Source organism: Phocoena sinus, chromosome 13, assembly GCF_008692025.1.
Source record: "Phocoena sinus isolate mPhoSin1 chromosome 13, mPhoSin1.pri, whole genome shotgun sequence".
In the NCBI taxonomy this organism is placed as follows: Eukaryota; Metazoa; Chordata; class Mammalia; order Artiodactyla; family Phocoenidae; genus Phocoena; species Phocoena sinus.
Genome location: NC_045775.1, coordinates 58,529,760 through 58,651,655, shown reverse-complemented (window position 1 = coordinate 58,651,655; position 121,896 = coordinate 58,529,760). Strand labels below are relative to the sequence as shown.

Genomic DNA, 121,896 nt, shown 5'->3' with positions numbered 1-121,896 from the left:
TTGGCAGCTCTCTGTTGCTGACCAAAGGCCAGCCTTGAGCAACAGGTGAATCTCCATCCTTGGGGCCTCCCCTCACCCAGGCTTCTCCTGCGGGATGAAAGATATCATGCCATTCTTGTGAAGCCAGCCCACATGAATGGCAGGAGTAGCCTCTAGGTGATCTCTCTGCTCCCGGGCCAGCACACAGCCTGATGGTATCTGCAGAGGAAGGGGTGGAATGTGGAAGTTTACATGACGTCAGGGCACACACATCCTCCTGCCTTGAGCTGGGGGCCCAGCCATCAGCTGCTGTGCTGCATCCTTCCCCCCCCTTCTCGAGAGCCTTGGGCTGCTTTGGAGTCCCCTGCTCCATGCTTCCTGAGAGGATGGGCCTCTGAGCAGGACTTAAACACTTGGTCAAAACAACAACAACAAAACATCTATTGTTTGCATCCTTGGCAGCAGACTCTGTACTAGTGACGTCACATTCCATCTCTCCAGGCCTCAGACTGACCAAGATCCACTGGAAGAGAATTGCTCTGGTCTGTTTGTCACCCTACCCCCCAGAAAAATTCACATGTAGAAATCCTAACCCCCAAAAGAGATGGTATTAGGAGATGTGGCCTTTGGGAGGTAAGTCATAAGGGTAGAGCCCTCACGAATGGGATTAATATCCTACAAAATAGGCCCAACAGAGCTCCCTACCCCCTTCTGCCATGTGTGGATACAGCCAGAAGCCTGCCACCCAGAAAAGGATCCTCACCTACCTTGATCTCAGCCTCCAGCCTCCAGAGCTGTGACAAATGGATACCACCCAGTCCGTGGGATTTCGTTAGAGTGGTCCAAGCAGATGTAGACAGGACTCATCCCAGCCAATCCCCTAATGCAAAGTGTCCTACCCAGTGCACACACGTATGGAAAACCAGCAGATGTGCCTCACGCTTAGGAGAAAATGCCCTAACGTGTCATGCTCGAGGCTGTGAGGACATGCAGAATGTTGGTGGGAAGAGGGCAAGGGGTTTGAACATGCATATTGCAGACCTTTTGGAGTTCTCAGCACCTGTGCCGGTAGAAGAGGGGGGATGGCGAAGGAGTGGGTGGCTGGAAAAAGGCAGATTCAGTAGATCCTGCCCATGGCAGGGCTTTGAAAGTAACAGTGGGAGCTCCTGGGTCCAAGAGAGCACCGGTGACATAGGTCAGTCTGGTTCTGCCTTCCAGAAACTGGCTCCCAGGTCCAAGTGAGGCCTGGAGCTACGTTGCCATGCATAGCATAGGTGGTCTTTTGGGGCATTGAGGACAGTGGCCTCAGACCCCAGATCTTCTTCCCTGGCCCTTCCTTGGACTCATGACGGCCTGGGGTCCTGGAGAAACTCTTTCTTGTGTTCTCCTCATATGGAGGGTGGCACAGGAGAAGTTTAGGCAAGCCAGGTCCCCTCTCGATTGTGAAGACTTGACTTTCTGGCTTCTGATGCTGGACCTGCCGCTCTGTGATCTTGCAGTTCTGGTAAAAGGTGTGGAATGAGAGGTATCACCTGACCAGGAGGGGCCTGGGATTCAAACATGGGCCTTCCACCCAGCCTGAGACCCAGCAAGGTCCTATAACGTGGACCCCCAAGAAAACAGGCTTCAGGGCTTCCTCTTTGCTCCTTCAAACAAATGTTCCCTTTGGAACTGTGAAGCCGGCTACTTCCATACTCAAGTCTATATTAGCATTCAAAGGGTCCGTGCCAGGAACCCATGGGAGAACATGGCACACGTCTGGCAGAACTATAGACACTCATCAGTGGACATTAGGTGTTCAGGAAGTGTTTCTATGTTTGCTACTCTGTAACTGAAAAACAAATCAACTCCAAGAAATCAAATATTTTATGGCTTTACTTAATAATGTTCCAAATCAGTCTCCCCGCCCCCAATCTGCTGTAAGCAAGTCTCTACGAGGAGCTCTAGGTGTCATCCTTGCCCTCTGTCAGTCTGGTCCTTGGGGGGCTGGAGGTGGGCGGAGCAGGGCCTGCGGAGCAGGACTGAGAAACACTGACCCCTTGTCCATCCCTTTCACTCTGTGAGTAATATGTCACGGCCACAGGCAGTGGGGAATAACTAGAGTGAAGAAAGCACAGAGAGGAGGAGAAAAAGGCGGAAAACGAAGGGAGAGAAAGGAATAAAGGAGGAGACACAGATGCTGCAGAAGGCTAAACTCTCACTGTGGTAACCAGAGATTCCAAACCACTAATTCAGCCACGTGCTTTCAAGAGTTCAAGAAAATTATGGGAGTAATGGGATGAACTATGGAACATTAGTACAGGTAATACCTGCTGGGAAATTGGGCCAGGAGTTTCCAGAGCTAAAAGCACAGTTGAGAACATCTACTTATATTTGTTTTTATCTCACCATGATTCAATTTTTGTCCTGTGTATGTTTTATGATATAGCAATACAGTAGAACATGTGTATAATTTATAAATAAATAAATATACCTATATTGAGGAATGTATGCTCAAATACTTTCTATTGATGGGGTACATGGTCAAAAGAGCCTGGAGACCACCTAACTAGAACAATGACAAAAACCACGAAAGACTCCACCATCCTACATATCAAGGCCTGGGGCCTCACCAGGGGCCTTGGCCAGGGTGGCTTAATGCAGAAGGATGACTCTTACTATCTAAACACCCAACTAGCATCTAAGGAAGCTGTATCATAGTGGGCCTGCCCTATGCAACTGTGGCCCCTGAAAGGCAAGTGGGATTGGAATGCAGCCCGTGACCTGCTCATCAAGCCATGTGCCCAGAGAGGGGCACATCTTTCCCCAGGCAGGGGAGACTTTTACTCTCATAATGGTGTTGTATGGATTGCCAATAGCTCTGCTTTTTTTAAATTTGAATCTAATTTTCTAATTGCTTTTGCTTTCATAAATCCAGTTTACTGCTTGTTTTGTCTTCGCCTAATACTAATTTTGAGTTTGCAGCCCTGGAGAGTGTGCATCATGGCAGGGGGACGGGTGGCAGAATGGGGTCCTGGCTTCAGTAAGTGCAGCCCTTCAAAACACAGCCCACCATGGCTGAGAAATCAAAAGTTGAATATCATTTTTGGCCCCTGTGTCTCAGAGACACCCGGAGGCCATCTGACTAGGTGAAATGTCCCACACAGGAAACAAAGAACCAACTCCTCAGTCCAGCCTCTGTTGGGGTCAGCCTGTTGCCTGGGTCCTGGGATGTGGCCTGCAGCAGAGTCTCCATTGGACACAGCTATTCAGCCATGGGAGGTGCCACTTCACTCGGCCTGAGACCACAGTGGAATAATGCAATCCCTTTGAATACAGCCCCGGGGCTCGGAGATGTCCACACAAGTCCCTGCTCACGCTTATCCTCCTGCAAACTCCACTGATTTACCTACTGGGAAATGTGATGTTTTCCCCCCCAAAATGTCCTCTCCTTCTTAGGGAGGAATATCACTTCCTGGTCATCAGCTAGCAGCGAGAAAGGGAGCATTGCTAGGTCTCTGCAGGCTGTCTCTGTGGTGCTCCTGGGACGCTCAAGCATCGGTCTTGGGCTCCTTCATCAATTTGACAAATTCCTTGACGTCCTCTTCCAAGGCCTTGTTCCTCCTCTCCACATCCTCCCGGGAGCGCTCCACGTTGCGGAGGCTGATTTCCAAGGCTGCAGACTTCTTCTTCTCCTTCTCCAGTTCTTCACTGAGCCTCACCACCTTAGCCCACACATCGTAATTTTCCTTTTCAAGGCTACGAGGAAGGAAAGAAAAGAATGAAAGGACGAGGTGTGACCTCTGGACTTTCTCTTCAGCCTTGCCCTCAACCCCCTCTGTCCACTTAACCTTCCACATCCCAAGACCCATCTCCAACCTGTACTTCCTAGTTATGTCCCACCCCCGACAGGAGGACTTCCCAGTAAACCTGAATTCCCAGAGCCTGTCCCCATTTTTGTCATTTGTCATCCATATCATGACATCTCTTGTGTTGTTTTTCATGTCATTTTGTGTTTTGTATCTCCCACCACACAATAAAGTCTTTGAATGAAGAGACCACCTCTAATATTTACAGCCCCACAGCGCCTTGCATCTGTCCTGCTCAGTTGCAAGGTTGACTGACTGCTGAACCCCATCCAGATTCCAGATTCTCGGCACCTGTGTACACATGCAAGCTTTCTCATCCTGCTTCATTGCAGAGCACGGACCAGAGCCTTCTCTTATGAAGGCTCCTGGGGACCGAGATTTGGAGAATCTGGGGGAGCTGCCCCTTGGGAGCAACTGTCCTGCCAGTCCCACCCTTGCTTCTGAATCCCACTCCAAGTGAAGGATCTGTTGGATTCCTGAATTCGCAGGATTTTCACTGTTACTGGCCAAAATCTTAGTCTAGTCTCAGGTGCCCATTTCTCTCCCTCCAGGCTGTGCTGAATTAACCCCTGGGAATGAGAGTACATATGACATTTTTGAGCCAAAGGAGGGAATTTCAGGCCTATGAGGAGACTCTGATTGGAAAGTGGCTTCAGAATTTCTTTCTGTGAGATGCAGCTTCCCTGCTACCCAATGGCCTGCTCATTTTTATACGGAGACTTGAGCTCCTGTTTGAGCCCATCTCTGGCTGCTATCTTCAAGGGCCTTGGTCCATTTTGCAGGCAATGGCCTCTCTTCAGAGCCTTGCTTGCCCCTGCCTGTTTCTTCTTAAAGCCAAATTAGTCTCATTCCTCTGGAATTCCACCCATTACAAATTTAGTTTTCTTCTCTGAGGTCTCCATATCTTTCTTGTTTGGGGGGGAAAACCTCAAAAGAGACACCATGCTAGATCTTGACCACTGACTCCAGTGGAGAGGTAGAACCTGAGTGGGTTTGGGAGGTTGGCTGACCCGAGTTCAAATCCCAGCCCCACCAATGACTAGCTGTGCAACCTTTTTATACTTCCTAAACTCCCATTTCTTCTGTAATATGGGGGTATTACCTATTTCACGGGATAACTGAGGGGATTATATGAGAAGGTGTGTCTGAAGCATGAAGCTTAGAGCAGGCACTGTAGAATGTTAATTCTCCTTCCTCTCCCGAGGATGGAATAGGAGGCTCCCCTGACAGTGGATTCAGAAGACTTTGTTCCCTTCAGGAGAAGCGGCCACCTCAATGGCAGCCAGTTCTTCCCCACCTTGTCAAAGACCCCCGTGCTAGAAACTGGGGCTCAGTGTCTGCTCTGGGGCTACCTCGGTCACTGCCAAGATGTCGCCCAAGTCTCAGAGTCTATAAACAGCTGATTTCAGGTTCTTAGACAAGAAGTTATGTGTTGTTCTAGATGGGCGGCCCTCTGCAGGGAACAAAGGATCAGGCTAACCAAAGTCTTTCTTTCATGTACCTGAGTCTCTAGGGACTGAAAAGTACCTGTCGTTAGAAAACCCCACTAGGTTCACATTTCACTAACTTTTGATTAGTATGACTTTAGGCAAACCTGGATTGAGGTTTCTTCTCAGGAAAAATAAGTGGTGTGAAAAAGATTTCAAGGAAGTAGTTTATCTACTCAAGTGAGCAAATCATATCCGAGCATCTTAGAGATTTGTGTGAAATCGTGGCAACGGCCATGTCACTGGCCTCACTTCCGTTCACCCCCTGCAGTCTGAGATCGTGGAGAGTTAGTGATCCTGACCCAGTGAAGCCTCAGTCAGGTCAGGGGTGCCCAGAAGCTCTGCCTCACTTAGGCTTTCAGGTGGCTGACCAGGCCCTCTGCATTCTCTGCCCTCTCCCCTCAGTCACTCCCCTGCTGCCACCAACCACCGCTCTTCCTCTGCATGAACACGCCAGACCCCTCCCTTCCCATAGCCTCTGCACTTCGGTTCTCTCTGCCTTGCCTGCTCTCCCCCAAACCCACCCCAACCCCTCCCACGTGGACCTCACTAGTTCCCTCCCCTCCTTCAGGCCTTTGCTCGAGTGTCACCTTCTCAGTGAGGTCTTCCCCAACCACCCTATGTAACACTGGAACCCCCTTCCTGAGCTCCCCAACCCCCTGCCCTGCTTTATTTCTCTCCCTACCATTTTCCACCATCTAATATAGCATATGTTTAAATTATCTGTTTGTATTCTCTGTCTGTCTCCGCTAGAAGGAAAGCTCTATAAGCAAAAGGGCTTTCGTGTGTTTTGTTCAGTGCTATTCTCTAACAGCTGAGATGGTGCCTGGCACGTAGTAGATGCTCAATAAATGTTTGCAGAGTTGATGAATGACATTAATATGAAAATTTTAAAAATTTCTCTTAATTCATTAAGACATGTTGATGCTTAAACAACCACTGTTTGGAACCAGTTGATTAAACTACTTAAGCTACATATTTAACTTTTCATGAATGTAAGGTAAAGCTTAGAGTTTTCACTAATTTAGTCATCTCCTCAATGCCTTTGCCCTGTTCCTCATTAGGCCCAACTGCTGTAGATAGCGTCTTCTGTAACTGAAGTTTTATAATGTCATTTCTCTGGCAGAGGAGAGCAATCCCTATTGCTTTTAAGATGGAAGGCGAGTGGCTGCCCAGGGCCCTCTTACTTTTGACTTACTTTTCAATCTGTTCCTCATACATTTGCTTCTGTGTTTCTATTTCCTTTCGCAGCTTCTGGACCATCCTCTGCAAGGATTCAAGTTCCTCTTCTCCGGAGTTATTTTTCCCAGGCCCGGTTTCAGAGTTTAGGCTGGCAAAAGCATCTCTCTTGGAGTCACAGGCCTGGGATGACAGTGTACCGGCTTCATCCCCAGGGGACCCCGGCTGTGTGGGGACGTTATCATAGGTGGAAGTCCGCTGGGAGTCGAAAAACTGTGGCACACCTTGAGACATCGTTCTCCTGTGCCCGTCCCCTGCCTTCCCCTCCGAAGAAGACCAGAACTCATTTTTAAAGATCTCTACTTTGCAGCTGTTGGCACCTTGCAAAGCTGATGTCAAGAAGCATTTCCGGTTAGGGAGCGTCTGAGTCCTTTTTCGTGACTGCAGCTTCCAATCTCCTGGCTTTTCCCTGGATGCTTTGTCTTCTAGACACCCATCACTTGGCCGTTGTCCAGTGGGGCTGGTTGCATCTGAGTCGCTGGCCTAGAAAAAAGTGACCACGGATGTTACATGGGTTTTTCCCACACGTATCACGTTCCCAAGATAAGGATTAGAGACTTGAAAGAAAGTATCTCCTGGCCACACACCTATGAAACTCAATTAGAAGACAATCTCCTAATTTGTCACATTAGTTGATTATCTGTGTGGCATTTTTCCAAAAGGATATTATACTTGAAGGAACTCATGCTCTAGAGGTAAACTGCTGACTAAAATCAATGGTTTGCTTGTGGTAAGGGGCCCTAAACTAGGATTCTTTTATAACCTTAGAATGGGGGGTGGGGAGGGGGGCTTTTCTAACTATGACCCAAATACAGAAACCATATAAGAATAATTTGATAAAGTCAACCCACATGTCTTTCCATGACCCACAAAATAAGACAAAGAAATCACCACATGCTAAATCAAAGAAGAAATGACAAACTGACAAACATATTTGCAATGTATATCACAGACAACAGGCTACTCTCCATAATGCATAAAGTTCATAAAAATTGAGAAGAAAAAGACTAATATAAATATCGGCAAAGAGCAAGATCAAAGAGTTCATGGAGGAAAAGTGCAACATAAAAATAATGTTTGAACACTCTTATAACAGGAAAAACTCAAACTGAAATTAAAATTACTGAAATATTAGTTCTCATCTAACAGATGGTCAATCCTCCAAAATCTGACAACACATTCTGCTGGTGAAACTATAGGGAAATAGGTTATTTCATGCATTGCTGGTGGAAGTGCAAAATGGCACAACCACTGTTTAACAATTTTAATCAAAATTACCTATTACAAATCTATTTACCCTCTGACTCAGCAATCGTACTTCTGGGAATTTATCCCAGAAATACATTTGCCTGAGCACAAAATGAAGTATGGTCAAGGTTATTCATTGCCTCCTTGCTTGTAGTACAAAGGAGTAAAAGAAACCTGTTCATCTATGGAGGTTGGCTGAGTAGATCACGGTACATGCACAGGATGGAACACCATACATCTGCCAGAAACTTGAGGTTGTAGGAGGTACTGCCTATGTATTGACATGGAAAGGTCTCCAGGGTATCCGTTAAACAGAAAAATTCAAGATACACAGTAGTGTGTGTGTGTGTGTGTGTGTGTGTGTGTGTGTGTGTGTGTGTGGAGAGGGAAGAGTGAGTATGTTATGCTTTGTGTAAAAAGGGAGGTAAATAACAATTTACACTCATATCTGCTTATATTTGCATAAAGGAACACTGGAAGGATAAAAAAGAAACTGACAAAGGCAGGGAAAAATAAGGTGGGTGAAGACAGCAGAGGGAGCAGGAGTTCTAAACATATCTCTTTTGTTTTGACTTTCTTGAGTGACGCGTATATATTTTTAGATTACATTTAAAAGAAAAAGATTGAGCCCTAAAATGAGAGAATCAGGTCTCAAGCTGTCTGTCTGATGCTTCTAGGTCATCACCTGCTTTGGCAACCCCACCTGGAATCAGAAGGACCTGGGCCCTGAGATGCAAACTAGATCTAAGTCCCACTCTCTACCATTCTACTGCTGTCATCTTGGGACAGCTGGTCAACCTCCCTGAGCCTCAGCGCCTCATCTATAAAATGTGGATGATAAATTCTGCCCTACAGAGTAACGGTGAGGATTCCAGATGTGATCTATTTAAGGTTCCCAGCACACTGCCTGTCCATTGCTGCCCATACTGTTACAATAAATACAGAAACCTGTCAAATGAGTACAACACTGGCTACTCTCAAAGACGTCTAGGATGATTTCATTATATGATGTATAAACATTTCTAAATATTAATTTGATTTTAGAGTATTAGTAAATGCACTGTGTCCAGACAGGCATCACCCAAGAAAAATCACAACTACCACCATCTTTATTTCCAATACATTCTTAATCATCCTTGGGATTAACAGTAGGCAACTGACATTACCTGGCGAACTGGAAATTTTACATTCATTCCTTGACCGCACATAAAGAATTAAGCTGCTATATAAAGTTCACACGTTCTTTTAAAAAATATTTGCCTCTATAAATACGTTAAAATATCTGAGCTTTGTAAATTATTGGCCTAAATAATTTCAGAGTCTGCAGAGTTTTTTGACATTGTGAACGTGAGCCCCAACCCTTCAGTACAAATGAGGGGGTTGACATTGCTGAGACAGCTTATCAGGGAATGAGAAATATTACACAAACACATCACATACTCTGAGAAAGGAATCACGTTTCATGGCTTAGCAGGAAACCGTTCTCTCTGGACTTTCACCCGGAATTTTCAACAACTCTCACTAGAACGTTAACACTGCGATATGTAGCTTCCCCATCGAAATTCCCTGGACTGAGTTTAAAAGGGTTTAGAGTGGGCTTTAGTGAGGACTCCCATTGCTTAGTCACTGGGGGATGGGCACACATGTCACCAATCCCACCTCCAGGATACCAACTAGAAACCAGATTTTGAAAGAGGCCAGGCTTTCAAGATTCATTCACATGGGTCTAGATCAGCTGTGCCCACTGCCACAGCATCACCCAGGACTCCCTAAATCGCCACTCCAGAGCAGCTCTTACATGGAATGACCTGGACTGAAGGAGGAGTCGGATGGAAGGAGGAAGGCTCTCTGCACCTTACCATGTTACTGACGCTGTCTGTCCTAGAAATTGGAGGGTCCTCAGTGGCATCCCAGCCCACAGAGCTTCGAGCCACTGGAGGTTTCTTGGGGTCATTTTGGGGGGCAGGGGGTGACAAGGGTGCATCCTTGGACTTGGGAAAGAGGATTTCATGGTCTCTGATCATCATGGTCATCACTCTTTGGATCTGAGGAGTCCCTGAAAGAAAGAAGAAAGAGATTTGTAGTGCTGGACTATGGGGCAGAGGGCAGGTGGTCTTCAAGGTTCTCCACCCATGAGACGTCTGTCTCTAAACTTGACTCTAAAACCACACAGCCCCAAAGGACCTCATTTGCTCCTCACAGGATCCTTCTTAATTGCTTGGGGTAGGAGATTGTGGTGAATGGGATGGGATAGAAGAAGGATACGGCAGTGGGGTGAAAGAGGGTTATTTTCGGCTTACAGTCCTCTGGATCAGTCTTTGATCAGGTTATAGGCAATACGACAGGAAAGAAAATGAAGACATTTTTCTCTCTTGATGTGACCCTCAGTATGACATCTGATTTCTTATTGCATGCATAGAGGATGCATACCAGGCATACTGCCTCCCCCAAACCATGGCAGACATCAGTACTCTGTGTCAGGACTCTTGTTCACTGAAGCAAGACACTGCCTCAGAAGTCTTTTCAGCACAGCTTTACAAGTAACCTCTTTGGGAGTTGTCTTATAAAATCACACTTGTTTGCTCTCTCTGGCTAAGGATGTTTAAAAGTACTGAAAGACTAAGAAACACTAACTAACTGTTCTGGTGCTAGCCTATCATACTGTGTGATGATTGGTAAATCTGTAACCTCTCTGCTCTGCTGTGACCTGGGAAATGAACATAATTCCTGCCTGCTTATTTCACAGGGCTACTTTACAACTCAGACAAGATGATCAACGGAAAATGCTTGGCAAGTTGCAGGAGCAATTTGGTAGCAATGTCACTGTCTTTACTTCCTCTGCCCCTACATTCACCACAGGACCAGCGTACCTCTCATGATCACAGCAGGGTCTTCGACCTTCGACCTGATGAGATTCACACCAATCACAGTAGCCAGATTGTCCACACTCATCTTGTTAACTCCACAGTTCAGCTGGATTTCATGGAGAAACCTGTGGGCAACCAGGAAATCCCAGAGTAGGAAATAGGAAGTTGCCACAAGGAAGCACTTCCAGGTACCCACAGGATCCCAGAGGTGGGTCTCAACTCTTTACTTCTGGTCTCAGGAATGGGACCAGTCTGCTCTGACTACAAGAATTTAGCTTCCCCCTGAAAGAGTCAAGATCAAGGAAGAAGAGACACAAGCAACCCAGCTGGTGATGGTGGCACTGGGGCCGAGGGTGGAGTCACATCAGCAGGAGGCAGGGTCCAGTTCAGGGAGCTAAGAGGAGACAAGAAGGACTAAAATGGGTGTTTGACTATCCCTGGTCCTGACTTTACAGGCTTCTCTCCCAGGCTCTCAGCACCTATCCCAGCGGAGTCTCCAGAGAAGAAAACTTCATCGTGGGAAGAGCTCAGAAATGGGAATTCATGGTGCCTCCCTGCTCTCATCCTCAGGTTACGCTACCAAGCATCTCAAATTCTCAGCAAGTGCTCAAAAACTAACACTGAATTTTTGCTGTAATCCCACCTATTTGAGGAATGACTCTCTCAGATTCACTATTTTAAAAACCTGAAAAGATCAGGAAAAAACACTTCTAAATATTGTCTCTCAAAACCATTTTTAAGTGAATCGGCTGAAGCAACATAAAATTCCAAATACAGAGAAATTATCAAATAAGTGGCAGGGGCGGGGTGTCCAAATGAGGAAACATTATGGAATATTATGGAGTCATGTACAATCCTACTTTGTGACTAGGAAAATGCTCACAATACAACATTTAGCCAAAAGAAGCAGGATACAAGCATATATGTATGTATATTTTATTAAAAAATATATTTCTAATTTGGTATAAAAATTGTTTCCCTATATTTATATCGATGCCTGTGATCATCTATCACAGAGACAAAAACATTCAGAAGGAAACACACTCAAATATTAACAGTGACTTTTTCTGGGTGAGGAGATTTGGGGAAGTTTTCATTTATTTACAGGATTTCATATTCTCCTAGTTTCCATATCAAGCACGTAACTCTTTTATCATCTGGAAACTACAAAAAATTATATAAAAAAAATAAAAGTAGGGCTTCCCTGGTGACACAGTGGTTAAGAATCCGCCTATCAATGCAGGGCACACAGGTTTGAGCCCTGGTCCAGGAAGATCCCACATGCTGCAGAGCAACTAAGCCCGTGCACCACAACTACTGAGCCTGTGCTCTAGAGCCCACGAGCCACAACTACTGAAGCCCATGCGCCTAGAGCCTGTACTCCACAGCAAGAGAAGCCACAGTAATGAGAAGCCCGCGTACCGCAACTAGAGAAAGCCCACGTACAGCAACAAAGACCTAAAGCAGCCAAAAATAAATAAATTAAAAAAAAATAAAGATAACTTTCAGCTATGTCTGACATGGAGATCCAGGCTCCCAACTCAGCCAGATCTGGGTCAATCCACATGCTATGTGTTGCAGCACATAGCAGGTCCGTCCTCAGAAAGGGAATTAAGAAAGGTGGCCTGGGATGAATGTCTCTGGGGTGCTAAGTTATGGTCCAGAGACAGGAAGATGGGAGACAATTGTAGAAATATTATAAGGATTCTGGGTTCTAATGCCTGTCCCAGGACTCTGGGCAGCACTGGGGCAGGCTTGAAGAAGGAAGCATGTTTCTTTTTTATGCTGATTGGTTTTCCGGGATCCTTTCAATTATCTTGGGGACACAGGAAACTACCTCAGTGCTACGTGAATAGAGTTGACCTTCCAGAGGTTTGGAACAGAATCTCTTAAGTTCACAGAGATACTCTTTTCTCCTCTAACTGGGGAATTCATTCTGGTGTGGCTGAAAATTATGGAACTGATACCAGGTGCCTCTTACCTGCAGATGTAGCTCAGGAGGCTATAGTTGTCTCGAGGAAGGATGGAGAGCTGCTTCATCAACTCCTGCTGAGCCTGGGAAGAGATTTTTAATGTCAGTAGAAGAGCCTGCTCACTTGCCAGCAATGGGACCCTGGAGCATAACTGGTGTATCTCTGCAGAAGCAACACTTTGGCAGTCACTCCTGTTCCCATAGTGTGTGTGTGTGTGCATGTGTGTGTTTTAACATCTTTATTGGTGTATATTTGCTTTACAATGGTGTGTTAGTTTCTGCTGTATAACAAAGTGAATCAGCTATACATATACATATATCCTCATAATCTCTTCCCTCTTGCGTCTCCCTCCCTCCCACCCTCCCTATCCCACCCCTCTAGTGGGTCACAAAGCACCGAGCTGATCTCTCTGTGCTACGCGGCTGCTTCCCACTAGCTATCTACCTAATGATTGGTAGTGTATATATGTCCACGCCACTCTCTCACTTCGTCCCAGCTTACCCTTCCCCCTCCCTGTGTCCTCAAGTCCATTCTCTACATTTGCATCTTTATTCCTGTCCTGCCCCTAGGTTCTTCAGAGCCAATTTTTGTTTGTTTTTTTTTAGATTCCATATATATGTGGAATACAAATACAGTTTGTTTTTTTTTAGATTCCATATATATGTGGAATACAAATACAGTATTTGTTTTTCTCTTTCTGACTTACTTCACTCTGTATGACAGTCTCTAGGTCCATCCACCTCACTACAAATAACTCAATTTCGTTTCTTTTTATGGCTGAGTAATATTCCATTGTATATATGTGCCACATCTTCTTCATCCATTCATCTGTCAGTGGACACTTAGGTTGCTTCCATGTCCTGGCTATTGGAAATAGAGCTACAATGAACATTGTGGTACATGACTCTTTTTGAATTATGGTTTTCTCAGGGTATATGCCCAGTAGTGGGATTGCTGGGTCATTTGGTAGCTCTATTTTTAGTTTTTGGAGGAACCTCCATACTATTCTCCATAGTGGCTGTATCAATTTACATTCCCACCAACAGTGCAAGAGTGTTCCCTTTTCTCCACACCCTCTCCAGCATTTATTGTTTCCAGATTTTTTGATGATGGCCATTCTGACCGGTGTGACGTGATACCTCATTGTAGCTTTGATTTGCATTTCTCTAATGATTAGTGATGTTGAGCATCCTTTCATGTGTTTGTTGGCAGTCTGTATATCTTCTTTGAAGAAATGTCTATTTAGATTTTCTGCCCATTTTTGGATTGGGTTGTTTGTTTTTTTGTTATTGAGCTGCATGAGCTGCTTGTATATTTTGGAGATTAATCCTTTGTCAGTTTCTTCATTTGCAAATATTTTCTCCCATCCTGAGGGTCTTTTCGTCTTGTTTATGGTTTCCTTTGCTGTGCAAAAGCTTTTAAGTTTCATTAGGTCCCATTTGTTTATTTTTATAAAACTTCTAATTTTGAAATCACTATAAATCCACAGGAAGTTGCAAGAATAGCCTGGAGAGGTTCACTGTTTTTTTGTACCTTATATTTTTTTATTCATCTGCGATTATGTCCTCCTCCCTGCCTCAGAGCTACTCTAAGGCAAGAACTATTTGATAACCATACTCCCAATAATTGTTTGCTTAACAAATGCTTGAGCTGTAACTCTCCAATAAAGAATTCGACCAGAAGCAAATGCCCCCCAAGTCACTTTAAAAGTATTGTGAAAAGGAGGATGTTTCTGAGAACTGAGGTTTCGTGTGATATGGTTTTGCTGGGAGCTGCTAGAACCCAGGGACAGCTGACCAAGCTGGAAGGCAGGCGAGAGGTCCGAAGGTTACAGCTTCACGATGACACTGAATGTTAGAGACAGCCCCACAAGGAATGCAAGTGCCAGGAAGAGGAAGGACAGTGAATTTTCTTTGTTCTTTTTGCTCACAGTGTCTGCAGTCACCATCTACAACATCGTGATTGTAAAAGTGCACCAGTGTACATGAGACACACAGGCTCTCCTCAAACCTGAGCAGCTCCTCCAGGAGAAAATGCACCCTATGGCGTGTCGGCCTGCATGCAGTGACTTGGTGCAGCCCCACTGGATCTAGAATGCCTGCTTCATACTGATTCCCTCCTCTTCAGTTTAGTCAAGTAAATTCTTTGCAAAGGTTGCTTTAGACTCACGCCTCCCAGTGATCGCCTCTGCCACGTTTTCACCCATGAGAGAGGCTGTGATCCCTCACTCTGTCCAGATCTGTGCTACCATGGATTAGAAACTCTCAAATATGTTGAGATCGAGAAAAGTTGGGAGAAGCAGGTCTAAATCAAAGAAGTTCAGGGGTGGGAGTCTGCTTGTCAGAACTGCATCCATGGACCTCCTTTCCTTTCCCTGAAGCTGTGGGGCAAGACATCACCTGAAGCATTCACCTTTTTAGCCAACTTTTAAACCTTATTCCATAAAATTGTATTACTTTTGCAAAGGTGAGCTGATATGTCTGTATAAATTCAGACTTTCCATATCCTATTTTAACCCCCCCAAATTCATAAATCATACACAAAATATCCTAAAATCAGATCATGCAACCTAATTTTTGCGTTGGGAAATAGCTACAGAGGCTATAGTGCGTTAGTTGCATCCTTATCGTGCTCTTTCTTTCCTAGCGCTAAATATAAAAACACCTTTTTTCTTGTACCAGGATCTACTTAATTTGTGAGTCTCCTCCCTCTCAATCAGGATGGAAGTTCTCACAGCTGTATTTTCTTCCAGGGCTAGGGCACTATCTCTTCAATGATTTTATATTATAGATATATACTTTTTCTGGGAGCATACTATATAATAAATGCTGAAGTAGAGCAGAGACTAAACATCCCCTTGAATCAATAATTTTAAAATGTCACTCACTTGTGACATACATCCCATGGTCCTCAAAACGATCCTGTTATTATGAAATGTGTCTAAGTTTGTGCTGTCTAGTACAACAGCAACTTGACACATGTGACTATTATAAAATAAAATAAAAGAAAGTAAAATAAAATAAAATAAAATCAGAAGTTTGGCTCCTCAGTTGTGTGAGCCACGTTTCAAGTGCCTAGTGGCCATGTATAGCTAGGGGCTACTACATTGGACAGTGCAGTTATGTAACAGTTCCACCATCGTAGAAAGTTCTCTCGGGCTAAGTAAATAAACTGAGTCTCACAGAAGATGCATCATTTGCTCAATGGCAAAATCAAAGTGAAATTCACTGCAAGTTTTTCTGTGCACCACTTTGCCAGAGAGAACTTTTAACATAGTAGTGCTAAACACTAACCTCCCCAAAGTGGGCAGTTAGACCCCTTTATTAGCTGTGTAACAAATGCATTCATGGGCCATTTAGATTTGCAAATCTTGGTTAAAAACCATAATGGTTTTATTGCTGTCAGTCAGGTTTTTTTTTGCTGGTTGGCTAGTTTGTTGTCAGTCAGATTTCCTTTTACTGGTTGGTTAGTTTGTTTAACATGTTGACTACAAGGGCTTTACAGTAACCCTCACCTTCTGAAGCAGGACAACTAACTCTATTGAGATACAAACCTTTCCCTCATCTGCATTCGTGAGCTGCCCACAGAGCAGGAAACCCTCATACTGGCTCCAGGGGACTACTGGCTCTGGGAGGTCTCGGAGGTAGAGCTTCATCAGGGAGGCTACCGTGTGCACATCTGTATCTCTGGAAAAAAACAAACAATGTTTTTTGAAAACAGAACTCCAGAACTCTCCTCACCTCCCCCTTGGGGATCCACTGAATAAGATCCCAGCTTCCAGAAAGAAATTTTGCAGAGGAGTAGAGTCTGATAAAGATGTATCTGACCAAAATATTTTTGCAACTCCCCCTTCTGGAATAATAACCCCCAAGACCTTTTCCTTTATCTCTTCTACCTAACTGCCTCAAAGATAAGTTTAAGGTCTACTCTTCCAATAAGCCTGTTAAACTATTCTAGTCTTCATTGCTTTCTTCTCTCTCCAAGTCACTTAGTACAATTGAGCATTCTCTACTTAGTCTCTAGTTTTTCATGTGGTAACTCCTCATAGCTATGACCCATTGATCTCTTTAGTCTATCAGAGAGCTTAAAGTAGGTCTGGGATTCATTCACATATTCACACAATCATTTATTCAGCCAAGTGTGCTGAGAGAACCTACTAGGTGCAAGACACTATGTCAGGCACTGGGGTTTCAGCAGTGAACCTGAGGGACACACAGGATCCCTGTCCTCATGGAGTGACAGAGCTATGCAGACTCAAATGTTACCAAGTCATATACATGTTACCAGCCAAGCCTGGCCCATCACCTTTATTTGTACAGCCTGTGAGCTAAGAATGGATCTAACGTTTTCAAATGGTTGGGGAAAAAACTCAAAAGGAGAATATTTCATGGCATGTGAAAATCATGTGAAATTTGAATTTCAGCATCCATAAATAAAGTGTTATAGGAACATAGCCATGCTCATGCATCTTTGTATTGTCTTTGGCTGAATTCTGGTATAAGAACAGAGTTGAGTAGCTGCAACAGAGACTGTCTGGTCTGCAAAGCCTAAATATTTCATACGTGGCCCTTTAAGAAAAGTCTGCTGATCCCTGGTTTATGGAGCTATTGTGTTTATTCCGCAGCTCTATAAGAGAAAATGAGTCAGAATATACCATATACTTGAAACTCATTAGTGAAGAATATTTATTTCATATCAAGAAAAACTGGTCATGCACCCCAATGTTCATAGCAACACTATTTGCAATAGCGAAGACACGGAAGCAACCTAAATGTCCATCGACAGGTGAATGGATAAAGAAGATGTGCTATGTATACACAGTGGAATATTACTCAGCCATAAAAAGAGTGAAATAATGCCATCTGCGGCAACATGGATAGACCTAGAGATTATCATACTAAGTAAAGTCAGTCAGACAGAGAAAGACAAATATCATACGATATCACTTATACGTGGAATCTTAAAAAAATTTGATACAAATGAACTTATTAACAAAACAGAAATAGACTCACAGACATAGAAAAACAAACATGGTTACCAAGGGGGAAAGGGGGGGGGTGGAGGGATAAATGGGAATTTGGGATTAACAAATGCACAATACTATATATAAAATAGCTAAACAACAAAGACCTACTGTGTAGCACAGGGAACAATAGTCAATATCTTGTAATAGCCTACAATGGAAAAGAATCTGAAAAGGAATACATATATACATATATACATATATATATATATATATATACACACACACATATTTATATAAATTAATCACTTTGCTATACACCTAAAACTTTGTAAATCAACTATACTTCAATAAAAAAAGAAAGAAAGAAAAAGAAAAACTGGTATCTGTAAGAGACACTCCCAGCAGTATTTTGAAAAGCTGTGATGGGGCAAGAGGTCCAGCTGATCTGAGTGGCTCTTGGGCTTCAGCAATGGGGACATAGAAGCGGCTGGGCTGGGTGGGATCACATCCTGGAAGAGAGCCGGGAGGGGTGGAGTTGGGCAGGAGAAGAAGGCAGGCATCTGAGGCCTCAGAAACCAGAACATCAAGGCTTGACTGTGGAGCTCTCTATCTTGACGTTTCATGTAAATGTTTTCTTTTTGGTTTTTGACAGCCAGTGGTTGGAACTGTCTTCTGGAAACGTTCCCCACTTTGCAGCCTGTGAACTCCGCCTCCGAAGGAGAAACTTGAGCTGCACAGAGCCCTGCCTCTGCTCCACTGCTGCCCTCAGGAAATCGCGGGGTGGAGACCATTCACTTAAGTGGGGATTCCTGGAAAAGCCTTCCCTGCTGAGTCACTGCCTAAAAATACCTTGGCAAAGCCCTCTCGTCAAAATGCAGGAGAAGTTCCCCAGAAAATGGCAGGACAGCTGCCGCTGACACTTTGCAGGGCAGCATTCTCCTAAATCCTAAAATCTCCTTGTCCCAAATCCTCTGCATCACGGTCCACCCAGTGGTCTTAATCAGAGTCCAGGGTCTCAGGTTTGATTGAAGTCTCTTCCTCACCCCACATCCTCTAATCCTACTCGGCAAATGTCCCAGGAATCCCTCTAGCCCTCACGTCCTGTCCTTTTCCAGAAGGCCATGGTCTTTTGCCAGGATTCTGCCAGCCCCTTTCTGGCCTCCTGGCTCCTCGACTCCATTCTCCAATGCACTGTCCATCACTGGCACAGCCCCCAACACTCAAAACATACCCACAGAACAAATATGGGAAACAAAGAATTTGAAATGAGAAAAACAGCATAGATGATACATCGAGAACCAGAAACTTTTGAAGAGAAACAGCAATAAAAAAAAGACAAACTCTATAGAGAGTTCAATCAGGAGAACCTAATAGCCAACATTAGAAAAGATAGAGGGGTTGTAACCACACATATAGGAGTGATACTTCAAAATTATCACCAGAAAACACAGTTAGCCATCTAAATCATCATAGAATATTGCAAACCACAGAAAACTTCCCAATTTATTTTGCCAGGGGAAGAAAATGCTGCTTGGTCTGGGGCTGAGTCCTCAGGCTTATCTATTGTCTCAGCTTAAGTGTCATTTTTGGGGGGGGGCATTCTAATCCAGCAGACCATGTCAAAAAGCCTCGTGTTGAGATGAAAAGTGATGAAAAAATGGAATGAAATGAAAAACTAGATGGTATTAATACCATCTACTTTTCTTTTTGGCATTTAACACAATGGAAAGTCTACAGTTATGTCTTTACATTTTTGGTTTAATGTTTGTGCCCCCATTGTAACAGAGCTGGATCAGATGTCATGCTTATAATCTAAGTTTCCAGCATGATTTTTCCTGAGTCTGCTTTTCCTCCAACCTAATGGAACATCCCTATATGAGGTTATATGAACTTCTGAGTTCAATGCCTGACCCATCAGAGATTAGCCAGGGTCTCCCAGGTGGTCTGCCTACTCTTCCCTTGTAGCACTGACCTTATAATGTGGCATGTATGTCCTTTTCTCACAGAAATATAGGTATGGGAAGTGTATCGTGTATTGGCAGTATCCATCCCAGTAGATGGATATCCATCCCATACTGTTTATATGTTTAATGAGCGCCAGATACATCCAGTAGAATCTATCAAGTAAGAGCGCCTTGGTTTTTCTTCATTCTAGTGAGGCAATTTGGGGGATCTCTGGTGGAACTGCATACATGACCTATGTAGAGGATCTAGGTGAGCACCCACACAGGGTCACGTGGACACAAGAGTCATCCCTGGGAGGACTCCAAAGAGCCACAGTCCACCCTTCTTATTACCTGGATGTGTAACTCTTTTCCTCAGTTCTAGAGGGTGGAGCTATCATGACAAGGTGTAGTAACTCTCTTCCCTCCAGCCCCAAATATTTCACAGAATCAAAGACTCCAAGTCTACCACCTAGGCTGACTTTACAGATGCAGAAGCTCAAGCCTTGGGCAGGTGTCTGGCAATCCCCACGATCACCTCTCGTCCTCCTGGCTGACTGTTCTCATTGCCTTAGCAACAACCCATCTGTATTTTTTGATCAACATAAAGCTAGTTAAAACCATAAAAAGAAAAGTGAATATAAAGGTAGTGAACTTGATTGAATAGGTACCCGATAATGAAATGTGACTTATGGTCCCGCTGAAATCTCTCTAAATTGATGCCCATAACCTGCTCTAGTTCCAGTACCATCTTCACCTGTTCCTTTCCTGATACAACACAGCACCTTGATAAATCAACCTATTGCATGCCAAGGGCAGCAAAGACAGACATATGGTGATCCAAACTAAGACAGTGGCTTCGAGAATGGAGAGAAACAGACGGGTCTCGGCGATGCTTCCGAGGGAGGGTGGGCATCGTTGGTGATTGGAGTGGGAGGTGAGGGAGAGGGAGGGTGAGACGTTCCACACAGCACCGCACTTAGCTGTTCGCGATTTTCCCAGGATCAGCCCGAGTCCTCTATCGTAAATAAGCTCTTGGGGGGATTTCAGCCTTTGGAAACTGGAAGAGTTCAGGCCCGTCTCAATGAATCTTGGTTTATGGGCTGCCGATTTGGAAACAACAGTGGCTCTTTCTTGCCAGCAGGACAAGCACGTGCAGGCAACTGGGGCAAATATTGCACAACAGACAGAAAGTATACAATGTCGGGTGGCGGTTGTACCCGCTGAGCAGGGCAGAGAAGGAAACCTTGGCAGGGTGGCTGCAGCAGCAGGGGCGGGAAGGGGATGGTGGAAGAAATGTCATTGCGTCTGGAATGCCCCAAACAGGACTGGGCAACCTCCACGGAGGAGATTGGGAGAACGCCAAGATGTCGGTATGCACCCCCTCCCAAAGGGTTCAGGACCAAGTTCAGAGGTGCACAGAACTGTGGTCGCCCAAGTTAACAAGAAGTCCTAGCTCTGGCCATTTCTGGAAAGCTGAGGAAGACCGTGGAGCCCTTGGATATGGACATGGTGCCTTATCCACCACCCAGAGTCGGTACAGGCAGCTCGGCAATTCTCCACCCCTCGTCCGCTCCGAAGTGCGTGCCTTGAGGTAAGTCCCATCTTCCTCCCTTGGTCCACCCTTCCCCTCCCACCATATCCTAAACACCCCTTGACTGCCCTGCAAGGCCCCAGTTCTAGTTCCATCATCTCTCACCTAAATGACCAGAATGCCCCTCTAACTGTGTTCCAGGCTCCCAAATTCTGAGTTATGAGCAAAACAAAAGGTTCTTTCTGTTGCAAACCAGGGCTTTTGGAAGCACCTGTCCGAGTCCCATAGCTCAACTGGTAGAAAGAGGTCCTGTCAGCCAAGCAGGGCACAGGGGAGGCGAGGCAAGGACTGCATACCTGTCAAAGGAGGGCCGCTCCCCTGCGTCAAAAGCATCTCTCAGCTGCTTCACCAGGTTGTCCTGCCCAGGCAGTCGGAAGATGCCCTCTTCGTTCAGGCCGTGCTCCAGGATGAACTCGGCACACTTCTCCACCAGGATGGGCACCAGGTGGGGGCCGAATTTCTGCTCATAGGCCACGGTCTCATCCAAGCGCTGGCCGAACACCGCTGGGAAGAGAAAAAAGCAGAGCCTGCCCGTCACTCCGACTTCCCTTGGAGGAACTGATAGGTCAAAGTGCTTTGTCTATGTCTTGATTTTCTGCAATGATACTAAACAAGACACAGAAGACAAATCACACAGAATATTTCCTGGGGCTATAAACTGGGGGAGGTCCACTTGAAGCAGTCTGTCAGTCTTTTTCTGTTTGTCCACATTTATCATATTTAACATAACAACTCACTTTTAATGAGTGCTTGTTTTGTGCTAGGAATCGTGCTAAATTTGTACACCTTTTCTCATTTAATCTTGACAGGAATCCCATGAGATGTTGACATCATTGTGCCCGCCTTCCGATGAAAGATACTGAGCCTTAGAGGTGCTAATGAACTTGCCGAGGTCAGGGGCCAGGACACAGTACCATCAGAATTCAAGCCCAGGTAGTAAACTAAAGAGAAGCAAGCAGGCCATCTTGAATTCTGCTTGTGTCATGTAGCATTAAAGCATAATAGTCTATCATGCGGATGTCTCATACTGTATTAAACCATTGCGGCATTTTAAATAATTTACGTTGTTTACCGGGCTCTACTATTACGAGCGAACATGGCCACCCCCCTAGCAGAGTTCCTGGAATGTATAGTGCAATGTATAATTCCTAATTAATTGATTAATTAACATTTGGATGGATGAACCTAGGCTCTTCCTTCTTTTGGACTATTTCCTTAGGGCATTCTACATTCCCACATGTAGAATTACTAGTTTAAGTGGTTTGAACATTTTAACGACTACAGCATGCAAATTGCTTTCTAAAAATATTTTTCCAAATTACACTGCCTTCAGTGTAATTCCCTCCCTCCCTCCCTCCCTTCAGCATGTGTGGACCATCTCCACTGAGCCCTGTCAGCACTTGGCTCTATAATTTCCCCACCCCATCAGTGTAACAAGGTTTGTTTATAAATCAGGACACTGGTTGGCTGGGCCCCATAGGGCCCCAGGGCCTCATGCCTTTATGTCCTGGAGATTCAGAAGACAGTCATGGTTTCAGCTCTGTCCTGCCTGGTTTTCTCTCTGGCATAGTTAGGGCTCTGTTACACTGACCACGCCAGTCGCTAGGACACTGTTCCCAAAGCCCTTTAGTTTCCCCCATGATTCTCTCTGGTTGGTCCCCTTTATCCAGTCTCTAATTAACGCGGATGCCACATGTAAAGAGCTGCAGCGATCTCTCTGGAATCCACCATGTCCTCCCCACTTCCCACTGCCCTAGGCCAGGCTGGACTCCTCTCTCACCTCCCCCTGCTGTGGTCTCCTCTCCTGTACTTGTTCAAAACCCTCCTGCTATTTAAACAACTGGTCTACCTGAGCACGTTTGTCCTTGTTTTTAATAGTCACCCACTTCTTCCCCAATTGCCACAGCAGCGATTTTCACATTCCCCCTTCAAAGCTCCAGGGGTTCCTCAGAGGCCCTTCAGATGCTGAGAGGTGAGAGCATTTCAGAGGAGCTGAGCACGTGGGCCTCCCTCCTCCCTCCTCCCAACCTGACCTGCTGGGTTGTTGTCTGTTTTCCTTACAGCATTCCAGTGAGACTGTTTGCTTAAATATTTCTGTGGCTAAAGTTTGAAAACCAGGTTGGCATTTGTACTGGCTCCTACCTACCTTTCTGCCTGATCTGGCATCTCAACCTGATGATCTCAAAGCCCACAGTGCTCTCTAGCCCTCATGCCCTTGCTGAGGCAGTCTGTTTATCTCTCCCTTCCCTGTCTACTAAGATTCTATGTGTTCCTTGGCCCGACTCAATATCATCACCTCTGCCAAGTTTTCCCTGACCCAGCCCGAGGGGCTCCATTGCCATTCTGTGCACCTGTATCCCTTCTGTAATACCCCAATCCCTTTTCCACTGTGCTATTGTCATTTGTAAGTACTGTGCCCTCTGCAAGACTGTAGGCTTCCTGAGGCCGGGAGTATGGGGAGGGGTCTCTTGTCATTATCTTGTTCAGCATGGGGCCTGGCTCAACGTAGACAGTCAACCAGTTTTGCTGAATTACTTAATGAATTATGTCATCTTTAAGCAAGTGCTTTCCGTGATTCATGACAATTTGGGCATTTCTATAGTTTAAACCATAGTAGGGCCCCCATCAGTAAATGAATTCAGCGTCACACTAACATCTATTGAGTGCCCTGCATGTGTTAACAGCAGGTCACGTGAAATGGGTTATACAGAAAAGGAGGGACTGGAAGATGTGGTTCTCGCTTTCAATTAGCTTACTACCAAGTTATGAAAATGAAAGGACTCCATGCAAAATAGTGAGAAACAGTTAGAGGATGTGAGGAACTATACAGCATTAGGTTTCTGTTTTCACCAAACTGGAAGGAAATGATTAAAATGATCTGACTCAAAACATAGACGAGGAGACATTTGTAAAATTCCCTTTGAGGGGTCCAGGGAGGGCACCTCAAAGGGAGTAGCAGATGTGTTTCAGAGCAGTTGAAACTTGGGCTCAAGGAGCCCACTGGATGCCCATGGAGAAGGATACCGTCATGGAGACGTCAGAGCTATCAAACATGACCTCCAACTCTGAGGTCCCAAGGCAGACGATCTGGAATCAAGTTCCTTCTTCCAGCCCTCTGCACAGCCAGCCCACCAGCTTTTCTCCTCAACCGAGTCTCTCAGCCGTGTCCTGTGTTCATCTTCTCTTCCTCCCATGTCCACAGTCAGGCCTTTCAATGTCATTCTCCCCAAGACACTCATTTTCCAACATTCCTTTTCCGTCCAGCATCTCCACCACCCCCTCCATGCCTTTCTCAGGCCGCAGAGGTACAGAGAATACCGATCTCCACAAGACCTTCAGTCCAAATCTTCACCACGCCATCCCCTCCCCTCTGCCTCAGCAGGTGACCTTGTCTCCTCCTTCGCTTCTCTCCCCAAATGAAGGGCATCATGAGAGAGCCCCCCGGTCTCCAGTCTCTGCCTCTCCTATCCTTCCTCCTCTGTCCGTCTGTCTGTCCTCTCTCAGGGGAAGAAAAGTACCCTATGCTTTCCTCTAAGATGATGTTTCTTGAACTGTGGGTTCCATCCTTTTCACCTCTCCTAGGTCTTCACTCCTCTATTATATCTTAGATTGAAAGAGCATGTGAGTCTAAATCTTTACCAATTTATTAAAGAATCATCTCCCACCCCTGCTCTCATGCAATCAACTAATACCTGTCTTTCTTCTCTTCACCAATATGCTCATAGAAAAACATGTCTACTTCTGGAGAGAGTCATCCACCCTCATAGCCTCTACTGTTTCCCTTGTTATTCATGTAAACTCTCAATCCATCTCAACCTTGTTTCACAAGCTGCATCTTCCCATCCAATCTGCTCACTAAGATTTCTCGTGCCCTCCTAATGGCCAGATCTGACCTATGTTCATTCCACACTCTACTGGTCTTCTCTGAAGACTCTGTGGTATTGATTCTCCTTCCTTCCCCAAGACTTTCTCCTTATGTGGCTGTGAAACAGTCCACCCTCATTCTAGTCTCACCTCTCTGCAAGCTGCTCTGCAGGCTCCAGTACTTGCCCTTCCTCCACCTGCCCCTTCAGTGTGTCATTTCCTAGCATTCCGACTCAGACTTCTCCTCCCTCTAGATGTTATCCTTGCGAAAGTTCATGCAACTCCATGCATTTGGATATCACCTATAAACTGACACATAAATCTGCATACCTGGTCCAATCTCTCTCTCTCTATCATCTCTATCTCCCTTATTTCTTTCTGTCCCTCTTCTGAGCCTATAAGCCCAACATCTGATGGCAGCTCTCCCACTGTCTTCTCCAATCTCACTCTTATCCCGTCCCCAACTCTCCCATATCACTGCTTCTCCTACACACTTCCCCACAGGCAATAGCCTTCAATCAAGCAGTCAAGCAGCGCGCATTCTCCTAGACCTTGAGAGTACAAAGCCATTAACGCAAGGTACCCGCCCTCAACTAACCCAGTTAGCAAAAGTGTGAGCGTTCGAAGTATCTGCAACAACCCTCCTTCCTTCTTAACAGATCAGGACCTTTTAAATCCCCTTTAAACTCTTTCTCTTCTCTATCCTCGTCCATACTGTCCACATTATTGTAATGGTTTCTTTTGCAGTTCTTTTTCTTGCAAATTCCTTCCACTGGAACTCATGAAATCATTTGGCAAATATAGACTGAGCGTCTGCTGTGGACCAGCTTCTTTGGTAGCTGGAGATTATGATAGAAAGAAGGAAAAATAGTCTTTCTCTTAAAAACTCTGGAGTGAAGGGGCTTCCCTGGTGGCGCAGTGGTTGAGAGTCCGTCTGCCGATGCGGGGGACACGGGTTTGTGCCCCGGTCCGGGAAGTTCCCACATGCCGCGGAGCGGCTGGGCCCGTGAGCTGTTGGCCGCTGAGCCTGCGCGTGTCCTGTGCTCCGCAACAGGAGAGGCCACAACAGTGAGAGGCCTGCGTACCGCAAAAAACAAAAACAAAAAATCACTGGAGTAAAAGCCCTCCCTCCTGCCCACCTGGAAACCTGATTTTCCTGCAGCCTGAATTCAAACACCTTCTTCTAAGAGGGAACTGGTTACTCCCTCTGCTGTGCTCATGGCGTTCCCTGTGCATACCTCATCGCTTCTCGTGTCCCTTTATGATGATTTAGTTAAGCATCTCTCTTCCACTGGACTGTGGGCTCCTCAGAGGCAGACAGCCTGCCTGGCTCACCATCTAATTTTACCTCCTGGCACAGAACCTGCCACACGACAGACTCGTCCTCAAAGTGATGTTACCTGCTGTCTTCCATTCCTCCTGTTGCCCATCTCTCCTCTCCTAAATGTACTCTTCTCAGCACTTCCTCAAACTTGGGCTTGTCAAAGAAATCAATGGCCTCTACATTTCTAAAGTCCAGGGTCAAATTCTCAGTCTTTATCTGAACTGCTCCATCAGCAACATGTGACCCAGCAAATCATCCCTCCTTCTTGAGACAGTTTCCCACGTGACTTTTGGTTCTCCATTTATTTGTTTGGCCTCTCGTTCCCTGCCTCCTTCGATGATTCCTCCTTCCTCCCTGTCCTCTAAAGGTTGCAGTGTCTCAGGCCTTTCCTTCTACATCTGCATCTACTTCATAATCTCACGGCTTTAAATATCACCCATATGTCAAAGGTTCCAAACTTTCCATCTCCAGCCTAGAAATCAGTCCAAGTTATTCTTACCAAGAAATGACCACGACCTGCTCTAGAGACATCAGGACCCACAGGTCCCTTCTAACATGAGAGAAAGGGCATCCTTGTTTGTTCAGTTTGTCTAGGTCAGGGATGGTCACTTTTCATCTCACATCGCATATGATGAACTCCATATCCCTGGAACTCCAAAGACCCAATCGTGAGTTCTACCTACCGCTGACTTGTGGATCCTGATTGCTACCCTTTGACCCTGGGTGGACATGAAAGAGCCTAAGTATAAGGGAATAGATGAACCAAAAAAATCCAGGGAAACTAGGGAAGGGACCAGTGATGGAGGAAGACGGCAGACAGGTACTCAACGACCATTTCCCACCCCAAGGATTCCGAGAGGTGAAACCCAGCTCCCCCTTCTGTGCCAAGCCCTCCTAGCTTGCACTCAGTCCTTCAGGGAACTAGTGCCCTACTTACTACCCTTTTTAACCTCTGCCGGCCACGCCTCCACCCGGAACTGCTCATCGCTTTGGACCCACCACCTTAACAGACGCATTTCCATCTAAACAGGTACAAATCTTAATTAATTATAATATGTAATCTAATTATTAATACATTTAATTAATTAAGCTAATTTATGACAGACTACCCTAAAAGCTTTCACGTTCTCTCATTTAGTCCTCGTAAGAACCCTACAGTTGTTCCATTTCATAGATGAGAAAACTGAGACTCAGATTAGGAATCTGTCCAAGGTCATATTTGCCCTGTGATTCTAAAATCAGTACTTTAATCCTTCTTGTTTAAACTCAGTGGAATAACATTGTCTAGGTGAAATTTCAGACAGCAGCAAGGCTCAAGGGAAGAGAGAGAGGGGTAAGCTGCGCCGTTTCTACTCACAAGCCATCCTCCATTCTTTACTTCTTAAGCCCTCTCCCCAGATTTGCTGGAAAACCCCAGAACACCGTGTTGGTTCCGGTAAGCAAAAGTAGAAAGATTAGCTGTCACCTCCCTTCTAACGTAGCTCCTACTTCATCATCGCTCCAACACTCCTGGATTCAGGACAAGAGCCCCTCCCACCCCACCTCCAGTCCGGCCCAGGTCACCAAGAGCCCACCCTGCCCCTCTCCTCCCTCTCCCCACTGGCCCCGTCCCCAGAGGCTCAGTCCCAGGTGCATCCCCCTCTCAGACAGGAGAGGGAAGGGGAGCTGGGCGAAGTGTCTTTTCGTGGAAGAATTGAATCACAAAATAGGAAAGAAATACCTTTCTTTTGGAGCTTGGGGGTTTTCTTCCTGAAATTCCAGCAAAAGGGCAGTGCCAGGGCAGGAAAGCCACAGCCCAGTTCCCACCGCGGCATCCTGGGAATATGAGGCATGGTGGGGGCCGAGGAATCGTACTTTCTGCTGGGCCAGGCTCAGACCTTCCCTCCTCCCCAAGCTTCAAGAACCATCCCCTCTTGCTTCCAGATCAACACATGCTTGCCAATACTGCTCAGGTTCTGATTCCGGCACTGAAACCATGGGATGTGTCGGCACCTGCCCCGGCCCTCCCTTCCTCCTTCCCACACTACTTCTCCTCCCCACTCACCTTTACACACATGACTCTTGGCTTTTAAAGAGTGAACATAAAGCTGTCAAGGCCCCCGCAATAAAAATAAGTGCCTCCTTTTACTTAGCAACGAACTGTCAACTGCCATTCAAGGAATACCAGGGACGTGGGTTAAAAAAAAAAAAAAAGAAAAATCCCACACACAGCCCTTACCAACATCGCTCCATATATCAAAGCCTCTGGCAGGAACACAGGATTTCACTTAGCGCTGATGAAGCCGGCCTACCCTCCCCTGGAAGTGACTGAGTTGCATGTGGCTCAGTGAAGCGTTCAGAGAGAAGGATTTTGGAGGTGGGTTGCCGGGTAAAATGAGAGGATTTCCCCCCTCCCATTGAGAAGATTCAGCAAAAAGTGCAGCAGGCCAACTAGACATGCCCAGGAGCCTTGAAATGGACTCTCAGCGTCATGGGCAGGATAGGCAGGGGCAGGGAAGGACTGCCAGGAAGGGTCCTGGGCAGTGTGATGCTGCCAACCAAGTTCACCCTTCCATGTGCTCCTAGGAAAGGAGGACTCATCTTTGACACCACAGTCTCCTTCCATGTCAAATTCACTCCCATGTCCTGGCAATGCTACCACAGAAACAAGCAAGCCTGTTTACTTCTCTCCATCTCCACCACCCCCACCCTCATCCAAGCCACTTTAGGATGAAGACCCATGTCTTTAACATAGCTATCTCCACTGTTCTCACCTTCCTCTCGCTCCAGAGCCCATTCTCCTCTCTGCCACAGGACCTTTGCACATGCTATTCCTCTGACTGGGACACTGCTCCTCTTCCCCCTTCTCTGCCTAGCTGGCCTCTACTGGCCTTTCAGAGAGAAGCTTAATCATCACTAGTTCAGGGACGCCTTCCCTGAACTTCTTAACAAAGACATTTTTTCCCCCTACATATCATCATGAGTTTTTTTCTTCATGGTACTTTTCGCCGTTGTAATTTTATGGTTTTCCTTGGGGTTTTTGTTTCCTTTCTGTGTCTTCTGCTAGACTGTGATCTCCTTGAAAGTAGAGACTTTGTCTTTTCTTTTTTTCTCTCTTCTTCTCTCTCTCATTGTTGTACTCCCAGTGCTGGTGCCGTGCTTGGCACGTAACACGTGCTCAAGAAATATTTGTTGAGTAAATGAATTAAATAAGTATCCGTCTGGTGTTAGGATCTCAGGGGAAGGGAGGTGAGGGAATCGTTGAAAATAAATAAAAATCATCCCTCGTAATGTCCCATTTAGCCACAGAGAAAAAGCAGGACACGTGAGGTCACAGTGAATCACAGAGACCACACTCCCACAGGCTACGCTGGGCTGTGGGTTGTGAAATCTTGCTCTGAAGGCTGCAGAGACCTAAAGAAATGAGAGGGAGAAAGGGAACCTGAGGCATAGAACAATTCCATATTTATATGATCCATACCTAGTGCTGGCAAACACACAAAGACGCTTAAACCATGCGCCCTGCCCCAGGGTCTTTCAACCTGCTTGGGTGGAGCAGAATTATGCATAATTTAGTGCCGTGCTTCTGCGCCCAGTGATGGCCCAAGGAAAACTTCAGAGGCCATCTTCCAAGAGGAAGAAGGCAAAGCAGGTCCAGCTTGAGTAACAATTAGCAGGGTGGCTGCCAGCCTCCTGGGGAGGGGACGGAGACCAGGTTTCAATGCGGAGATCCAGGGAAGGCAGAGCCCCCTTACTAAAAGGAGGAGGTGGTTTGGAGAAAGTGGGCAGCTGGGAGCCTGGGAACAAGTCACCTGAAGTTGAGGTGCGATCGCCTCCCTTCCCTTTCTCCTACGTAATTCGGGACAACCTAGAATTGCATCCAGAATTTCTGGGAAAAAATTAATCTAACCTTTCCAGCTGGGCCCTTAAGAAAAGGTAGGAAAAGAAAGAAAGAAAGAAAAAAAAAGGGAGTGAGAGAGAGAGAGAGAAATTGGCTGTCTAGGAAGGAAAAGGCTGGAACACCCAGATGCACCAAAGAGCTGCTCTCCAAGGTACAATATTGTGATTTATAATAATAAATATTTTTTCGTCTTCCACCCACTTCCTGGCACAGAGCTCCTAAAACTCTTCAAATTTCCTGTGATGAGAGCGATAAAGTGTCTTTCGTTACGTTAAAGAGGTAATTTTTGGATCCCAGCTAAGGATGGGGGCTGGGTGCCAGGGGAACCAACCATGTGATTATTGGTTTGGAACTTTCAGTCCCACCCACCAGGGAGGGGAGAGGGGCTGGTGATTGAGTTCAATCGTCAATGGCCAATGATTTAATCAATCATGCCTATGTACTAAAGCCTCCAGAAAAGCCCCAAAGGATGAGTTCAGAGAGCTTCCGGGTTGGTGAACCCAAGGAGGTGCAGGTAGAATGGCGCTGGGAGAGGGCATGGAAGCTCCGTGCCTGTTCCCCATACCTTCTCTATGCGTCTCTTCTATCTGGCTGTTCCAGAGCTTTGTTCTACTATAATAAGCCAGTAATCTAGTAAGTGAACTGGTTTCCTCTGTTCTGTGAGCTACTCTAGCAAATTCTTTGAACCCAAGGAGGGGGTTGTGGAACTTCCTATCGGTAGCTGGTTGGTTAGACGCACAGGGTACAATCTGGACTTGCCATAGGCATATGAGGGCAGTTTTGTAGGACTGAGCCATTAACCTGTGAAATCTGAAGCTATCTCCAGGTAGATAGCATCAAAATTGAGTTAAATTGTAGAACACCGAGCTGGTGTCCAAGAATGGCTTAGACGTGTGGGGAGCCCTCCCCCTCTCCCCAACACACACCCACTGGAATTGGTCCCAGAATCAAATCGGACAAGGTAAGAGGCGTGTCCAGAGTCAGCTCGGACGCAGGGGGAGCTGCGGGGAAGAAGTTAGGTATGCCACGGGGAACATGTGGACCCTCTCTCCCATCAGGGGAGCCAGAAAAGGAATCGGGGCAGGAAGAAGCCTCAGCTCTTCAGAATTGGCATGAGAATGACTTGGTGGGGAAGGGGTTCAGTGTGAAACGGGACGATCAGGGGAAGGCTCACTGAAGTGAAGTTTGAGCAAAGACCTGAGGAAAGCAAGGGACCAAGCCGTGCAGCACCCTGGGGAAGGAGGGTTCCAGACAGAGAAAGCAGCCAGTGCAAGGGCCGTGAGGCAGGAGTGTACCTAGGGTGTTTGGGGAAGAGCAAGGAGGCTGGTGAAGCTGGAGTGAAATGAGCACTGGAGAGGGTTCTAGAAAACAAGGTCAGAGAGGTCATGGGGGTAGGGGCAGATTGTGTGTGGAGTCATTATAAGGCTTCCAACTTTTCCTCTGAGAGAGAAAGCAAGCTATTAGACAGTGATGAGCAGAGAAGGGTCTTGAGATGACAGGTTTAATAGGTTCACTCTTCTCTCTGTTGAAACAGACTATAAGAAGGTGAGCCTGGAAGCGTGGAGAGAGTTTGGAGACCACTGCTGCAATTCGAACAAGGCAGTCTGGTGCCTCAACCAGGATGGCAAGTAACAAAGGTGGTGAGAAGTGGGTAGGTTCTGGGTGGGAAAAGTCATAGAAAGTTTCATGAATTGCTGAAAAAAGAGCAGCAACATACCTCAGTGACTTTCCAGCATGTGAGGGGGCATGCCCTGCCGATCTAGTAGACCCAGATGAGAGGCACTTTACAATGCGAAAGAGGGCCTCCCCAAAGGCAGGAGCCCCAGCCCTAACCCGTCGATGGCTGGGCCCCTTGGACAAATCGTTTACTTCCTCAGGACTGAAGTTTCCTGACTTACAAACAGGAAGAGCAAATGTCTGACGTGTCCCAAGACCTCAGACTGGACTCTGCTGTCTTAAAATGCCTTCTCATCCTGAGATCGCTGATTTTGGTTCAATCTGAGATGCCACATCAAATCCAAACCTTGTTCTTTGAATACATAAATAGTGCTGGACTCTTATTTCTCCTCCCTTGGACTTTCCTCTGCCTACAGGACTTACGCTTGACTTGCTTCTGACGGTGGTGGCCTCCAAGTGGGGTGAGGGAGAAATCCCCATGTGGGTTATGACCGTTGCAACGGTTCACCCTGACAAGGCTGAGCAGAGCACCACACGGGGCATAGATGCCGGTCACAGTGCCTCCACAGCAATTTTATTTATTTTTTTGCGGTACGCGGGCCTCTCACTGTTGTGGCCTCTCCCGCTGCGGAGCACAGGCTCCGGACGCGCAGGCTCAGCGGCCATGGCTCACGGGCCCAGCCGCTCCGCGGCACATGGGATCTTCCCGAACCGCAGGGCACGAACCCGTGTCCCCTGCATCGGCAGGTGGACTCTCAACCACTGCGCCACCAGGGGAGCCCTCCACAGCATTTTGGCTCAGAACAGGTACGTAATTTAGATGACATGTGCTACCCTTGTCGCTGCAGACAGCCTAAAGCACTGGACCAGGGAAAAGAGAAAATGTCAGCCATCTCACAATCCAGGGCAGTAAGGAAGGTCACAGGTCAGACCATCCAGGCTGAGCAGCACATAACAGAGCTTTAATAAATAAACCGCTCGTCTCAACCTGATTAGCACCATAAAAAATACTGTGTTTAGGGACTGGGAAATGGTTAATGAAACTACACCCCTCTTTTTTGTAATAGGTTGCAGCTATTTGTATGAGGCAGGCACTCAAATTAGGCTGTCCCATCCAAGGCACTTCTTTTCTCGCAGCCCCTCCCGGGCAGGTCACTGGCCACAGGACTTCCTCCCTGCCCCAGATCCTGACCACAGCTGAGCCAGGAGTTTGGAAGGGGGCGGCACTAGAGGCTGAGCTCAGCCTCTGCTGGTACTCCAGGGATAAATATAGGATAGCTGGGGCTAGCACAGCAGTATTTGGGACAGGCATGAGCGCCAGAGGGCTGTTAACTAGACAAAAACAGGCAGGCAGAGAAAAGTGGTATGGGAAGCTGCGTGGCCCCAGGGAAGCATCAGTTCTCAGCCCCAGTCCCTTCAGTCCTCCTGGAAGTTCCTGCCCTTGGTTTCTTGGAGTAGCTTGCACCTGCCCAGCAAATACCTCTTTCTTGTTTAACATCATTTGGATAAAATTTATCAATTAAGATTCTATAGCCCTTTGGGAAAATTAAGCTAGAAAATAAACGGTTCTGAACTGCATAAATCCTGTGTTTCTCATCCTGAGAAACAAGTATGTATATATGAACACCAGCTGGAAGGAAAATATAAAAACACCTCTGGTAGTTTTAGGAGTGATTGTTTTCCTATATTTTTTCAAATGTCCACAAAATTGTTAAGATGTTCATGATTTTTGAAAGAAATTATTGGGCAATCAAATAAATATTTAATATTTGAGCTATAACAGCCACCCCCCGAATCATTTTCAAAATAACGGGCAGCATAAGTGATAAATAATCATAAATTATACCGTTATCCTGGAGTTGACACAAATGAGTGTGTTCCTAAAAAAGTTGAAGGAAAATGGTCACTTGAGATTGCGTCACCAGTTCTTTCATATTTTTAGGAAAGGAAAAAACACATACTGGATTCACCTGTTTGTTAATTTCAGATTTTTTTCACATTAGTTATTCACAGGCAGGGCCCTCCTGCAGTGTGGACACGACACTGAGTGTTCTCAGAGAGCTCAAACACTTGAGCTTGTAACCTTGAACTTGAGCTTATAAACTCAAACACTTGTAACCCAGAAAAGCGTTCAACCTTGAATTCACTGTGTACCTGTAAGACTGCAGACACAATTCCGGAACCTCTCCTCCTTGTGACCACCCCAATTCTGGACAGCAGCTTTAGTTTCCTGTGTTGATCAGCCTAACTTATGCTTTCAGCATAGATCTTGCCATCAACCTTCTTGGGTTCCCAAACCCCCATAACTGGGCAGGCTCTTGGTACCACTGAAGGTTAGTGCTGCCAGGAACCGGGGTCAGCTGGTCCAACCCGTTCGTTTTACAGATGAGAGCACTGTGTCCAGAGAGGAGAAAGGACTGCTTCAGGGCATCACACACATTTGCCGGTGAGTGCAAAGGGCTTGTGGTCCTTCCAGCTAATCTGGAGTTGGCTTTGACATCACCCAGGGAGGGAAGTTAGAGCCTTGGCAATGAGCACGGCCTCAGAGTCGCCCTCTGGTGGTCTTCTTTGAACACTGTTCAAGGAAAGCTCTTGTCTGAAACTACTTCCTTCCCATCCTTGAGATGTCACAGACACCTGTCCAGGAAAGCCTGCAGGAGTCCTTACCTCCAGAGGGTGTGCCAGCGACTCTCTTAAGGAATTTAACCCACTCCTCCATTTCCACCTGGGAGCCGGCCATGAGGACATAGGGGTCCTGTCCCGTGCGACTCTGGTCACATGAGGCTGGAGGAAGAAGTAACACTGATGAAGGTCATACATTGGTCAGGGGCCAGAGCAAGGGGCAGTGAGGGGAAGCTGAGCCTGAATGGCTTCTTTGGTCCAATTAAACAATCAGTCAAACAGCACAAAGGCATCTACTTTTCCTCAGCAGAACTGAGTATCTACGCACCTTTATTGTCTTTGCTGGAGCTCTAATCCTATACACAAATCATTGAACTTGGTGGTTTGCAACTGAGATGATTTGGGCTGAGATCTGTCCCCATGGAGGACAGAAGCCATTTCCTATCAAAAATTAAGAGGAAGTTCAAGGGGCAGTGTCAGTACAAGAGGAGACAGGCTCAGCCCATACGGTTCTGAAACCTAAGTCCATCACGCCAATCATGGATACCTTCCTAGGCTACCCTGAGCTCAGCTGTGGGGTTGGAGGAGGGAACAGCAACTCAGGAGGGAGTTGCCTTTCTTATGAATCTGTGCCTCCTGTTCAGGATTACTGCCCTCCTGCCTGCATGAAGACATTGCAAATGGTAGGCTCTCGATACATAGCTGATGGACAAATGAAGTTTGTTAGGACATTCTTTATCATTTTCACTTTAAACCCAAGATTGCAGACAGACATCTGCAGTATGCCTTGGGTTGGTGTTATCAAATGGACAGAAGGGTGGAAGAAATGACAAGGGGGCAGAGTGGGAAGAGGAGACCAAGAGAAAGAATAAGAGAAAGTGACAAAGAGAGAAACATCGGGAGAGAGGAGAGGAGAGGGAGAAGGGGCACATCAGACATAGGTCTTACAAAGTACAAGAAAATAACAGCAATCCCTTTCAATTACAGGATACTATTAAATCTCACATTGCTTTAGGGGACATCAACCCATTCTTCTCAAAATATCAGGGCATTTCCTTCAAAAAGAGCCTGTTTTGCTACCATATGACCCAGCAATTCCACTCCTGGGTATTTATCTGAAAAAAACAAAAACACTAATTTGAAAAGATACATGCACCCCGATGTTCATAGCATTATTTGCAATACCCAAGATGTGGAAGCAACCAAAGTGTCCATTAACAGATAAATGGATAAAGAAGATGTGGTATATATATACAATGGAATATTCCTTAGCCACAAAAAAGAACAAAATTTTGCCATTTGCAGCAACAGGGATGAACTTGGAGGGCATCTTGCTAAGTGAAATAAGTCAGAGAAAGACAGATACTGTATGATATTGCTTATATGTGATATCTAAAAAATACAACAAACTAGTGAATATAACAAAAAAAGAAGCAAACTCACAGATATAGAGAACCAACTAGTGGTTACTAGTGGAGAGAGGGATGGGGGAGGGGCAATACGGGGTAGGGGATTAGGAGGGACAAACTATTGGGTATAAAATAAGCTACAGAGATATACTGTACAACATGGGAATATACCCAATATTTTATAATAACTATAAATGGGGTATAACCTTCAAAAACTGTACACCTGTAATTTATATAATATTGTACACCTGTAATTTATATAATATTGTACATCAACTATACTTCAACTTTTAAAAAGCTTAAAAAAAAGACCCTGTTCTAGCCGCCCAGTTGGGCCCAAACCTGTATTTTCTTACATAGCAACAAAATACTTTCAAAGTGCCTTTGTTTTCAGTCTCTTCAACCTATCTTAATATTACCCAGCCTCACTTTCTTTTACACTTTGAGACAACCTGATTCTGAATCCATCTTATCACTGGGTCATCAGCTCTTCTGCCCAGAAGCGTCAGCCCATGGAAGTGCTGGTCACTGAGGAACATCCTGAAACTGGGTGTTTCCAGAAGTAGGATGGGCAGTAAAAAGCCCTCAGGGCAGAACTAAAGAATCCCATAGGAAACACAACATCCTTTAGTAATAGAGAAGAGCTCTAGCATCATTTCTGCTCTACAAATAATGGAAATGAAGCCCAGAGGTGCAAAGGGCCTTGCCCATTGGTACCCAGTAAGTTACCAGCAAACTCAAGGCAAGGCCATGGGTCTTTCTCCCAATAGTTTCCACCAGCCCATAGCGCTTCAAATTTGACCTTGGCCAAAATTTTATCTGGTATCCTTCTCCACCATGCCTACACTCCAGTCTATTACGTTATCAAGAACATGCCTTCTCAGTTTTCTCTCATTCCTGAGAGATTCCTTTAGTTCCATCATGGCAACACCACTGAGAAATATCCACCTCTCAGGATGTTCCTCAATGACCAGGGCTTCCACGGACTGATCTTTCTGATTAGAAGAGCTGACGACAAGATGGATTGAGAAGTCAGTCATCCCAAAGGGTAAGGAAGGTGAGGCTGGGTAATATTAAGATAGATTCAAGAGACAAGAACCAAAGGGAATTTGAAAATTCTTTGTTACCCTTCGAAAAAATGAATGTCTGGGTACATTGGGGTGCGAGGAAGAGCTGTCTTTGAGGGAAACTGCCTGACATTAACACAAAGCCCATGAACAGCATCTCTGCCCTCAGGCACGTACTTTCTCTGACTTAAACAGTCTGTTCAGCCTGTGTCACCTACTGGGCTGCTACCCCTGTCGGAAAGGAACCTCCCTTCTTTTCTTCCCCTGCCTAAGGAACTCCTATCCATCCTTTAAAACCTAGTGCAAATGTTATCTTCTCTAAGGACCCTTCCTTCAAACCTCCCCCTCCCACTCCAGATGGAGTGGGGACTCCCTTTTCTAAATCTCTTAACATCCTATCATCACCTCTATCGCCGCAGTAGCTAAATTATCCTGAACATTAGTTTCCTTAACATTAAAATTGAATTAATTACTTAATACGTCCAAAGCTAAAGCCCTGATCTTCCACCCAAAACTGGTCACACGCACAAATCTCAGGAAAGCCATCCTTCCTGTTGTTTGCGTGAAAACCTTAGAGTCAATCTTGACTTCTCTTTCCTACATCCAATCCATCAGCAAATGAAGTCCTCTCTAGCTTCAAATCGTGTCTAGAAATTGATCATTTCTCACCCCCTTCATTGTTACTATCACTGACTTGGATAATTACAATAATTATTAGTCTTTTAGTCTCAACTCAAAAGAGTTTTAAAACAAAAGTCAGATCACGTTACTTCTCTGCTCAAAACCTCCCAATGGATTTTCATCCTTCTAGCACAAAAACTAAACTTTTTCCACTTGCCTACCAGTGCCTGTAAAACCTGTGCCCTCCCCTGACCAAATCACCTACTCTTCTCCCCTCTCAGCACTCCACTGTAACCACCTTGGCCTCCTTGATGTTTCCTGAACACAAGAATTAGGCTCAGAGACTTTGCACTGGCTGCTCCCCTTCCTGGAATGTTCTTCCTCCAGATGTGCACTTGGCTCACGTCTTCACTTCCTTCCACCTTGGCTCAAAGGTTACCTTCTCAATGATGTCTATTCTTCCCGCTCTATTTCAAATGACAAATCAACAGTTGCCATCCCCACCTCATCCAGTACTTTCTCTTTCTTTGCTTTCTTCCCATAATACTTATCCCATAATAAAACTGTACAATGTTCTCATTTATTTGGTTTGTCTTCAGTCTCCCCACATTGACTGTAAGCTGCATACAGGCTGTTTTGTTCATTGCTGGATCCCCAGTTCCTACAATAGTGCCCAGCTCGTAGCAGGTGCTCAATAATTTTGGTGTAACATTTCAGACAGCAGTATGAGAATTAAATGCTACTTATTCTACAGAAGGAATAAACCCCCCCATCCCTGATGACTCCCTTTGGGTGAGAGAACAGATAATTATTCCGCTTGAGGTAGTTAGGGAGGGAGAAGCTTGCCTCAAATTTTTGCCTGCTCCAAGTAAAGAAAAACAGCATAACCACAACCAAATTCTTCTCTATGGCCTTTGTGCAGCTAAAACTGGTGATCACAGAGAGGGGACCCCGATTAGGGAGGCCATTTCTGATGCCAGCGCTGGCCCCTGAGAATTGTCTTGCACAAGAGGACGACAAAAAGAGGAACTGAAAATTCTCTACATCATAACATAAAGGATTGTCTCATTTTAGGTTAGGTGGAGCCTTGAGAATGGCGGTGTCTTTAGGAAAATGGTTCCCTGCCATACTATTGCTTTAGAATTGTTGTTTGTCCGTATGAGTTGAGTGTGTGTGTGTGTACACGTACACACATGTGTGAATCTGTCCAAGAATTCCCCCAGCAGCCCAGGAGACAGCTGTGAGTGACAATGAGAGGACAAATCTTCATCCTACAGTAACAGCAATCTTCAATTTACTGCAAAGTCCACAGTAAATTTGCAGTTGGAGCTCTCAATAGGGTCACCCCGGATTGAAAAATCAGGTTTGAGGACATGTGTCATCATGAATGGTCACATCCCTTGAATTGTGCTGGGAGAGGGATCCTAGGGATAGAAGAAACCTCGTGGGAAAAGGGTGGGGTTATCCCAGAAAGGAGAGACTGGAAAAGTAGGCTCTTCCTCTGAGGAGGAAGAAAAATGAATAGACTCTCAGAGAAAAAGCAAGGGAGTGCCCATGAGGGGGCCACTTGGGAAGAGCTGAACTTTCAAAAAAAAAAACCAACCTGTTGGGCTTCCCTGGTGGCGCAGTGGTTGAGAGTCCGCCTGCTGATGCAGGGGACACGGGTTCGTGCCCCGTTCCGGGAAGATCCCACGTGCCGTGGAGCGGCTGGGCCCGTGAGCCATGGCCGCTGAGCCTGCGCGTCTGCAGCCTGTGCTCCGCAACGGGAGAGGCCACAACAGTGAGAGGCCCGCGTACCGCAAAAAAAAAAAAAAAAAAAAAAAAAAAACCAACCTGTTTTTCTTTGTTTTCTATAAATAGTCAGAGCCAGTTTGGGGATTGGTTTCTACATTACAATTTCCTCTAGTTATTGCCAAAACTTCAGACACTCGGCACTGCACCAAGTGCGGCATATATACTTCTTTACTTAATCCTCACTACCATCATCATTGTTCCCATTTCCCAGGTAAAGAAACAGAGGCAAAGAGAAATTAAATTATTAAATTAAATAATTGGGCTTCCCTAGTGGCGCAGTGGTTGAGAGTCCACCTGCCGATGCAGGGGACACGGGTTCGTGCCCCGGTCCGGGAAGATCCCACATGCCGCGGAGCGGCTAGGCCCGTGAGCCATGGCCGCTGATCCTGCGCGTCCGGAGCCTGTGCTCCACAACGGGAAAGGCCACAACAGTGAGAGGCCCATGTACCGCAAAAAAAAAAAAAAAAAAAAAAAAATAATTGATCACAATTGCACACATAGTAAGTGGCGGGGCCAGGATGTGGCCCCGGGAAGGCTGGCTCCAGATGGGGCATGTCTACCCTCTCTGCTACACTGACTTTGCCATCAAGTTTCTTATGCACACAGCTGCCTTGTGTGAGAGGTAAGAAGAAATTTAAGGCAAGGGGCACTCAGGGGACATTGGTCTCCCCTGCCGTGTCAGCATGGCAGCAGCAACCTGGCTGCATAGCTGGACCAGCAGCTCTGTAGTTCCTGTTGGTTGCGGGGGGCTGGTGAAGGAGCAAGAGACAGGGAGGAGAGCCTCAGTGTGACAGACTTCCACAGACACTAGCAAACTCCCCTTGAGACAAACTGAGACAAACTTCCCCTTTCCCCAAATGCATTCGAGGAAGGTAACTCTTGATTAGAAAGAGACACCCTCCAGTGTGCGGCTAACTGGTGCAATAGGTAAATTACAGCGCCTGACATGCAGTAAGTGGTCAGGAAGTCGGAGCTGTCATTTCTTAATAGGTCACAATGAACCATATGAGACTGTTGACTGTCGACCGTTTTTGACCTACCACCATGGCGATTTCACATGGTTCAATTTATAATTTAACTGTTCATTTTATTGTCCCACTCGCCTTCAAAGCTGAGCTCCTTTTAGCGAGCAGGGATGATGCACTTTCCGATCAGTATCCCAGTGCCTAGTGGATACCTGGCTCCAAGCAGGTGCTCGTGAAATGTTTACAGAGCTCAAACGGATGCACACCCACTTAGTTCACGTGTTGTTAATGAACTAGTATGGGACCATTAACTATATACAGAACTATTATGCATTCTTACTAGGTTGGTTGACGGACTCACTGAATGTAACCTTGACTTCTGGGGTCAGAAGTAACATGGGAACGTGATGCACGTCTATCCCACATTTCGTCACCTACCTGGAATGACTTCGAAGACAAACTTCCCCGCTTCTTCTGGGTTTGTGGCGATCTCCTTGATTGTGCTCCCTGGTAGATACATGCAACCCTGAAAGATTGAAAACGAGGCCTTTAAGGTAAGCAAAAACATTACCAGCTATGAACTAAAATAAAGTTGGAGGACAGATAGGATAATGATGGGATAGCAGAGAGGAGCATGGAAAGCTGGTATCCCAGCTTCGAATGGGGCACTTCTGCACTCAGACCTTGGTGAAATTAAGTGGCGGCTATGTGACAGCAAGCAAGGTGCCTAAAGAGACAGGAGGACAAGGTTCTGACTGGAGAATGAACTGAGAGGGTGCCACCACCAACACTTGCCTCTTCCTACTTTCCAAGAGCCAAAATTCCTTGCCAAACGAGACACCTGACCTTTGTGGAGGCCATGCTGAGACTGGGGGGACCATACCACCTGCCGGGCTGCCAAAGGGGGCACTGGGGACTGAACCACAGGTTCATTGAGGCGATGCAGTACTTGGTAGCAGCAAGAGCTTCTGAGCAGCACACTCCAGGTGTCTGTCCCTCTGCTAAGCACCTTGAATGTGTATTATTCGCTTAGTCCTTTAAGCAATTCTCCAGGCAAGGTATTGCTACACAAATTTACAAGTGAGGAAACTGGGGGTCAGAATGGTTCTGTGATTTGTCCAATGTCACAGAGCTAGTAAGTGGCAGAATGGTAATTCATCTCAGAAGTGTGTTCAAACCCTGTGCTCTTCACCATCACAGTGGAAGTGCTGGGACCCAGCAGCTTGATGTCCCTTGAACGGGCAAGGGGAGGAGGATCATGGATCCGTTGTGGGGGAGGGGTGGAGTGAGGGTGGAATTTGTGACCCTACACGTGAATATGTCATCAGAAAACCAAGCCACTTCCACCACGTGTATGCTCATTGCTCCACCATGGACAGTGCATCGTTACATGCAACATCTCCTTAGACCTCAGAACAGCCCCCAAATCAGAAACATGGCAGGATGGCCACTCCCACATTACAGATGAGGAAACCAACACTTTCAAAGTTTAAGTAACAGCACGAGGGGGCACAGTTAATTGTCCTAGAGTTCCTTACTCATAATTTACATTTCACTAGCTGTCGTAGGTAGGGTGTCTGATTCTGAGCTGAGTAAACAGTGATGTCTTGTTTCTAGAACAAACCGTGGATGAAAAGGATTGGTAGCAGAAAAGCTATAAAGGAAGAGTCTTAAGGAACTCCCAGATCAGCTCAGAATCCTGAAAGAATAAACGTTTCTTGGGGGTCTATAAATGCAAATGTCTAAGACTGAGTGAGAAAAAGAGTAGAAGCGAAAGCAGAAGAGGAGGGTGGGGTAGAGAAAGGGGAAGAGAAGGAGGGGAAGGAGGGGAGCTGGGGGAAGGAGGACAAGAGGAAAGAAAAAAAATTCTGCCTACACTTCTCTAATTTTATTACTTAAAAATAACCACCACCTACATGCTCCCCGCCATCTTTAAATAATATCAGTGGCCTCAGAAAAAAAATGACCCTTAGATTGTGCTGCTGGATGGTATGTTCAGGAAATTTAACACAGAGCCTGGCACCTAGTAAGTGTTCAATAAACGGTATTTACATACTTTGTATTTTATTTTTACTGTTTTTGGATAAAACTATCAAATAACCGTTTAGAGACAAACTTAGGAGAGGCAGGTACCCCTGAAATGACACTTTCTTTATCTTCCTACCAGGCAGTGCTTCCTCCTGTCTGAAAAAACAACATAGTGTTTTATCCTGGTGACATAACTCACAGCCATTATTAAAAGTTAAACTATATGAACTTACAATGAAATATTTTATATTAAAAATAAAGGTAGTACTACTCAGAATTCATCACTTTCTAATTCTCTTTTTCTTTTTTTTTCTTGCAATTCCCCTGAGACACAATTGACATACCGGACTGTCCAAGTTCAAGGTGCAGAACACAACGATTTGACCCACAAGCGTCATGAAATGATCACCACAATAAGTTCGGTGAACATCCATCATCTCATATAAATATAAAAGAAAAGACAAAAATTTCTATTCACCTAATTATTTGCTCTATTTTACTATTATTTCTGTTCGTACGGTCATTTACATCAAATCTATCTGTGTGGTAGAAAGACTACCTAACACTGCTACCGTACATCCCTTCTCAACTCTGTGTTCAGGGATGCTGGTAGCTTGAATCAGCCACAGTGGGAGTATTTACACAACAGAAATTGGCAAATGCTGTGTCCAAAACAACTCCCCTACCACAGGGCTGCTGGTTAAACATTTCCCAGCTCACCCCTGATAGACAACTCTCTGCTCTAACTTCAGAGAAAGCAGGTGAGGCAATGGAACATCTAAGCCAGGACTGTCTAAAACCATCATTGTAGCAGAGACTTGAGGGCAATTCACTGAGATTCTGTTTTAAACAACTTCCTTGACAAAGAAACTTTTGGAATGAGTTATAGGAAGCTAGGTCATGGACTTACAGGGCATTATACTGTTAGGGCTAGACAGACCCTTCTGAGAACTCAGAGGAAAAACTGCACAGACTGCCTTCTCCTGAACCCCAGGGTCCCCTCGAAGAGCACATACAAGGGTGCATCATAGAGGGCCCCATAATTTACTTAATCATTCTCCTTTGTTGGACATTTGGTCTACTGTTTCTAATTACAAATAGCACTGCATATATCTTATTATTTCTTTTGGATAGCTTCTTAAAACCAGAATGACTGGGTCATTCTGGATATGATATATTTTGGCTTTCAGAAATCTGGCCAAATTGCTTTCTAGAAAGGCTGCACCAAGCTGCACACATCATCAGTATACATGAGGGCATTTTTCATCTGATTGCTTTAAGATTACTGGAGTGATTTTTGTTTTTTGAGTTTTTTAGGAATCAGAGTGTATGTGTGTTCTTTTTAAATTTACAACTAATTTATAGTTTAGTCATAGAGAAAGAAGAAAAGTAAAAGTTATGTGTAACTCCGGTACTCAGAGATAACTCAGTTAACATCTCTGTGTACTTCTTTCCAAGCCTTTTCCCATAAATTACAGATTCATTGTTTTTTTCCCCTCAAGAGTAGGATTAGCGGGCTTTCCTGGTGGCGCAGTGGTTGGGAGTCCTCCTGCCGATGCAAGGGACACGGGTTCGTGCCCCGGTCTGGCAGGATCCCACATGCCGCGGAGCGGCTGGGCCCGTGAGCCATGGCCGCTGAGCCTGCGCGTCCGGAGCCTGTGCTCCGCAACGGGAGAGGCCACAACAGTGAGAGGCCCTTGTACCCCAAAAAAAAAAAAAAAAAAAAAAAAAAAGAATAGGATTAGCATATAAATCGTCCCCTGCTGTTAACTGCTTTTTTTCAAAGCAATGATATTATGGACATCTTTCAATTTCAAAAAGTATTAATTTAGGGCATCAACAGCCGAATTATATTCTATCGGATAGATATATAAAAGTTGCCTCACATAACTTAGCCCCTACCACCGGGCATTGTTTCCACATCACTATTATAAACCCCTACATTAGAAATGCAGGGTCAAAGAATTTGCATTTCTAAGAGGCATATTACCCTCCAGAAAGGTTGTACAGATTTTCATTTCCACTAGTTGTGCATGAGAATTCCTGTTCCCAGGTCTTTACTAACATTGGAATTTCTAGAAAATCTTTGCCATTTTGATAAGGGGACAATGGTATCTTATTAACTTCCATTGCATGTCTTTAATTATGACTGAGTGGAGTTTTTACATATGCTTTTTGGCTATTACGTTTCTTTGGGAAATTGCCCATTTATGTCATTTACTCATTTTCCTATTGCTGTTTCTTATAAGATTTGAGACTATTTTAAATAGGAAGAATAGTTGTTTACAATTTTTTCTGTTTACTTTTGCATTTTCACCTTATTATTTTGGTTTCTAAGGTACAGACGTTTCTATTTATGTAATTAAATCAGTCTTTTCCTTGTGCTGTCTTTGTTGCTATGCTTAAGAAACACCTGCTTCCCAAAGATCACGCAGATAATTACACTTTCTTCTAGGATTTTTATGAACTCGTTTTCACACGTTAAGTCTTTAACCCATCCAGAATCATGAATGGTGTGAAACACAGTGTGGAAATAGACCTTTATTTTTCCCCAAGAATTTAGTTCATATCTTTCATTTCACGTCTAGATATTTGCAACGTCTATGAATCCCAAAACAATGTTAAATGATAGCTTAATGAAAGTATTTTATTTTGAATAGACTTTTCTTTATCTTAATAAAATAATGATGGATATATGAAAAGTCTACAAGGATATCCACTTAATTCTTGTTTGTTATAATACCATAGAAAAATCAGCCCAAATACTCAACTACTTTCTAGGAGGAAATTGGTTAAATAACTTATAGAATGTCCATAAAATAAGTTATTTTGCCACAACTAAGAATTACATTGTAGAATAATATTTAATAATACTGGACAATATTCAAGACATATTGTTAATTTTTAATTAAAGAATACTATTATACTAATTTTGCATTTAGATGAGTTTCTAAATGTACATGCATAGAAAAAACTGGAAGAATTGAGGATTTAGGTGGTTATTTCTTACTGAAGGGATAATTATTATTTTCTACTTTGTGATTTTCTGCTTCCTCCAAATTTCCAACTATATACCCATATAGCTTTTGTAATCGAGATATTCACATCCATATAAAATAAAATATTCTGAGAAATTATCATTTTATTCCTTTTTAAAAAAATACTTTTTATATCTGAAATGAGTTTTGGATTTTATCAAATGCTCTTTTCAGCCATCTATTTAGGGGTTGTGTGGGTTTTCTCATTTGACTTCTTGATCTCGACCTATTGGTCTGATACATTAATAGGTTTTCTAAAAAATAAACCATACTTGTCATTCTAGAAGAAGCTCTACCTAATTATCAGACTAATTTAATCCTGAGAGGACTCAGAGTTTCCTCCTCCAAAAGTAAGGGAGACAAGCCAGGACCTCCAATAATTTATTTTACTCTTTGACATCCGTTTATATTTTTACAAAACAATTTTTTACATGTGCTTCATATCATTTAATCCTGTGACAGATGCAGGCCAGGTATGATTGCCTCATCTTACAAAAGACAAAACGAGGGGTCCAGAAAAATTAAATAATTACTCGGCCAGATGGTAGTAGAGCCAGGAAAAGAACACAAGCTCCCTGCTACACCTCACGGAAGTAAGCCTCACTGAACTTCCCTTTCTGCTGCTTTGGGAAGGCTAACACATTATTGCCATCTCCCTCACACTCCGCAGACGGGAAGACTTCCTGCCTCGGCTATTAATGTACCAGGAACCCCATCTTAGCTTGTAGTTGCTTGCCTCTGATAGGGTCTGTTCATAAAGTGAAGAAAGTCTGGTTACCACGCACAGGACACTGGGCAAGAACCCAGGCAGTGGTGGGGTCTCTGGCCCCTCTCCAGCCTCTGCAGGGACAGACACTCACAGCCCTCTGAGTGGGGGGCCTGATTAACCGGGCACTGCCGATGCCTCACAGAGCCTCAAGCCTGCCCTTAGAGAGAACTGTCCTCTTCCAAATGACCTTCTCTCTTCTTTGCTTACCCGGCCATCCACCTTCAATATCCTCACCCTTCTTGGGGCATTTTTTCTGGCTCCAGAAAGTTTTAGAGTCTGTCCTCCCTAATAAGTTCCTTGCCCACTCTTCCACCTCCACAGGCATGACTCTAGAAAGGGTGTCCAGTCCTCCTGGCTGCCTTGAGACATACAATTTACACCTGGGGTCTCTCAGCTGTTAACAGCATCCCCTTTCGCTCTCATTCACCACGATGGCCACGAGGAATCAATGAGGCAGGAAGAAAAGACCCGGGCCCAAGATTTACAATCAAAGCCCTCTCTAGCCCCATCCACTCCATCTGGAAGCACTGTTTGCTGTATTTTCAAGTATATCAGAGATCTGATCATTTTCTTCCAGCCCACTGAGATTCTAAACATAGTAACCTCTCACCTAAATTACCCTTATACCTCCTCCCTCCAGCCTTGGATCTATTTTTGAGCATGGTAACCAGAACCATCTTTTTACAACATAACCCAGGAATGACCCCTTTCTGCCGGGAACCTTGCAAGGCCTGCCATCACCCTCAGTGTAAAGACTCAAGTCCTTACAGTGGACTACAATGTGCTTTACAATTTGCGTCCCAACCCCCAACGCTCCACTCTCTGACCTCATCTCCTCTGATCCTTTCATTCCCTAACTCTGCTGCTCCCATGCTGACCTCCTTGCTATTTCCCACACACATCAGACATGCTGTACCTCAGGGCCTTTGCACTGGCTGTCCCCTCTGCCTGGAGTGCTCTTTACCCAGAGATCTGCCTGGTGGATTGCTTCTCCTCCTTAATCTTTGCTCAAATGTCCCCTTTTTCATGAAGTCATTCTGGCTACCCTTCTTGAAATTGTACCACCTCCCCCAAATGCTTGATCCTCCTAGCCCGTTGTATTTTTTCCTCATAGAACTAGTCATTTTCTAACAAACCACGTAATTTTCTTATTGATTATGTTTATCTTTCTGCTTCCCCCCTCCCCATCTTCTAAGTTCCACGTGTCAGGGGTGCTTATCTGTTTTAGTCACTGAGTTATTTCAACTCCCTGGAACAGTGTCTGGCACACAGTAGATGCTCAATAAATATTGATTGAACAGACAAATAAATGAAAGCCCCAAATCAATTTTCCTGAACCCAAATCCACTCTCCCTGAGCCCTTGTGCTCCATATTCCCATCAAGACCACGCTGCCAACCTTGACTTAGCGCTGCGTTTAGGAAGAGCCCCAGCGCTCATCTTGGGGCTCCGTGAAGGAAGATCACCCTGTCATCTCTGCAACTCAGTTTATGTATCTCACAAAGGGTGAGAAGGAGAGAGAGAAGTCCTTTCAAATGGACAGGGGTCGCATCCTAGTAAGAAGCCCCCCTGCGAGTCTGTAGTGATCTCCGGGGCTCCACCCACCTCCCGCACCCAGGAGGGGACAGCCCTGGGAAGGGGGCAAACAGCCAGGCTGGTACCTGTGGCTTCACGTCCTCCTCGTCCTTGTAGTAATAGAGCTGCTGTGCCCTCAGCACGAAGTACCTCTGCTGCCAGTTTTTCACGAGGGACCTCTGCTTCTTCAGCCAACCCATCTTGATGGGTCTTTCCAGTGGGTTGGGGATGGATGCGGGGTGAAAGGCCGCCATCTGCTCTCCGGTCATCACACTCCTTGACCGAGCTGTGGAGAGGGACAGACAGGCGGGCTGACAGGGGCTGTGAGCAGTGTGCAGGGAGGGGCCGGGAAGCGCTGGGCCCCAGCTAGGCCGGGCTCAGGGGTCCAGATCTGCAGCAGAGAGGATGCCCCGGAACCCAGCGGGCCAGCCAAGGGGCTGGCTCCCATCAGCGCCGGCCCTGGGGCCCTACACCCTCAAGGTCCGGCAGCTGGAGTCAGCGCCCTCGTTCTGCAAAGCCAGAGATTGGCTGGAGCCTTCTGAAGAGGAAGTGGCCGCAGCATCTGACAAAAGGTGCTTCCTTTTTCCTGCGTGGGAGTCAATATCTGACAAGAGAGGGGAGAAAATAATGCCTCTTGCTCTCAGGGTTCAGGGTGAGTCCCACACAGCTGCAGAGGCAGTCAGAAGCTGCCTGGCTTCTTCCTCACAAGGAGTCACTGTGTTCCCCAACCTCACTGTCCAGTACTGCCCTGCCCCAGCGGCCCCCCAAAGCCCCCCGACCCCTGACAACACAGCCAGCATGCAGGATGCCAGCACCTCCTGAATCTTCCTGCCCAGTGTCGTCAAGAACTCTCTGTTCCCCGCCCACGGAGAGTGTTCACAGCCCTTTCTGCTGGACCAAAGGCCTCCCTGTAGCTGCCTTCCTACTACGTTTTCAGTTGGGCTGTCCGTCCCATGGGGCTGACAGCACACAAGCATTTGAAAATGACATGAATCTGCCACCAGGACACAGATGCAGAATTTGAATCCAGACCTCCCCAACCCACTGCATCCTGTAGTTTGCTTTTGTTTTTCACATAAGAGCTCTGCCTCTCATCAGATTAGATCCAGGTGTCTGCAGCTTGTCTCCATGGTAACTCCCACCCAGGATAACTCTCGCCTTTCCTCCTCTCCACAGCGATCCATCAGCCGGCCTGTGGTCCCCTGGGAGTCAACATGTCCTTCCTCTGATTCTCCCCTTCCTTCTTTTGCAGCTGGTTCAACAGTTCCCTTAAAACCGCATTGGAGCTCCGTGTCTCCTCGACCTTATGCGGTATGCTCCACACTTACCAGTCCCCAGTGTTTGCATTCTCCTCCTGGCAAGGAAGTCTCCATCTTATAATCCCTTTATCCAGCTTTTGTCAGTCCCCAGAGCATTCACGAAGAAGCTGAACTAAGCCAACTCCACTCTCATCCAATCTCATCTCACCTGGTAAAGACCAGTTTTTCCTTTCTTTGCTTTTTGACCCTGGGTACATTATGCAACTTCTCTGAGCCTCAGTTTCCTTGCTTGTGAAATTAGGACCATCATAGCCCCTATTCTGTGGAACTGTTGTGGAGATTAAACAGGTTAATATATATAAACCACTTTGCACAGTCCCTGGTCCAAGGTGAGCAAATGTCACTCATTATTTTTATCAACAGATGACTTTACTTCCTACTGCGAAGATGGAGATCATCTTCGAGAACCTCCTAAACTTCCCTCTTCGTTTCAAAATATTGCTACACTGTCAAACTTTCCCTCTTCCTCTATTCCCATTTTCAATGCATTGAATCAACAGCTTCTCTCATCGCTTTTGATGCCTTTCTTTCTATCTCCCTCTAGGCCTATAGTTTTTGTCTTTTATTTATATTCATGACTTGCTTTCGAATACCAGAATTTTATACAGCATTACAGAGTCTTTCTTCCACTGAGTCTAACTGGATCCGGAATTATCACCCTATTTACATAGCTCATCCTGGATTGCTGTCTGAAGTGGACTCTACCCTTACTGGGCTCCCTCAACCCCACAAGTGGTCTGCGCTCCTGTCACATACCCTCATTCCCAAGGTGCCAACTTGCAGTCACCCCTCGCCTCCCACCAGGGACTGGAGAGATCATCCTATGCTATACACCAGGGCACAAGACACACTTGATTCAACCTCCTATGAGACAGATATCATAAGAGTGCAGATACCCCCATACCCCGTTGCAGTAAAAAGTAACTTGACATTTTGATGAAAATTTAGCAGTGTGTTAGCAAAGGGTTTGCTTTATATCCATGTGTCCTGGCACGCCAGTTAAGAATTTTATCTTTGATCTTAATCTTCAGTTCATTGCAATCTTCAAGACATTCCATCTGAGCCGCAAGGCACAGGGATATTAGCTCGGTGCTTTGTGACAGCCTGGAGGGGTGGGATAGGGAGAGTGGGAGGGAGGGAGACGCAAGAGGGAAGACATATGGGAACATATGTATAACTGATTCACTTTGTTATAAAGCAGAAGCTAACACACCATTGTAGAGCAATTATACCCCAATAAAGATGTTTAAAAAAAAAAAAAAAAGACATTCCATCTGTAACTCAAAGAACAGCCACTCTGGAGCTGGTCACTTGCTCTAAGGCTGTTTAAGTGATCTGAAGGAAACAGAGGAGGGTTTGGGCAGGAATACAGTGGGGAGGAGGGAACTGGAAGAACCGTACCCAGCTCTGTGTCTCTCTAGGTCAGCAACTGTAACATGGAAAGACTCACATTCGTGCTAGAAACAGGGCAGAGATGGAAAGAATGGTTGGCACACAGAATTTCTGAAGAGTGAGGGATTCTGGCAGACGCACAGGGATTTTCCCTGCCCTCGGTAGGCTCTGCCCAGCCCAGTGTGACTTCTCTGCTCAGCCAGCCGAAGCAGTATCAGACTTGCGAGGGAGGTCTTCTAGGCTTCTAGGGTGACACCACCAAAGGCAGCCAGCGCAGGAGAGGAGGAAAGCAGGTGGGTGCCACGTGGTGGCTGTGAAGACTCAGGTCCCCGCAGACTCAGGCTACCCCCAGAGACCCACAGGAACTGTTCGGACTGCTCTAGAAAATGGGAGAAACTGAAGAACTCCAACAAGAATTGGAGAAGTAGGATGGGGGAGCGGGGGCCAAAAAGACACCGTAGACTGAAGAGAATGAACCCAGCACAGAAGAATTCAGCTGCTGGGATAGCTCTGGGAAACTTTTTTGTGCTCTGTAGTGGCCAAAACAATAATAGCAAAAACAAATATGCAACACTCAAAACCTCCCCCTAGAAGCATCTGTGCATTGCAGAATGGCCTGGCGAAGGAAGAGTAGATATGAGAATGTTATGTTCTCCTACTTGGCCAAGAAGGGTCTTGATGTCCTTGTGACAAGTAGGTGAACACTTTGTCCGTATGCATGGGATCAAGGTCTTGGCTAACCATCTGTTATATTTCAGAAACGATCCCATTCACCCATACATCCACCATACGTGATATGACTGTGGGCACTGGGCCTTGAGCACAGAGGGCTCAGAGCAAACTGACACTGCTCCAACCAGGCCTGAACACTGGGGAGATGACAGCAGGGGTTCTGATGAGACAGTAACGGAGCAGGGGCTCCTTCCGTCCCATATCAGAGCCGTCTCCCACCTCGGCCCTCAGTATGGCTCATCGGCCAGCCCTATCATGAGGTGATTCAAATAGCAGAGAAGAAAGCCTGGTGGACCCTGAGTCGGACTTGTTTTTGACGACTTTCCTCGTTGGTTCCTTTGAACAGTCTCTCTTGTCTGTGGGTGTGACATGTTCCCGGATAAAGTAAACAAAGAGATCTGTTACTATTTCTAGAGCTGTTTCTCATAATGAAAATAATAACCGTGATAAGCTTTGCTTGTGAGCCAGTCATCACATACAGAGCGCACGATCCCAGCCCTTCGGGAAGGAGGTCTGAGCCAGGCTGTGGGCTGGAGTGGGGGCCGAGGGAAGACCAGCAAAAGGCCGGTAGCTGGAAGGCAGTTGCTAAGAGTTTGCAGAACACTCTAGGGAGGTGGGAAACCCACCCGTACTCTAGTAGATAAAAAAAGAACAAGCCCCCAGCACTGCACTGTCCAGTACTGTAGCCACTTGCCGTGACTGGATACGGACATTGAAATGAATTAAAATAAATTAAGTTCAGTTCCTCGGTCACATCAGCCGCATTCCAAGTGCTCAGTAGCAGCCCATGTGGCTCATGGCTACAGTAATGGACAACACAGGAAGAGAATATTTCCATCATCACAGAAAGGTCTATTGGTTGGCACTTCTGGGAATCTGAATAGTACCATTACCAAGCATGAGACAAAATGGGCCATAAAGGTGTGGGTAGCATTTCATCAAAGAGAGAAATCAAACTGGAAGGTCCCGAAAAGTAGCTTCTTTTCAGAGTGAGAAGTTCAACCTTGATCTGAGAGCTAACAGGGAGCCATCTCACGTACCTAAGCAAGGGAGGTTCATGATAAAATAGAGACAAGTTAAGTAATTGAACCGCAAAGGCTGCATTTTGGTCTGCAGGTGAGGGAGGGCGAGAAGAGACATAGAAAGAAGACACATGAAAGAAGTTCCACAGTCTCAGGGGTGCTGTTTCTGCAGTAGAAGGTAGCTGCTTTTTGCCCCAAGTTGGAGCGAGAAAAAAATTAAAGGAGGAAGTATAAACAGGGAAGTCAGCTTGGGAGGCATTATCACTTCCTCTCTTTATCTTCTCATCTTCTGACTCCACCCTCCCCCCACAGAAAATCAATCACAAAATCTTCTAGGGTCTACTTCTGAGATATTTCTTCCATCTTCTCTCAACTCTGCGTGAGTTTAGATTCTGTTTTAGAGGCTCTGAACATGTGAGATGGGAATAGTTCAATCAAAACTGGAAAACCACTGAAGGTATTTTCTCAATATGTTGATCTGAGCAGTGCATTAGTCTGGGAACCTTGTTTAAATAAAGTTGAAAAGGGAGTAGAATATACATAGCTTACCCCCAGACACCCTCTCCTGAGCGGTAGACTCATCTACCCGACTGCCCGCAGGTACCTCCGTAAGGATCTCCAGGTCACGTGATGCTAGTTGAACTTACCTTCTTTGTCCCCCTACCTCCTACCGTTCCCCTGGCTTATGTGACAAACACACCCAAGCCTGCTTTTCTATGGTTTGCTGTGACTGACTTCTCCCCGGTCAACCAGCCAAACCAGAAGGCTGATCCATTCCTACAGTCCTCACAATCAATAGCTCTCTTCCTCTCTGATCCCTTCTCTCTACCCCTACCTGGTTTTCTTGGCCCATTTATCCTCTCCCTGGATTGCCGCAATAGTTCCCTGTCCTGTCTCCCTCCTACCAATCTCATCTCTAATCCACTGATGACATTGTTTGTGACATGGTCCTTCTGAAACACAAATCTGATCATGTTACTCTTTGACCTAGAAGCCTTCAGTGACCCTCCAACATCTTCATCCTAAAAGATGAAGACTAAACTCCTTACCATGGGGATCAGAGTCCTTTGTGATTCTCCTGTTGCATCTCCTGCTCTCTTCCTGCATACCCATTCTGCACGCCATCCATGATGGTATTCCATTCCCTCTGCCGGACTCTTCTCCCCACCCATTCTCACCCATGCCCAGTTCTTGAAATGTTCTTGTTCGTCCTTCAAGACTTACTTCCGGCCACACCTCCCATGAGAAGCCTTCTCAGCCCAGCCAGACTGAGTCACACCCTGGGCTCTATTCCCTCTTAACTGGGGACACATATCCTTCAAATCACTTATCATCCCTCCTGGTGCTTTCTCTTACTCTGTCTTCTCTCTCCACTTGAACTCTAAGAGGACAGGGGCTCTGCTTTCATGCTTAGCCTTGTTCACCCTGTATCCCCCACATCTAGCACAGTGCTGACAAAGAGAGGGCAGGGTGAGGTAGCAGAGAGCACAGGCTTCTACATACGCAGCCTTGGGTGAATCGTGTTCTGTCTCTGAGAGCCGGTTACTTTCTCTGTGAAACTGTGATAATAATACATAACTCATGGAGTGGCCAGTCTATAAGGATTAACAAAGATAAGTGGACGGGCCCCAGCCAGTGTCTGCCTCTTAAAACATGGGAATTAAATGGAAGCTATTATTATTAGCAGTATTATCGTAGGATGGACTGGATATTATGTGAAATGAGAGAAAAGGAAGAAGAGATGAAAGGGAAGAGAGGAAAGGAGGGAGAGAGAATGAGGAAAGGAAAAACGGAAGACTAGCTGGACAGTGTACGAAATTCCAGGTGTGAATCCGGAGGCCAGAATTAGGATGGCGGCCAGGGGAATGGAGAGCGTAGGAGAGGCAGTGATGAGGCAGGCCACCAGAGCTCCATAGCTGGCTGAACAGGAGGTGGGTGGGAGTTTGGGGTTTGGGTGGCTCAGGTGAGGGGCCTTCTCCATCCATTCATCCAATGCACATTGGCTGAGCCCTTGGCACGCGCCGGGAGCAGTGACTGGGTCTGGGATCTAAGATCAACCAGACACAACCGTGCCCCACATTCAGAGATCTGAGAGACCTGAGAAGCTGGGAAGGAAGCAGAGAATGTGGTGGGTTGGAATAGGCAGGAAAGTCCTGTTCTGGGTGTGATGATATATGAGGGTGGACTGAGAGATTTTGACTTCCCCAGAATTCTAGTTTCGACAGGTGAGGCCTGTGGGTTCAGAAGGAGCTTACTGGGGAAAAAGAGGTGCAAGTGAAAGCCAGGATGTGAGAATCTCTGATCTGGAAAGTAACATAATAGATGTTCAGAAATCAAAGAAAAGGCTGATCCCAGAGGAGACTAGCATTAACTCAAGGCACCAGAGATCAACTTAGATACAAGACAGAGAAGGTTACTGTTTGCCTTGGGACTTTACAGAGAGCTTGCATTAGGTATCAGTGTGGGAGAAAAGAAATGCAGCAAGAAAATCCACTATCCCCAAGAGCTTAGCAATGGAGCAGGGGTTGCTTCCTGGAAGGGGAGTGAAAGGAGAGAGGCTGCCATCTTGTGCCAAGCAAATATCCAGGACCAGTTTTGGTCCATCTCACACCCCTGGGCCAGGAGCTGTCCTGGGGGAGAAGATGGTGCCCCTGGATGGATGGATGCAGCCACTCTCCAGGGTAACAGCTTGATGATAGGAGCACCAACTGGGTTTCAGCCCTGCTCACCCTTTTTGGCAAAACTCTTGACCATGCACTTACACAGACATCCACGTTCTGCAAGAGGACTCTTAAGGACATAAAGCACCATTCAGAAGCAAGAGGTACTTTACAAAGAAGTGGGGGTTTTGGGGGGGTTTTTTTTGTTGGTACGCGGGCCTCTCACTGTTGAGGCCTCTCCCATTGCGGAGCACAGGCTCCGGACACGCAGGCTCAGCGGCCATGGCTCACGGGCCCAGCCGCTCCGCGGCATGTGGGATCTTCCCGGACCGGGGCACGAACCCCTGTCCCCTGCATCCGCAGGCAGACTCCCACCCACTGCGCCACCAGGGAAGCCCACAAAGAAGTGTTTGAGTTTCTGATCTCAGTGTTCTCTCTCAGAAAATGATATTTGGCTGTGTAGGTGAGCAGAAGGCCCCATGGCTCAGGAATAAATATCTTTTTTCTTAATTTATTTTTTTATTGACGTATAGTTGAATTACAATGTTGTGCTAATTACTGCTGTACAGCAAGTGACTCAGTTACGCATATATACATTCTTTTTCAATTCTTTTCCATTATGGTTTACCACAAGATATTGAATATAGTTCCCTGTGCTATACAGTAGGACCTCATTGTATATCCATTCTAAATGTAAAAATTTGCAGCTATTGTACTAACCCCAAACTCCCAGTCCATCCTTCTCCTTCCCCCCACCTCACGCATGGCAACCACAAGTGTGTTCTCTATGTCTGTGAGACTGTTTCTGTTTTGCAGATATGTTCATTTGTGCCTTATTTTAGATTCCACATGTAAGTGATATCATATAGTATTTGTCTTTCTCTTTTTCACTTACTTCACTTAGTATGATAATCTATAGTTTGTATCCGTGTTGCTGCAAATGGCATTATTGCATTTTTTTTATGGCTGAGTAGTGAGGAACAAATATCTTTGTGCTTTTATCGCATGTCTGCAGGTTATAAGGTGCTAGAGCTATGGAGAGGTTCTTGAGGGCAAAGACCACGTCTTATTCATTTTAGTATCCTGAGGACCCTCACTGTGTCTGGCTTAGAAAAGTTAATTGGAAGGAACAAAGAGAGGAAGAAAGTGTACGTGTGTGTGTGCGTTTATGTTGAATAAAGTTCAAATAGAAAATTCATAGGATGGATTCTCTACAACAAAGAAATTCATATCCTTTAAATTAACCAATCAGAAAAATTTCTTGGGCATTTCTTATGTGCAGGGCGTGGTGCTAGGTAATGTGCAGAGTTTAAAAAATAGAGGAAGCTCTCTAAATTAGTGAACTCGAGATTGTGAGGCTTCAAATATTTGCTCTGCACCCTGGCACACAAAAATGCATTCTACTGCACCCTGCTGCCAATAGCTGCCTCCATCCCAGCCCTAGTTCTCAATGGGCCAGAGCTCTGTCATGTTCTCCTTGTATAAAGAAGGAGATTCATAATCAATCACAAACCATGAAACGTGAAAAGACGGAGGCTCAGGTATCAGAAAATAGGTTCCCAGGGGCAGGGATTTTTATAAATTTTTTTCACCAATCAAACCACACCTTCTAGAAGAGCATTTGGCCAATTGAAGGTTCTCAATAAATGTTTCTTGAGTGAATAAAATAAACATTTTAGAGAGAAATGTGAGTCACCTTGAAGCATTTTACATTTGCAACATTACATTGCAACGTTGACTGATCTACCCATTTGTGGGATTTCTAGATGTGTTCACTTGAGCCCATGCAAGCAGAGCAGCCAGGGAAGATAGAATCCCCGATGTAATAATGATCCCCACCAACAGTGACGTATTTAATGAGGTCTTACCTGCGCTAGACACCACGCAAGCACACTTATCTATCAAGGCATCCTGGTTGAAGGCTCACCCTACCTCTTCATGGTAAGCTCTATCTTACAGACCAGGAACTGGAGCTCACAGAACTGAAGTGATTTGCCCAGGTACACGGCTAGAAATCTAATTTCAAAGCCCAATATCCATACCTAGGCCACACAGCCCATAGAGAGGCACATACTCTAGTGGTAAAGAGAGGTGCCTAGACTGAGAATCACGTGTAATAATTCACAGGGTTAGACAGTAAGGGTGAGATGAAAAGGGGACGGGCCACTATCCCCATCACGGAGACACCAGCCTCGGCCTCCACCCATTCTGCCGCAATGTTACGCATAAACCACTTTGTGCTACTTTTTCCTTCCATCCTAAGCTCTGCAAGGCTCGGCAGGCCTTGATGAAAGAGTGATAGGGAAGTAACACTGAAGCCTCCAGCCCAGCCCTGAGGCTGTCCTAACACCCCGTCAGGGAAATGGACATATTACTACTGGTCCTGCCACGACTTACTGGTTCTCTGCACAAGCTCCTTTGAAGAGACCTAAGGATCCTGACCGAAGCCCAGTGGGGCTGAGGCGTGGGAGAGAGGAGCACGGAACCAACCCGAGGGAGGCCCAGCACTCGGCCCACAGGGCAGCTCACAGAGGGCCCCCCACACTTGCTGAAGAGGCAGCCCTGGAAGCCGTGGGAAACAGCAGGCCCCCGCATGGCTGCCTCCCTGGAGATGGTCAGTAGGGGTCCAAACACCATTGTGTACACCCGACACACACTCACACCCACACCCACACACTCACCCCCACACACTCATACACTCACCCCCCACACACACTCATACACACACTAACCCCCACACACACTCACTCACTCACACACGCACACACTCTCACCCACACACTCGCACACCACACTCACCCACATGCACCCACACGCACACTCTCACACACACGCACCCACATGCACACACTCACACCCACATCCACACACACCCCCAACACACTTGCAGACCATCAGCCTGTCTAGTTATCAGACTGTGGGAAGACAGCCCTCCTAGAAGAAAATTAAGTCTTTTAACTTCAGAACCTCCAGGCCCACTTTCTTTACCTCTTTTCTCTTTTCCTTGTCAAAGGCAAACTGACCTCTTCTTTGAAACACCCACCATTCAGGGGGGTGGGGAAATTTAAAAATCTTTCCACTCTCAAAACCTGGCATTTAGACTTCAGGATAAATTTATCCTGTGATTACTCTCCTGGATTTTTTTTTTAATTCTCAGTTTCTTTTTTAACTTGGGCTTAAAAAACTTTGCTCCACCCCCAACCCCCCAAAAGGTAATGAGATGTGAGACTGAGGACAGCCAAGGGGCTTTCTCTGTGCATCCAGAATTCAGTCACACGGGCCTTCCCAGGCCGCTTGCCCTGAGACACATTTACACAACCTAATTCAAAGAAATACCTAAAGTTGTTCCCTGAATACCTGTCTCCAGACCCAGGAACTGAGCAGGTTTAATTTCCCCATGTTCTATAGCTCATAGAAATTTATTGTTTGACAAGTGAGCCTTTCAGTGTAAAAAAGCAAACTCTGCTTCACAAAGGGATTTAGCACACGTAGCTACGTCTTTTGCAGGAAGAAGCAAAAATGCGGTCTCTGTAGCATATGAAGAAGAGAGAGAGAGCTGGCTTTCTGTTTCTTCTTGAGGCTTGCAAGTTCTACACTGTGAATCCACCTGACTAGGCTGCCTTTCCAGGGCCGCCCTTCTGGTGTTCATTCTGGAGCTTGCGTGTCTCGGGAATGTGGAGAGCAGTTGTCTCTTGTGGGCCTGTGTCTCCATCCATTGCAACACTTCACCAGCCCCCTCGGCCTATCTTTGCATAACAGGAAGCCAAGCATAAAAACAAGAAGCATGCAGAATTGTGAGTGCTTCCGACTAAACACTGCTTGGAACTGCCTCTTCCTCAGCACATGGTGTAGTGGAGATTTGGCAATCGGGTGGCGCACACACCCCGAGGTCCACACTGTGGCCCCGTAACTGTATCCAAGCTAACTGGCTTCCCAGATATGGATGGAAGGAAGGACTTTGCATCATTAACACAGTAAGCTAGAAGAACTATTGACCCTTCCACTGTCAAAGCCAGTCATTTGCTCCAGGTAAGGGGTTTTGCTTAGTCACTAGCATTCATAAATATGTAGTGCATTAGAATGCTTGAAGTATTTATATTTTATAAGTCCAACTAAAATCTGTGGCTCTAGTAACTCACAGCAGTGACCCAACCAGGCCATTGCCTAAGGGCTGGCCCCGATAGTCAAGCACTGGGCCTTGATGAAGCTACAAGCTATTAACCAGCCTACAGATGTCACTCCAGTCTGTTCCCGAGGCCCTCTCTGGTCCTCGGGAATAGTGATTGTTAACCGTACAGTTCTAATAAGAGTGTGAACAATGAACAGTTGTTGCAGTGGAATGGGCCTGGCATACAAGTCATAATAGGTTTCTCTTACTCTACAATCTGATAAAAAGATTCTTTTTTTATTAATTTTTATTGGAGTATAGTTGCTTTACAATGTTGCATTGCTTTCTGCTGTACAGTAAAATGAATCAGCTATATATATATATATATATCTCCACTCATTTTTGGATTTCCTTCCCCTTTAGGTCACCACAGAACACCAAGTAGAGTCCCCTGTGCTATACAGTAGGTTCTCATTAGTTATCTATTTTATACATAATAGTGTATATATGTCAATCCCAACCTCCCAATTCATCCCACCCCGCTCCCTGCCTTATTATCCATGTTTGTTCGCTACGTCTATGTCTCTATTTCTGCTTTGCAAAGAAGTTCATCTGTATCATTTTTCTACAATCTGATAAAAGATTCTATTAAAAATGGAGGCCATTAGATTATGGATGGAGGACAGAGGACACGCATAAATTATTAATTAGTTTCATAGGTGTGATTAGGAAATAGAATGCCCATATTTTCAAAGATGCATACTTAAGCATGGGGAATAAAATTACACAGTGTCTGGGATTGGCTTTAAAATATCTCAGCAAAGAAAAGAGAAACAAAGGAATAAAGCAGATGTGACAAATTCTTCATAATTTTGAATTTCAGTAATGGATATACATGGCATTTCATTATATTTATTCTCTATGTTGGTGTTTGAAATGTATGTATAATAAAAAATCTTTTTCAAGATTCTACTAGGCCTTAAAAAATAAATTCTTTTAGGCTTAAGATTTTTTCACACATCAGCTATTGCCCTGAACTTCAACTTGCTGGTTTTCCCAGGCCTGCATTTCCAGACCTGTTAGTTATTCCTCTGAGCACAGTGAAGTGATGTTACACAGATGTTCTACCACACACGTACACATTCCCCCGCCCCGGACAGATCCAGCCCCTCCGTTGCCCCCGCACTGTCACTTTATCAGTTAATGAAGGGGAAGAACTGAGGGACTCCTGATGCTTCCAGTTATGGATAATATTTCCTGTAAAGTCAGCTTTTACTCAAACTGTTAATGGTGGTGATGGTCTGTCTGTGTACATGTACACACACACAGACGCGCACACGCGCACGCACACACACACACACACACACACACACACACATATAATTCCCCAGGGTCACAGAAGGAGCTTAAAAAAACAGCTGTTGCAAGGAAGGCAAAGAGACTTGCTAGACAATTCCTTCTGACCGGAAGTAACGTCTGGGACATCAGAGGCCTAGTTCAAGATCAATGGAAAGAATAGAATGACTGATTATCAGCGTTTACAATGACAAAGTTGGCGGAAGCGCTGGTTCATAGGCTATTGGGGCCTGGTAGATGGCCAACACTGGATGATAGTCTCCCCTCCAGCCCTGTAGCAAGCAGGCAGGCAGGCAGCCTAGAGCAGTGGAAGGCGTATCTGACTGGGCATCAAGAGACCCAGATTCAAGTTCCAGCTCAGACACAAACCAGCTGTGTAACTCTCAGGGCCTTTCTGAGTCTTCATTTCTTCATTTGTAAAATAAAAGGATGGAAATAAACCATCCTGAATGCTTTTCCAACTCTAAATTAAAAAAAAAATTTTTCAACTCTGAATTTTTTTGATTGACCTATCAAACATCTTTCAGCCAATATTTTGTGCTGTAATCCTGTTTTTAATGTGCAACATGTCTAACTTAATTTGCCAACTCAGGCAAGAATCCAGTTCCATATCAAGGTCACAGGTCTGTAGTGATACATTTATGTAATTGATTAAGAAAAATGAATTTGGCAAAAGACATAATCTTGGTGATTTTAATCAAACACAGATGGTTTGACACGTCCTGGTTAGAGTGTGAATTTCGGTATTAGGCTAAAGAAGATCCCCTGAGAAGTCCCAGTAATAATACAGGGTAGGAGGTACAAAGACAAAAGCCACTGTAACTATTACTCAAGGGCTGACAATTAAACAGGCTGCGTGATTGATTTATTCTGGGGTGATATCTTAGCTCCCAAATATTACAGACCCCATCATCTTTCTGGATGCATCTCTCCAGCTTTTTGTTTGTTTGTTTGTTTTGTTTTGTTTTTGCGGTACCCGGGCCTCTCACTGTTGTGGCCTCTCCCGTTGCGGAGCACAGGCTCTGGACGCGCAGGCTCGGCGGCCATGGCTCACAGGCCCAGCCGCTCCGCGGCATGTGGGATCTTCCTGGACCGGGGCATAAACCGTGTCCCCTGCATCGGCAGGCGGACTCTCAACCACTGCGCCACCAGGGAAGCCCCATCTCTCTAACTTTAAACCAGGCTTTACATACCAATATCTGCAAATACATCCATGCCTTTTTGACCAAGAAGCCTTCTACTAATTTAGTTGAGATAATAATGAATGTATCTTAAATTTATTTACAAAGGTATTCACTGCAGCATTGTTGCTTGAAAAATGTAAACAAGTAAATGTCCAACAACATGGAATCAGTTGAACGAAGTATGGTATACTCATAAAGTAAAATACTATATACCATTAAAGTTGATGCTTTCCTGAGTTATAATGACGTGGAAAAAAAAATAATAATGACATGGAAAACATTGAATTTATGTAGTTAGGTTAAAAACTGCTTCCTCCAATATACACAGGATGACTCCATTTTGTTAAAAATACACACACACACACTATAGTGTAAGAAAGTCATAAATACATGTGTGGTATAGCACAGAAAAACATAATGCAAGATTCACACCAGACTGGTGTAGGGTTATAGGTTATTTTCCTGATAGGTGGGATTGTGGGTAATTTTTATGTCTTCTCATGCTGTCATTTTTTCGTAAAGGGAACAAAAGTTATTTGTAAAATCTCTACGTCAGCTTTTTCTTCAATGATCTACAGGCTGTCTCCTAAATTAAAAAATGTAAAACTTAACATGAGTCAAGAAAGAACTGACTGAGAGGAATCAGTCCCAACGTTAGGAAGAATTTTCGTAATCTAAACCAAAGTGAATTCCAAAAGTTTTCAAATAGAGCATTTCAGAAGCTAGCTATGCTCTCTTGGGCAAATCACCCTTCCCTGCCTGATGGGATTACTTACCAGCAGGATACAATATATAAATGTCCTTTATGAAATATACAGTAGGTATAGGTTTGCTTATTATTATTGTCATTTACAAGAATAATTTTTGCAGATCTTAGTTTCTGCATATATAAAAAGAGGTTGTTGAACAGGATGTTTGCTAAGGTCCTTCTAGACCCCAAATTCTTCTACTCTTTGTATATGAGCAGTTTCTACTAATACCATAATGTGCTCAGAGTGTCGAATTAGAGAAAAGGCGAGCAGAGCAGACTCATTATTTAGGAAAGAAAATAAGCGAGAATGTGCTCAGCGAGGGAGGGAGATCAGTATAGTTTGGAGGGTCAGCCCAGACATCACAGAAACCATAGAACCATAACAAGTTCTTTGGGGCTGAGAAAGGGCAGGGCTTGGGGAAAGAGAAGAGTCAGCAGAAAGGCTTGAGGGAGCACAAGGGGGTGCTCTGGGGGAGCCCAGGAAGGAAGGAGCCCCTGAAATTCTGGACGGTTTGACCCCATGGTGTAACAGCCCCATTTCCAAATTTCCATCAAAATGACCAGAGAATGACTTCAGTGATAACAATGGGAAATGGGAAATGAAAGTAAAAGTAAGGAAGCATGCTGTCTGTGAGCTATTTGTGGAGAGGAGGATTTCTGTGAGCTGGAGGCTAGGCAGGACCAAACTGAAAGAGCCGACCAACCCACAGTTCAGTGTCTGTGGAGGAGAAATTGTCCACGAGAGTGGGATGGTCCCGCAAAGAATCTGCACCACCTCCTAGAGGGGGCCAGCAGCACTCGATGTGGGGAACGGAGGGAGGCCCCCAGAGCACAAAGGCCTGGCTGGGCATGCTGTGCTATCTCCAGCTTACCCCAGGGGCTGAAAGTCCCGCCAGCAAAGCAAGGGGTGGGAGGGCCTGTCTTGCTATCTCCTAACCTGGGCCATTGAACCAGTGAGAGCAGGGAAGACTTTTCCAACTGACCTGGGGCTTCGCCAAGGAGAAAAAGAAAGAAATTCTCCATGAACAGAGCCTCACTCCCTAAACTGAATGCTTCTTAAAAAGTTACAGGTACGCTTACCATGCCACCCAGCAATTCCACTTCTAGGAATCTCCTCACGAGAAGTGAAAGCACACGTCCACAGATTTCTTGTATGCAAGTGTTTCCAGCAGTGTTATTCATAATGGTCAAACTGGAAACGATCTAGAGTCCATCAGCTGCTGGATGGATGAACACAAAGTGCATAGCTGTGCAACGCAACACTGCCCCCAAATAAAAAGGAATGAAGTAACCCTCAAGAACCGTATGCAAGTGAAAGACACTGAATGCAAAAGACAGCATACTGCAAATCCATGGAAGAAGAGTACCCGGAAAAGTCAACATTATAGAGACAGAAAGCAGATGGGAGGTTGCCTGGAGCTGAGGGTAAAAGTAGAGATTGGCCGCAAATGGGCAGGAGGGAACTTTCTGGAAAGATGAAAGTCTTCTAAAACTGAATTGTGGTAATTGCTGTACAACGGCCAATTCCTCACTCATTTTATAAAGACCATTTAAAATAGATCATAAACTTCACAGAGTGAGAGATTTGCCTGTTTTTCCACTCAGGTAGCCCAAGTGTCTAGAATACTCCAAGAATGAGGATATTTCAATGTTAGGAAAACTATTCAATGGTTTATTACAGCAATAGGTAAAAGAATTGAAAAGCCATATGTTTTCAAAACATTGTGAATTTACATTTGATGAATTTCAATATCGATTGATATTGCAAAATTAATTATCAAGAATAGAATACTTTCTTAGGTGGTAAGGAGTGTCTATCTCAAACCAATGAGAGGTAGCTGAAAGAATGCTCTATGTTGCTGAAAATTCAACTACTGAAAAACTCTTCAAGAAAACTTCAAGAAAAAGTTCTTAGGAGCAAGGCCAAGTGTTTGGTGTTTAGCTGTGTAAGGAAAAGTGATGAAGGTGAGAGTTTCAAAGAAACACAAAATGACACAACAGAAAATTTCTGACACTTCTACTATGGCATATACTCAAGAGCTGTGGAATGTGTTAACATTTCCATTGCTGTGACATTTTACAATTCCTTTGAAATTTTTTTGAGGATTCACAGAAGAAATCATTCTAAAATTCATGAAACTTAACCCAATAGAAAAAAAAAAATCAATGTCAAGGTCTTGCTTAGAGCTACTGATGTGGGAAAATCACTGAGATTTTACTTCTTCATAAAATATTATTATTTACCAGCATTTCTATCCATTTCAGGCTATGCTTCACGGTACTTGAGTGAGGCTTCGCAGGAGGCAGAATTTCCCCTGTGACTCTGCCGCTGACATCCTGCAGTTCTGTTTCCTCTTCAAAGCTGTCAAACTTTATCAGCTGTCTGAAAAAAATGCTCTAGGGGTTTTCCCTATTATCGCCCAAGGTCCTCAAAAAAATGTTAGGATTTCTTCTGAAAGCATCTGTCTGAAGTGTGGGCTTCTTCGACAGGCAGACACAGACCTTCGCCCTGATCCTTCTCTCTGTGGCTGGCCACCCCTTGACAGTCCTCCCAGCCTCTGCACCACATCACTTGGTGCCCACAGAAGATCTATGATAATGATGATCTAAAAGAACATCATTCTTCTTTCTTTTTCCTTTATCCATTTGTTTGCTTTTAGCCGATGGCCACTGAAAGACAAACTAAGCCTTGAAGTCGTAGGTGCAGAACCTGAAGAAGCAGGAAGCCCAGATGGACAAACAGGAAGCGGAAGATGGGGAACCATGCATGGGTGACTCGGTGATTGATACCGTGACAGGCAGGATTTGCCCCACTTCCAAGTCCCACTGGTCTGGCGCATCTTATAGCATAAAAGACCTTTTCAAGGTGAAAAATCACTTATGTTTTCATGAGGTTTTGTTGAAAGGGAATCATTTCACTCAACTCAGTGTATGCACTAAATGGAGATACAATAACCGACATGTTTTATAATGAACTTGCATGGGGTACAATCAGGAAAGAAGTAGTAAACCTCTTAATGTGGAATTTAAAACATGGAAGAAAGGATTTATTCGTGTGCTCAAAAATGGATCATACATTTTTCTCCTTCAACTCCTTATCTCCGCCCTTCCCCTCTCTCCTTCACTTTTCTGGCATTTCCTTAATTGTATCAACTGTGAAATGTGAGGACTTCAAATCCAACCTAAGAGAAGTGGAAGGAAGCTGTACTCAGACTTAAAAATAGCCCCAGAAAACATCTGTTCCTTTGAATATATTGAAAGATATTTCAAAATACGAATAGGCAAACATAGCTAATTAATTCACTTGAACGTTAAATCCCATTGATATACAGTGTGAGTTTTGTTATACGAGGGATGGATGTATGTTGGGGGATGAATTTCCATAATGCCATTTCTACTTGCATAATTTTGAGAAAGAGGCTTCACAATGACATTCTGGAGTGTTTGGCCATAAAAATAGCACTGACCATTCCAATCTCCAGCACTTTCCCCTGCATGATAAAAAATACTTTGGAAAATGTGACTTCTGTGATCTCCGGGAGGAGGCCTGGAAAGGGAGGGCCGAGGGTTCGGAGTGGCACAGGAAATCTGTGTTTGTAACGCTTAAGTGTGTGGGTGTGTTCACGTGGGCAGGGCTGGAGAGGAAATATGAAAGAAAATGTTTGCAAACCATTGCAGGCAGGAGCTGAATGAGAGACTCAGAGAGTCTATAAAATTTACAAAACATATTTGATATCCATGGATTGTCCTGGGTTGGGATTATTACAAACTACTCTTGACACCGAAAGCACTATCTATAAGAGAAAAAGTTGATATTGGTTTTTGTCAGAATTAAAACCTTTGCTCTTTGAAAGGCACTGAGAGAATGAAAAGCAAGCCACAGATTGGGAAAAAATATTTGCAAACCACATATCTGACAAAGGAATTGTACCCAGAATATAAAAAGAATTCTTAAAACTCAACTATAAGTAAACAAACAAACCAATTTTTTAAATGGGCAAACTATTGAACAGATACTTCACTAAATGAAAAGATGCCAAACATCATCAACTATCAGGAAACCATTAAGTAAAACCACAATGAGATACCTTTACAATCATATTAGAGTGACTGAAATAAAATTTAAAGACAAACTAACAGTACTAAGGACTGGTAAGGATGAGAAGCAACCGGAACTTTCAAACACGGCTGGTGGGAATACAAAATGGTACAGCTACTTTGGGAAATAATGTGACAGTTTCTTACAAAGTTAAGCATTCACTTACAATATGACCCAGCGGTCTCACTACTCAAAATTTACCAAAGAGAAATGAGACATTATATTCACACCAAAACCTGTAAGCACATATTTATAGCACGTGATTCTAACTTCTAAAAATCAGAAGCAAACCCAGTGTCTTTCAACTGATGAATGGCCACATCCATACAATAGAATAGCACTCAGCAATAAAAAGGACGAAACTATTGATACAAGCAGGAGCATGGATGAATCTCAAATGCATTCTGCTGTCTAAAAGAAATCCTATACAATTCCATTTATACGATATTTAGGACAAAGTAAAACTATAGGGATGGAGAACAGATGAGGGTTTGCCCAGGGTTGGCCAAGAGGGGTTGGCTAAAAAGAGACGGTGCTTGGACCTGTCTATATCTCGATTGTGTTGGTTATCACATGACTCTGGGCATTTGCCAAAACTCATACAACTGCAGACCAAAGTAAATACATTTTACTAGATGTCAATTTCAAAACAAGTTTTTCATCTGCCCTCATTTGTTGCATGTTTGTTACACAGAACCACCTGACATTCTCACTTCCTCCTGACCTTCAAAAGTTTCCATAGCTAATATAAGTTCTTTCTTTTTTTTTGAATATCAAATGCTGACTTTCTTTCTCTTTTTTTTAACATCTTTATTGGAGTATAATTGCTTTACAGTGGTGTGCTAGCCTCTGCCCTACAACAAAGTGAATCAGCTATACACATACATCCCCATATCTCCTCCCTCTTGCATCTCCCTCCCACCCTCCCTATTCCACCCCTCTAGGTGGTCACAAAGCACCGAGTTGATCTCCCTGTGCTATGCGGCTGCTTCCCACTAGCTATCTATTTTACGTTTGGTAGTGTATATAAGTCCATGCCACTCTCTCACTTTGTCTCAGCATACCCTTCCCCCTCCCCACGTCCTCAAGTCCATTCTCTACATCTGCGTCTTTATTCCTGTCCTGCCCCTAGATTCTTAAGAACCATTTTTTTCTTTTAGATTCCATATATATGTGTTAGCATACGGTATTTGTTTTTCTCTTTCTGACTTACTTCATTCTGTATGACAGACTCTAGGTCTATCTACCTCACTACAAATAACTCAATTTCGTTTCTTTATATGGCTGAGTAATATTCCATTGTATATATGTGCTACATCTTCTTTATCCATTCATCTGTCGATGGACATTTAGGATGCGTCCATGTCGTGGCTATTGTAAATAGTGCTGCAAGGAACATTGTGGTACGTGACTCTTTTTGAATTATGGTTTTCTCAGGGTTTATGCCTAGTAGTGGCATTGCTGGGTCGTATGGTAGCTCTATTTTTAGTTTTTGGAGGAACCTCCTTACTGTTCTCCATAGTGGCTGTATCAATTTACATTCCCACCAACAGTGCAAGAGTGTTCCCTTTTCTCCACACCCTCGTCAGCACTTATTGTTTGCAGATTTTTTGATGATGGCCATTCTGACTGGTGTGAGGTGATACCTCCTTGTAGTATTAATTTTCATTTCTCTAAGCAGTGATGTTGAGCATCCTTTCATGTGTTTGTTGGCAATCTGTGTATCTTCTTTGGAGAAATGTCTATTTATGTCTTCTGCCCATTTTTGGATTGGGTTGTTTGTTAGAAGTTCTGAATGGAAAAAAGGAAAGTGACTTCTACCATGCCACAGTGACTTGGATTAGGTGAGTGGCCTCAAAAAAACATGGAAATGTAGGGAAGACCAAAATATTAAGCTAAATCTCCCCAGATGGTAAGAAAGCAGGGAGGGCGGATGGTACCCCTTCAAAGGCTGGCCTACCTCATGGCATGCTGTCCCACCTCATGGCATGCTGTCCCCAGCAACGAGCCCACACTCCTGCGAAGAAAGTCTGACCATGATCCTCACCCAGATGACTAATTTAGGTGTCTCAGACTAATAAGGGAACCCGGCCAGGGGTGTTTCCTCCCATCAACACGGTCTCTGAATTCCAGTTCTTCCGGGTTTTAGTACAAGGGAAAGCACAATGATAGGTAAGTTGGTGGTGTTAAATACCCTGAAAAGGAGTTCTTTGGTGGGAAGTAGTAGAAAGCCCACTGGGTAGTGTTCAGGAGACTTAATTATCCAGGCCTGGTTCTGCTGCTAACTTGCTGTGTTCATATTTGAGCAGTCTACATAGTGCATGTTTGATCATTGTCTTACCAGACTTTTTTTTTGGCTGAAAAAAACAGACTCTGAATCAAGCTGGTTTAATACAGATAGATAACAGATACTTAGATAGATAGATCAACACATACATACATACATACATGGACCAATAATTAGATCAACCAATTGTTCTTAACTGGGGACATTTTGACCCCCAAGGGATATTTGGCAATGTCTAGAGATATTTTGGTTGTCACAACTAGGAGGGTTGCTACTGCCATGAGGTGGAGAAGTCCAAGGTTGCTGCTAAATACCCTACCGTGCACAGGGCAGCTGCCACAGCAAACTGTTGTCTGGCCCAAAATGACAACAGTGTTGAGGCTGAGAAACCCTGATGTAAGTATGGACACACACATACATGTATAAACATAATGATGTATGTGCATGTGTGTATAATTTTTTAAAAAGAAAATATTCTTCAAAAAACTAAGATAACTTTGGGGAAAAGATCCTGGCTCAGGATGATTAGAAATCAAGGTAGATTTTGCAAGTTTTGAGCTCTTAGAGTTCAAGGCCCTTCCTCTTAGTGTCCTACGATTTGCAAGGCTCAGTTCTAAATGCCCGTTCTCTGTGAACCTCAGGCTGTGAGAAAACAAGCTAGTTGCAAGCTTGAGTCAGCTCTGTCCAAGGACAGGCTTGCAAAGGCCAAGCCTGTGTCCACCCATGGAGATGGGTTGGAAGCCAAGAGGGGGAGCTGGGAAAACAGCCCCAAAGAGGCTATTAAATGTATCTGTAAAGGGATGATAAGGCCACCTACCCTCTAGAAGCCTACCATTAAATAAATGACCGTGGGCCACGGGTCTCTTGGAAGCAGAAATGGCAGGTCTCTCCTTGAAATGGAATTCATAATCTCCCTTTTCTTCCCTTTTTACCTTGAAGAACAGTTTGCGGTTGTTATGCAACTACAAAACAAATAGAACCGTAACTTATGTTCCCCAGTTTGCATAGCTGATTCCATGAACTTTAATAAGTTTTGCTTACTTATGTCAGTCCCAAGTTTTACCCCCTTAGAGCTGTCAGGATATGAAGGGTAATTTTGCCACCTGAAGTTTATAAGGACCGAGTGAGATAACGGAAAGTACAGTAAATCCCTGTCCCAACACAGTCAGTGGGGGCCAAAATCAGTCATCTACAGCATAAGGTCACGTTATTTTGAAGCTAATGAAATGGCAGGGCGACCTTGAACCTGCTCAGTTGCCCAAGGCAGCTCCAAAGGTCCAGGTGGACCGACAGGCCTGACCCAGCCGCGTCTGAGTGTGCTGCCCTCTGGTGGCCATAGTCAGCTTTAGCTTACACATCAAGGACCAGAATGCGGTCCAGAATGCCGGGACCAGCAGGTCAGAAACAAGAAGCAATTCTAAGAATTTCCCAGTTAGTTGTCACCCATGTATTGTCCCAGGCCAGGAACAGTGGGCCAGGAAAGGCTGTAGACTAGAGAATCATGTAGCACTTTCCCTCTACTCAGCTTTCTCTCCCTCCACTCTCTTACACACGACACCCAGAAAATACCCTTGGACAGGACAGAGGATGGACCCATTGCCCACCACACTGTGTCTAATTATCACAGGGTTCCTTACTGGGGGTGGGGTGCGGGGAGTGGTTTGTTGCTTGGAAACGTAAAACAGTGGTCTTAGCCTTTGTATAGACCCTTTTGAGAGTCTGCACGTACACATATAATTTTTCATACAATCTTGGGAGGGTTGTGCATTTACTGAAGCCAGTCCAGGACACAGAGGAAAGAACACTGGATACAGGCCTGACAGACATGTTTGTTGGGTAATACATGTATGATGACAAGCCACTCTGAAGCCATTTGGAACAGAAAGGGAAAAGATCAGGGGTAGGCAAGAGAGAAGGAAGAGAAAATCTATGCCAATTGGAGGATAATAAGCCCTTTCCTGTCCAAGCCACTCTGAAGCCATTTGGAACAGAAAGGGAAAAGATCAGGGGTAGGCAAGAGAGAAGGAAGAGAAAATCTACGCCAATTGGAGGATAATAAGCCCTTTACTGTCCTCTAGAACGTGCCAAATGTCTGTATGGCTCCTTAGACATATTTATCTATGCTGTGTATCCCCACCTTCTCTTTTCACCCTTAATTCTGGGTTCCTGTTTTACACACCTGAGTTTTTTCTCATCCCCCTGTGCTTTCTGGCCAGAGTCGCTGGCAGGCTGGCAGTGAGGCTTGAGTTGGGAGTGAGGAGACCGGTTGGGATTAAGCCGACATCCCCACCTCACCGAGTGAGTATTACAAGCACTACCCTGTCTCTGGGCTCTGAATGGGGATGAACATCTCTCAATCCCTTTGGGGCTGGAATGAGACACTGTGAAGAGATGAAAAACATGGAAAGAGAATTTGTCTTTAGATTTCGGAGTCTACAGTGTTATGCCAAAAATAAGTCCTTCTAGGCTACCCCACAAGCAATTCATGCTTAGAGCTGGTGAAATAGTGTCAGTTGGCCACACCCACAGCAGCAGAACCCAAACTTCGCCAGATACCAAGATGGGACCCCTTGCCACTTACATCAGTGTCTCTGCTAGTTGGAATTTAGCAGCCAAGTTTGAGAACCAATGATTTAGAGGAGGGGTAGGGAAGGTTCAGCTCAAGAACCTGATGCCATCTTCATGTGATTCTCTTGAGCCCTGGGGAGATGGCTCTGATAGATGAAACTGTCAACACATGCAGGCACCGGGGAGCTCGGGGAGAATAAGTTAAGGACCGTGAAAACTGGAGGCTGGATAATGGTTAAGAAGCTCGTAGTAATCTGGAGATAAGACAAGAGGGTGGATCTGAGATACAGGTAAGAGAATTAGTAGGACTGATGTGCTCTCCTTGGGGAAGGAAGGGGTCCTGGTCAAGAGGTCAAGGTCAGGCTCAACAATCACCCCATTCTTGGGACACAAGGTAGGAAAACATCAAGGTTGACTCTATAATTTGTGGCCCCCAGTACAAAGTAAAAATGTGGGGCTCCTTGTTCAAAAATAATTAAGACTTTCAAGAGCCTCTAACCAAGTGCGGGGACCCTGCGTGGTTGCCCAGGTCGCACACCCAAGCACCAGCACTGAGAAGATCTTGGCCACTTTAGGAGTGGACGATACAGGGGGTGTGTGGAGAGAGAACCTAGAAATGAAAGGCCACTGGGTGATGACTCTGTCTCTTTGAAGGACTCACAGAAGGCTAGCTGGGGTTATTGTAGGAGGTAGATTTCCTGTTTGTTATTGTAGATTTTCCTGTTTGTCGGTGAATTTCTTGTAAATATTTGAACGGCAGGATTGCCCTGAGGGCTCTGGTTTGCTATTGGCTACTGGGGAGTCAATGGCACCAGGGACTGTGGAGATGCATTTGGTGGAGGAGTCTGTGGAATGTACCATTCTGGGAGTAGAAGATGATAAGGGTTGTGTGCAAACTGCAATGGTGACATATGAAAACTTACCCATCCAAGTTCAGTTTGGGAAGTAGGAATTGCCTTTTAAGGATTTAAGCGTTTATCGAATATTTGGAGGAGCTCAAAGAGCAGACTTCAGGCACCAGGGCAAAACAGACCTGATCCCCTCAGAGACAGATCACCTCTGGGGAAATTCCACAAGTAAGGTCCCCCCGCAGAGGCTGCCGCCACTGCCCCCCATGCCGGAGACCCCACAGAGTGGGTGCTGGAGCTGCAATGCCCAGGAGCCTCACGGGTTCCCATCTTGTTTGCCAGCAATAACCAAGGAGACACAGGGAGATGCCTGCCCTTCACTTCTACGGTCCAGATCGCATACCAGTGAACTGACCCGGCAGAACGTCATCTATTTCTAGAATCCTGGCTACGAGGGAGTCTGAGAAATCTTGGTGTGAGTTTTTCAGTCTCTCCAAAGAAAGGAAAGGTCGAAGGACGTTTCAGCGAAATAGTCCAGGGTTACAAGCATAGCCGGTTTTGTCATCCCTAATTGAGAGCAGGATAACTTTCTGAATCCGTAGCTGATGAGTTCAGTTTGACTGCTGGTTGTTGAAAGCCAACCTGCAGGGCTTTGAAGGGCATCCTCCCCTACAGCAAGACCTGTCTTCCACTCACCTCACCTGCTGCACCCTCTTTCCCTCCCTCTGCCTTTGCTGGGTCCCTCTCCCACCCTCTGTCTTTCCTCCTTTCTCCTCTCCATTGCTCCCCCTCGCTCTTCATCTTAGCTACCCACCCAGACTAGCTGACCACACTGATGTACAACTTTAATATTTCCATTTCCTGAGAAAAGCTGCTTTGCGCCTCTTAGGAGCTCCCTGGATACCCTAACCCTAACCCTAGCGCTAACCAATATCCAGTTAAAGAGGGGGAGGCAGGGCTTCCCTGGTGGCGCAGTGGTTGAGAGTCCGCCTGCCGATGCAGGGGACACGTATTCGTGTCCCGGTCCGAGAAGATCCCACATGCCGCGGAGCAGCTGGGACCGTGAGCCATGGCCGCTGAGCCTGCGCATCCGGCGTCTGTGCTCCGCAGCGGGAGAGGGAGGCTGCAGCAGTGAGAGGCCCGCGTACCGCAAAAAAAAAAAAAAGAGGGGAGGCAGAGGGATTGGGGCTGCTGAACATGTCTCCCCAGTCCCTGAGTCTGAAGTGGAGGGATTAATTCATTGGCCTCACTTCAATCCCCATCATCAAGAAGACTTTGGGGATGAAGAGGTACAAACTACTATGTATAAAATAAGCTACAAGGACATAGTGTACAACACGGGGAATATAGCTAATATTTTATAATAACTATAAATGGAGTGTAACCTTTAAAAATTGTGAATTGTACACCTGTAACTTATGTAACATTGTACATCAGCTATACTTCAAGTTTTTAAAAAAGACTTTGATTATAGGAGCGAGAAGTATCCCTTGGCACCTATTCAGCGGCCTAAGCCCTGTGACTTAGGTCCCAACCTCTCTTGAGAATAGCTGGATGCTCAGTCACCCGCATGTGCTTCCAAATTAGCTTCAGAAACCAAAAGCTCTACTTCCTTCTCCAAAAGAAAGGCAGATTTGTCTCTCTGGATCAAACCATTGCTCCACACCAGTAAGGGCAGCAGAAAAACATGTGTTGGTCTTATTGTAACGTACAGATTTCACTGGGGTGAAGCAAAGTTAACAGGCCACAGGACAGTCCCCAGCTATCCCACGAAAATCTCCGAGATCACCTATTTGTATGACAGGCACTGTTCTTGGCAGCAATGGCCTAAAAGTGAGGAAACAGACAAAGCCCGGCCTTCGAGGAGCTTATAGTCTACTGGGGGTGGAGACCATAGACATGAAAACAAATGAATATCATTTCCGGTACAAAAGTGCTGTGAAGAAAATAGAATAAGGTGATGGGATAAAGAGAGACTGCAGTAGGGGGATGCTATACTAGGTATTAGGGTCAGGAAAGACCTCTTTAAAGAGAAAATATTTGAGCCGAAGCTGAATGGAGTGGAGGAAAGACCACGGTAAGATCTGGGTAAGGGTATATCAGAGAGAGAGTGGCAGACAGGCCCGAGGTGGCCTTGAGCTCCAAGTGTTTAAGGAGCTAGGACGTGGGCGTGGCTGAAGGGCAGTGTGAGAGGAGCAGAGGAGAGGCAGGTGGGTTGGGGGGAAGGGGTTGGGGGTCAGACCCCACAGGCAGGGATAATTAGTTTGAATCTCATACGGATGGTTTTCAAGAAGACGTTCCACAAGTTGATTTCTGCTTTTAAACGCTATCAAGTCTGGCCATGGCGCAGAGCGTATATTGTACAGCAGTGGTCCCCAACCTTTTGGGCACCAGGGACCAATTTTGTGGAAGACAATTTTTCCATGGGGGGCAGAATGGTTCAGGCGGTGATGCGAGCAATGGGAAGCCATGGGGAGCGGCAGACGAAGCTTCACTCGCTGGCCCACGGCTCGCCTCCTTCTGTGCGGCCCCAGTCCTAACAGGCTGCGGACCGGTACCAGTCCGCAGCCCGGGGGGCTGGGGACCCCTGTTCTACAGGGCAAGAGTGGAGGCAGGAAGACTAGTTAGCAAAAAATTGAAGATACTCAGCAAGAAATGATGGTGTTTACAGTATCAGAGATAATTGAAAATAATCAGATGAGAAACACAAATCGCTAACGAATCCAAAAGTTTTTTTCTGGTGGATTAGATGCAGGGTGGTAGAGAAAAACATGAATGGAAGATGACCGTAGGCGGAACCTTGAGCAACCGGGTGAAAGGTAGAGTCTTTTATTGACGTCAGCTAAACTGGGTGGGGAGGAATGCGAAGAGAGACAATTCTGGACTCTGTGTCGGACGTACTGGGAGAGAGAAGCCCGAGAGGGATCCAGGTGGAGATGGTGAGCAGTCTGGAGCCCAGCAGACAGACCAGGACGAACGTACAAAAGGATAGACGGGATTTAAAGCCATGGGAAGGGATGAGACTACCCAGCAAGTGAGGGTGGATGAGAGAAGAGGACGAGGGAACTGAGCCCTGGGGCCAGAGCTGGCCTCATAGACACGCAACCTGTGCGGTTGTGCTGAACCCCAGGTCCCTTGCACCTGGTACAATCCTCTGTGGCCGCCATCTTGCAATTCTTCATAATTTGGATCTAGAAGCTCCACATTTTCACTCCTCACCAGGCCCTGCAAATGATGGAGCCACTTCTGCCTCAGACACTTCAGAGTTAAGAATCTGGTGGAGACAGAGACTCCATCAAAGAAAGCTCAAAAAGAGTGATTAATGGGGTAAGGAAGGCCCAGAGTACGGTATCAAGCCAGCCCAGAGATTATTTCTGGGAGGAAATGGCCAACTGTGTCAAACACCGCAGGGCACTGGAGTGAGACAAGGACAGCGATAGATGCACCCTTGGCCAAGTTCCCGACAATCAGTGACTTTGACGATGACCTTCTTGGCAGTGTGGCCTGCACCAGTCCTTAATTTGGCTGACTATAGAATGACAAGAGACAAGTGACCACCAACACTGGAGAATGTATGACAAGAATATACAGATGGAGGCCCCCTCATCCTATCCCCCACACCTCTTCTCTTCCCACTGCCCGCTCGCTCCATTTCGCAGAGTGAGAGGCCCCACACACATGCACGTCGACACGCCAGCCCAGACATCCAAGCTCTGTTCCGGGCCTCCCTGCCATCAACCTTCTGCAGAACAACCACTAGGAGGACCCAGGAAGACAGGCGGGCCGGCCCTGGAAAGAGCTCTGGCTATCCTTGCAGGGAATTTCACGTTCCCGAGTGGTCTAGACAGCTAGCAGGGCCCAGGCTACAGGTGGGCAGACACCTCGGCAGCTAGAGCCCGACCAGAGCAGGACCCTGTAAGATCCAGGCCTCCAAACGGTGGTCCCGTGCCCGAATGAAAGGGCGGTCCTGGCGGTGACGACATGGGTAGCCGGAAGCACTTGTAGGTAGCAAAATGAGTTGGTGCTCATTCAGGTGCGCATACTTTTCTCTAAGAAATAAGAGTGTGACAGTGGGAGTAGGTGTTAAGGCCTTGAGGAGAGAAAAAATGTTTTGGGGAAAAGGAAAGGAAACTTACTAGCTAGGTGTAGCAGGCTTGTCTGGGTCTGTTGAACATCCACCTCACATGGTTCACAAATTTTAAGTAAATCCAGGCAGCTCAGTGGTCTCACTTTCCCCAGCAATGTTCAGGTGCCCATGTACAGGTGCCAAGAAAGTGGCTCGTTGGGTTTAAACAGGGTTAGGGGCAGAGGAGTTAAGGGTGTTTGTTCCACAGCTCTGCAATGCCAGAATTAGCAGTCTATGGTCAAGAGGACATAAAGGAGGATTGATGGTGAAAAAGTGGTAGAACCAATGGAATGGGAGCTCACTGACTGAGGGCCGAGAATCGCTGGAGTGGGTGCCTGCAAGTGAGGCTTCAGAGATGGTACAGTTATGAGGGAGGACATGGTTTACTTAGGACCATGAGCCGTTTCTTTCAAGAAACATTTTTTATCCGGAACCCTACTTTGTATCTGTAAAGACACAAAAGGTGATGAAATCATCCGTCGCTTCCGTTATAATGCTGGGCATTTCAGGCCACAGAGGATGAGATATGGGGATAACTTTGTGATGACCAGAGACTGGTTAAATCCAGGGCTTTCTGGAGAGAAATAAGGGAAACGGACCAAGTTTCCGGGTAGAAATGTAGTTATGTTGTCTTTGGGCGCCCTCTACTGGCACTTAGTCAGAATAGCCATCTGGGGTTGGAAGCTTTTGGGGGTGTGTGTGGGTGTGTGGGTGTTTTAATTCACGAGTGAAAACTTGCCCCTTATAGATATTTAGGGGTTATGGCTCAAGTGGGCAAGGAAACTTTAGTTACGGAACAAACCCTACGTCAGCATTTTAAATGTCACAGTCTCGGTTACGTCATTTATGACTTTCTGATTCTCTTCAAAGAGAGCCCTGCTTAACCCTCACCTTGAGGGTCTCTCCAATGGGATTGAGCTACTTGAAGTCAAGACCTTAATATTTTTTTATCTTCTTACATCCTGAGCCTAGTACCGTGCCCAGCATATTGTAGGTGTCTGATAAATGTGTCAATCAGAACAGAAGGGCAATGAGCAAACGAGCAAAGTGGTACAACGTCACAGAAGAAGGAGGGTTTAATCCTACTTGGCCAATTCAGGAAGGCTTCCAAGAGGAGAAGGGTGGTGGCCATGGTGATGGGGAGGGACAGGTAAAGTTGAAATGAATCCAGAAAATAGAAGAGCAAACCTAGGGGCCAGATAGAGACTCCACAAGGCAGGGATTTTTGTGTGATTCTGGAAAGAAGTTCCCTGCTGTATGACGGACAGCTGTGGCTTCCAATCCTTCCTGAGAAAGTATGAGCAAGAAACTTAAAATTTCATAAAAACAGAGAGAGGAAGCTAGCATGGCAGATTCAGGCAGGCTGAAGGAAGAATCTGGAAGGATTTTTAACCATGAGTACTGAAAAAAGAACAACAATTCAAGGTTTAAAGATTCCCCATAATTTTTTTACCCTAAAATGTGCGACCTCACCGGAAATTCAGTTCAATAGATAATACAGAGCACTTTTACAAGGATGGCATTCTTTTCTCAAAATGCCTTGTTTTCTCAGACACAGAGCGTGGGACCAGGGTGACTTTTCTGGGTTTCATACTGAGTATCTCATATCTCAGGAACCCCCTGAGTCCCAGGCAAATCGGGACAGCTGGTCACCCTAGCTGAGCAGGGGAACTCAGAACAGCTCAGATGGAGAAGGCTGGTGCCCAAGCTGGGCTTGGGACAGAGCACAAAGGGCCCTGGCTGAGAATAGACAGGGGATGCCAACTTACTCTGTACCTGTGATCATCACAGCTCTGGGTTGTGAGCCCAGTGTGATTCCTCACCCACCAGCAAAATGGGTTTCTTCTGGGTTCTAAACGACCAAGTGCCCAGAGGAAATTGCAAAAGAGCAAGGAGGGGGGAGAATGCACTCACAAGGACCCTTGGGTTGCAACAGGAGAACTGAGGCCAAGGAAGACAGAGGTCTCATTTTGAAGGTCCTGCTGTTTCTTCACAATTGTATCTAAAAATAACGACCTGGAAATGAGTAGTTGGCCACACGTGGGATTCTTACAGAACTGGAAAAACTAAACTGCTGCTGCTGTAACTCACACCTAAGACATCACAGACATTAACCATTGACCCCAGTGAGGCCCAAACAAACAGCATGCAACCTCACTTCGATGGCCAGAGATACTTGTGACAGTGGGAGACGTCTGCAGCTCTGGCTGAAGCAGCTCCTCAGCAATGGAGGAGGGTCACCCAGGTGGTGCACAGCCCAGAGTCACTCTTTTCCTACCCAGAGTAAGAGGAGTATGAGGAACGGTCCCTATCACAGCAGCACGGAGACAGGGACCTTTCTACAGCAAGCATCCTGCAGGACACTTACCAGAAGCCCTTCCTCATCCTTATAGGAAAGTCACAACTCAGGTACTTTACCAACTTAGGAAAGAAATGGCAAAAACAAACAAAACAAAACAAAACAAAGAAAAGCAAGAGGAAAGGAAAAGGACAAACGATGAAAAGTGATGTAGCTGTGTAAACACAGTGGATGACATTTGTATGCCTTAAGGAAGGGCTGCAGAGTCAAAGACTGGAGGTGAAGGAGTCAGAAACAAGACACGCCAGGCAACCCCAGAGCAGCAGTGCTGTGGTGAGCCGGGGGCTGACACTGGGCAGCAAAGGGGATCAGCAGATGCTGAAAAGGCCATTTGTCTAAAGAAAAAAGAGAAGAACTAAACGGGACCAAGACAAACTAAACTGGCACTGCTGGCTGGGGCTTTCACCAAAGACTTGGCTGGAAGGAATTGATAGCGTACCCACATTGTAGTCATGTGCTTGGCGGCAGTGATGATGACAAGTGATATTTACAAAGCACATGCAGATGTCTGCTGTTATGCTAAGGGTTTTACCAAGATCGTCTCCTTTAATCGTCACAATAGCCATATGGGTTAGCACTGTGATTATGCCCATTTTACAGATAAGGAAAGTGAGAACCAAGGTCACATGACTAGCGACTAGTGACGGTGGAATTTAAGGTAACTTTCTAACTACCATACTGTGCACAGTTGGCTTGTGTCACTGTAGCTAGTTCAGACTTTGTTAGAAACTTTTATGGTAAACTTTATAAAAATCATTTTTAAATATGAAAAAAATATTTTATATCAGCAACAGAAACTTCATACTGTACCACTTCCTCTTTCACTTTGAAACTCTCAGACCAACAAGGAAGCCTACAGATGGTTCAGAAGCCATAGGCCAGGGTTCCAGCGGTAGAGTATCACCAGCCCCATCTGGAACATCTGTGTGTACACATTTTGGAGGTGGGTGAGTAGCATAAGGATGAAGTGAAGCAGCTGTCACAGGGCACAATATTGAGAATGTTCCTTGAAAAGAACGTGTCGTGTAGAGGTGAGCAAATACATGTTACGTGAATGAATGAATGAAATGAAAATGATCGGCCTCGGTGTACTGAAGCCACCATCATTACATATAACTAGCAAAAAAATATGAGTGGGGCTTCCCTGGTGGCGCAGTGGTTGAGAGTCCACCTGCCGATGCAGGGGACACAGGTTCGTGCCCCGGTCTGGGAAGATCCCACATGCCATGGAGCGGCTGGCTCCGTGAGCCATGGCCGCTGAGCCTGCACGTCCGGAGCCTGTGCTCCGCAATGGGAGAGGCCACGACAGTGAGAGGCCCGCGTACCGCAAAAAATAAAATAAAATAAAATAAAATATGAGTGGTCATAGAATTGTGTTTTCATTTATGAACTAAAAGAATTGATTCTCAGCACCCATGTTCTTTGAACACTGTTTTTAGAAAAATTATAATGCCCAGTTGCCACTAATAAGTATGAAATTTATTCACAGGCTACCTGAGGAGTTGTTTACTGATAGCTTTTGCATATACTTACACTCTCTCCTTAAAAGACTTCATGGGTTTTTCATCTTCCAATAGAAAACTCATTTGCAATGAACACATAAATTTATACCAAAGACAAAGGAAAATATAAGTCTGCTAATTGAATGGGTAAAAGTTGTGATTGAGCTTCAATTTAGCTCTGAGTTTCCTGGCAGACAAGGCAAAAAAAGAAAAACAATAGGTTTCACAATTAACAGAAAGGAGGAAGCATGCCAGTCCCTCAAAGGAGACAAAGTAGGAGCACTGAAGTCTCAGTGAATTTTCTCACCTAGGGTTACACATAGGAGTCACCTGCATTGTTCATTTCTTGTTCTCATTTTTACAAAATAATCAGGAGCAGATTTCATGAAATCGTTACCTGCGGTGATGATTAAAACTGATGGTGTGACAGTAAAGTGCAGCTTAGTGAGACCATCTGTAAGGATGTCAAGGTAATGTAGCACAAGCACAGCTTCTAGTTTGATCTGAAGTTAGAAATCAGATTATCTATAAAGAAAGGAAACAGGTGTTTGCTAAACACCTAACGTGTTATGTGCATGAAATGTTTTCTTCCTCTCAACATACATATTATTAATTCTGTTTAATAATTAAGTGAATGTTTTACTGGGATTTACTGCAAATCAGCAAAGGGGTCCCAAGCTCACGCACTCTCTTTTGTACCACACACACCTTCCTGCACTCCTACACTCTTATCAAGAAAAGCCAATGGGCAATTCATCCCTTAGACAAGCTTCTGTCGGTGCCACTTTTTACAGGCAATTCGAGTTAATTCTCTCCAGAGAGGGCCTAGAGTGCTGGGGTTGCACATTACTGATTAAGGAGAAATTTCTTTGTTTAAAAACCAAGCGGATGGGAGTAAAGACGCAGACCTACTAGAGAATGGACTTGAGGACACGGGGAGGGGGAAGGGTAAGCTGGGACGAAGTGAGAGAGCGGCATGGACATATATACACTACCAAACGTAAAATAGATAGCTAGTGGGAAGCAGCTGCATAGCACAGGGAGATCAGCTCCGTGCTTTGTGACCACCTAGAGAGGTGGGATAGGCAGGGTGGGAGGGAGGGAAACGCAAGAGGGAAGAGATATGGGAATATATATATATATATATATATATATATATATATACACATATATGTATAGCTGATTCACTTTGTTATAAAGCAGAAACTAGCACACCATTGTAAAGCAATTATACTCCAATAAAGATGTTTAAAATTAATTAATTAATTAATTAAAAAGATAAAAGCCAATCGATCAGTTGGTAGGTTTGACTCAAATCTCTCAAGTTCAGGAGACTTCACTGAGCTCACTGCAAAGGAAGTCCACAGTTTCTAGATCTGTGAGTCTCTCTGTTTAAATGGCCTGGGAAAAGATTGTTACACTCTCCTTCCAGTGATAGGTAGACTCAAGGTCTCCCGGGGACAAGATGTCTACACTGTGACTGAAATGTGATAGAGCCTAATTTAGCTCTGAGCTTCCCGGCAGCCAAGACAAAAAGAGAAATACAATGAGTTTCACAGCTGTCTTAACAGAAACGAGGAAGCACGCCAGTCCCTCAAAGGAGACAAAGTGTGGGCTAAAGCACGGGCAGGAATCGGGTGGTAGTAAGGGAGCCCTGAGTAGAGAGGGCTCCAGGTGGATGAGAAAGGGCAGGGAACTGAAAAGGACATGGCTGGGGTCTAGAGTGTGCGTGCGTCTGCTTGGGGAAGCACCTGTGGCAAGAGTAAGCGGGCAGGTCTAATCCCTTCACAAGGAGGAGCTACACAAAATTATAGAGTTTTTTCTTCTCCAAAAGAACAGGGACCATCAGGAAAATCAGTCTGAGAAGGTTGGCAAGTCTGGGACTCACTGAAGAACATACACATCTATATCTTAAAGATGTATCTATAGATATCTTTTATCTATAGATATATAGATAAAAATGAATGGCAGTGTTGGGGAGAGAGGTGGCGGGACCAGCATGCTGATTCCTAGGAGCCCTCCTGTGACTCCCATGGCTGTTATCATAGGACTGGTCTTGATGTTCTGTAATTGTTTCTCTGTCTATGCCACACTAGCCTGTAAGCCTTGGAGGAGCAGAGAGCAGGACTGCCTTTAGATTTGCTTGCCAGACCTATGGGTGTCATTTTGTGTGTGTGTGTGTAAAGTGATTTTGATTTTTTAGAACGTATTCAAAGGAAGAACAAAAAAAGCTTTCAAGAAGAAAAATGGTGATGAGTAAAGCATAAGACAAGAAATGTAAATTATTTTCTCTCTTTGTAACTCCCATATCTCAGTTCCCCTCTGGGGACTCCACAAAACTTACATACCACCCCCAGGCTGGAATCTGTCCCATTGGCCTGCACCTCACCCTGGCTCTTCCTGTGGTATTTCCCTGAGTCTCCACAGGTGCCCTTTTGTCTCAATTGCTGTGCCAACGCTGAGGCTTCCCATTAGCTCTTTACACACTCCCTTCTCCTCTATCCAATGGAACAACCACAGAGCTGCCTCATGAGAGGCATTTTTTCTTTCATGCTGTCTTGTGTGGGATGGGACCATCATCACCAACTTAGTCTTCTTAACCAGTCCCAGGATCTTTCCAACACCCCTATAGTGAGCATCTTGCCGATGACCACGTGTAGGTCCTGGCTGGTTGCAACCTCTGCAGCTGCAGGAGGGCTTGGCACCTGGCTGCCGACTGCCAAGCAGCATGTGCCAGCAGACCTTGTGCCAACACGTCTGGCCAAGCACTGGAATTTGTTTTAGCTTTGAGTATTCTTAATCATGTAGTTAATACTTGTTCACTATAGAAACTCTGGAAAATACTTATAAAGTAATAATACATACATGTGTGGTTATACCTCACCCATAAATCCTTCACCCATAATTAGCTACTCCAGTTGGCCCTTGAACAACACAGGTTTGAACTGCGCAGGTCCGCTTATAGGTGAATTTTTTTGATAAATATAGTTCCTGTGTTTTCATTTTACAGATCTTTAAATGCAGCGAAAAGTTTGTGTTCGATTGGAGATCCTTTTGCTATTTCAACATCTTGCCCCCTTGAGTGAGTCATTTATCAATTCCTTTGTTTCTGAGGCAGAGATAGTAGTACTCAGATTTCTGCCTGCATGGAATGCGGAGGGAGGGTCCTGCGCCCCTAACACCCCCATTGTTCAAGGGTCAACTGTATTAACAAATTGTATATCTCCTTCCAGATTTTTGAGTGTTTATTTACGCGTTCGTTTCTTTGTTCATTTTATATACAATAATAAAATAACTTCTCATGTTACTACCAATAACGTTAGTTAGGTACATTTGGAGCTTCCCAAATGCATTTCCCTTTCTTTTCCCTACAGAAGTAACAACCATCCAGAACTTTATATTAATCAATTCCTCATTTTTCTTTATAGTTTTGCCATATACGTACACAGTTTTTAAGCTTCCTGTAAATGAATCCCCATTCTGATCTTCTGTGACTTCCCTTTTCTGCCTAAGATTAAGTTTTTGCTATTCAGACTCATTGAAATATATGACCACAATTAATTAGTTTTTACTCTTGGGTAGCATTACATTTTATAAAGATACTACAATTTATTTTTCTATTCTGTTATTGATGGGCACTTGGGTTGTTTACTGCCCCTTGTTATTTCAAGAAATACTACTATGGAACTTCCGTACATCTCTTCTTGATCATATACACGATAGCTTCTCCAGGGCCAGTCTCCAGAGGGAAATGGCTGCTTCATAGTGTTTGTACATCATCAGTTTCACTGAGCAATGCTAAATTGTTTTCCAAAATTGTTTTATTCTTAGTGTCTGAGAGTTCCTATTGCTCCGTGTCCTTGACAACGCTTGGTATTGTCAGAATTTTTCATTTTAGCAATTTTGGTGGGTGAGGTTAGGTATGTCATTGTGCTTTTAATTTACATTTCCTTATTACTGTGATCAACCATATTTCCATATATTTATTGGCAGTATTATTCCTATCCTGTAAAATGCCTATTCATGTTGTTTCTTCATTTTTTAAACTATTTTTTGATTCATAGGACTTATTTATATATTCAATTCTCTCTGTCTCTGTGGATCTCTGTATCTATCTATGCATCTGTTTATCTAAAACTGTACTTTCAAATCTGACAGCTTTTAACAAGAATAATAACCTACATTGGAAATTGGTCTAGTTACAGAGTCTTAAGTAACAAATATTTTTATTCCCTTTACTCTGATTTTCTAAAGAGCAAAACTAGATCCCATATCAGACAAATAATGATTTATCAAGTGGAAAAAAGCCCTCCACTACTGTTGTTTTTCACTTCACTACTTGGGAGATTAGAATAAAGAATTTTTGTTTCTGGATAATATTTTTTCAACATTGAATTTCAGAGGGTAAAAAAAAGTTGAAAACAACTGTCCCTCCAAAGTCACTTTTTTAATGTATCTCAGAGTCATATGCTCTCTAGGGCTCATTTTCCCCTCATTTGGCTTAGGGAAGCAGAGAAAAATGTAATAGTGCCTGCAACTGGATACAATGTGGGTGGTCCTGAAATTCACCCAGAGATCTTCCAACTAAGCCCTCCCCAGCAGCCGGGCAGGAAGGGCTTTCCCTGGATGGTCAATACCCTCTCAATAGAGCACCTACATGCCAGCCTCTGGATGTGCCATACCCTTGGACAGTGTGCAAAAAAGGACACTGCATCCTAGAACCCACCCTCTAGGGCTTACAGTTCAGTTAGAAAGACAAATAAATGAAAGAGTAAAAGATATGAGTAACACTACATGAAAGAAATGGAAGGCTATCGTGATTTTAACCATTGGACTAAAATTGAAGATGACAAAGGATCGAAGGAAGAAGTATGTGCTCCTGGCTCCACCTCAAGTCAAGTCTGTTGGCTCTGCGTTTCCCTTGCCTCCAAGCCCTGTTCCCTCCTAGGACCAATAGGTCAGACGCAGGGTAGCTTGGGTCACATTCTCCCACCGCTTGCAGACCCATGGTGTGGTCTCTGGTCAGCCTCCCAGCCACTGGGGCCCTCCCCACTCTCTGAGATGGAAGTACAGAGAGTCCTCCACCCTCTCTCGGAGACTTCCACTTTCATTCCAGCCCTGGCTCAGCACTCACAAGATTCAGAGGGAACTAGAAGTGCCGCTCACCAAAAAGACGTTGGAGCCGCTTCCTGGGACACGTCGTGGATCAGTGTCTTGCTATTTCCCTAAGTAAGTGCTGAACCTGGTGTCCTCCTAGAGCACTGCCCATTCCCTGAAGTTATATCTTACTAAGAGCCTCTTGAAAGTTGACCTTGACAATGAATCATGAGGTAATACTTGGATTCCAGTCCCAAGTGACCTGATAACCACACCCTCTTGGTGATGATCTATTCCAGTGGTTTTCGACTAGGAGAGATATCTCTCCCCAGACATCCAGTAACCTCTGGAGATATTTTTGGTTGTCACAACTGATAGTGGTAGGGGAGTGCTACTGTCATCTAGTGGATAGGGGCTGAGGATGCTGCTAACATCCTATAATGTACAGGATAGCCTCCATCACTGAGAACTAACCAGCCCAGAATATCTGTAGTGTCCAGACTGAGAAACCCAGACCTACTCCTGACTAGCCCAGTCTGGAAAAACCACAGGTCGTGACTCCCAGCTCCACACAATTTTTAATAGACGTGAGCTTCTTCGGTTATTCTTAAGTCAGTTCCTACAGTCACACCTGGACACAGGGTGCTGGAGAAGGGACCAGAGGTCCCATGGTTGAGTCAATGACTCTTACAGGCTCAGCCTGTGATCTGAATTCTCATCAACGTGACACTCACAAAAAGTATTCTGGCTGCAGTTCAATCTCTCCGGGTGACAAACTTGTAAATGGCACGGAAAATGACAAGGGCTCCTCTGTATTTCATTATGTAATTATGATTTTTTTCATTAAAAAATACTAAATAATATCTGCTTGTACTCAATCATTCATTCAGTCAACAAATATTTGTTGTGTGCCCACTAGGACCCAGCACCATGCTCTATGCTAAATGAATGGTAATTGTCCAAGTCTACTAACCTAGACCACAGCCGGACTTCCTGATCAGGTGAGACGGAGGACTGGGAGCTTATTAAATTGAAGATGCTTGGATCTCCCTTCAAAGATTCTGATTTTACAAGTCAGGGTGATGCCCAGGAATCTGCATTTTTAGTGAGCACTTGTGACTTCTAACACAGGCTAACTATGGGACCATGTTTTAAGAAACGTTGGTAGAAATCATGAAATCTACCCAACCTCATCCCAGGTCTGAGATTATGCAGACCTTCACTCTCATGTGGTAACGTCCTCTATCCCTGAAAACAAATCATTTAACCATTTAATCCATTAATCATTTAACTATTAATGTCTCAAGCTTCCATTTTTAAAAGAAGGAGAATAAGACTTGTTCAAACACGGATGGTGAGAGGGTAGAATGACCCCATGTAAAGAGAAGCAAGACATTTTCAAAAGGAACAGAATCATAGAAGTTTTACTTCTAAAAACAAATTTTTTATGACATACAATAGAATGAACATTGGCCAAGTACATTGATATCAACAGTAGTTAGGAGAAAAACCTCTGATTATGTAAAATCTCTCATTCTCTGAACCGACCTTCGATGATTCCCAGCTTGGTTAGGGACCACTAATCCTCCCTGGTTACCAAGATAAATGGCTTCTCTGATTGCTCTCAATTTTCTTTCAACTTCTTTCTCAGACCTATATCATTAACACTCAGATATGTGACTTTGCAGTGGACCCCTTGCTTTAGTAGCTCATTAACCACTGTTAGAGGACCAGGTTTAAACCTGTTCCAAGCAAAACTTTTCCTAGCCATTAGAAACACCTTAATACTTATCTATGTCCATTAACAAGGAAGTTATCTCACTATACAAGCATAAGGGCAAAACACAGGGAATCATTTCCAGCCCAACTGCTCTATTCTAAATTACTGGGGTCAATTTAATAGTAGACGGAACCCATATAAAGAAACTCATGATAACAATTATAGAACAGATTAAAATCAGTGTATCACATGAATGGACCTAGAGATTATCGTACTAAGTAAAGTAAGCCAGAGAAAAAGATAAATATCATATGATATTGCTTATATGTGGTATCTTTAAAAAAATGATACAAATGAACTTATTTACAAAACAGGAATAGACTCACAGACACGAATACAAACTTATGGTTACCAAAGGGGAAAGGGCAGGGAAGAAATAAATTAGGAGTTTCAGATTAAAATATACACGCTACTATATAAAAAATAGATTACCAACAAGGACCTACTGTATAACACAGGGAACTATACTCAATATCTTGTCATAACATATAATGGAAGATGATGTAAAAAAAGAATATATATGTTTATATACATGTACAATTGAATCACTTTGCTGTACACCTGAAACCAACACAACAGTGCAACTCAACTATATTTCAATAAAAAATTTTTTTAAAAATCAATGTATCACCAACATCATTAATGAGAAGAGGTATGAATTAAAGGCCAGAATATCTCAGAAAACATACCACAGTCCCCTAAAGTAATTAATCTAAAATGTATTCTGTCCCTTTAATTAAACGTGTCTTTGTTATACCTTCAAAGGTCTCTATATTCCTGTCTTGTCCACACTATTTACTTTTTGCTACAAGTAACACCACCTTAGCCCTGAGTCCACAGAGAACGTCTGGGGACCCAGTGGGCTCACAAAACAGAACACCTTGCACTCCTTTACAGATCAAGCATTTCCAAAGACTCCTACCAAAATCCACTCAAAATACGGATGAGTGTCCAAACAGGAGGGAAATTATCCTTCCATGATAAACAGAGAAAAACTCACCATGTTTTGTGAGATCTGTAGCCTTAGTCCATCCCAAGTACCCCAGATCCCACACACCAAGGAGCTCCATTCCCTCCACCTCCAAACAAAAAAGAACCCCTCCCCAGCACTTGGGAACTCTGAGCCATCATATCAGTTTGAATGCAAATTTTACCCCAAACCCAGCTCTGCCGACAGATTCATTTTTAAGTAGACTATGCTCCCTGCAGACCGACATGCAAATGGTGGGAACTCAAGTATGAGAACCACAAAGGCAGCAAAAAGAAGTTGACCATACCTATTTTCCCAGCCTCCCCTCGCAGGTTGAAATCCCAGTTTCTTGGCAACTTCAGGGACATTTTGCTTCTGGTTTGGGTGAGTTGCTGCTGAAGCAAGGAGTCTGCTTCAATTCACGCCCTTCTTGGCTTTTTGATCTTCTTGCCTCACAAACTTGTGTGTGTGTGTGTTTTCCCCTTTACGATTGCTTCACAAGCAATCTTGGGTTTGAGGTTGATCTGCCAGCATGTCTTCTCCTTTCTCAGATGAAAGGTCCATCCATCTGTCACCGGGGATGGCACCCAAACCTGCCCACGGTCCCTCGCGGGGCTGGTACCTCATGAAGTGTGCACCCTGCTTTTCCTGCTTTCAGTATTACCAGAAATATCCCAGTTGACACTTCGCTCTGCGTCATGGGAAGCAAAGCTCCTGTTCAAAAGAATCTCAGGCCTCACTGAGGCGAGGTCGTGATAAACAACGGCTGCCTCTTGGCTTTTTTTTTTTTTTAACTGTCTGCTTCCTTGCATTTGAGGAAGTGGGTGGTTGTTCAGCGTAATGATACATTATAATCTCTTTCTTGAGAAAATGGTTTTTGGAAATGCTTATATAGGTAGAGTGAGTGCTGTTGGGTTATAAGCCTAGAGGTTTGATTAAAAGAAAAAGAAAAGAAAATTCTAAGACTCTGGCCATCTACCTCTAAGGCTCCCTTCTCATTGAACAGAGTGGGCTTACAAAAACGGTCAATAAGACAAAGAGCTTTCCCCCAAAGTCACCTTCGTTTAGATCACCTTCTTTTAGTCACCTTTTTCCTGCTATAAGGCCCACATAGTAAGTTCTCCACCTACTCAGGACAAAGGTTCCAAGTGATCTCAGCCTGATGTCAGGAGGGTTCTGATGTATTTAGCTAATAAGTGAGCTTTAGCCGGGTAGACCCACTTAAGTGTTATAATGGTTCTTTGACCTTGTGTACAGGGTGTGGGTTTGGGAATCAGACTGATACGTGTTCACAACTCAGTTCTTCCACTTCCTAGCTCTGCAGCTTTTAACAAGCAACTGAATCTCTCTGGGCCTCAGTATGCTTAGCAGTAAAATGGGTTGATAATAACCGTGACTGCACAGAGCTGTGAAGGCATCTAGTACAGAGCAGGACGCATAGTGGTTACACCACAAACATCAGTTCAACCCTTATTCCATTTAGTTCAGTTCTATGACAGGCTTTCGTATGTTCAACTGGGCCAGACTAACTTAGTGATTAAGTATTTGGTCCAAGAGCCAGAATGCCTGTGTTCAAATCCTGGCCCAACCACTTTCTTGCTGTGTGACTTTGGATAAGTTTCTTGACTACTCTGTGCTTCAATATTCTCATCTATAAATGAGGCAAATAATAGGACCTACTTCAGAGGGCTATCATGAGGCTTATTAAAGAGAGTAGATAATAAGACTAATAAGGCTATAAGGTAATGGGACTAATAAGATAGTAGGTAAGAGTGCTCACAAGAGTCACTACTGGCCAGAATATGAGCTACACATCCTTGGTCCATTCATTCTTCAGCCCTCCTGGATGACTCTGCTATACTTTCTTCTTTGCCTCCATGTACTCACTCTGTTGATGCCCTGGCTTCCTGTTCCATTGAGAAAGTTGATGCAACTGGAGGAGAACGTCTGCAAGCTCCCATCACTGTAGCGCCCTCACTTCCATGCATGGAAGCTCACACACTCAATCTTCTCTCAGTTCCGAAGGATAAGCTGTGTCATCACTCCTCTATCTTTACTGCTTCATCAGTTTCTTCTCTTTCTTGGATCATTGCCACCAGCATTCACACGTATTCTTTTGCTTTATGTTTTTTGTTTTTGTTTTTGTTTTTGTTTTTGTTTTTTGCGGTACGCAGGCCTCTCACTGCTGTGGCCTCTCCCTTTGCGGAGCACAGGCTCCAGACGTGCAGGCCCAGCGGCCACAGCCCACGGGCCCAGCCGCTCCGCGGCATGTGGGATCTTCCCGGACCGGGGCACGAACCCGTGTCCCTCATATCGGCAGGCGGACTCTCAACCACTGTGCCACCAGGGAAGCCCCACACTTATTCTTTGATATACTATAGTTTAAAAAATCTCTCTCGATGTCATTTCCCCCTTTGGCTACAGCCCCATTTCTCTCCTTCATTTCTGAGCCAAGTTTTCATAAGAATTGTCTATACTTGCAAACACTTGTCCTACTATGCTCTCCTGAATCTTTTTGGTTGATGTTTTCCTCCCATGACTCCACCGAGTATATTCTGATCAAGGACGTCAACCACATCCCTGTCACGGAACCCACTGGTCAATTCCACACGTCATCTCACTTTGACACATTTGATTCCTTTCTCCAAGCCCAAGCCCTCTCTCCACTTGGCTCCCAGGGCTCCTCACTGGTGTGGTTGTCTGCCTGTCATGCTGCTTCATCTCCATTTCCTTGCTGATTCCGTCTCACCTCCCTGACCTCTTAACAGTGAAGGAAACCAGGATTCACTCACTGGACTACTCTTCCATCTATACCCACACCTTGGTGAGCTCATCTGTCTCAAGGCTTTAAATGCCATGCATCTACTGATCCATCCAATGTAGGTTTTCACCCCAGACTGCCTCCTGAACCCCAAATCATACACATCTCTGCTTATATAACAAATAACCACCTCAAACTCAACTGTCCAAAACTTATATCCGGCTTCCCTGGTGGCGCAGTGGTTGAGCGTCCGCCTGCTGATGCAGGGGACACGGGTTCGTGCCCCGGTCCGGGAGGATCCCACATGCCGCGGAGCGGCTGGGCTCGTGAGCCATGGCCGCTGAGCCTGTGCATCCGGAGCCTGTGCTCCACAACGGGAGAGGCCACAACGGTGAGAGGCCCATGTACCGCAAAAAAACAAAAACAAAAACAAAACTGATATCCGGAGGGCCAGGCTGAAGGAGCAGGGGTGACCTGAGGCATATTCTTCTCATTGTGAATGAAAGGAGTGTAAGAGGGAAGAACCACATAAGCCTATTTAAAGCCTCTGCTCTTATCATATCTGCTCATATTCTAGTGACCAACACACATCACGTGACCAAGTCCAAAGTCAGTGAAACAGGAAGTACACACAACCCGGGGGTTGGGGATTGAGGGAAAAAGGAGTAAATGTTTGCTGATCAATACTCCAATCCATCACGGCTCAGCTACCCTCCAAGCACCCCGGGCGTGCTGGATTCCTCTGAACTTATTCAGTTGGAGACTTCAGAGCGCCCGCTCGGCATTACTGCCTGCCTGACCCAAAGAGCACTTCTCTGTTCTATCCTGACTTGGGGTGGAGGCAGGTGTGGATAGCCATCCCGAGTCCCAGCCCAGCAACATCTCCACAGGGAACTTGACATCATGCAAAGGTTCAATCCTGGGACCTTAAACTCAAGAACTCTGAAAATATCTTGAAGGTAGCATTTAGAAACATGGAGAGAACTTCCCTTACTCTTTAGGGTAGGTTCCTGTAAGTCTTGGGAAAATCTCGTGACTGATGGGGAAGTTGTTCATGAATACTTGGAAAGGCAGCCAGAAGAAAAGCACCCCTGGAAAGGCCCAGCACAGCTGCCGTCCCTCCGAAAAGCCTGCCCTGGAGCAGTCAGCTGCTTGGGTAGGGGTGACGGGCAGCATCGCTGCAGCACTGCTCCCCGATTCCTGACCTTCAGAAAATGAAGAACTACAGATGTCTCGTCTGGTTCCCAAGTTTGAATCAGTATCTGCCATAGCAAAAGGAAAAGCAAACATTCACTCATCTATTTGCTTACTGAACGCTAACCATTAATTAAGGGCTTAATTTTTACTGGACTTTGGTGGAATGTTCGTGAACAAGCTGACTTTGTTTCTGCCTCCATTCAACTTACAGTCTGTTGAGAGAGAATAGTTAAGTCAACAATTAAATACTACATGAGAAGGGTATACTGGGGGCAGTTTGGGGAGTATGGGACTTTATCTTGGAGGGGCCTAACTGGGATTTGGTGTTGTGAGGGAAGGCTTTCTGAAGGAAGTGTCTTTTATATTAAGGCTTCATGAATGAGTTAGGGAAGCAAAAGTGTTGCAGAAGTTTTCCATACGAAACAAACAGCATGCAATAGGCACAGAGGTAAGAAAGCACTCATCAGGTTGCTCCAGAAAAGGATGAAAGGGGAGGGATGGAGGAGAGACGAAGCTGGAGAGGGAGACCAGGGCTGGATCGTGGTGGATCCCTGGAAGAGTTCTGACTTTACACTGGAGGAAACAGAAGCTACTGGGGAGTTTTTACTAGGGTGAGGCTGCAGAGGCTATGGCAGACATCCAGGTGAGAGTGAGAGTGGGGGAGACGTCAATGGCCGCATTCAGGGAAAGAAGGGAAGACAAGGCAAAATCCACCCAGGTGGTAGGATTGATGGCCCCGGGGAGTTTCTATGGGAGAAAAAAGATGCCCACGGTCCTGGCCCCAGTCCCTGCAGAGATGGAGGCTCCAATCACAGAGATGGAGTGTGGACAGAAAGAGTGAGGGTTACTAATGAGGAGGGAGAGTCAAGGTACCTCAAGGAGAAGATGGTGGGCTCTGTCAGTCCAGGGGAGGTTGCGTTTAGAGAGCTACAGGATGCTCAATGCAGATGTCCTGCAGCTGTGGGAACCCAGAGCTCACGTTCATTCGTTCCCTCGTTCACTCCATAAACATTTATCCAGGACTGTGCTGGATGGATGCTGAGTAAACAGGATGATTAAGAACCTGGCCTAATCCTCAAATGACTCAGGAGAGAGAAGTGTAAACATAACGGCAGTGCCATTGGAGACAAAAAAAAATAATGTACGCACGGAGTAGGGTGAAACAGGAAATGTGAGCTCTGCTTGGGTGGCCAGGGAAGGCTTCCCAGGAAAGGTGACCCAGGAGAGAGCAAGCAGGCAGGAAGCATAGTGAGGGAGCCAGAGGAAGATGTCCCAGGCTGATGAAGGAGCAGAGAGCTGCTACAACACCAACCCCACTTAGGGAAGAACTAGGAATTGCATATGGCTACGGCTACCGGGTAAGGTTGGAAGAGGGGGAGACAGACAGATGGGCCGAGGGGGCAGGGCCGCTGGGCCAGGGCCTCAGGCACTGGCTGAGGGCTTGGACTCCACTCTGAGGTGACAGTCATTGGAGGACTTCGTATACATTCCTTTTATTGTTATTTTTACCATTATAGAAGTCTATGCAAGTTTTAAGTATGTATAAAGAAAATAAAAATCACTGTTACCATTTAAGATGTAAAGAAAAATTTTCTCCTTCTCAGCCTCCTCTCTGGATGTAGTGTATGTATATACTATGTTTAACTTCATTAAGAAATAATTGGCAAATACAATTGTATATGTTGAAAGTGTACAACATGATGTTTCGATATCCATATACAATGCAGATGTGTGATTACCAAGATTAAGATTATTTACACACCCATTACCTCACATAGTTAACACTGTTACTACATGTGTGTGTGTGTGTGTGTGTGTGTGTGTGTGGTCAGAATGCTTACAGTCTACTCTCAGCAACTTTCCCACATATAATACTGTATTATTAGCTACAGTCACCGTGCTGTACGTTAGATATCGCATATCTGTATATATATTGTTTTAATTCAAAAATTACCATGCGTGTTGTTTTATAAACTGCATCATGCCTTGACAAAAAAATGAATAGTTAACTATCCTTACGCATTTTCCTAAAACATCATTCTTAATGGCCTCATAGTTTTGATTTGTTTTGTTTTTTTGTGGTACGCGGGCCTCTCACTGTTGTGGCCTCTCCCGTCCACAGGCTCCGGACGCGCAGGCTCAACGGCCATCGCTCACGGGGCCCAGCCGCTCCGCGGCATGTGGGATCTTCCCGGACCGGGGCACGAACCCGTGTCCCCTGCATCGGCAGGCGGACTTTCAACCACTGCGCCACCAGAGAAGCCCTACCTCATAGTTTTTAATTATGTAATGAGAGCCAAATTTATTCGACAAACCCCTGTAACCACTGAGCATTTGAGAGATACACAAAGTTTTATAATCTCCTTATAGTTAAGTATCTGCGGAAATCCATTCTCCCACTTATTCCCTCACCCCCAGGTGAATTCTTAGAGGTGGAAATACTGTGAAAAAGGATATGAAAATGTTAAGACTTGACGTGTGTTTCCAAACTGTCTTACAGAAGGTTCTACCAATTTATGTTCACATCGGTGATATATGAAGGGTCCAGTTCCCTCATGGCCTTGCTAAAAGTTGGCATTGTTTTATTTAAAATCATTACCAGTTATTCAAACAATTTTTTAATTAATAGTGAAACTCAAGTTACTTTTGAATGTGCTTACTGGCCATTTGTAGAGGTCACATATGTCTAGGTATCTATGTGTCTGAGTGACCTTGCAAAAGGAAGGTTATCTTATACCTTTATTTGTGACTTTCATCCCACTCACTCTAGGATCTCCTTCAGAAACTCTAGTTAGCTGCCTGCTAGTTCTTCATTTGTAGCCTCTTTGTCTTTCATTTTGTCACCTCTGTTACTGTCCTCTGCATTTCGAGACAGCTTCTCATGTTTGTCCTTCATCTCACTGTTTTGTTTTGTTTTGTGGTATGCGGGCCTCTCACTGTTGTGGCCTCTCCCGTTGTGGAGCACAGGCTCCGGACACGCAGGCCCAGTGGCCATGGCTCACGGGCCCAGCCGCTCCACAGCATGTGGGATCCTCCCGGACCGGGACACGAACCCGTGTCCCCTGCATCGGCAGGCGGACTCTCAACCACTGCGCCACCAGGGAAGCCCTGGTTTTGTTTTTTTAATGGCTTTATTGAGGTATAATTTATGTACCACACAATTCACTCATCTAAAGGGTAAAATTCAATGATTTTTCTACTATACTCAGAGTTGTTCAACCGTCACCACAGTTTTAGAACATTATCGTCATCCCCCAAAGAAACCCCGTACCCTTTAGCAGCCCCTTCCCATTTCCCCCACCCAGCCCCAGGCAACCACTAATCTACTTTCTGTGTCTATATATTTGTCCATTCTGGACATTTCATATAGATGGAATCATATGATACGGGGTCTTTTCTGACTTGCTTCTTTCACACGGCATCACGTTTTGAAGTTCATCCACTTTGTAGCATATATCAGAACTTTACTTCCTTTCATGGCCAAACCATATTCCATTGTACGTATGTAGCACATTTTGTTGATCTATTCATCAGATGATGGACACTTGGCTTCTACTTTTGGGGTATTATGAATAATGCAGCTGTGAACATTCATGTTCAAGTTTTTGTGTAGACATATGCTTTCGTTTCTCTTGGGTCTGTACCTAGCAGTGGAATTTCTGGATCATGTGGTGACTCATGTTTAAACTCTTGAACCACCAGAATGTTTTTCAAAGTGGCTGCACCACTTTATATTCCCACCAGCGATACAGGAGGGGTCCATTGTTTCCCCACATTATCCCCAAAGCTTGTTATCATCTGTCTTTTCTATTTGAGCCATCCTAGTGGGTATGGACTGGTATCTCATTGTGGTTTTGATTTGCATTTCCCTGATGGCCAGTGATGTTGAGTGTCTTTCCATGTGCTTATTGGCTGGTTTGGTTTTCCAGAGCATAAGTTCTGCTTCTTGAAACGTCCACGGATGCAGCCACAGGGAACGTGCATTTCTATAAGACCACATTCAGCTAAAACTTAAGCCTTCAGTTTTGGCTTCAACTCTACTGTTTTGGTTTGGTTCCTTTAAAACCTTCTTTAAGGGGAAGCTGATTCACGTTGTGTTGAATATCACACCAAACTCTTGGCAGTATTTAATTCTGAAGTACCACTTTCCCCTACCCGCTGCCTGGCAAATTTTTAAGTGACGCTGGGTATGAAAACATAGTCGCATCTTACCAGTAGTGACCGGGTCTGCTGGAGAGAGTCCTTTGCCGCTGGATCTCTCCCTCTCCTTCTCCATCACATGCCCCAGGTGTGGTTGCCATCATCATCTGCACCATCATGGCCAGTGTAGCTGTTATTTTCTGCAGGGATTTATAGCAGTGCCTGGGAGGGGATGGAAGGATGATACCCTAGCTACCTCACTGAGGAGCATCAAAGAAATGTACAGCAGAGAGGGGGAGTTCAGTTTTCTGGATTCTCCACAGTCTGTGTCTCTGAGTGAAGAACAGACTCGAGGAGACACACGCTGTGGGTGCCCACCTTTGTCAGGAAGTCTCTGCCCACGAAACGAAGTCGGGGAGGTTTCTCTGAACCCAGGTCCTTATGCAATAGGACAGTGACCTCTTGATCAGTAAGCTTGTCCTAGGAGGACAGAGAGGAGCTTTGTTGCTAGTGCTGGCCCAATGGTTTTGTTGTTGTTGCTCTTAATAGAATTAAGTGCACATTACGGTGGAGGGGGGTGGATAGAAACAAAGAGAAATCTTGAGCATCTTGGTGTCGGAGTTGAAACAAAAGAGTCTTTAATTTCACTGTCTAACAACAGCAAAATCGTGGGCTCTAGACAAGTGGCTGAGGATTGGCCTCCTTCCCATCTGTCTCCCACAGCCCCTGAAGAGTTGCTTGGGGAAAGGTTAGGGCGCTGCCCTTGGTGCTGGTCCCTGAATCTAATGTCTTCCTCTCTCAGTAGTGAGTGTGGAGTGGCCAGAGGAAATGGGAGGCACCTGTCCTAAGCAGGCAATAGAGGTGTTTGCCTGTAGAGAATTTAAAAAATAGAACAAAACTAAAAGCCCTCGGCTTTCCTTTATTATTATCACCACACAGGATAATTCTAAATAATGTCTGCTCTAAAACTACTGGAAGGTCCCTTAGCTGGACCCTTCTACCCCTCACCTTGGTAGGCCCGACAAGCCCTGCTGGTTATGATCCCACCTCGTCCACGTGAGAACTCTCTCCTTGCTGTGGAACCTGCCCGGGGCGCGTGCATTTTGATTGACTACACTGCCCACCTGAAAATATCAGCACCATCCCCCATCCTTCCCACTCCAGCTCTCTGAGGATTTGAACCCCTATTCCAGCCCCTATCCTACTTTCCCCAGCAGTAGTCTATAACAACGCCCCTCATCTCGTGAGCTTTCCAGGAAGCCTGGAATTTGAACCAGGTGAATTGGTTCATAAAACCTGCAGGACGCCATTCTAAAAAAAGCCTTGAACGACTGCATCTTGATGACTTTATCCTGACAATTCAGGTAGAGCACCTATATTTAAAAAAAAAAAAAAAAGAACACACTTTGTTCTTTAAGCAGTTTTAAGTTTACAGAAAAATTGAATGAGAAGTAGAGAGTTCCCACATACCACCAACCCACCCTCCAGCGCCCACACAATTCCTCCTTTTCCCACCTACTAGTGCTACTGAGTGCAAGCTCGTACGGCTCACTGCACAACAGGCCAAGAAATTGAGGGACGAGCTGTTGGGGCAAGGAATAGTGATTTTATTTGGAAAGCCAGCAGACCGAGAAGATGGTGGACTCATGTCCCAAAGAACCATCTTACTTGAGTTAGAGTTCAAGCTTCTTTTATACTGAAAGTGGAGGGTGTGTGGCTGGTTGTTGCAGATGTCTTGGTGTTGGAATCCTTTGTCCTTGCCTGTGTCCGTGTAGGTCTGGTCACAATGATCCTGTAAAACTCCAAAAAGACAATTTTTATTTTCTGTTCTGCAACTTTTTATCTCTACATAAATGGAAAAAAGTTACACATTTAAAGGTCAAAGCCTTGAAAATGGGTTATCATGTATTATTTCAGGGTATAGGCAACATTCTTTTACCAAAGGTGCAGAGCCAGCATGACAAAGCACAGGCAACAGAACACAAGGATTAGAGCTAAAGGAATAGATCCAATGTGGAGTCAGGTTTGTTCTTCTCTGTTACATTAGCATCTTGCATTAGTGTGGTACTCTTGATAGAATTGATGAGCCAATATTGATACATTTTTATTAACTAAAGTCCATAGTTCGCATTAGGATTCACTCATTGTGTTGTGCATTCTACAGGCTTGATAAATGCTTGATGACATGTATCCACCATCATGGTATTATACAGAATGGTTTTACTGCCCTAAAAGTCCCCTGGGCAGAGCACCCATTTTTGTGACATCCTCCCGTCTTGTTCACACAGAGGTTTTTTTTCATTGCCATGATTTTAAAATCAAGAGATTCCTAAAGGAATCTGAGTTTCTGAAACAGCCAGCGATTCAGCCACATGCACCAGCGAGTCCACAAGATCACGGTCAGCAGAATCTCGGCAGGTCTCAGACAGGTCAGCTGTGCCAAGACCCTTCTGCTCCAGAGAGGCAGGGCCAGGTGCCATTTATAGTCACACTTGGACTGTTGTTTTCCTTAGAATAGATTTGAGAAGAAAAGTATGACACTTTGTACTCATGTCTCATTCAAAAGTGAGGAGAATAAACGTAGTCTGGGAAGGTCAAGACGTTTGGGAGAAACACACTTCTTTGTGGACACGAGCGAGCTAGTTTCATGTGCTAATATTCCCTGCCTGGCTCCTTTTGGCACTGGAATGTGGGTCCCATATTTGGGGTGCAGTCGACCAGCAACTGTACTTTTAGTTGCTACTCAACTGTGCAGGGTTAAAGGCCGTACCTTCAGGGATATGACTGATTTCACAGAATGTGTGTCCTGAAGTGTGGCATTTAGAGACATCAAGAGAAAGATCTTTTTCATATGGATTTTAATAGTCTACGTCTTTAAGAGAGTTGTATTTAAAAGGCACAAGTTCAGTGATTTATTCCCTTTCCCTTAGCTATATGAGTAAAACAGGAACAAAAAAAATCCAAACTGGCAGAGGACGAGACTCTACCCTCTGAACAATCTGTTTGGTTCAAGGGATGCGGTACCGGCATCTTGGCTCAGAGCCTTGTTCCTCCAGGCCTGAGCCATGAGGTGGACATGCCCTGCTCATTACTGATCTCACCTCTGCTAAGGCTCTAATGTTGATTCTGATGGCTGGTCACAGTTTGATAGTCTATTAACTTTTAGTTTTTCCAACTATCCCATAGCCAAAAATAAATTATATATACACTATGCTATATATAATTTTTATATATAGTATAGTATATAAAGCTGTATATATACACTATAATATATAGTATACTATAATATACTATAGTATTTTAGTATATATAGTATATATATGATATTATATTATTATATATTATTATACTATTATAATAGTATATAGTATATATAATGATATATACTATATATGATATATAGTATATATAATGATATATATCGATATATACACTATACTATACAGTATCTACTATATATACTATAATATAAATATACCATAATAAATATACCATAATATAAATTAATATAATATATATTATTGTATATTACAGTATATATAGTATATATACTATACTCTATATAATATACTATATTATATATTATTACATAATAATATATTATATTATTTATATTATAGTTATATTATTAATAATATAATATTATATATTTTATATATATATAAAATAATGTCTTTTAATTTTCCCTGGAGGAAGGCTGCTCCATGGATCACAGGATTAGAGAGAGAAATGTCCATTTAAATGGGAAATTTGTCCCTGAAGGGTTCTAAACAGAACCTGAAGTTTTTGAATGGGAGCACACAGAGCAAATCAAGGGGAAGTGTCCCCCACATAACATAATCATGGGTTGCATTATATTAGGTTGAACCACATGAAATTTCTGATACTTGACCACTTTTGACTGGCAAAAACAGCTTCATATGTTTCCGTGGGAGAGTTCCATTCTGCTTCTTTCTGCTCATTCACTCGACAAATAGCAAATAAGTTGTTCACCTACGATGTACCAGGCACTGTTCTAGGTGTTGGGAATATAGCCAAAAGCAAGACAGCCAAAAACTGCTTTTGTGAAGCTTATTCCAGTGAGGAGAGAGAGACATAACCACAATAATAAGCAGGATGAGTGTGCTATGTTACGAGGGGTGAGCGCTGTGGAAAAGAGTAGATCTTCCCTGGGAAGGGAGAAGAGGTGCTGGGTTTCAGGAGGGGTGGCTGCAGCTGTGAATAGTCGGACGTGTGTCATTTGAGTAAAGACCTAGAGAAAGTGAGGAATGAGCCAGGAGAATATCTGCAGGAGAACATTCCAGAAGAAAGGAGAGTGAGTGCAAGGGCCCCACCCGAGATAGGAGCAAGCCAAGTATAACCAAGAGACAGCGGCGAGGCCATGTCCCTGGAGTGGAGGGAAGAAGGGGGAGATCGCTGGGGATGGGATGATGAGGTAACAGGGGGCCGACTGCACAGGGCTTTCTAGGACCCAGCCGGGACTTTTACTTGGAGTGAGGTTTTGAACAGAAGAGTAACTTGACTTGATTTGTACTTTTAAAAGATCACTATGAAAGGATGCTCAGTATCGATAATCATCAGGGAAATGCAAATCAAAACCACAATGAGGCATGGCCTCACACCTGTCAGAATGGCTACCGTCACAAATAACAAAGGTTGGCGACGATGTGGAGAAAAGGGACCCTGGTGCACTGCTGGTGGGAATATATAAATTGGTGCAGCCACTATGGAGAACAGTATGGACATTTCTCAAAATCTAAAAATAGAACTATCATATGACCCAGTGATTCCACTCTTGGATATATTTCCAAAAAATCCAAAAACACTAATTCAAAAAGATACATCACCCCAATATTCATAACAGCACCATTTACAGCAGCTAAGATATGGAAACAACCTAAGCGCCTATCAACAGATGAATGGATAGAGAAGATTTTTATATATACACATATATTTTTATATATACATATATATATAATAGAATGCTACTCAGCCATAAAAAAGAATGAAATTTTGCCATTTGCAGCAACATGGACGGACTTGGCATTATGCTAAGTGAAATAAATCAGAGAGAGAAAGATAAATGCTGTATGATATCACTTATATGTGGAATCTAAAAAAATACAACAAACTAGGGAATATTAAAAAAAGAAGGGGTTCCCTGGTGGCGCAGCGGTTGAGAGTCCGCCTGCCGACGCAGGGGACACGGGTTCGTGCCCCGGTCCGGGAAGAACCCACATGCCGCGGAGCGGCTGGGCCCGTGAGCCATGGCCGCCGAGCCTGCGCGTCCGGAGCCTGTGCTCCACAGCGGGAGAGGCCACAACAGTGAGAGGCCCGCGTACCGCAAAACGAACAAAACAAAAGAGCAAAAAAAAGAAGAATCAAACTCACAGATATAGAGAACAAACTACTGTTACCAGTGGGGACAGGAAAGTGGGGAGGGGCAACATAGGGGTAGGGGATTAAGAGGGACAAACTATTAGGTATAAAATAGGCTACAAGGACGTATTGTACAACACGGAGAATATAGCCAATATTTTAAAACTAGGATATAAATGGAGCATAACTTTTAAAAAAGTGTGAATCAATACATTGCACACCTGAAATTTATATAACATTGTATAGCAACTGCCCTTCAATAATAAAAAGAAAATCACTATGGTTTCCATGCTGAGGGCTGGGGAAGAGGAAATAAGAGGTCCCAGCTCAAGTAGGCAGGAAGGAAGCAAAAAGGGGTAAATTGTCTGAAGGGTGAGGAGGGCAAAGACAGAAGCAGAGACTTCAGAGGCTGACTGCAACAGTGCAGGTGAGAGGGGACAGTGGGTCTGGACCAGTGTGGACCAGCCAGCACACCACACATGGTTGTGCAGTTGATACATTGCAGAGGCACTGGCCTCATGGGTAGGGTGAAGGGGCACTGGAATCCAGCCAAGGCCTAAGTGTGGAGATGCATCCCTCCAGAGGGAAGGGAACCTTTCTCTTCAAAGGCTCTGTCCAAAAGCAGCACCATAAGGACCAGCACAGGCTCTGGCAGTGGCCAAGGAGTTGGTGAGAAGGGCTGAGATTCTAAATACATCCTGGACCAATCCTGTCAGTTCTATTAACAGATTGGGTGAGGGGTGTGAGAGAAAGAGAGGAATCAAGGGAAACTACAAGGGTCTCGGCCTGAGAAAATGGAACAATAGGGCTTCTACTGGCTGAGATGGAAAGGCGAGGAAGGAGCGGGCTGGGGAGAAGGGGTGGAGCAGACTGGTGAAGAAGGTCAACACGTTGTGAGCTAAAGATGTCCAGTAAACGTCCAAGTGGAGACGGTCCAGTGGGCAGCTGGATAGGAGTCTGGCGTTCAGGGCTGAGGTCCCCTGGGTGGATATTGTACATCATGTAAATAGACATTTCCTCGACCTTACACTTTTTGGTCCTCCAAGCGGCTCAGGAAGAGCATTAGCAAGGGCAATTGGTATTAACCTGAAGGGCCCCAGGTACCCCTGACCCCATTCTCTCCACATCCTGCCGAGATCGCGCACTGTGGGCCTTGGCCCAGCAGGGTGTTTTCCTTTCTTATCGGGCTGGCGTGAGAGGTCTTGCGCAAGAGAAATACACACTATAGGCTCATAGGTCAAGCAGTCTCAGGGCCAGGCCAGGTGCTCAGGAGACTAGGGGAAATGTCCGTGCCCTAATACCTGGAGAGTTGGGGCCCCCCAGTCCAGTGGGAAGTTGAGTCCACGGGAGTCTCAGCCTATCCCACTGGTAGAAGGGAAGCCGTGCTTCCTGGCCATGCAGAGCCCCCACTAGACATCCCTGCTCAGCTCCAGTTCGGCTCTCTGACCCCAGTGGCTCAGCACGCAGGGCATAGCTCTGTGGTGTCTGGATTAGGGATTTATCCCACTCCACCTCCTTCCCAGTGTTGGATGTGTCCATGCCCAAGCAGCGGGGGTCTTCCACTCCTTCCAAAGTGAACCAGGTGATGTATGCCTCTCTTTGAAGCAATACACTCTGTGGGAACCCAGAAATCTCCATCTTGCCACCAGAGGTAACCTCCAGGGACCAGAAGGTGTGTTAGTAAAATCACCCAAGGCCCGTCTGTAGGTCCAATTTGTGTCCATCCCTGAGTGACAGGCTACAGGCAGTACCAGGGCCTGTCTCCTCCCTGTCTCCCTCACTCAAGCCCTTTTAAAAGCATCCTGCAGCTAAGGCACCAACCCCCAGAACAGATGGTCAGAGCAACTTGGAGGCTAACGTGGCCAAGCCGGTCATGTGAGCGAGGGATGCAGGGCCAGCTTCTCCCACCCCTCACTCATCCACTCTCAGGGGGCCAGGGGTCTCCCCATGGTAGAGGAGCCTGGGCCTCGTGATTGCCCCCCAGGGAGTCCCTCCATGCCAGCATTTCTCAAGCACTTAGCTCACACCAGAGCCCAAAGATGGATGGAAATGGTCAAGGTGCCAAGATTCAGTGCCTTTATTTCCCCTTGTCCTCGGAACCCAGTGCGGGGTAGGGATTCACTGATCCCTAGAAGAAGCCCTAGGGCAAAAAGGCAGCCCTTCTTGCCCTACCTCCTCCTTGACCTTGACGGTGTTCTGATTGGTCACCGTCCTTTTCATACCTACTCTAGGTTTTTTTCTGTCCCTTCTTACCCTGTCCAACTATTAAAAACTGCCATGAGAAGTTTCTCAATGAATGAAGTCCATTCCAATCATTTTTGAAAAATGGCCCATCCAGGCTCCGGGGTAGCCCACTGGCTTCCTGTTTCACAGCTGGTCCCACAGTAGGTCTACAGGCTTGGACACACTGCCCAAGGAGCCCAGAGAGGGTAAGCCCACCAGAATGGCCCTCAGTGGGCTGACAACCCCTCTTCCCTTCGCTTTGGCTCCAATGAGCCTTCTTTGCTATTAACCAGCGACCACAGTGCTGGCACCTAAGTGGCCGCCTGCCGGCTCTCTGAAACCCAGATTTGTACCCCTGGCCTTGAACACAAGCCCACTGCCCTGTGTAGGCCAACCAAGCCACATGCAGAGAGAGACAGAGCTCACGCACACATGCCCAGGTTCTCCCGAAACTCTGCCGAGCCTGGCTTCCCCTTTCAAGCTTTCCGTACTTTCCCCCATGTTTTAAGAATTAGGAACCCCTCCATTTCTCGTCTAACAAAAATGCTATTAACCATCCTGCTTTAGGTGATGGGTTATCATGGCAGATTTGACCCCCTTTCCCTTTCTGGGCTTCCTCTACATTTTGTCCCCTCTTTCCTGGGTGGAGCCCTGCGGGTTGCACCCATCCTGCCTGGGATCTTACAGGGCAGGCTGAGCCGGGTGCTACCGGTGGTCTCGGCAGGGCTGTTCAACTTTGCGTCTGGGGTCTCCTCCGTTCCCCACACGGGTATATAAACTTATTCACTGTGAGTCCGGTTCAAGACTGGGCTGGATGTAGGGGGAGGGAGGAGGGGCAGAAAAGGGTAGGGGGAGCGGGAGATGCAAACCATGGGGTGTAAGACAGGCTCAAGGCTGTACTGCACAACAAGGGAATAGAGCCAATATTTTGTAATAACTGTAAGTGGAAAGTAACCTTTAAAAATTGTATTTAAAAATTTAAATTAAAAAGGACTGCCTTCTTGATCAGCCACTCTCCATACCTATTTTTCCAAAAAAAGTTCTGCATTAACCCTTTACTGCCTGCCACTGGCCTTACTCCCCTGCACAGATTCCATCAAGAGATTCTGGTGACTCGGGCCTTAGGAAGCCCAGTTCTCTTTCCCCAGAGAGCCGACAGTGTATTCATACAGTAACTGCTCTATCCTGGGGAGGAATCTTTGGTCCCATCCTTCCCCTAGTCTTTCACAATCATGAGAAGCTTAGGGTTCGTGACCTGCCCTCTCAGGGATTTCAGTGGCCCACAGACACCACGGTCACCCTGATTACTGCTCTCCCCTGACCTGCTAGCACCCTTGGGGTGGGGGAGACATCTTCCCCCCTGGAGGACCCCGTCGAGCCCTTCTGCATGCCTAGTTGAGCAGCATTTACCCAGTATCAGCGCTCTCTACCAGACGAAGCACCGGCGCCATCATTTGTGGAGGCTGGGACCACGGGCAGGAGGGTCAGCTGCTACTAAGGGTCTCCCTTTTCTGGGCTACAAGTGCGGGGTTATGCTCTTTGGGAGGTCCACTTCTGAAAAAAAAAAAGAACAACACTTGAAATGAAAAACCCCGACGAGCCTTTGGGTACAGCAGCCACTAGAGTGAGCCCACAGAACCCAGAGGCCTGTGGGATCTCTGCTCACACCCAGCACAGTGAGGGAACAGCCACCAAGGACCAGGAGGGCCAACTAGGAATCTATCAAAGAAACGCACTGCTGGTCAGCTAAGTGAGCAGGCCTCAATCTGCAGGGGTCTGGCCACAATTAGCAGATGAGTTTCCCAGGTTCGCTGTTCCCGAATAGGGGGCTTCACTTTTGCCCACCTCTCCCAAATGGATGGCCACACACTGTTGGATGATAAATGACCTCCTTTATCGTGTGCTGGGAATCTCTGACTATAGGAGTTCCATTTATGACCACTGCCTCCCAGTGGGCCCAGCATCATGGAATCTGCCGGCTATTCCACCCTCCTCACCATCTGTAGCCATGGGGCTAAGCGAGCACGGAAATGACCAGCTCAAGGGTCAAACGCAGCCACTGTCACACTTGCCCCGTAAGGAGAGAGAGCAGAGAGGAGGTGGTGTCCCTCTGCTGCAGCGCAGGCCCACAGGCATCCAGCTGAACCCAGGCCAAGTTCACTCCCCCCAGTTTGGAGAGTGGGGAAATGGCGCACGTCTTCATCACCTGCCCGAGGGCATCCACACCTAGTGGCACTGGCTCCTGTTTGCCCGGAATCCTTGGCTCAGGGCTTCACGAAGCTGTCCTTGAGGGCTCGTGAGCCCATCAGTGCTGTGGAAAGGTTGCGGGGTCAGGAGCCTGAGTTGGAGTGAGAAGCTCGATGGGGAGCAGTGGCCCTAGAGCCAGACTCCCGGGTTTGAATCCTCCTTGCTCAGCTGTCTATCTGTGTGACTGTGACCATGTCAAGGAACCTCTCCTAGATTTACTTCTCCCATTTGCAAAATGAAGGTAATTATACCTATCTCAAAGAGCTGATGAGACCATCAGATGAGATCATACAACAAAAACACTCAAGATAGGGCTTCCCTGGTGGCGCAGTGGTTGAGAGTCCACCTGCCGACGCAGGGTAAACGGGTTCGTGTCCCGGTCCGGGAGGATCCCACATGCCGCGGAGTGGCTGGGCCCGTGAGCCATGGCTGCTGAGCCTGCGCGTCCGGAGCCTGTGCTCTGCAGCGGGAGAGGCCACAGCAGTGAGGGGCCCGCGTACCACAAAAAAACCCAAAACAACAAAAACAACAAAACACTCAAGATAATGTCTGCCATGTAGTTCTTAATAAAGCTTAGAGAAGAATTTAATTTCCACTGGTGAAATTATGTGACCTAAAGAGTCCGTAAAGCTCCATTTCATGTGATCTAATAAGAAAGTAAGCTGATAGTTAACAAATTAACACGTGCGGTGTCGGCTCTAACTTGGTGAACAGGAGGGACCTGCCTTGTTTAAACGGCGTATGAGGCTGCAAAGCCAACTTGGGCCAGCTGGGGAGGGGTGTGGACAAGAGTGAGGAAGGGCGCTGTCTGTCCACATAGCACTGCAGGGCTGAGATGCTGAGGGTGGTGACTAATTCTGGACCACAAACCAGTGGTGTAGTTTCAAGAGCTCTCCTTGCCCACCCAGCAGCCCAGCACGTGGGCAAACAATGACACACCCAATTTTATCAGCTTTGACAAGTTAGAGGAAGGAAGTGGTGTTGTGGGGAGGGGCAGAGTTCTAATCCTGACATGGAGACAAGAGAAAGGGATCCAAGTTGCAGAAAGGTAAACGTGTAGTCTCCTGTGTACCTGGAGCTTTGCCACCGAGAGGAAATCTAATCCAACAATCCGGGAACGGTACTGTTAAGTCCATCTTGGACTGCTCCGTCAGCCAAGCTTCTAGTCTCCTGAGATCACGAGAAGCTCAGCAGGGCGCTGCCAGAACAGGAAGTGACAACGGCAGCTGATTTCATCAGTGATATGAAACCCACGGTTCCCGTTGAGTAATTACACACAGAACAGACAGACCCCGCTGGGGGAAGGGAAGAGTTAACGCGAGCGGGTAACTTCACTTTAACTCCACACATCGGCAAAGAGAACACTTTGACTTTCAGTCAAACTCATTTTCCCCTCATGTTTTTCATCACAAACTTGGATGACTCATCCCATTTTACAGATAAGAAAACTGAGGCATGTACTGGAGAGGTAACTTGTTTAAGGGTCAGGTCAGAGATCTATATTTTGTCCATGAGTTGTTGCAAACCTTAATAGTCCAAAAACATACAATATAATCCTTAAAGTATAAAATTCAAAATAAAGCAAGGAATTCATTTCTTTTTTTTAATTTTATTTATTGTTTAAATTTTTTATTGAAATATAGTTGATTAACAAAGTTGTGTTAGTTTCAGGTTAGTTTCACAGCAAAGTGATTCAGTCATGTGTATGTATATATATATATATATATATATATATATATATATATATATATATAACAATCTCTTCCCTTATAGGTTATTATAAGATTTTGAGTATAGTTCCCTATGCTCTACAGTAGGTCCTTGTTGGTTATTTTATATATAGGAATTCATTTCTGACTGTTAGTTCTGATGGTAAAAAGAGGAGTTTGGTAAAATGTCTGAGTTTTGGCCAGTTCTATAAAATAACACTTTACATGTTATTTCAAAAAAAGCTTTGTTTATGAAATTAAGTAGCCAGCGCAAATTAAAACTTGGACACATTTTGTAACATCACTCTTTTGGAGAGTTGGTAAGAAAGTTGTCACCAAGGAGTTTCATGTGTGGTTCCAGACACATGGGCAGGAAAAAAGAATGAAGACTTTAACCCACAATAAGACCTTGGAGCCTGGGGATGTCTTAAATGTTTCTGCATTCGGTCTGAGAGCACAGCTGGATTTCTATAAAAGCTTATTTCAGGTTTAAAAGATAATATTGCTCAGGGAGGAACCTAGTAGGATCACCTTCAAATATTCCAGAACATCTGGTGTGGAGCAGAGGTAATCTACACATTTGAGAGTCACATAGATTTCGCCCACCTTTGCTAAACGACGTTTGAATCTGGGAGGTGGGGAAATCCTGAAAGCAGGCTGTGGTCCTTGAACTTGCCCTTTTAGATGATCCCAGTAGCAAGGTGATTATGGCCACATATTGAGAGGAATTTGATCTCTGCCCATAGCACAGCTTCCAGAGCAAGTGTAAGAGCTATTTTTTACTTAAACAAACAAACAAAAAAAAAACCCCTGAAACATCTCCACATCTGCCACCTCTGTTCTGTCCCAGATTCATTCCTCTGCTCCCATAAAAGTTGGAGCCACACTTTACCATGGAAGCTCATTAGAGTGGCATCTCACAAGCTGCCTCCTGCCAAGGGAGAGCATTTCTGTCTGACTCCTGCAATTTTAACCGTGGGACCTTTCCTGTCTAGGTGTGTGATTTCTAGAAACGAGCCCTGATCACTCAGCTGATAGCACACAGGAAGCCTCTCAGGGTTTTCATCAAAACCATCACTTTGGTCTTTGAATAACATGTAAAATTTCCTTCTCAAAATAAACATGGGCTTTAGATCAGTGGGCATAACAGGCAACTGGACCACCCTGGACTGTCTGACGTCACTCATGCTGAGTTAATTAGCCGGGTGTCAAGGGGTGCTCAGTAGGCCTGGACTCATGAGGGTCTGGGTGCCAGTCTCTGCTCTGTGTCACTGTGATGTCTGAAGCCCAGGCTTATCATCTACAAGGACCAGATGATCATATCTACTGTGGGCTATTCTTGTGAGGATTAGGTTTCACGTATGTAAAATACCAGGACATGGCAAGCATTGTTAAATAGTAATGATAATAATGCTAACTTTCCCCAAAACAATATCTGACAAGGATGTGGAAGGCTGAGTAATGGCCAGCCCAAAGATGTCCACATCTTAATCCCCAGAATCTGAGAATGTGCAGAAGGACTTTGCAGATGTGATTAACAGAAGGATCTTGAGATGGGAACACGATCCTGAACTATCCAGGTGGGCCCAGTGTAATCATAAGGGACCTTTTAACAAGGAGGCAGGAGGAGGTTATGTGAATTACAGAAGCAGAGGTTGGAATGAGGTGAGAAACGGGCCACAGACCAAGGAATGCAGATGACCTCTAGAAGCTGGAAAAGGTAAGGAGAGAAGTCCTCCCTAAGAGCCCTCAGAGCAAACTAGCCCTGCTGACACCTTGACTTTAGCCCATTAGGACCAGTTTTGGGGTTCTGACCTCCAGTATTATCAGAGAATAAATCTGGGTTGCTTTAAGCCCCTGGGCTTCTGGTAATTTGTTGTAATAGCAGGCAAAAACTCATACAAAGACTCTAAAACTGATTTTCTTGGGCAGTTCATAAGCTGGCTCTGGGGGCCAATTTCCAACAAAACAGTCTTTCCCGTTTTTTCAGAACAAGGTTTGACATATTCATGACATATCTATTTCAGTGTGTAGAGTGGGAAGAACAGAGGCCTTAAAGCAGACACTGGAGCAGTTATTCTCAGAATATTCTATGATTTTGAAATATTAGAGTTCATGCTAAAATGAACATTCTGACTCAGGAGGTTTGGGGTGAGACCTGAGACACTGCATTCCTAACACATTTCAGATGATGGAACACTGCTGGTCCCCAGATCACACTTTGAGTAGCCAGTCTCTAGAGGACCAATTCGAAGGGAACACACATTTTAAAAAATTGAAGTATAGTTGATTTACAATATTATGCTAGTTTCAAGTGTACAGTAGAGTGGTTCAGTAATATATTATTTTTCAGATTTTTTTTGCATGATAGGTTATTACAAGATGTTGAATATACAGTTCTGTCTTTCTCTGTCTGACTTACTTCACTAAGTATAATATCTGTATATCCATCCATGTTGCTGCAAATGGCAATATTTCATTCTTTTTTAGGGCTGAGTAAGATTTCATTACATACATATATATATGTGATATGTATATCACATCTTCTAAGGCCAATTGTCTGTTGATGGGCACTTGGGTTGCTTCCATGTCTCGGCTATTATAAGTAGTGCTCTGTGAACATTGGGGTGCGTGCATCTTTTCAAATTAGAGTTTTTCTCTTTTCCAGGTATATACCCAGGAGTGGAATTGCTGGATCATATGGTAGTTCTATTTTTAGTTTTTTAAGGAACCTCCATACTGTTTTCCATAGTGGCTACACAAATTTACATTTCTACCAACAGTGTGAGAGGGTAAGGGAACACATTTGCTTGGCACACAAAAGGCTCCATTAACGTACCTGCCCTAAACCACCTTGCCAACTCTGTCTAGTACTCTGTAAAATTTGACAAGGTCCGCTGAGTGCCCAGGGCTGGTCATGCCTCATTCACTTCCACTCCTACCAAGTATATTGTACATATAAACTCAGTTGGATCTGTTCCCAAGTGAGTGTGTCCCAAGGTATTACAAGCTGTACTTACTATTCTAATTATAGGATGAAGTTGATTACCTAAACTAGTGAAATATGAGTTTCTGCAAAGAAAAAAACATAACTCTTTCTATGAAAATTAAGTTACTAGCTTTGGAAAGAGAGAGTAAATGCATAGCACTATAAAATATGTCAAATCACATGTGGGTAAATGCAAGGGAGAATCATAAAAATATCTACACTTAGAATGCTTTAAAATATGCCTTTAAATTTTCACTCCCATTTTAAAGAAACCAAAACTTTCCTGCCAGTACATTACAGATAAGACTTAGACAAGCAAAGCTATAGGGATATGCATCTACTTTTTCTTTTTTTTTAACATCTTTATTGGAGTATAATTGCTTTACAATGTTGTGTTAGTTTCTGCTGTATAACAAAGTGAATCAGCTATATGTATACATATATCCCCATATCCCATCCTACTTGTGTCTCCCTCCCACCCTCCCTATTCCATCCCTGTAAGTGGTCACAAAGCACCGAGCTGATTTCCCTGTGCTATGTGGCTGCTTCCCACTAGCTATCTATTTTACATTTGGTAGTGTATACCTGTCAATGCTACTCTCTCACTTCGTCCCAGCTTACCCTTCCCCCTTCCCGTGTCCTCAGGTCTACTCTCTACATTTGCATCTTTATTCCTGTCCTGCCCCTAGGTTCTTCAGAACCTTTTATTGTTTTTTAGATTCCATAATATGTGTTAGCATATGGTATTTGTTTTTCTCTTTCTGACTTCACTCTGTATGACAGACTCTAGGTCCACCCACCTCACTACAAATAACTCAATCTCATTTCTTTTTATGGCTGAATAATATTCCATTGCATATACGTGCCACATCTTCTTTATCCATTCATCTGTTGATGGACACTTAGGTTGCTTCCATGTCTTGGCTATTGGAAATAGTGCTGCAGTGAACATTGTGGTACATGACTATTTTTGAATTACAGTTTTCTCAGGGTGTATGCCCAGAAGTGGGATTGCTGGGGCATATGGTAGTTCTATTTTTAGATTTTTAAGGAACCTCCATACTGTTCTCCATAGTGGCTGTATCAATTTACATTCCCACCAACAGTGCAAGAGAGTTCCCTTTTCTCCACACCCTCTCCAGCATTTATTTTTTGTAGATTTTTTGATGATGGCCATTCTAACCGGTGTGAGGTGAAACCTCATTGTAGTTCTGATTTGCATTTCTCTAATGATTAATGATGTTGAGCATCCTTTCATGTGTTTGTTGGCACTCTGTATCTCTTCTTTGGAGAAATGTCTATTTAGGTCTTCTGCTCATTTTTGGATTGGGTTGTTTGTTTGATATTGAGCTGCATGAGCTGCTTGTATATTTTGGAGATGAATCCTTTGTCAGTTGCTTCGTTTGCAAATATTTTCTCCCATTCTGAGGGTTGTCTTTTCACCTTGTTTATGGTTTCCTTTGCTGTGCAAAAGCTTTTAAGTTTCATTAGGTCCCATTTGCTTATTTTTCTTTTTATTTCCATTTCTCTAGGAGGTGGGTCAACAAGGATCTTGCTGTGATTTATGTCATAGAATGTTCTGCCTGTGTTTTCCTCTAAGAGTTTTATAGTGTTTGGCCTTACATTTAGGTCTTTAATCCATTTTGAGTTTATTTTTGTGCATGGTGTTAGGAAGTGTTCTAATTTCATGCTTTTACATTTAGCTGTCCAGTTTTCCCAGCACCACTTATTGAAGAGGCTGTCTTTTCTCCGTTGTATATTCTTGCCTCCTTTATCAAATATAAGGTGACCACATGTGTGTGGGTTTACCTCTGGGTTTTCTATCCTATTCCATTGATCTACATTTCTGTTTTTGTGCCAGTACCATACTGTCTTGATTACTGTAGCTTTGTAGTATAGTCTGAAGTCAGGGAGCCTGATTCCTCCAGCTCCGTTTTTCTTTCACAAGATGGCTTTGGCTCTTCGGGGTCTTTTGTGTTTCCATACAAATTGTGAAATTTTCTGTCCTAGTTCTGTGAAAAATGCCATTGACAGTTTGATAGGGATTGCACTGAATCTGTAGATTGCTTTGGGTAGTATGGTCATTTTCACAATGTTGATTCTTCCAATCCAAGAACATGGTATATCTCTCCATCTGTTTGTATCATTTTTAATTTCTTTCATCAGTTTCTTATAGTTTTCTGCATACAGGTCTTTTGCCTCCTTAGGTAGGTTTATTCCTAGGTATTTTATTCTTTTTGTTGCAATGGTAAATGGGAGTGTTTCCTTAATTTCTCTTTCAGATTTTTCACCATTAGTGTATAGGAATGCAAGAGATTTCTGTGCATTAATTTTGTATCCTGCTACTTTACCAAATTCATCGATTAGCTCTAGTAGTTTTCTGGTAACATCTTTAGGATTCTCTATGTATAGTGTCATGTCATCTGCAAACAGTGACAGTTTTACTTCTTATTTTCCAATTTGTATGCCTTTTATTTCTTTTTCTTTTCTGATTGCTGTGGCTAAAACTTCCAAAACTATGTTGAATAATAGCGGTGAGAGTGGGCAAACTTGTCTTGTTCCTGATCTTAGTGGAAATGGTTTCAGTTTTTCACCATTGAGAATGATGCTGGCTGTGGGTTTGTCATATATGACCTCTATTATGTTGAGGTAAGCTCCCTCTATGCCTACTTTCTGGAGGGCTTTTATCATAAATGTGTGTTGAATTTTGTCAAAAGCTTTTTTGGCATCTATTGAGAAGATCATATGGTTTTTATTCTTCAGTTAATATGGTGTATCACATTGATTGATTTATGTATATTGAAGAATCCTTGCATTCCTGGGATAAACCCCACTTGATCATGGTGTATGATCCTTTTAATGTGTTGTTGGATTCTGTTTGCTAGTATTTTGTTGAGGATTTTTGCATCTATGTTCATCAGTGATATTGGCCTCTAGTATTCATTTTTGTGATATCTTTCTCTGGTTTTGGTATCAGGGGGATGGTGGTCTCGTAGAATGAGTTTGGGAGTGTTCCTCCCTCTGCTATATTTTGGAAGAGTTTGAGAAGGATAGGTGTTATCTCTTCTCTAAATGTTTGATATAATTTGCTTGTGAAGCCATCTGGTCCTGGGCTTTTTGTTTGTTGGAAGATTTTTAATCACAGTTTCAATTTCAGTGCTTGTGACTGGTCTGTTTATATTTTCTATTTCTTCCTGGCTCAGTCTTGGAAGGTTGTGCTTTTCTAAGATTTTATCCATTTCTTCCAGGTTGTCCATTTTACTGGCGTATAGTTGCTTGTAGTAATCCCTCATGATTCTTTGCATTTCTGAAGTGTCAGTTGTTACTTCTCCTTTCTCATTTCTAATTCTGTGGATTTGAGCTTTCTCCCTCGTTTTCTTGATGAGTCTGGCTAATGGTGTATCAATTTTGTTTAATTTCTCAAAGAACCAGCTTTTAGTTTTGTTGATCTTTGCTATTGTTTTCTTTGTTTCTATTTCATTTATTTCTGCTCTGATCTTTATGATTTCTTTCCTTCTGCTAACGTTTGGTTTTGTTTGTTCTTCTTTCTCTAGTTCCTTTAGGTGTAAGGTTAGTTTGTTTATTTGAGATTTTTCTTGCTTCTTGAGGTAGGATTGTATTGCTATCAACTTCCCTTAGAACTGCTTTTGCTGCATCCCATAGATTTTGGGCTATCTTGTTTCCATTGTCATTTGTTTCTACGTATTTTTGATTTCCTCTTTGATTTCTTCAGTGATCCCTTGGTTATTTAGTAACATGTTGTTCAGCCTCCATGCCTTTGTATTTTTTACAGAATTTTTTCCTGTAATTGATATCTAGTATTACAACATTGTGGTCAAAAAAGATACTTGCTATGATTTCAATTTTCTTAAATTTACCAATGCTTGATTTGTGATCCAGGATATGATCTATCCTGGAGAATATTCCATGAGCACTTGAGAAGAAAGTGTATTCTGCTGGTTTTGGATGGAATGTCCTATCACTAAAAATTAAGCCCATCTTTTTTAATGGGTCATTTAAAGCTTGTGTTTCCTTATTTATTTTCATTTTGGATGATCTGTCCATTGGTGAAAGTGGGGTGTTAAAAGTCCTCTATGGGCTTCCCTGGTGGCACAGTGGTTGAGAGTCCGCCTGCCGATGCAGGGGACACGGGTTCGTACCCCGGTCTGGGAAGATCCCACATGCCGCGAAGCGGCTCGGCCCGTGAGCCATGGCCGCTGAGCCTGTGCGTCCAGAGCCTGTGCTCCGCAACGGGATAGGCCACAACAGTGAGAGGCCCGCGAACCGCCAAAAATAAAATAAAATAAAATAAAAGTCCTCTACTATTATTGTGTTACTGTCAATTTTCCCTTTCATGATTGTTAGCATTTGCCCTGTGTACTGAGGTGCTCCTATGTTGGGTGCATAAATATTTACAATTGTTATATCTTCTTCTTGGATTGATCCCTCAGTCATTACATAGTGTCCTTCTTTGTCTCTTGTAATAGCCTTTATTTTAAAGTCTATTTTGTCTGATATGAGAATTGCTACTCCAGCTTTCTTTGGATTTCCATTTGCATGGAATGTCTTTTTCCATCCCATCACTTTCAGTCTCTACGTGTCCCTAGGTCTGAATTGGGTCTCTTGTAGACAGCATATATATGGGCCTTGTTTTTGTATCCATTCAGCCAGTCTATGCCTTTTGGTTGGAGCATTTAATCTATTTACATTTAAGGTAATTATTGATATGTATGTTCCTATTACTATTTTCTTAATTGTTTTGGGTTTGTTTTTATAAATCTTTTCTTTCTCTTTTGTTTCCTGCCTAGAAAAGTTCCTTTAACATTTGTTGTAAAGCTGGTTTGGTGGTGCTGAATTCTCTTAGCTTTCGCTTGTCTATAAAGATTTTAATTTCCCCCTCGAATCTGAATGAGATCCTTGCTGGGTAGAGTAATCTTGGTTGTAGATTTTTCCCTTTCATCCCTTTAATTATGTCCTGCCATTCCCTTCTGGCTTGCAGAGTTTCTGCTGACAGATCAGCTGTTAACCTTATGGGGATTCCCTTGTATGTTATTTGTTGCTTTTCCCTTGTTGCTTCTAATATTTTTCCTTTGTATTTAATTTTTGATAGTTTGATTAACATGTGTCTTGGCATGTTTCTCCTTGGATTTATCCTGTATGGGATTCTCTGCACTTCCTGGACTTGAGTGACTATTTCCTTTACCATACTAGGGAAGTTTTCAACTATAATCTCTTCAAATATTTTCTCAGTCCCTTTCTTTTTCTCTTCTTCTTCTGGGACTCCTATAATTTCAGAGGTCTCTAAGACTCTCCTCAATTCTTTCCATTTTTTCTTTATTCTGCTCTGTGGTAGTTATTTCCAGTATTTTATCTTCCAGGTCATTTATCTGTTCTTCTGTCTCAGTCATTCTGCTATTGATTCCTTCTAGAGAATTTTTAATTTCATTTATTGTGTTGTTCATCATGGTTTGTTTGCTCTTTAGTTCTTCTAGGTCCTTGTTAAAGGTTTCGTGTATTTTCTCCATTCTATTTCCAAGATTTTGGATCATCTTTACTCTCATTACTCTGAATTCTTTTTCAGGTAGACTGCCTATTTCCTCTTCATTTGTTTGGTCTTTTGGGTTTTTACTTTGCTCCTTCATCTGCTGCATATTTCTCTGTCTTCTCATTTTGCTTATCTTACTGTGCTTGGGGTCTCCTGTTCGCAGGCTGCAGGTCCGTAGTTCCCGTTGTTTTTGGTGTCTGCCCCCAGTGGGTAAGGTTGGTTCAGTGGGTTGTGTAAGCTTCCTTGTAGAGGGGACTGGTGCCTGTGTTCTGCTGGATGAGTCTGGATCTTGTCTTTCTAGTGGGCAGGACCGCATCCAGTGGTGTGTTTTGGGGTGTCTGTGAACTTATTATTTTAGGCAGCCTCTCTGGTAATGGATGGGGTTGTGTTCCTGTCTTGCTAGTTGTTTGACATGGAGTGTCCAGCACTGGAGCTTGTGGGTCATTGTGTGGAGCTGGGTCTTAGCGTTGAGATGGAAATCTCTGGGAGAGTTCTTGCCAATCTGGTGGTCCAGTGTCCTGAACTCGGCTCTCCCACCTCAGAGGCTCAGGCCTGACACCCAGCTGGAGCACCAAGACCCTGTCAGCCACACGGCAACAACGAATGGAAGAGTGTTTCTGTGTGGTATGCTATCCTTCTACTAGTCCCTGATTTTCCAATGCATGCAGGAAGCAGATTCCAGTTTTCACGTTGTATTGATTTTCTATTGCCATTGTTCTTTCAACGTCTCCTCAGCTGCCCAGGGCTTGGGCACCTCACTCTCCTGGGCTGTGGCCCTGGGGGACTCAGAACTGCACGTGACCCAGCCTCTAGCAGGGTTGGGGGCGGGGTGGGGGAGGAGCCCCACCCCAGGCCTGGCATCAGGGACCCCCACCTGGGATGGGTGAGCACCACTAGCCCTGCTCAACCTGTGGAAGATGAAACTGCAATCTGGAGAAGAAGAACTGGCATTCAGGCTGGACCACTACAAAGCCAAGGCCATGTGGCACATCCTCCTCATCAGACACACTCCCGGTACCCTGCAGACGCCTCCCTGGAAAGAATCGCACTCTTGCATCTGCTTTTTAAGTGAAAATGTAAAAGGTCAAGTGATTATTGCTGCTCTCAATGGTGGGGATGGTGTACTTACTTATACTTCAGACCTTTGGCTCTTCTTACACAACATTGCAGTGTTACCTACTACTGCTGTCAAGCCTCAGCACCACAAACCTGTCAGAAGCTGTGATTAATCTCCATCTTTTGCAGCAGAAGAAACTGAAGCTCAAAAAGAAAGGAGTGAATTGACTCAGTTCTAGAGGCAGTAAAAGCCTCTCCATCCTGGGCCGTCCTCAACAACCCAGGGTTGTTCTTCTAAACAACAGAATGTCATGTTCTGACATTTAAAGAGAGAAAAAGAATCATATGTATTGTTCAATTATGATCAAAGAGTAAATTGAAAGAGCTGTGGCAAAAGCACATCAGGTTGAAGGACTTGTACGCTGGAAAATTATTCTATAAAGTAGAATACAGATGCCTAGCCAAGATGTCCCTAGAGACCCCATGGTGGTTTCTCACCAGTGTAAGTGCTAACTCAAGATTGTATCATGTGATAACCTATATGGGAAAAGAATCTGAAAAAGAATGAATATATGTATAGTATAACTGAATCACTTTGCTGTACACCTGAAACTAACAAAACTTTGTAAATCAACGATACTCCAATAAAATTAAAAATAAAAAAATAAGTTATGTTAAATTAAGGTATGCTAAAAAAGATTACATCATGTGGTTGAGGTTTTGGATATAACTATATACACATTTTCAATCCTTCTGTGCTCAGCCGTTGAAACTTCAGTTTCAATAACTTCTGGGAGGGAAGGATGTTGGCCCAAGCTCCAGGAAAGGGTAGAAGCCACATAAGGCAAGCTCAGGAGTCCTGCTGGCCTTCTCTATTGCTACAATGACTTGCTGCAGTATTCCCGTCTCTCTTGAAGGGTCAACATTTTGGGCATAAAAGAGTTAAGCATAATTTCCATATACGGAAACGTCCCACAAGAGTTACATGGATGTGCCAGAAGAGACCACACTGAACAGCTCTCCTCCTTCTCCATGCACTTCATCTTTCCTTCTCCTTTTGAAATGGGTCACCAGGGACAATGAGTGCCAAGTCTCAATAAGAGCAAACAAACAAACTAGGCCTTCTGATTCAAGTTAGCAAACTAAGCATATTCCTTTCTCTCTCTTGTCTCCCCACATCCCATCTAAATGGCAATAAGGAAGGACCAGGAAGAGGGGAGAGCATAGGAGAGGATCAGCAGACCAAGGATTTTCATGATTCTTGGGTAGAATTACACTGAGGGATAAACATTGGCAGAAGGGATATCAGCTCAGAACATGCCCAAGAGAAGGCTGCAGCAGAAGAGGGGTCCTGGATTTAGGCATGTCAGGTGTGAAAATGATTGAACAAATGTCTATGGAATAAATGCTGGAGTAGGTTCATTCACCTATCCCCTCTCCTCCCCTATGCATACAACAAAAAAAGTCCATGGGAGAATGAGTCCAAGATTGTTAATTTTGGAGCCCTGGGATATCATTAGGGCATCAGATTCTTTCCACCTCTCAACTCCGCCCTCTTCACTCTGTCACTTCACCCTACCGCCAATAGACGCCACAGCAGTTCCATCCTCTCACTTAGAGATGACTATATCTGGTGAAAGGACCAAGGATGGCTCCCAATCTTCCACGCACCTCTTTTAAGAACAAGAACTCTTTTCCCAGAAGCCCCTCAAACAAACCTCCTGTGGCATCTCATTAGCCAGAACAGGGTCACGTGTCCACCCTAAGCCAATCACGGGCAAGAGGAATAGGATTTCTGTGGCTGATTTAGAGCAGTGCCTCTCAAACTTGAGCATGCATCAGAATCACCCTGAGAATTTGCTAAAACACCCATTGCTGGGCCCCACCCCATAGGTTCTGGTTCAGTAAGTCCCAGGATGGGTCCAGAGAAATTGCTTTTCTGCAGAGTTCCCAGGTGATGCTGATCATGATCACTGGGTTCGAAGAGGCAAACAGCAGTGAAAGGGCCTATACTCTTTCAGCATTTTAAGTAGTTCTAACCTAACTTCCTGCCCACATATTTCAAGTTAAACCTTCTAGTGCACATGGTCTGCACTCATGCTCAGGGCTTAGTCATTTCTCTCATTCAGGGAAGTTATGATTGTAACCATCAGAAGAACTAAAAGCAGAAATTGTCAAAAGTGGCTGCCTCTGGGGAGCAGGTGGGAGAAGAGGGGGCAGAAGGAAGTAATGAGTTATTTTATTATGATTACATGCCCATCTGAACTGATTGGATTTTTCTTTTCATCTGTATTCTTGCTTTAATAAGAATGCTTTTGTAGTGCATGTTTTTCTTATTAAAGAATATTTTCAGCTCCTCCTTTTTCCAACCAGTCATTTCTATGTATCAATATCAATGTTGTGAATGGAGCTTAATGTAGGTGGGATTTGCTATTGAGTAATTGAATTCAAATCTTTATCATGAGGTTGACAAAATATTAACCTATGGTTTGTACCAAAATTTGTCTTAGGAAGAAGACTCTTCCCCTTTAGAAAAATAATTTGAGAAGAACCTGGGGGAAAAGTTCACTTCCACTTCTCCTCAGTCACCATCACCAGGGACCTCCATGAAGGCCAAAACCAAGGCTCAAGAGAAAAGGGCTGAAATACTCTGAAAATAAAAGGAGAAGTCATCGGACCTCCTCAGGAAATCCACTGGAAAGCAGAGAGGAGGAGAGAGAGAATTGTGTGCCATTGAGAAGGAGGAATTGCATTTTGAGCTGTGACCTCTCACCTAGACATCCTTCATCAATTCCTCAGGGCCCTCTTCTGTTAAGAGTCTTACACATGCTTATTTGAGTGAGTTTTTGTGGTGGAAACTAAAGCGACTATGTTTCACATTTGGTATGGGATGACCTAGACAACCCAGGAGGAAGCGGAAAGCCAAAGAGGCAGAGGAGACTCAGAGAACACTGTAAGACTGGTCTGCCCTAGGGAAATGTAGCAGAAATCTTGTTTCACTTTCCACAGGCCCAGTTATTAGAGAGTTGAAGGTAATTTTACGTACATCTCAAGGGGCAGGTCAGCCTCCAGTTGACATACCAGTTAGTTATATAAGAACTAGAAAAAGCCACCAAGTTCATATCAAGGAAAAAATATTTCAACCAGATGACGGAGGGCTTTGAACTCCTGAGAAGAAACTTACTCAACTGCTGCAGAGACATCTTCCAGGAAGAGGGGATGGTCCAGGTGTGTCCAGAGCTCGCACCTGGACTGGGAGTTAAATTCCAAAAACTGAGCATGTTCTTCAGATGGAATAACTCAGAGTGCTCCTAGGCTGGTGTTCATCTATGCAGAAATCAGAAAAGCCAGGCCTGACTTATCATAGGGGCTAAATAAATAAAAGTCCTATGGCTGTTTTTAGCCTGATTATTAGCCCCACTAATACCCAGGAAATAATGTGAAGTTCTGCCACTAATATAAAATTATTGTCATTATTCCATGTACTCAAGAACTTAACGGATTCTGTTCATCAGTGCATGTCTTTGACATTTCAAGTTTGTACTTTTTTCTCTTAAGCATTTCCATTTCTCTTCACAATTGCCAAGTTAGGCTGAATTATTATTTTTTCCTCCCTTTCTATGACTGATTCTCCTTTTCCTTTATAAATTATCTATTTGACTCATTTACAGACCTGGCATAAACTCAACCTCATACTATCTGTCCTGAGTAATTAGCTGTTCTTTTTTTTTTTTTTTTGTGGTATGCGGACCTCTCACTGCTGTGGCCTCTCCCGTTGCGGAGCACAGGTTCCGGACATGCAGGCTCAGCGGCCATGGCTCACGGACCCAGCTGCTCCGTGGCATGTGGGATCTTCCCAGACCGGGGCACGAACCCGTGTCCCCTGCATCGGCAGGTGGACTCTCAACCACTGCGCCACCAGGAGAGCCCCTAGCTGTTCTTTTTATGGATCAAATGGAAGGGTTTGTCATCAGACTCCTCAATAAGTCATCTCTCACAAAGAATAAATAACACTATTACTTTAAGTAAAGTCATTCTTTAACTTACTAGAAAAAAATCCGAAGAGAAATGTATTAGCCATTTGTCTTGTAATCCAGTTTGATTCTCCTCTCTTTGTCTCTACCAGAAGAGGATCATAAGGCAGCATAAATGTCCACATTGGGACACAGTGCTACAACTGTTCTCCCATCACTCAAAGACAAGGACCACATGGCTGGCTCAGGAAGGAAAGTGGTACTAAAATACCAGGCACACTCACTTGCCGAATTCTGGAATATTAGGATCTTTGCTTAATCTGTTCCAAATTATAACCTAGTAGGGAAAAGTTTGTATTTTTTCATCTGTAACCATGGGAATATTTGGCAAGAGGAAAACTTGTATCTCAGCTCCCTCTGCTGGCGTTTCAGAAAACAATTTGTCCCCTTATTACCAGGTCCTGTGCTTTATATACACAGAGGGCCATCTTCTTGCCAAATGTGAGCTGATAGGGAAGTTAGGTCCACATCAATAGGGAAAATCTTCTCAAGGAGCCCGGTGCTCCAAAAGATGAAAATAGAAGAGGGGCCTTCCCAATGGTGAGTCCAAACTAAAATGGAGATTCTCCAGCCCCCTCTATAAAGTAAGCCTGAGATGAATTCAGACATGCTTATTCTGAAAAAGAATCCCAGGTGATTCTGCTGGACCTCCTCATTAGGAATCACAGGTTCTAAAAGTT

At 44.7% G+C, this 121,896-nt stretch overlaps 1 protein-coding gene and 1 long non-coding RNA gene across 6 annotated transcripts; one reads left to right on the top strand and one right to left on the bottom strand.

Annotated features, from left to right (window-relative positions):
- Positions 1-1,836: 1,836 nt before the first annotated feature.
- ARHGAP25 (Rho GTPase activating protein 25) lies at positions 1,837-88,714 on the bottom strand. Of its 4 annotated transcripts, none has more exons than XM_032653083.1 (11): positions 88,244-88,714; positions 47,863-48,062; positions 40,806-40,893; positions 34,557-34,673; positions 21,441-21,648; positions 16,195-16,327; positions 12,650-12,723; positions 10,672-10,793; positions 9,661-9,857; positions 6,513-7,036; positions 1,837-3,717 (listed from the first exon to the last, which is right to left on the bottom strand). In XM_032653083.1, the coding sequence occupies exons 1-11, from the start codon at positions 88,302-88,304 to the stop codon at positions 3,510-3,512; spliced, it is 1,932 nt and encodes a 643-aa protein (XP_032508974.1). In that variant the 5' UTR covers positions 88,305-88,714; the 3' UTR covers positions 1,837-3,509. The 4 variants fall into 4 exon arrangements, with proteins under 4 accessions (XP_032508974.1, XP_032508973.1, XP_032508972.1 ...); XM_032653082.1 differs by lacking the exon at positions 88,244-88,714 and adding an exon at positions 87,967-88,067; XM_032653081.1 differs by lacking the exon at positions 88,244-88,714 and adding an exon at positions 53,291-53,436.
- Positions 58,610-73,155, top strand: LOC116764448. Of its 2 annotated transcripts, XR_004352886.1 has the most exons (5): positions 58,610-58,930; positions 59,433-59,472; positions 70,903-70,984; positions 71,385-71,544; positions 72,445-73,155. It is a non-coding gene; the product is annotated as an uncharacterized LOC116764448 (long non-coding RNA). The 2 variants fall into 2 exon arrangements; XR_004352885.1 differs by having other exon boundaries at positions 70,903-71,544.
- Positions 88,715-121,896: the final 33,182 nt, after the last annotated feature.

Excerpts from the sequence above, each read along its gene's own strand:
- ARHGAP25 (XM_032653081.1), bottom strand. The coding sequence starts at position 53,423 with ATGGGTGAGAATGGGTGGGGAGAAGAGTCCGGCAGAGGGAATGGAATA. Across the intron at positions 12,724-16,194 it reads CGAATGCAGATGAGGGAAAG|GCTCAGCAGGAGTTGATGAA; the intron begins GTTTGTATCTCA and ends ATCTCTTCCCAG. Across the intron at positions 9,858-10,671 it reads CCCTGCTGTGATCATGAGAG|GGACTCCTCAGATCCAAAGA; the intron begins GTACGCTGGTCC and ends TCTTTCTTTCAG.